This window comes from Oncorhynchus masou, chromosome 33 (assembly GCF_036934945.1).
Source record: "Oncorhynchus masou masou isolate Uvic2021 chromosome 33, UVic_Omas_1.1, whole genome shotgun sequence".
Lineage (NCBI taxonomy): Eukaryota > Metazoa > Chordata > Actinopteri > Salmoniformes > Salmonidae > Oncorhynchus > Oncorhynchus masou.
Window position 1 is genome coordinate 25,651,819 of NC_088244.1, and position 119,191 is coordinate 25,771,009.

The 119,191-nt window shown below is 41.9% G+C and overlaps 8 protein-coding genes, 1 non-coding gene and 1 pseudogene across 16 annotated transcripts; 6 read left to right on the forward strand and 4 right to left on the reverse strand.

Annotated features, from left to right (window-relative positions):
• The first annotated feature begins 444 nt into the window (after positions 1 to 444).
• LOC135528120 (5'-nucleotidase domain-containing protein 2-like) lies at positions 445 to 30,400 on the forward strand. 3 transcript variants are annotated; one of them, XR_010453507.1, is made up of 15 exons: positions 445 to 984; positions 6,940 to 7,124; positions 7,240 to 7,314; positions 7,410 to 7,465; positions 8,484 to 8,577; positions 13,235 to 13,363; positions 21,720 to 21,780; positions 22,497 to 22,599; positions 22,740 to 22,841; positions 22,976 to 23,057; positions 25,372 to 25,458; positions 27,147 to 27,287; positions 28,142 to 28,262; positions 28,642 to 28,706; positions 29,518 to 29,536. XR_010453507.1 is itself a non-coding variant. In XM_064956955.1 (14 exons), exons 1-14 carry the CDS (start codon positions 618 to 620, stop codon positions 29,777 to 29,779), a joined length of 1,809 nt encoding a protein of 602 aa, XP_064813027.1. In that variant the 5' UTR covers positions 446 to 617; the 3' UTR covers positions 29,780 to 30,400. The 3 variants fall into 3 exon arrangements, 1 of the variants encoding a protein (XP_064813027.1); XR_010453506.1 differs by having other exon boundaries at positions 28,142 to 28,706; positions 29,518 to 29,552; XM_064956955.1 differs by lacking the exon at positions 28,142 to 28,262 and having other exon boundaries at positions 446 to 984; positions 29,518 to 30,400.
• A 4,511-nt stretch (positions 30,401 to 34,911) lies between these two features.
• LOC135528121 (TBC1 domain family member 25-like) lies at positions 34,912 to 43,250 on the forward strand. 2 transcript variants are annotated; one of them, XM_064956956.1, is made up of 7 exons: positions 34,912 to 35,063; positions 36,032 to 36,141; positions 36,641 to 36,795; positions 37,025 to 37,224; positions 37,322 to 37,513; positions 38,784 to 39,059; positions 40,439 to 43,250. In XM_064956956.1, exons 1-7 carry the CDS (start codon positions 35,019 to 35,021, stop codon positions 42,194 to 42,196), a joined length of 2,736 nt encoding a protein of 911 aa, XP_064813028.1. In that variant the 5' UTR covers positions 34,912 to 35,018; the 3' UTR covers positions 42,197 to 43,250. The 2 variants fall into 2 exon arrangements, with proteins under 2 accessions (XP_064813028.1, XP_064813029.1); XM_064956957.1 differs by having other exon boundaries at positions 37,025 to 37,149.
• A 9,011-nt stretch (positions 43,251 to 52,261) lies between these two features.
• On the reverse strand, positions 52,262 to 52,334 carry trnaf-gaa (transfer RNA phenylalanine (anticodon GAA)). The gene has a single exon. It is a non-coding gene; the product is annotated as a tRNA-Phe (tRNA).
• Positions 52,335 to 56,792: 4,458 nt separating this feature from the next.
• LOC135528122 (properdin-like) lies at positions 56,793 to 60,473 on the reverse strand. The gene is made up of 10 exons (XM_064956958.1): positions 60,202 to 60,473; positions 59,859 to 59,997; positions 59,597 to 59,778; positions 59,331 to 59,501; positions 59,022 to 59,216; positions 58,703 to 58,876; positions 57,769 to 57,957; positions 57,481 to 57,592; positions 57,117 to 57,243; positions 56,793 to 57,016 (listed from the first exon to the last, which is right to left on the reverse strand). Exons 1-9 carry the CDS (start codon positions 60,254 to 60,256, stop codon positions 57,117 to 57,119), a joined length of 1,344 nt encoding a protein of 447 aa, XP_064813030.1. The 5' UTR covers positions 60,257 to 60,473; the 3' UTR covers positions 56,793 to 57,016.
• Positions 60,474 to 61,881: 1,408 nt separating this feature from the next.
• On the forward strand, positions 61,882 to 66,910 carry LOC135528123 (NADH dehydrogenase [ubiquinone] 1 beta subcomplex subunit 11, mitochondrial-like). Its single transcript, XM_064956959.1, has 3 exons — positions 61,882 to 62,145; positions 62,376 to 62,506; positions 66,697 to 66,910. The coding sequence occupies exons 1-3, from the start codon at positions 61,960 to 61,962 to the stop codon at positions 66,824 to 66,826; spliced, it is 447 nt and encodes a 148-aa protein (XP_064813031.1). The 5' UTR covers positions 61,882 to 61,959; the 3' UTR covers positions 66,827 to 66,910.
• A 1,479-nt stretch (positions 66,911 to 68,389) lies between these two features.
• LOC135528124 (rho-related GTP-binding protein RhoA-C) lies at positions 68,390 to 76,492 on the forward strand. 5 transcript variants are annotated; one of them, XM_064956961.1, is made up of 5 exons: positions 68,390 to 68,510; positions 74,120 to 74,289; positions 74,466 to 74,586; positions 74,694 to 74,824; positions 75,153 to 76,492. In XM_064956961.1, the coding sequence occupies exons 1-5, from the start codon at positions 68,405 to 68,407 to the stop codon at positions 75,324 to 75,326; spliced, it is 702 nt and encodes a 233-aa protein (XP_064813033.1). In that variant the 5' UTR covers positions 68,390 to 68,404; the 3' UTR covers positions 75,327 to 76,492. The 5 variants fall into 5 exon arrangements, with proteins under 5 accessions (XP_064813033.1, XP_064813034.1, XP_064813035.1 ...); XM_064956962.1 differs by having other exon boundaries at positions 68,390 to 68,492; XM_064956963.1 differs by having other exon boundaries at positions 68,402 to 68,492; positions 74,134 to 74,289.
• A 2,801-nt stretch (positions 76,493 to 79,293) lies between these two features.
• LOC135527446 (uncharacterized) lies at positions 79,294 to 82,486 on the reverse strand (annotated as a pseudogene).
• An 895-nt stretch (positions 82,487 to 83,381) lies between these two features.
• Positions 83,382 to 86,852, reverse strand: LOC135527551 (troponin C, slow skeletal and cardiac muscles-like). The gene is made up of 6 exons (XM_064956047.1): positions 86,698 to 86,852; positions 84,945 to 84,975; positions 84,693 to 84,839; positions 84,295 to 84,409; positions 84,015 to 84,151; positions 83,382 to 83,808 (listed from the first exon to the last, which is right to left on the reverse strand). The coding sequence occupies exons 1-6, from the start codon at positions 86,719 to 86,721 to the stop codon at positions 83,777 to 83,779; spliced, it is 486 nt and encodes a 161-aa protein (XP_064812119.1). The 5' UTR covers positions 86,722 to 86,852; the 3' UTR covers positions 83,382 to 83,776.
• Positions 86,853 to 91,338: 4,486 nt separating this feature from the next.
• Positions 91,339 to 109,545, forward strand: LOC135527447 (extracellular matrix protein 2-like). Its single transcript, XM_064955972.1, has 13 exons — positions 91,339 to 91,347; positions 92,528 to 92,621; positions 96,825 to 97,019; positions 98,716 to 98,829; positions 99,086 to 99,211; positions 100,977 to 101,143; positions 101,358 to 101,901; positions 102,199 to 102,314; positions 103,800 to 103,935; positions 104,196 to 104,353; positions 106,186 to 106,325; positions 108,033 to 108,359; positions 108,826 to 109,545. Exons 1-13 carry the CDS (start codon positions 91,339 to 91,341, stop codon positions 109,016 to 109,018), a joined length of 2,319 nt encoding a protein of 772 aa, XP_064812044.1. The 3' UTR covers positions 109,019 to 109,545.
• A 275-nt stretch (positions 109,546 to 109,820) lies between these two features.
• LOC135528126 (biglycan-like) lies at positions 109,821 to 116,632 on the forward strand. Its single transcript, XM_064956965.1, has 8 exons — positions 109,821 to 110,111; positions 111,788 to 112,045; positions 112,532 to 112,644; positions 113,804 to 114,017; positions 114,205 to 114,315; positions 114,462 to 114,555; positions 115,205 to 115,343; positions 115,460 to 116,632. The coding sequence occupies exons 2-8, from the start codon at positions 111,796 to 111,798 to the stop codon at positions 115,655 to 115,657; spliced, it is 1,119 nt and encodes a 372-aa protein (XP_064813037.1). The 5' UTR covers positions 109,821 to 110,111; positions 111,788 to 111,795; the 3' UTR covers positions 115,658 to 116,632.
• Positions 116,633 to 119,191: the final 2,559 nt, after the last annotated feature.

Here is a 119,191-nt window from a genome sequence, read left to right on the forward strand (position 1 = left end):
ACTTCTCAAATCCCTGCCTGGTCTGCTTGGTCTGTTTCGCAAGTGATTATTGATGTCTCACAATGCTGTGCCTCTGGGTTTAGAAACTCTGTGGCAACACTCTATCTTAACTCCTCCTTCACATTTACTGGATTGGTTGACCAGTGCAGAAGAGAACATCCCCCTACCAGAATGTGGGGAATCTAGTTTCAGGGTTTATTTCATGCCTGGGGCATGGTTCAGCAACTTTTTGGAAAGTTCAGATAGGCATGTTTGTTCAATATAGAATATTTCTACCTGACATACGGAATAACGTAGGCTATCTTGATATAATTTCTTTCTGAAAAATCAAGAACGTTTTTCAAATGAATGTGTTCCTGGCTACGTTGGTGAACTTGTTTACATGCGAATCTGCCCTCTCATTGGCTAGAATATTCCCGCCTGTTCCCGCCTCCTTTGCGGATATTTGTTCTCTTTGTTAGAAGGTTGAGACCCGTCTCAGTATATAGATAGCCTCTGTTGATGATATACTGTCTTCCTTGTGCATCTGACTCAGTTGCTACTGTATCAACTGTAGCCTACATTTAGGTTTGAATTAGATAACGTTCTGGAGATACTCTGATAAATGCCAGTTAGTAATGTCATGCCAAAAAATAAGAAAGTTTAGCCATGCGTTATTGCAGAAAGGTAAGGCAGCTTCGCTTTGCAGGGTTTTAAAAACATCTGTTGCGTCTTATGGTAACGTGGCATCTGGAGGTCCGACCAACCAAATAGGAAAATGCTGCGAAAATGGTCAAAGTTGTGGATCAAATTCGGGTATCCAGGCTACAGGGTCCACAGCCATCCCAACTTCTCCATCACCCGCAAATCACAGACAAGTCGCAGGCAAGAAATTTAAGGAGGCGTCGCCGACGTTTTCTGGAAGGGCATTCACTACAGCACCCAAGATTGACTCCAAGGTGTACCTTTGGTCAAGGTATAATGAGATGAAACGACTTGTGCACGGTAAGATGTTTTTATGTAATGTTAAAGCTTGCCTAATATATCGAATATTAGCCAGCAGATCTGACCTGCTTGCTTACAGCTGCACTAGGGTTAGACAGCATTACTGTTAATAGCCTATTAAAACACCACTGAGCTAGTGTAAGATAAGGCTCAGAAAATGAGCTTCATTCCAGAGATAAGAAATGTGTTATACTCCGAATTGTCCCGTTATCCCATTATCCCAACTGTTACACTTCGAAGATTGAACAACTTCTGTTTTGTCCTGAAACCTGTCCTTTTTGTCATAATGCTTGGTTGCAGAAGGCACAGCAGCCATTTTGAAATGGCAGTGTTAGCCCGAACAGCCTGTCAGGGTTGCCAAGTATAGCAAAATGTGTAGCCCAATGACCACTCAAAACCCAACCACAAGGCTTGAAAACTAGCCCAAATGTTTTTTTACTGCAGCAAGAGGGGAGTTGCCATATTTAGCCAATAAACACTTTCTCCATAACGTTATTGAGCGAATTGAGAAGGGATCTCGACGTAACTTCTAAAGACCATAAGAAGCTAAATTAGGGTTTTCCATCAAAATAATTAATATTGGGAGCTAACGTGACTAATAAAATAATTTAAATATATTGCAAGGGAAGAGAGAATTCACCATTTTTAAACTTAAAAGACGAATGTTAAGCTATTTTCTGGCCGTTGTGCCGTTATTATGTGCCAGATGTTAAGACTACAAACCGTTATAAATGGCCTATTTGGGAGATTGACTTGTCTTTTCAATAGGCATAGACTAGGCCTACTGACTAAAACCTGGATTTACGATTGTAATTCAACTTTGCCATGGTTTGGTTAGCTAGATGCAGGTAGCCTATAGCGCCTGATAGGCCTACTTCTAATTTCAAATAGCCTACACAGTAGCCAAGATATAAGATTCATTATTTAACAGCTTGCTTAGTTCAAATTGACAGACTAATTTATTCAACATGAATAGCGAGGAGATTTAGTAGTAAGAAGTGTTTCCATTGCCAAATAGCCTGCTGGAATAGGCTACTGAAGATGGGTTCGTAATTTTAATCACTTAATAAAATATTCATAAAATGGATATTATAACTGATCTGACTGGCTGTTACCTTCTTTCTAATGCATTCTAAAAACAGCTGAACGGCAATTGCGATACAACTATGACCATGATCACAATCGATAACTTCCAATTTCATTAACTAATTTGCCCATTAACAATTGCATAATACCGCAAGGCTACAACAGCAATGAACTGGCAATTTATTAAATGCAAATTATTATAGGCAATTTATTAAATGCGTTTGCCAACTCCAGGTAGGCAACACAAGTGGCACAAATTGATTTGCAATGGCTCCAGTGATATCGTAATTTCAGTATATTTATTTTATAAAATGGTAGACTACAGTAGCCTACATAGGCATAGCAATTAATAGCCAACGGATGCAAATGTATCATTATCCACATTTAATGTCAGTTTTGTTGTGGACTTTTCCCCATAACAGAAGCATAACTGCAATTTCAAATTTCCTCTCGCGCAGCGCTCGAAACCCCAAAACTGAGCATGCATGAAACCCCTTGCTTAATAATATGGTTTTCCATGAGCAAAGTCAACATTAGAATGCAGTTTAAACCACCTCCAAGCAAATTTATCTAATGCGCTCTAGAGCGTCTACAGGCATTTCCTGTGTTTTGTCACTGTTATTTATTGATGCGCAATCAGCTATAGCGTGTTAATGTTTTATGGAAAAAGGGTTGGAAATAGCTGTCTCTGTAATGACAATCTAAATAGCCTACCTACAACTGGTAAAAGGTTTTCAGGATGTGCGCATGTGCTCTTCTATCTCCTCTCACTCACTTGACTCAGCTGCCTGCTGCAGCGCTCAGTCTCAATACATACACACCGCTCAGGCCCTCTCCTCTCTCTCACTCTCTCACTGCCTCACTGCCAGATAGTCTTCAGCAGCAGGACACAGTGAAATATATATTTTTTTAAATTGCCATGCAATTTAGAAGTAGCCCAAAACCTGTGGCCAATACATTTTCACCCGCGACATCGTTTTGTTAAGTAGCCCAATTTATCAGGAAAACTGCAGACATGGCAACCCTGGCTCTTGTTGTTCAACGAGATGTGCCATTCCATAATGGTTGCTGTTGCTACTGTTAGTTAGCACGAGGACAAAAACAGTAGTTTACTTAAAGAGCAGTTGTTCATTCTTTTTGGTCTAACAGTTGGTATAATGGGACAATTCGGAGCACAACACATTTCTCGTCCCCGGATTGAGGTACATTTTCAGAGTCATACCTCGTGCCGGCTTTGTGGTGTCTTAATATACACAGGAATGCTGTCTGACCCTATTGCAGCTGTAAGCAAGAGGGTCGGATCTGGTGGCTAATAAATACGTAAAATCAGGGTTGATTGGAACATCATTTGTTCAAAAGACATCACTGTATCTTTGTACTTCCTGAAGAAGGCCATGCTGCCAAACGTGTCATTAAAAAAAATTGCTCCATTGAAAATGTCATACAAATATGAATTGTCTTGATCCTTCTTGCTTTTTAAAATCCAATTATCCCCTTTTACCAAACATCACCTTCTATTTACAAAGACCTATTGTGCAACCTAGCAGCACTTTCCTTCCCTTTTCTGGGCTACTTGCCTAAAACATGTATGTTTTTTTGCCAACTGAATGTGTATTGGTGGGTGGGTTGTTTAGCAACAAAACTGATGCGTGTGCAACCTTAGAGCAGAACAGGCGGGGTTTGTGTAGAGTCAAAGGATTGTTGCCAACATGTACACTACACTGAACAAAAATATAAACACAACATGTAAAGTGTTGGTCCCATGTTTCATGAGCTAAAATAAAATATCGCATAATTCTTCCATATGCACAAAAACCTTATTTTTCAAACTTTGTGCACAAATTAGTTTACATCCCTGTTAGTGAGCATTTTTCCTTTGCCAAGATAATTAATCTGCTTGACAGATGTGGCATATCAAGAAGCTGATTAAACAGCATGATCATTACACAGGTGCACCTTGTGCTGGGGACAATAAACAACCACTCTGAACTGCAAAGTTTTGTCACAACACAATGCCACAGATGTCTCAAGTTTTGAGGGAGTGTGAAATTGGCATGCTGGCTGCAGGAATGTCCACGAGCGGTTGCCAGAGAATTGAATGCTAATTTCTCTACCATAACCACCTCCAATCATTTTAAATAATTTGGCATTACTCATTTGTCATTTTGACTAGAAATTGGGGCTGCGCGATAAACATAATGCATAGCCTAGGCTATATATTTCTTTGACGGACCAGTTAAATTTTTTACTTTACCTTCTATAACATTATTTTAATTTTTGATTTGTTACATTAAAGCTGAAATATGTAACTTTTTGGGCAACCCGACCAAATATACATAGAAATTTGAGTTATAGATCTGTCATCCTCACATAACCTTTTTCGGCAAGACAGATCTTCCAAAGTTGGTGGAGTGGCAATCTTTACCAAGGAACACCTTCAGTACTCGGTTGTCTCCACCAAGTCTGTCCCCAAACAATTTGATTTGCTGGTTTTACGCATTAAACTTTCAAATAACTCTTTGTTGACTGTTGCTGGGTGTTATCGGCCACCATCAGCACCGGCCTGTACCTGGCCCCTTACACTAAGTCTGAAAGGAGGCCTTTTGCCTTCTGGTAGGCCGTCATTGTAAATAATAATTTGTTCTTAACTGATTTGCCTAGTTAAATAAAGTTAAATTAAAAGAAACAATTTGAAAGTAAGTCTAAAAAGCTGTAGATCTGTTGTTTGCTGTTTCTATGCTTCCCATTATTAAGTTTTGTTTTTGCATCTTTTACTTTTGGTTTTAAACACCACCTTCAAACAGCTGAAAATACAATATTTTTGGTTGTTGCAAATATATTTTACAGCGGTTTACATGCAACAATGATTTTCTACACTCTTAAGTGCTCGTTTTCACAAACTGAAATTAGGCTATTAGAATTTCAGCAACCAAGAAATGCCGGCGCAATTTTTCCATATTGCACCTCTTAAATGATTCCTAATTCAGGAATGACCAAATCTAGATTTAACCTAACATGCCTTCCACAACACTTGCGTCGCGTGCTTTGCAAAATAATTGTAAACAAGAAGCCACTGCGCCAAAACTGCCATAAAAAAAGCCGTCTGGCTTTTTAGTTCATAGTTTTTGGAGAAATGTCCTCTGGTCTGATGAAACAAAAATAGAACTGTTTGGCCATAATGACCATCGTTGTGTTTGTAGGAAAAAGGGGGAGGCTTGCAAGCCGAAGTACACCATCCCAACCTTGAAGTACAGGGGTGGCAGCATCATGTTGTGGGTGTGCTTTTCTGCAGGAGGGACTGGTGCACTTCACAAAATAGATGGCAGCATGAGGGTTGAAAATATGTGGATATATTGAGGCAAACATCTCAAGACATCAGTCAGGAAGTTAAAGCTCGGTCACAAATGGGTCTTCCAAATGGACAATGACCCCAAGCATACTTCCAAAGTTGTGGGAAAATGGCTTAAGGACAACAAAGTCAAGGTATTGGAGTGGCCATCATAAAGCCCTAACCTCAATCCTATATAAAATTTGTGGGCATTATCTGAAAAAATGTGTGTGAGCAAGGAGGCCTACAAACCTGACTCATTTACACCAGCTCTGTGCTCTGTCAGGAGGAATGGGCCAAAAGTTACCCAACTTATTGTTGGAAGCTTGTGGAAGGCTAACTAAAATGTTTGACCCAAATTAAACCATTTAAAGGCAATGCTACCAAATACTAATTGAGTGTATGTACACTTCTGACCCACTGGGAATGTGATGAAAGAAATAAAAGCTGAAATAAGTCATTCTCTCTACTATTATTCTGTGTCATCCGTTATGTCACTAAAGCACCTTATACCACCCACCACTGTGACTTGTATGCTCTAGTCGGCTGGCCCTCGCTACATATTCGTCGCCAGACCCACTGGCTCCAGGTCATCTGCAAGTCCATGCTAGGTAAAGCTCCGCCTTATCTCAGTTCACTGGTCACGATGGCAACACCCATCCGTAGCACGCGCTCCAGCAGGTGTATCTCACTGATCATCCCTAAAGCCAACACCTCATTTGGCCGCCTTTCGTTCCAGTACTCTGCTGCCTGTGTGACTGGAACGAATTGCAAAAATCCCTGAAGTTGGAGACTTTTATCTCCCTCACCAACTTCAAACATGTGCTATCTGAGCAGCTAACTGATCGCTGCAGCTGTACATAGTCTATTGGTAAATAGCCCACCCATTTTCACCTACCTCATCCCCACACTGTTTTTATTTATTTACTTTTCTGCTCTTTTGCACACCAGTATCTCTACCTGTACATGACCATCTGATCATTTATCACTCCAGTGCTAATCTGCAAAATTGTAATTATTCGCCTACCTCCTCATGCCTTTTGCACACAATGTATATAGACTCGCCTTTTTTTGTACTGTGTTATTGACTTGTTAATTGTTTACTCCATGTATAACTCTGTGTTGTCTGTTCACACTGCTAAGCTTTATCTTGGCCAGGTTGCAGTTGCAAATGAGAACTTGTTCTCAACTAGCCTACCTGGTTAAATAAAGGTGAAATAAATAAAAAAATAATAAAAAAATTCTGACATTTAACATTCTTAAAATAAAGTGGTGATCGTAACTGACCTAAGACAGGGAGTCTTTACTAAGATTAAATGTCAGGAATTGTGAAAACTGAGTTTAAATGTATTTGGCTAAGGCTTCTGTAAACTTCCGACTTCAACTGTATATCTTTGGCCATTTTGAACAATCGACCACTTACTGCCCAAAATTGTAAGCACAGGCTCTTTAGATTATCCACACAATGCATTTAAGACATCATGAAGCTGGATCATGTTAGATTTTTTTTGTGTGTAATGTCTCCCCCTCCTTTTCTGCAGATTTGATTCCTCCAGGTGTATGTAACTTACTGAACCCCTCCACCATCTATGCCAACAATGAGGTTGACTTGGACGAAGTGGAAATCTATGGCTTTGACTATGACTACACGCTCGCTTTGTACTCCAACACTCTTGATACAATGATCTACAACACAGCTCGAGACTTCCTTGTCAAACACTACAAGGTTAGTTTGACGGAAATGTGATGCTGTTTGCCTCATATCCTCATACAAATGGTCATTGTGCACGTTGTTTATTGTTTGTTTGAATTTAAATTGTTACTTTTAATTCCCCTAACAGTATCCAGAGGGCATTAGCAAGTATGACTATATTCCCAACTTCGCTGCTCGTGGTCTCCACTATGATATTCAGAAGGTAAGTGTTTTTATGGGTGTATAAAAGCTTTTAAACATTCAAAGTTTGAGAGTGAAATGGTAGTTCAGTCAATAAAATTATATTTTTTCATGCAGGGACTGTTGATGAAAATTGATGCCTTCCATTACATTCAGCTGGGGACTGTATACAGGTGAGACACTTGCTGGGGGAATATAATGACAACTAAAGGCCTAAACTCACCAAATCAAATTTTATTAGTCACATGTGCCAACTATAACGGGTGTAGTGGACCTTATGTGAAATGCTTACGTATGACCCCTTTAAACAACAATACTTACTTTTTTAAAACTCTGCAAGAAAACATTTCTGAATAAACTTAATGGAAAATAGTAACACAATGAAATAAGAATAACTTTAGGCGTGCGTGCAATTTATTTTAGAATGCTTTGTTTTGAATGATAATGACCCAACTGATGCCGGGTGGGCAGTGAACGTACTGTTCTCTTTGACACTCCGCTCAATTACAACGTGTATATTTTTGCTTTTTATGGCTGGCGCTGTAGTGACACAAAACAATTTGTCCTTATTAAAACATTTTTGAGCTCATTTGAATATGAAGAGTTAGCTAAGGGTTGAGGCTTTACCATACATGCTAAATTAGACCAATTTATCCACTTCTGGAAACATCGCTATCAGCAAAGATGATTAGAGGTATAGACTATCCTGATAGCATACAGTCAATGCAAAAGCCAGAACTGTCATAGGAGGTGTATTTGCCGACTTTGAAAGAGAGGATGATGAGAATTTACATTTTATTTCAAGGTAAGCTGTTGAAAAGTATAACTTTTTGGAGGGTGCTCAAGTGTATATTTATTATTCTCGAAGTTGCTCGCAACAGTAGCTTGCTACTGATGGTATTAACTATGCAGATACTAAACATAACTGACAGAGACTCATTCATTTGAAGTGCCAGAGACCTATCAAATCTGGCTAGCTACCGAGTGCACCACCAGCCTAACTAGAACCAGGACGATGTCCTCACTGTCTATTGATTTTACCGCTCGGCTCGTCCTGTCCTCTGCGCCCTCCCGCTTCTGTTGAGTTTTGTGCACAATGTTTTTTCTAATAACAATACTCTTTGCTATTGGTATGTCATGGATTCAATTCTGTAATAGAGAGACCATAATGAGAGATGTTGATTCCCACAGGGGTCTGAATCCTGTCCCAGATGAGGAGGTTTTGGAGCTCTACGGTGGAACTAACCATGTCCCTCTTGAGGAAGTCAGTGGCTTCTATGGAAAGGTCATTACTTACATTCTTCTACCGTAACCTTTTCACACTTACCAACAAACGAGTGTGATCATTCTACAGCGGTCCCTGAATGCTTATTTTTAACGTCCAGTTTCGAATGAATCAGCATTTGAGCTGGCCACATTGTGCAAAATGTTTCTGTGAAAAAAAACACAGTCCTTACAAATTTACATCCAGAATGTGACCAGTTTATTTTTGGATGCAATGTTCAGACATTCACAGAAGTAGCTACAGCATAACACAAACATCCAAACTGGAAAATGTAGGCTGCATTTTTCTAGCGCTAAGTGAGGAAAGATTGACGTAACAGGTCATATTTTTATAACTCTCGGCTGACAGAAACTACATTATAAATGATCTAATAGCAATTATTATTTAACCAAAGATAATACAAGGAGACAATATGAGTTTGGTCTGTTTATAGTATGCATGTTGAAGGGGGTGTGTTGTCTACGTTCATTCACTTCCCTTCATTCACTTCCGGAAGTTTACCTGAAAGATGAGTGAACCATTCCTTCACCTCATTATAACGTCTTTGGTCTGACAGACGTTTAGGTGACACCCAGAATGCATTGTATAATGTCAACAAACATGGCGCCATACATAGCTGGCAAATAGCTTAGCATTAGCTCATTATAAACAGTTCAACCTTCAAAAAAGTATTTTACACACATCATAGGTGTCCATTACAATCAATGCAATAATCGGAATGCATTATTTGTCACCGGTACTGTGAATAAAACTGTAAGTACATTATGCCCCATACATAGATACATACATACAATATGTATGTGCCTACAGTAGAAACGACAACATGATATACAGAAAATAAGGAACTTTGATAGAAACCCATCTCCAAAGTTATTAAGTGTAAGGAAAACCAACATGTTCCAATTTGTGCAAGACTGCGCAAATGTCTGCATACTTGATCTGCGCAAACATTGGTGAAGTGCGTGGGCTCTCGAAGAGAGAAGTTTGTCCGGCTCAGTAAAGCCTCATACATAAATTGACTGCAACGCTGAAATGAGCTACTTCTATGTGAATTAATGAGGAGGCGGAACACAGCTCAATTCAAACTGTTGTTAGGAAATAAAACTTGCTAGAAAATAATTTGAAATTGACAAGTTGAAACAGACAATTAGCAGGAAGCACGTGTGAACTGTCCTGTTGCGTAATAATCATATTTTGGAACTGTGAGTGAATTCTGACATCACGTGCATAAAACAACTCACACTGGGGTGACCGTTAGAGATATTTGGAACTCGTATGAAAAGGTTAACTGAAAAATAAGGACCGGAGACTCTAAAATAGAATATACAGTGTATTCAGAAAGTATTCAGATCCCTTCACATTTTCTACATTTTGTTACATTACAGCCTTATTATAAAATGGATTAAATAGTTTTTTCCCCCTCATCAATTTAACCACAATATCACATAATGACAAAGAATGTTTGCAAATTTATTAAAAATAAAAAATGGAAATATCAAATGTACATAAGTATTCAGACCATTTACTCAGTACTTTGTTTAAGCACCCTTGGCAGCGATTACAGCCTTGAGTCTTCTTGGGTTTGACGCTACAAGCTTGGCACACCTGTATTTGGGGAGTTTCTCCCATTCTTCTTTGCAGATCCTCTCAAGCTCTCAGGTTGGATGGGGAGCGGCGCTGCACAGCTATTTTCAGGTCTCCCCAGAGATGTTTAATTGGGTTCAAGTCTGGGCTCTGGCTGAGCCACTCAAGGACATTCAGAGACTTGTCCCGTAGCCACTCCTGCGTTGTCTTGGCTGTGTGCTTAGGGTCGGTGTCCTGTTGGAAGCTGAATCTTTGCCTTTGCCCCAGTCTGAGGTCTTGAGCACTTTGGAGTAGGTTTTCATCAAGGATCTCTCTGTACTTTGCTCCGTTCATCTTTCCCTCGATCCTGACTAGTCTCCCAGTCCCTGCCGCTGAAAAACATCCCCACAGCATGATGCAGCCACCATCATGCTTCACCGTAGGGATGGTGCCAGGTTTTCTCCAGACGTGAGGCTGGGCATTCAGGCCAAAGAGTTCAATCTTGGTTTCATCAGACCAGAGAATCTTGTTTCTCATGGTCTGAGAGTCTTACGGTGGTAAACTTTTGGTAAACTAGAAGCGGGCTGTCATGTGCCTTTTACTGAGGAGTAGCTTCCGTCTTGCCACTCTACCATAAAGGCCTGATTGTTGGAGTGCTGCAGAGATGATTGTCCTTCTGGAAGGTTCTCCCATCTCCACAGAGGAACTCTTGAGCTCTGTCAGAGTGACCATCTGATTCTTGGTCACCTTCCTGACCAAGGCCCTTCTCCCCTGATTGCTCATTTTGGCAGACCTTGTTCTTGGGGACCTTCAATGCTGCAGAAATGTTTTGGTACCCTTCCCCGGATCTGTGCGTCAACACAATCCTGTCTCGGAGCTCTACGGACCTCATGGCTTGGTTTTTGCACTGACATGCACTGTCATATGCACTGTCATCTGTGGGACTTAATATAGACAGATGTTTGCCTTTCCAAATCATGTCCAATCAATTGAATTTACCACAGGTGGACTCCAATCAAGTTGAAGAAATGGAAACAGGATGCACCTGAGCTCAATTTCAAGTCTCATTGCAAATGGTCTAAATACTTATGTAAATAAGGTATTTTTGTTGTTCATTTTGCAAACATTTATACACTGCTCAAAAAAATAAAGGGAACACTTAAACAACACAATGTAACTCCAAGTCAATCACACTTCTGTGAAATCAAACTATCCACTTAGGAAGCAACACTGATTGACAATACATTTCACATGCTGTTGTGCAAATGGTATAGACAACAGGTGAAAATTATAGGCAATTAGCAAGACACCCCCAATAAAGGAGTGGTTCTGAAGGTGGTGACTCCAGACCACTTCTCAATTCCTATGCTTCCCGGCTGATGTTTTGGTCACTTTTGAATGCTGGCGGTGCTTTCACTCTAGTGGTAGCATGAGACGGAGTCTACAACCCACACAAGTGGCTCAGGTAGTGCAGCTCATCCAGGATGGAACATCAATGCGAGCTGTGGCAAGAAGGTTTGCTGTGTCTGTCAGTGTAGTGTCCAGAGCATGGAGACGCTACCAGGAGACAGGCCAGTACATCAGGAGATGTGGAGGAGGCCGTAGGAGGGCAACAACCCAGCAGCAGGACCGCTACCTCCGCCTTTGTGCAAGGAGGAGCAGGAGGAGCACTGCCAGAGCCCTGCAAAATGACCTCCAGCAGGCCACAAATGTGCATGTGTCTGCTCAAACGGTCAGAAACTCCATGAGGATGGTATGAGGGCCCGACGTCCACAGGTGGGGGTTGTGCTTACAGCCAAACACTGTGCATGATGTTTGGCATTTGCCAGAGAACACCAAGATTGGCAAATTCGCCACTGGCGCCCTGTGCTCTTCACAGATGAAAGCAGGTTCACACTGAGCACATGTGACAGACGTGACAGTCTGGAGACGCTGTGGAGAACGTTCTGCTGCCTGCAACATCCTCTAGCATGACCGGTTTGGCGGTGGGTCAGTCATGGTGTGGGGTGGCATTTCTTTGGTGGGCCGCACAGCCCTCAATGTGCTCGCCAGAGGTAGCCTGACTGCCATTAGGTACCGAGATTAGATCCTCAGACCCCTTGTGAGACCATATGCTGTTGTGGTTGGCCCTGGGTTCCTCCTAATGCAAGACAATGCTAGACCTCATGTTGCTGGAGTGTGTCAGCAGTTCCTGCAAGCGGAAGGCATTGATGCTATGGACTGGCCCGCCCGTTCCCCAGACCTGAATCCAATTGAGCACATCTGGGACATCATGTCTCGCACCGTCCACCAATGCCACGTTGCACCACAGACTGTCCAGGACTTGGCGGATGCTTTAGTCCAGGTCTGGGAGGAGATCCCTCAGGAGACCATCCGCCACCTCATCAGGAGCATGCCCAGGCGTTGTAGGGAGGTCATACAGGCACGTGAAGGCCACACACACTACTGAGCCTCATTTTGACTTGTTTTTAGGACATTACATCAACGTTGGATCAGCCTGTAGTGTGGTTTTCCACTTTAATTTTGAGTGTGACTCCAAATCCAGACCTCCATGGGTTGATACATTTGATTTCCATTGATCATTTTTGTGTGATTTTGTTGTCAGCACATTCAACTATGTAAAGAAAAAAGTATTTAATAAAAATATTTTATTAGTTCAGATCTAGGATGTGTTATTTTAGTGTTCCCTTTATTTTTTTGAGCAGTGTATAAAGCAGTTTTGCTTTGTCATTATGGGGTATTGTGTGTAGATTGAAGAGAGAAAACGTCAATTTAATAAATTTTAGAATACGGTTGTGATGTAACTAAATGTGAAAAAGCCACTGGGTCTGAATACTTTCTGAATGCACGGTATGTTTGAAAATCTGTGGAATTTGCTGCAATTGTTGCCACATTTCCATTCTTTAAAGATAAAATAATGGTTAAAAGCCCGCGTAAAAGACTTGCATTAATGATCTCTTCCCGATGGAAATTGCTCTCTAAAATGTATGTCCAATATCTGCAAAAAATTCATTAAAAGAAATGTTGGATTTTTTTATTTTTTTTGGGGGCTCTGCTTTGTCTTCTATCCCGTTGAGCTAACATTATCTTACAGGGTCCTGTGATGAAGCAGTTCATGGATGTTTTCTCCATCCCAGAGATGACTCTCCTGGCTGCTGCCAATGACTACTTCAACTCCAATGACATTGAATATGACCCTGGTCATCTCTACAAAGACGTTTCAGTGAGTGCATTCAGCAACAAAACGCACCCACATTCTGACAAACTTGAATCCACAGATAATACTGTATTTTAATTGAGACAGTCAAACTGAAACCATCTTTGAAAATATGGGCAAATAACTGGTTCTGGAAATAGAGGCTTTTAACAAAAAATGCTTTTTGACTTAAATAATATAACTAACTTAGTTGATTGCTGCATCCTAGCTCATAAGTAGTTGCACCAAAGTCAATATCTGTGAATGGTCCTTTTGTCTACCAGTGTGCAAGGCAGTTGGGAATGTGATTTTAACGTTGTTTGTTATGCTGTGCCGGTCGGTCAGTGAGCCAAAAGCTCTTTCATTCCCCCTTAATGAAAAAGATGCATACTATTTGATCTTCTCATTCTGTTTACCGGGCAGCTGAACTCAAAAACAAACTTATCTGGTTGAAAACGGCCAATATTGCATCAATATTAGTCTAGTGTATATAGCACAATTTTGGTCATTAAGTCACTATCTTCTAAAACGTACATTTGCGAAATTTAGGGAAGCTGTTATGGCACCGAAGCACTTTGCCACTCGCCAGTGACTTGATAAGATGATTTGGGCCGGACGGTAGCCTACTGGTTAAGGGTGTTGGGCCAGTAACCAAAATGTCGCTGGGTCAAATCCCAGAGCCAATTAGGTAAATCTGTCTGTGCCCTTGAGCAAGGGCCCCACAAGGCTGTGTGCTCAGCCCCCTCCTATACACCCTGTTCAGCCATAACTGCGTGACCATGCATGCCTCCAACTCAATCATCAAGTTTGCAGACAACACAACAGTAGTGGGCTTGATTACCAACAACGACGAGACAGCCTACAGGGAGGAGTAGAGGGCACTCTGGAGTGTGGTGTCAGGAAACAACCTCTCACGCAACGTCAACAAAACAAGGGAGATGATCATGGACTTCAGGAAACAGTAGAGGGAGCATCCCCCCTATCCACATTGACAGAACAGCAGTGGAGAAGGTGGAAAGTTTTAAGTTACTCATTGTACAAATAATGAACAAAATGAAATGGTCCACCCACACAGACAGTGTGGTGAAGAAGGGGCAACAGCGTCTCAGGAGGCTGAAGAAATGTGGCTTGACACCTAAAACCCACACAAACTTTTACAGATGCACAATTGAGAGCATCCTGTCGGCATCACCGAGGGCAAACTACCTGCCCTCCAGGACACCTACAGAACCCAATGCCACAGGAAGGCAAAAAATATCATCAAGGACAACAACCAACCGAGCCATTGCTTGTTCACCCCGCTACCATCCAGAAGGTGAGATCAGTACAGGTGCATCAAAGCAAGGACCGAGAGATTGAAAAACAGCTTCTATTTCAAGGCCAACAGCAATCACTAACTCAGAGGCTGCTGCCTACATTGAGACTCAATCACTGGCCACTTTAATAAATGGATCACTACTCACTTTAAACAATGCCACCTTAATAATGTTTACATACCTTACATTACTCATATCACATGTATATCCTGTATTTTATACCATCTCTTGTATCTTGACCTATGCTGCTCGGTCATTGCTAATCCATATATTTCTATGTATATATTCTTATTGAATCTCTATACTTAGATTTGTGTGTGTTAGGTAGTTGTTGTGGAATTATTAGATTACTTGTTAGATATTACTGCACTGTCGGAGCTAGAAGCACAAGCATTTCGCTATACTCGCAATAACATCTGCTGACCATGTGTATGTGACCAATATAATTTGATTTGAGGCACTTAACTCTATTTGCTCCTGTAAGTTGCTCTGGATAAGAGCGTCTGCTAAATGACAAAACTGTACATTTACATTTGGCACCATAGCACTCACTTCTGTCATCATGAAGAGCTTTGAGAGGCAAGTAAAGGATCATATCACCTCCACTTTACCTGACACCCTAGACCCACTTCAATTTGCATACCGCCCCAATAGATCCACAGACGATGCAATCGCCATCACACTGCACACTGCCCTATCCCATCTGGACAAGTGGAATACCTATGTAAGAATGATGTTCATTGAGTACAGCTCAGCCTTCAACACCATATTACCTCCAAGCTCAGTATTAAGCTCAGAGCCCTGGGTCTGAACATTGCCCTGTACAACTGGGTCCTGGCCTTCCTGACGGGCCGCCCCCAGTTGGTGAAGGTAGGAAACAAAATCAAATCAAATTTTATTTGTCACATACACATGGTTAGCAGATGTTAATGCGAGTGTAGCGAAATGCTTGTGCTTCTAGTTCCGACAATGCAGTAATAACCAACAAGTAATCTAACTAACAATTCCTAAACTACTGTCTTATACACAGTGTAAGGGGATAAAGAATATGTACATAAGGATATATGAATGAGTGATGGTACAGAGCAGCATAGGCAAGATACAGTAGATGGTATCGAGTACAGTATATACATATGAGATGAGTATGTAAACAAAGTGGCATAGTTAAAGTGGCTAGTGATACATGTATTACATAAGGATGCAGTCGATGATATAGAGTACAGTATATACGTATGCATATGAGATGAATAATGTAGGGTAAGTAACATTATATAAGGTAGCATTGTTTAAAGTGGCTAGTGATATATTTACATAATTTCCCATCAATTCCGATTATTAAAGTGGCTGGAGTTGAGTCAGTGTCAGTGTGTTGGCAGCAGCCACTCAATGTTAGTGGTGGCTGTTTAACAGTCTGATGGCCTTGAGATAGAAGCTGTTTTTCAGTCTCTCGGTCCCAGTTTTGATGCACCTGTACTGACCTCGCCTTCTGGATGATAGCGGGGTGAACAGGCAGTGGCTCGGGTGGTGGTTGTTCTTGATGATCTTTATGGCCTTCCTGTAACATCGGGTGGTGTAGGTGTCCTGGAGGGCAGGTAGTTTGCCCCCGGTGATGCATTGTGCAGACCTCACTACCCTCTGGAGAGCCTTACGGTTGAGGGCGGAGCAGTTGCCGTACCAGGCGGTGATACAGCCCACCAGGATGCTCTCGATTGTGCATCTGTAGAAGTTTGTGTGCTTTTGGTGACAAGCCGAATTTCTTCAGCCTCCTGAGGTTGAAGAGGCGCTGCTGCGCCTTCTTCACGATGCTGTCTGTGTGGGTGGACCAATTCAGTTTGTCTGTGATGTGTATACCGAGGAACTTAAAACTTACTACCCTCGTCACTACTGTTCCATCGATGTGGATAGGGGGGTGTTCCCTCTGCTGTTTCCTGAAGTCCACAATCATCTCCTTAGTTTTGTTGACGTTGAGTGTGAGGTTATTTTCCTGACACCACACTCCGAGGGCCCTCACCTCCTCCCTGTAGGCCGTCTCGTCGTTGTTGGTAATCAAGCCTACCACTGTTGTGTCGTCCGCAAACTTGATGATGGAGTTGGAGGCGTGCGTGGCCACGCAGTCGTGGGTGAACAGGGAGTACAGGAGAGGGCTCAGAACGCACCCTTGTGGGGCCCCAGTGTTGAGGATCAGCGGGGAGGAGATGTTGTTACCTACCCTCACCACCTGGGGGCGGCCCGTCAGGAAGTCCAGTACCCAGTTGCACAGGGTGAGGTCGAGACCCAGGGTCTCGAGCTTGATGACGAGCTTGGAGGGTACTATGGTGTTGAATGCCGAGCTGTAGTCGATGAACAGCATTCTCACATAGGTATTCCTCTTGTCCAGGTGGGTTAGGGCAGTGTGCAGTGTGGTTGAGATTGCGTCGTCTGTGGACCTATTTGGGCGGTAAGCAAATTGGAGTGGGTCTAGGGTGTCAGGTAGGGTGGAGGTGATATGGTCCTTGACTAGTCTCTCAAAGCACTTCATGATGACGGAAGTGAGTGCTACGGGGCGGTAGTCGTTTAGCTCAGTTACCTTAGCTTTCTTGGGAACAGGAACAATGGTGGCCCTCTTGAAGCATGTGGGAACAGCAGACTGGTATAGGGATTGATTGAATATGTCCGTAAACACACCAGCCAGCTGGTCTGCGCATGCTCTGAGGGCGCGGCTGGGGATGGCGTCTGGGCCTGCAGCCTTGAGAAGGTTAACACGTTTAAATGTTTTACTCACCTCGGCTGCAGTGAAGGAGAGACCGCATGTTTCCGTTGCAGGCCGTGTCAGTGGCACTGTATTGTCCTCAAAGCGGGCAAAAAAGTTATTTAGTCTGCCTGGGAGCAAGACATCCTGGTCCGTGACTGGGCTGGATTTCTTCCTGTAGTCCGTGATTGACTGTAGACCCTGCCACATGCCTCTTGTGTCTGAGCCGTTGAATTGAGATTCTACTTTGTCTCTGTACTGACGCTTAGCTTGTTTGATAGCCTTACGGAGGGAATAGCTGCACTGTTTGTATTCATTCATGTTACCAGACACCTTGCCCTGATTGAAAGCAGTGGCTCACGCTTTCAGTTTCACGTGAATGCTGCCATCAATCCACGGTTTCTGGTTAGGGAATGTTTTAATCGTTGCTATGGGAACGACATCTTCAACGCACGCTCTAATGAACTCGCACACCGAATCAGCGTATTTGTCAATGTTGTTATCTGACGCAATACGAAACATGTCCCAGTCCACGTGATGGAAGCAGTCTTGGAGTGTGGAGTCAGCTTGGTCGGACCAGCGTTGGACAGACCTCAGCGTGGGAGCTTCTTTTTTTAGTTTTTGTCTGTAGGCAGGTATCAGCAAAATGGAGTCGTGGTCAGCTTTTCCGAAAGGGGGGCGGGGCAGGGCCTTATATGCGTCGCGGAAGTTAGAGTAACAGTGATCCAAGGTTTTTCCGCCCCTGGTTGCGCAATTGATATGCTGATAAAATTTAGGGAGTCTTGTTTTCAGATTAGCCTTGTTAAAATCCCCAGCAACAATGAATGCAGCCTCCGGATAAATGGTTTCCAGTTTGCAAAGAGTTAAATAAAGTTAGTTCAGAGCCATCGATGTGTCTGCTTGGGGGGGATATATACGGCTGTGATTTATAATCAAAGAGAATTCTCTTGGTAGATAATGCGGTCTACATTTGATTGTGAGGAATTCTAAATCGGGTGAACAGAAGGATTTGAGTTCCTGTATGTTTCTTTCATCGCACCATGCCTCGTTAGCCATAAGGCATACACCCCCACCCCTCTTCTTACCAGAAAGGTGTTTGTTTCTGTCGGCGCGATGCATGGAGAAACCCGTTGGCTGCACCGCTTCGGATAGCGTCTCTCCAGTGAGCCATGTTTCCGTGAAGCACAGAACGTTAGTCTCTGATGTCCCTCTGGAATGCTACCCTTGCTCGGATTTCATCAACCTTGTTGTCAAGAGACTGGACATTGGCAAGAATGCTAGGAAGTGGGGCACGATGTGCCCGTCTCCGTAGTCTGACCAGAAGACCGCCTCGTTTCCCTCTTTTTCTGAGTCGTTTTTTTGAGTCGCTGCATGCGATCCATTCCGTTGTCCTGTTTTTAAGGCAGAACACAGGATCCGCGTCGCGAAAAACATATTCTTGGTCGTACTGATGGTGAGTTGACGCTGATCTTATATACAGTAGTTCTTCTCGACTGTATGTAATGAAACCTAAGATGACCTGGGGTACTAATGTAAGAAATAACACGTAAAAAAACAAAAAACTGCATAGTTTCCTAGGAACGCGAAACGAGGCGGCCATCTCTGTCGGCGCCGGAAGTACACCTCCACTCCGCTGATCCTCAACACAGGCCCCACGTGGGTGTGTGCTCAGCCCCTTCCTGTACTCCCTGTTCACCCATGACTGCGTGGCCATGCACGCCTTCAATTCATTCATCAAGTTTGCAGATGACAGGCCTGATTACCAGCAATGATGAGACAGCCTACAGAGAGAAGGTGAGGGCCCTGGCGGAGGTGTGACAGGAAAAGAACCTCTCCCTAAATGTCAACAAAACGAAGGAGCTGATCGTGGACTTCAGTAAACAGCAGAGAGAGCACACCCCTATTCACATCGACAGGACCACTTTGGAGAAGGTGAAAAGCTTCAAGTTCCTTGGCCTCCACATCACTGACAAACTGAAATGGTCCACCCTCAGAGACAGTGGCTCAAGAAAATCAGCTTGGCCCCTCACAAACTTTTACAGATGCACTATTGAGAGCACCCTGTCAGGCTGTATCACCGCCTGGTACGGCAACTGCATTGCACGCAACAGCAGGGCTCTCCAGAGAGTGGTGCGGTCTGCCCAACGCATCACCGGGGGCACAGAACCTGCTCTCTAGGGCACCGACAGCACCCAATGTCACAGGAAGGTCAAAACGATCATCAAGGACAACAATCATCCGAGCTATAGGCTGTTCACCCCACTGAAGGTGAGGTCAGTACAGTTGCATCAAAGATGAGACCAATAATCTGTTTTTCAGTCTCTCTCTCACAGCCATCAGACTATTAAATAGCCACGCTTCTGCCCTATGTACATAGACATGGGATTACTGGTCACTTTAATAATGGAACACTGGACACTTGAATAATGTTTACATACTGTATTTTACTGTATTCTAGTCAATGCAACTCTGACATTGCTCGTCCTAATATTTAGATATTTCTTAATTCCATTCCTTTCATTTGAGATTTGAATGTATTGTTAGATAATACTGCACTGTTGGAGCTAGGAACACATCTATTTCGTTACACCAGCAATAACATCTGCTAAATATATGTATGTGACCAATAAAATGTGATTTGATTTGATTTAGCTAATGTAGCATGCCTGCTAGCTACTAGCTAGCTTTATTGACAAACACAGAGATTACATTTTGCTAGCTACTGAGTTTTGGCACAGATAAACAGAATGAAGCTTGTGCTTTATTTACAGTAGTTTGGCAGCTTGCTAATAAATAAGTTGTAGACAAGTTCTCAAATCAGTCCAGAGGGCAATGCCAGGGGCAAATTATTTTACTTAAAATACTGCACTAAACATCATAGCTAGATGTAAAATTGTGCGATTAAGACCACACAAAAGACGTACAAATTAATGACTGTCACGTGTGCTCCCTCTCCGGCCTCTAGGTCACCAGGCTACTCATTATGGCGCACACCTTTCACCATCGTTACGCGCTTTATGACACTCACCTGGACTCCATCACCTCTTTGATTACCTGCCCTATAAATGTCACTCCCTTTGGTTCCTTCCCCAGGGGTCACTGTTTCTGTCATGCCTGCGTTGTTCTTATTTTGTATTATGGTTGGTTTATTTATTAAAACACTCACTCCCTGAACTTGCTTCCCGACTCTCAGCGCACATCGTTACAGAATAACATCTCACCTACGGGAAGCATCAGGGAGTGTTTTTCTTTTTTGTGTCAGGTGGAATGACGTTGGATCCGGGAGCCGCTACAGGCCTTCATACCTCAGCCAGATCGCCAGGCTTCCTTGACTCCGCCGGCTCGCCAGGCTCTCACGCCTCAGCCGGATCGCCAGGCTCTCACGCCTCAGCCGGATCGCCAGGCTCTCACGCCTCAGCCGGCTCGCCAGGCTCTCACGCCTCAGCCGGATCGCCAGGCTCTCACGCCTCAGCCGGATCGCCAGGCTCTCACGCCTCAGCCGGATCGCCAGGCTCTCACGCCTCAGCCGGATCGCCAGGCTCTCACGCCTCAGCCGGATCGCCAGGCTCTCACGCCTCAGCCGGATCGCCAGGCTCTCACGCCTCAGCCGGATCGCCAGGCTCTCACGCCTCAGCCGGATCGCCAGGCTCTCACGCCTCAGCCGGATCGCCAGGCTCTCACGCCTCAGCCGGTTTGTCAGGTTTCTGCGCCTTGGCGGAGGCGACCAGTCCGCTCCTGTTCCCCGGGATCGTCCCTGTGGTTGGCGTCCTGCGGCTGGAGCCGAACGCAACAGGAAGGGGGTACTGTCAAGTATGCTCGCTCTCCGGCGTCTAGGTCACCAGGCTGCTCGTTATGGCGCACACCTGTCACCATCATTACGCGCATTATGGCATTCACCTGGATTCCATCACCTCCTTGATTACCTGCCCTATATGTATATGTCACCCCCTTTGTTTCCTTTTTTTGTGGTTTGGTTGAGAAGGCTAATGCAAGCCTTGTTATGTAAAATTGCTGATTCAGAATGTCTGATTGGTTCTGAACAAACTGTACTTCCCAGTTACAGAAGTACAGTAAGTGAGTGGCAAGATTCCAGGGATGCTAGCTGTTTATAGCAAACTATGCAACATTCAATGAATGTTCTCTCCCAAGAGAGAGAACCATGTTGAAAAAACGTGTCTGGTTAAATTTCCTTTTAGATAGGCGTAGAAAGCCATCAAAAGTGTAAATACAGAAGTCAAGTCAAGAATGTATTTAAACCTTGAGCAAGACGACTGTATATAAGCATACTCCGGGAAAACAGTCAGCTCAACTGCTTATCCACTGTTTTTATTTTCCTAAGGATGCCATTGGAATGGTGCATATCAAAGGCTACATGTACAAGTGGATAATGCAAGACTTGGGTGAGATATACTATTATGTTAAAAAAATATTTGCTTCTAGATATAAATCTCAAATGTTTCTATCGGATGCTTCCGATGTCACCCACACCCAGTTTGCAGGTTCTCTCAAACTGAATAGTGCGAACATCCCCTATATAAAAAGCATTGTGGTCTTGCTTCACTCTTCATTCTCTGTATTTGAAAACCTAAACAGTGTAGCAATTTAACACCCCTGCAGATAATATTTTTCGGGTTATGATTAGGTAAAAAGCATATTTTTCTAGCCAGAAAACCATGGCCAAGTGGAAGTCAAGATAATTGATAAAACGTTACTAACATACTTTAAAGTGCAAAAATATTACCATACTTTTAAGTGAATATAAAAATGATAGTACACTTAACAATTTATAACCTTAAACCGTAGTTTTTGTTTAAATATGTGTTTACGGAGTTCAGGTTTGGCAGGAATTGAGAGAACATTTTAGGACATCTATCTCTTTATACTCTGCTCTCTCACAGTTTCAAGAAGAGTACTTTAAATGCCTTCATATTTTGCTTAAATGCTACAGGACTGTTTCCAAATGGGAAAATCTGTCAGTTTCTTCCAAGGAACAATACATTCTGATGGAAGTGGAATATTTACATACTTTCGAAATGCTTCAGGGAAGCTCAGTCTGCTTGAAGTCAGGATATTCCAGTTGGAATTGACCCCCCCCCCTTTCATCTCCCTCCCACAGAGAAATATATCCTCAGAGGTGATGAGACATATGCAGTTCTACACCGCCTGGCAAGCCATGGCAAGAAGCTCTTCCTTATAACCAACAGCCCATTTAGCTTTGTGTGAGTGCCACCATCAACCAAACTGAGTTAATCAGAGATATACATGCAGGTTGTTGATTTGTTCTCTGGGCACGTTCAGCTCTGCACATTATCTGTACCTTTCGTGGTTGTTGACTAACCAGCTTTTTTTCTTCATTTAGAGACAAAGGGATGAAATACATGGTAGGAAAGGACTGGAGGGACTTATTTGACATTGTCATTGTTCAAGCTGACAAACCACACTTCTTCAACAGCTGTGGCAAGTAAGTCTGGTACACTGCAAACCTTTATATTCCCAATCAAGAAGTGTCCAAATTCCGAAACTTTGGTCTTCACATAAATTCACAGAACATGCATACTGTTAAGGTCATTCTGTGACCATATTTGCCACTTGCAGACCTTTCAGACGTTTGGATAGCAACGGGGACCTTCAGTGGGACAAGATCAAGAGCTTGGATAAGGGCCAGGTCTACAAACAGGTAGGAGTGTAGACATTACCCAGCAGTATTACTGTATACAGTATATGGAACTAAAGTGGCACGTTGGCTGGTACTGTCTTTTCCAACTTGGAAAATATATGGCCAACTCAAAGTGACTAACTCAGTTGCAGGATTTACCAGCATTGACTACTTGCGTAACAGATTGTGAATCTCACAAATTACCACAATGTCAAAACTGTGTTTGTTCCTTTTATTGTGGGAAGTGAATGACGCATGATTGGACTGGCATGTTAACTCTTTAATGAACCTGAATGAAATGTCCAAAGTCTGAGTTAGGCTGGTGTTACAAAGTTGGCCTTTGAAGCCTGTGCAATGATGTTAGTCTTGTCCTTGAATTTAGGTCAGAATAGAATAGACTAAACTTTATTGTCCATCCAGGATGGACATCACCTTCCATTTAAAGGATCACATACATTCTCACATCATACACACTTAAACCAGTCAGTCGATCATACTAAAAACATAGGCCATACGTTCACTCACAACTGACCGCTGTCCCAACTGCACTGGATAGATAAGTACATATACGGATCAAATTTGCGTTGCATTTAGTAGTCCAACAGCACAGTGAATTAATGTTTGAACAGGTTCTTCTTGGCCATGGGCATTCTGAAGTGCCGGACAGAGAGAAGCCTCTCAAACTGAGGGTGGGAGGGGTCACCAATGACAGCCAGTGCCTTCTTTATGGTTGACTTGTGGAACAGAATGCTCAAATGTGCCTGTGGTCAACCAATTTACTTTGCTGGCTGTGTTTACTATTCTGGTCAGTTTGCTTTTGCTCCTCACGCTCAGATTACCATACCAGACTGTCATATTGAACGTGTGGATGCTCTCCACCAAGCTGCTGTACACCCTCTCCAGAGCATCTTGACTGACTCCAAACGCCTTCAAATTCCTGATTAAAAACAGGCGATGGCTTGCTTTAAAACAAATAGTCTGCATTCTCTGTAAAACTCCGTTTGTTATCAATTTGTGTCCCTAGATGTTTGAAACACTCAACCACATCCACTGGTTGGTCATTCAGAAAGAGGTTGGGACATTGGCAAGTTGTTGCCATTGATGAACAGCTCATTTGTCTTTTCCACCTTGATGTGGAGGGTACTTGACCAGCATCATTCTTGAAGGTTTTTGATCTGTTTAAAATAGTTGTACCCATCTGACGTAGCATCTTTAAAAAAGAGTCCTACTAGAGCCATGTCATCCACATACTTGAAAAGAGTCCTACTAGAGCCATGTCATCCACATACTTGAAAAGTCTCACATTGTTTCGTTGGATCTTCATTTCATTAGTGTCGGTAGAGAACAACAACAGTGAAAGGACACACCCCCGGGGTGCCCCTGTGTTCAGGGTCAGTTCATCAGAGAGGGCCCCATTCATGAGGACCATCTGTGGGCGGTCAGTTTAAGTCCTTGATCCAACCTGCCAGGCCGCCGTTGACATTCAGGTCCAGTAGTCGTTTCAGCAGTATGTGCATTTGCATTGTATTGAAAGCTGAACTAAAATCAATAAATAACGTGTGCATATGATTTATCATGTTGAAGGTGACTGACTAGCCACCATGTTCACCAAGGTCAGGATAACATCCTCAGTCCCCCTCTGACTAATAGGCAAACTGTATCAGGTCCAGATGATCTGCTATGGACAGGGTAAGGTGCTTACTAACAACCCTTTCCATGCATTGGGCCAGAAGGGGTGTGAGAGCCATAGGCGAAAGTCATTTGTAATTTGGCCTCTGACTTCTTAGGCACCGGTACAATGGTCGACACCTTCCAGGAGTTTTGCACAGTACAGGTGCTCAGAAGGAGTTGAAACAGTTGTGTGAAGACTCCCTTGAGCTGGTCGATGCAGACCTTCAGTACTTTGCCCCGTAGTCCATCTGGGCCCGGTGCTTTCTGTGGCTTAATATGTGACAAGCATGAGGCCACCTCGTTCTCTGTTATCTGGACAGGATTTGGGGACAATCGATCAGGCTTGGTGATAAATGGATACTACTTTGATTAAATTACATGTATTGTTGCCTCACAGTTGGACATGTTAACCATGCAGTACTTTTCCTCTAAGAACCCTGCCGACATCATTGCCAGACTGAACCTCAAGGCCAATAATTGTCTATTGCTAAAGCCTCAGCAGAATTTGATGGAAGAGCACATCCATGACCACATAATTACTGTCATGTTATAGTTTTGCCAATCCATGTTTGTCATATTTCCTCCTCTGTTAACTTCAACCATTGCCTGATTTAACTTAATAATAATTCCTTGTGACATTCATTACACTGTCTCCTTGTTGTAGGGCAACCTGTTTGACTTTCTCAGGCTCACAGGATGGAGAGGATCCAAAGTGCTGTACTTTGGAGATCATCTGTACAGTGACTTGGCAGTGAGTCATACTATATTTACAGTACCAGTCACAAGTTTGGACACATCTACTCATTTCAGGGTTTTTCTTTATTTTTGCTTTTTTCTACATTGTAGAATAATATTGAAGATATCAAAACTATGAAATAACACATATAGAATCATGTATTAACCACAAAGTGTTAAACAAATTAAAATATGTTAATATATTAATAATAATTAGCCACCCTTTGTCTTGATGACAGCTTTGCAAACTCTTGGCATTCTCTCAACCAGCTTCATGAGGTAGTCAGTCACCTGGTGTGCCTTGTTAAAAGTTAGTTTGTGGAATTTATTTCCTTAATGCCTTTGAGCCAATCAGTTGTGTTTTTACAAGGTAGGGGTGGTATACAGAAGATGGCCCTATTTGGTAAAAGACCAAGCCCATATTATGGGAAGGACAGCTCAAATAAGCAAAGAGCAATGACAATCCATCATTACTTTGACTGACCTTCATGTCTTAATCTGGAACATTTAGAGAACTTGTAAGGTTTCTTCAAGTGCAGTTGCAAAAATCATCAAGCGCCATGATGAAACTGGCTCTCATGAGGGCCGTCACAGGAAAGGAAGACCCAGAGTTACCTCTGCTGCAGAGGATAAGTTCATTAGAGTTACCAGCCTCAGAAATTGCAACCCAAATAAATGCTTCAGAGTTCAAGTAACAGACACATCTCAACATCAACTGTTCAGAGGAGACTACGTGAATCAGGCCTTCATGGTCGAATTGCTGCAAAGAAACAGCTACTAAAGGACACCAATAATAAGAAGAGACTTGCTTGGGCCAAGAAACATGAGCAATTGCCATTAGACCGGTGGAAATCTGTCCTTTGACAGAAATGTGAGATTTTTGGTTCTAACCTCCCTGTCTTTGTGAGATACAGAGTTCCCACCGTCAAGCATGGAGGTGTGGTGCTATGCTGGTGACACTGTCTGTGATTTATTTAGATTTCAAGGCACACAACTAGCATGGCTACCACAGTATTCTGCAGCGATACTTCATCTGGTTTGGGCCTATCATTTGTTTTTTCAACAGGACAATGACCCAACACACCTCCAGGCTGTGTAAGGGCTATTTGACCAAGAAGGAGCGTGATGGAGTGCTGCATCAGATGACCTGGCCTCCACAATCCTCTGACCTCAACCCAATTGAGATGGTTTGGGATGAGTTGGACTGCAGAGTGGAAAACCAGCCAACACGTGCTCAGCATATGTGGGATCTCCTTCAAGACTGTTGGAAAAGCATTCCAGGTGATTGAAAGAATGCCAAGAGATTTCAAAGCTGTCATCAAGGCAAAGGGTGGCTGCTTTGAAGAATCTGAAATAGCAAAATGTAACACTTTTGGTTACTACATGATTCCATATGTGTTATTTCATAGTTTTGATGTCTTCACTATTCTACAATTTAGAAAATTATAAAAAAAATTAAGAAAAAGCCCTTGAATGAGTAGGTGTGTCCAAACTTTTGACTGGTACTGTGGTGGTACTGGTACGATGTCTGAATATTTTGGTGACTGATGCAGGCAGTGTGGATGTGATTTCTCCACACAGGAAATTGCAAACAGAAATTGACTTTGTTTTAAGGTCTGTGTCCCACATTGTGCTTACTGTAATAACCTGTGTCATGTTGTGGCTAGTCATTGTACTGGGCTGACTACTCATGCTCTTCTGCAGGACCTGATGCTGCGTCACGGCTGGCGGACAGGAGCCATAGTACCGGAGCTGGAGGTGGAGACCAGGGTTGTGAACACGGAGCAGTATGCCCAGGGCCTCACCTGGCTGCAGGCACTCACTGGTCTGCTGGAGCGCATGCAGGTACACTTATAGAGCTATAGGGTGTTCTACAACATATAAATCGTCAAACTGTGAGGTCAAAGCAATGTTGCGTTTACCGGTTGGAAATCCCACTTATTGCTCATGGAGCAGCACCGCTCCACACTCAGTGTGGGAAAAAATGCTGCTCAAAATTCGCTCCATTCATTAAAATCACAATTTAGCCAAAACCAATCTATTTTTGTGACTGCCTTGACCTACCATATGGTTTTGAAGTATTAAAACCAAACCATATGATTTGAAAAATTATTTTAATAAACATGAAAAGGGGAATGTAAGGAGCGCTCATTTCAAATAGGCTACATGAAATATTATACAACATATAAACTCTAAATAGGTCAGGAGCCAGACAGGGAGCCTAAGAAGGAACTAAAATGACTTATTTAGGCTGTATTATTTTAAGGCTATAGCCTACAAAGGAATACAATGTGAAGCATTTGCGAGTGTGACAGAATAGGCTGATAGGGACATAAAGCTCTCAGCATTTAAACATTTCGTTGTATCATTATAGTCTATAAATTGAGTATATAGGCTGTGACTTAGAATTAAATGTAAAATGCCTTTATTAGGCTTAGTCTACTGTGCCTGTTGAATTCATTTTTAGAAACACGAGTTTGGCCAGAGTCTGTGGTTTCAGACTCATGCGACGATGCCTGGAGAGCAGGCCAGCAGTGGAGAATATCCTCTCTGAGCTTGCAGAGCCTCTGGGGATGCTAAACACCCTTTTGGCCACTCTGGTCAGGCTGGGCAGAGATGCAGAGGTGTTTTAGTTTTCTATAGGTAGGATAGGTAGGCCTAAAGGTTTTTTTTCTGCCCACCTTGTTCCTTTCTTTTAGCATGTACACGAAGTACACCATCGTGCTTTCTGGATACGCGTCTTTTCAGATTCCATAATGATTCTTTAGTTGTGGACACTACATCACCGCACTCCCCCTCTGGTTCTTGGTCCTCATCCTTGTAAGTCATTTTGATTTTGCAACTGTTTTTATCAGTTTCTTTATTAAAATATTTTGAACTCCATGACAGTAGCTAAAGCAAGGGGCTATAGTAGCACACAAGTAGACTACAAATGCATGCTGGGCCAGGCATGCCCTGAGCTTGTGAAGGGAGCGCTACTGGAGCAGGCTCCAGCCTTTGGTAATCTCGCTCAGCGCTCCAGTCAAATTGGTCATGCTCCGCTGCACATACTCTGGTCCCAATCAATTGTACCCCCACAATAATCACTACTACTACAAGATAATATTATGATTTTTTTTTTACCCATCAGCCATGCCATGTTTTTTTATGTTAAGATGAAAGTGTTCAAGTAAAAACATTTTTATTGGACTTGTTGCAGATGCATCGTGATCCAGAGTCAAAGAAAGTTTTGCAGGATTGGTTGAAGGAGAGAGAAGAGCTTCGGTGAGTCTAGTGTTCGTAGATATTATACACTAAATATACAAAAGTATGTGGACACCCCTTGAAATTAGTGCTTTCGGGCTATTTCAGTCACACCTGTTGCTGACCGGTGTTAAACTCGAGCACACAGCCATGCAAACTCCATAGAACAGTGACAGTAGAATGGCCTTACTGAAGATCTCAGTAACTTTCAATGTGGCACCATTACAGAATGCCACCTTTCAACAAGTCACTTCATCAAATTTCTTCCCTGCTAGAGGTGCCCTGGTCAACTGTAAGTGCTGTTTTTGTGAAGTGGAAATTATCTAGGAGCAACAATGGCTCAGCTGTGAAGTGGTAGGCCACACAAGCTCACAGAACGGGAACGCCGAGTGCTGTAGCGCGCAAGAAAATTCTGTCCTCGGTTGCAACACTCAATACCGAGTTCCAAACTGCCTCTGGGAGCAACATCAGCACAAGAACTGTTCATCAGGAGCTTCATGAATTGGGCTCCATGGCCAAGCAGCCGCACACACGCTTAAGATCACCATGCGCAATGCCAAGCATCAGCTGGAGTGGTGTAAAACTCGCCACCATTGTTATAGCAACAAAGCGGGGACCAACTCCATATTAATGCCCATGATTTTGGAATGAGATATTTGACGAGCAGGTGTCCACATATTTTTGGTCATGTAGTGTATGTCATAATATTCAAAATTTAATTTATCAAGACCATCGGACAGCAAGTCAGACCTAAAAGATTCAGTGTAATTTTGACTTAACAAGCTTCGTACTGACCTATGAACTTCCTTTCTTTCATTTTCCCCCCTCACAGAGCTGTGACCAAGAACCTGTTCAACCCTCACTTTGGTAGCATTTTCCGCACCTGCCACAATCCCACCTACTTCTCCCGTCGCCTGTGCCGCTTCTCTGATGTCTACATGGCATCCATCAGCTGTCTGCTGAACTACGACCTCTCCTACACCTTCTACCCTCGTCGCACCCCCCTGCAGCACGAGGCTCCCCTGTGGATGGACCAGCTTTGCACTGGCTGCATGAAGACTCCCTTTCTGGAGGAGATGGCTCACATCCGCTGAGAGGGACAATCCAAGATCTCACAAACCGCAAACTGAATATGAGAAGATGCAGGAACTGAGGCTAAGCTGAGAGTAAGGAGGCATGGTGGACAACCCAGAACAGGTTAAAGGTCTGCACGGATCATGAGTGCCACCTGCTGGGTTATTATATGCCAGTAGGCCTACAGTAGTAGCATATCATAATATCTGCCTATTCAAGTCACCCAATACCACTTGGTTGGCCAGGACATTTGATGGGTTTAGCTATTAGTTTTATTTTTAGGTTAGTTAAGGTTGTAACTTGTTATCCACACCATGTACAAATGTATGTTTTTGATATCTGTCACATGACTTTTTAAATCTCATTTTAACCATGTAGCCTGTAACGGACTGATGTCATATAATGACATACAGTATCTTATGACCGCATCAGTTTGAGTTTTGAGTAATGGATCTTGATTATTAGAATTTTTACAAGTATATTTTAAGTCATTGGTGTTACCGCCTTGAAATTCACTCATTACAAAGGACCTTGAGCATAGGGGCCTATATTAAAGGAAAGGATTAGTTAATCAACCCCTTTTTGTGTGTCGTAAATGTGAGGTTTGAGAATTGTGTTTAAATAAAGTGTCATTTGTGTTGCATTGTGAGAAATTATTAATCATATCACTTTTTTAAAAGAATTTACAAGGGTTATTGACCATAGATTTGCATTTCTGTGGCCTCCATTTTATGAAAATCCTCAATTACCTAAATGTTGGCATTGGTGTTGCTGCTCCTATTGGTGGCGCAATGTTATCATAATGGTCCAAATGTATTAAGCTGCCATATTAGTTTGTTTATAATGGGAAAATGTATCAAAATACATGTAAATTAAATAGAAATTTACAAAAAAATAAGAATTTGTTACAAAATGCAATACTTAAATGCCAACCCAAATCACTGAATGACCTTTTTAACTAAATGTGTTGTTTTTGTAGCAGTTTCATGTCAGTTTCTGAACAGTACACTCCACCAAGGGAGGGAAGTATGGTAAGATGGTGAATTCAAGAATTGGTAAATCCTCTTGAAAAAGAAATGTCACTTTATAATTCTTGAATGAGATTTCTATTTTGCTTACTAAATGATTATTTGAGGATTCCAGCTATATATCATATACGTTGTACACTGAACAAAAATATAAACGCAAGGAGTTGGGCCCATGTTTCATGAGCTGAAATAAAAGATACCAGAAATATTCTATACTCACAAAAAGCGTATTTCTCAATGTTGTGCACACATTTGTTTATATCACTGTTAGTGAGCATTTCCAGGATAATCCATCCACATGACAGGGTTGGCATATCAAGAAGCTGATTAAACAGCATGATCATTACACAGGAGCGCCTTGTGCTGGGGACAATAAAGGCCACTCTAAAATGTGCAGTTTAATTACACAACAATGCCACAGACGTCTCACGTTTCGAGGGAGCATGTAGTTGGCATGCTGACTGCAGGAATTTGCACCAGAGCTGTTACCAGAGAATTGAATGTTAATTTCTCATTTTAGAGAATTTGGCAGTATGTTCAACCGGCCACATGTAACCACGCCAGCCCAGGACCTCCACATCGTGCTTCTTCACCTGCGAGATCATCCGAGACGAGCCACCCGGACAGGCGACGAAGCTGGGTTTGCACAGCCGAAGAAATTCTGCCCAAACTGTCAGAAACTGTCTCAGGGAAGCTCATCTGCGTGCTCGTCATCCTCACCAGAGTCTTGAGCTGACGACAAGTTTGGCATCGTAACCGACTTCTGTGGGTAAATGCTCACCTTCGATGGCCACTGGCATGCTGGAGAAGTGTGCTTTTCACAGATTAATCCCAGTTTCATCTGTACTGGGCAAATGGCAGACAGTGTGTATGGCGCGGTGTGGGCGAGTGGTTTGCTGAACAGAGTGCCCCATGGTGGCGGTGGGGTTATGGTACGGGCAGGTATAAACTACGAACATTTTGCAATTTGAATGCACAGCGCTACTATGACGAGATTCTGAATCCCATTGTCGTGCCATTCGTCTGCCACCATCACCTCATGTTTCAGCATGATAATTTCTGGAAGATGAAAATTTCCCAGTTATCCATTGCCTGCATACTCACCAGACATGTCACAAATTGAGTATGTTTGGGATGCTCTGGATCTACATGTAGGACAGCGTGTTCCAGTTCCAGCCAATATCTTGCAACTTCTCACAGCCATTGAAGAGGAGAGGGACAACATTCCACAGGCAAAAATCAACAGCCTGATCAACTCTATGCTAATGAGAACCTCCAAGTCAAAATTAACATAAAGATTGTAAACTGAAAAGATAGTGGAGTGACTGCTGTAAAAATGGGAATGAATGTCTGCAAAGGCAGACAGGAAGGGGCGGGATCAGGTGAGAACATTCCAGCCAATAAGAGGGCAGATACACATGTAAACAAAAACAACAGGCACAACTCCAATACAAAATTGGTTTTCTCAAAGTTGCCGGAATGCCACGCCATTTATTTGTATTTATTTTATTTCACCTTTATTTAACCAGGTAGGCCAGTTAAGAACAAGTTCTCATTTACAACTGCGACCTGGCCAAGATAAAGCAAGCAGTGCGACAAAAACAACAACACAGAGTTACACATTGGATAAACAAACATACAGTCAAAAACAATACAAAAATCTATGTACAATGTGTGCAAACGTAGTAAGCTTAGGGAGGTAAGGCAATAAATAGGCCATAGAGGTGACATAATTACAATTTAGTATTAACTGGAGTGATAGATGTGCAGATGATGATGTGTAAGTAGAGATACTGGGGTGCAAAAGAGCAAGAAGATAAATAACAATATGGGGATGAAGTAGATATTTGGTTGGACGGGCTATTTACAGATGGGCTGTGTACAGCTGCAGCGATTGGTAAGCTGCTCTGACAGCTGACGTTTAAAGCTAGTGAGGGAGATATAAGTCTCCAACTTCAGTGATTTTTGCAATTTGTTCCAGTCATTGGCCGCAGAGAACTGGAAGGAAAGGCAGCCAAAGCGGGTGTTGGCTTTGGGGATGACCAGTGAAATATACCTGCTGGAGTGCGTGCTACGGGTGGTTGTTGCTATGTTGACCAGTGAGCTGAGATAAGGCGGAGCTTTACCTAACAAAGACTTATAGATGACCTGGAGCCAGTGGGTTTGGCGACAAATATGTAGCGAATACCAGCCAACGAGAGCATACAGGTCGCAGTGATAGGTTGTATATGGGGCTTTGGTGACAAACGGATGGCACTGTGATAGACTGCATCCAATTAGCTGAGTAGAGTGTTGGAGGCAATTTTGTAAATGACATCACCGAAGTCAAGGATCGGTAGGATAGTCAGTTTTACGAGGGTAAGTTTGGCAGCATGAGTGAAGGAGGCTTTGTTGCGAAATAGGAAGACAATTCTAGATTTAACTTTGGATTGGAGATGCTTAATGTGAGTCTGGTAGGAGAGTTTACAGTCTAGCCAGACACCTAGGTATTTATCGTTGTCCACATATTCTATGTCAGAACCGTCCAGAGTAATGATGCTAGTCGGGCAGGTGCGGGCAGCGATCGGTTGAAGAGCATGCATTTCGTTTTGCTAGCATTTAAGAACAGTTGGAGGCCACGGAAGGAGTGTTTTATGGCTTTGAAGCTTGTTTGGAGGTTTGTTAACACCGTGTCCAAAGAAGGGCCAGATGTATACAGAATGGTATTGTCTGTGTAGAGGTGGATCAAAGAATCACCCGCAGCAAGAGCTACATCATTGATATATACAGAGAAAAGAGTCGCCCTGAGAATTGAACCCTGTGGCACCCCCATATAGATTGCCAGAGGTCCTGACAACAGGCCCTCTGATTTGACACACTGTACTCTATCAGATAAGTAGTTAGTGAACCAGGCGAGGCAGTCATTAGAGAAACAAAGTCTATTGAGTCTGCCGCTAAGAATACGGTGATTGACAGAGTCGAAAGCCTTGGCCAGGTTGATGAAGACATCTGCACAGTACTGTCTTTTATCGATAGTTGTTATGATATAGTTTAGGACCTTGAGCGTGGCTGAGGTGCACCCGTGACCAGCTCGGAAACCAGATTGCATAGCGGAGAAGGTACGGTGGGATTTGAAATGGTCGGTGATCTGTTGGTTCACTTGGCTTTCGAAGACTTTAGAAAGGCAAGGCAGGATGGATATAGGTCTGTAAAAGTTTGGGTTGAGTGTGTCTCCTGCTTTGAAGAGGGGTATGACCGCTGGCAGCTTTCCAATCTTTTGGAATTTTAGACGATATGAATGAGAGGTTGAACAGATTAGTACTAGGGGTTGCAACAATGGCGGCAGATAATTTTAGGAAGAGAGGGTCCAGATTGTCTAGCCCAGCTGATTTGTAGGGATCCAGATTTTGCAGCTCTTTCAGAACATCAGCTGTCTGGATTTCGGCGAAGGAGAAGCCCTTGAGCCAGTTGCTGTGACAGGGTGCAGAGCTGTTGGCCGGGATTGGGGTAGCCAGGTGGAAAGCATGGCCAGCCGTTGAAAATGCTAGCTTTTGCTTTCCCACTTGACTGTGTGTATTGGTTCCTTATATCAGTACATTCATAACAAGCTAAACATTACCAAACTTCTATTTCGATCAAATAAGCCTCAAGTAGCACATTTTGCAATTCAATTTGTTGACCAAATTCAACATTCTCACATTGACCTCCATACAAAAAGATCTACACTTTCCAGGTGGGAAACTAGGGCATCATCTTTCTACGAAGAGTTTCCATGTTGGATATTACCGTGTTCCGAGTTTCCTTCAACGCAGCACTAAATGATGTAATGTATACGTGCGTCATATCCCGAGTTCCAGTCGTGAAAGCTGAAACGTCAATATTTTTTGGAGATATTAAAAGTCCTCATTTGTTAGCAAGAAAGGCATTTGGGGCATTTTTCCAATTTTGAGCTAAACTGTTAACATCGGATTATTCTCAAATCCTGTAGTAAATTATATTTTCTGTTTCTTGTTACTCAGAACATAATCACGGAAATATTTGACAAATTAGCTTCAGTGAAGTACTGCAAATGTGTGAATGAGCTTTTATTTTTAAACAAATTCCCTTCAAACAGGAAACAGATTTCTCTTAATGTCGTAGATGTACAGGTCTGGACAAAGCCGCAACCGTTCTCTTCCAATTTGACAAATGCCTATGTAAGAAAAATCGAATTGAATACAACAATCGCGGGTCCAGTGGACTCCTCATCAACATGGCAACTGATGAGGAGAGGGGCGTAGTGCGTGTCAAAGTCAAGGTGAGGAATATGTGAACGATGGAATAGCTGCAGCTAGCTTGGGGTACCCTTTGACATGTATCACATTTCCAGGTAGCTAGCTTTATTGTTATCACTGTGGCTGACGTATTTTGGCCATTTCTCGTTACATTTTGGTGACTTTTGCGTTAGCTTGTCGCAGTTTGAACTGCTATCATTTTCTTCTACCCAGAACGGTGCTTTGTTTTTTTTTTAGCATTGATCCTGCTAACATCTAATGAGGATGGACCGTTATTCTGAACGTAACTCTCTTGGATCTTCTGACTACAAAAAGTAAACAATGTATCTATGAAAAATAACGGATTAGAACGATTCGATTATTGACAATAGGTCTAACTAGCTACCTGCTGCTGGTGTTGATATGTGATCGTGCACCGGGGAAACAATTTTAAAGCAATATTGAGAGTCAACTAAACCAGCGAATCTTGACAGCTAGTTAGAATGGTTTATTGTGTTATACCAAATAATGAACTGTTATTCACAGGCAGAACCCCACAGTGACGTGGCTGGTTATTATACCGTTGTCGTGATGCTTTAGTAATAGTAGTGAGTCATTTAGTTAACATCGCCGTCATCACCAGATCAGCTCTGAGCTCTTGACTGAGAACTGGTGACACGTCATTTAGTGATATAAAAGGAAGCATTTCTGCTCTCTTGTGACAAATATAGCCTACACCATTTTTTGATCTACGACCCAATCGTTACAAAAAAAGGTTAGTCTGCCATTGTAGAAGGTCAGCCTGCTATTTATGACATTCACCTTTGTTGTTGGCTTTTGGTAGCCTGGGTTAACTGAATTTCAAAACTTCATTCTGGAACCCAGGCTAGCCTTTTTATTGGAACTGAAGAATGACATTGATTCAGTCACACATGGTTTACAGTGATGATATGAAATAGGCCTACAATGTACCTCAATGAATGTTTACATGATTGTTTCTCGCCTTCTTCAGAAGTGTGAGGGGATGCTGCCAGTGGAGTTTCGCTCATTTGCTGTGGATCCTCAGATAACATCACTTGAGGTGCTACAGCACATCCTCATCCGAGCCTTTGAGTTAAATGGGTGAGGAGGAGCATCAACATAATAATGTCTACAGTGCTGTTGATTGACATGGCAAGCAGAATTGTGGAGGTGCATAAAAATGGCAGCCTCCATGCACTTTATTAAGTTTGCCCTTTTGTACATTGCTCTTCGTTTCTCTTTTTTTGTATTGGCATTAGCACAGTTTACATGATCCCAATTTTAGCTCCAAGATGGCTGCAGTTTGAAAAAGTAGATTGTGCTGATTTGTTGGCGCATTGAACCATGTCGTGCGCCATAGTTTAAAAACTCCATGGGATAGTGCTAAACATTGACAGAATATCTGAATTCCACCATTATTTTGCACTTTCACCATTCTGAAGACAATATTAGAAAGTATTGTTTCGTGAGAACCTTTTCAAACTTTACTGTAGGCAAAGCTATGGAGATGGATATGGAATGACTTGGATTGCCATGTTTTCTAGAATTGATATTAGCCTTTTAAATATTGCTATCAGCTATTTTCTTGTTTCCTAATTAGAAAACGCAACTTTGGAATAAGTTACCTATCCCGGGACCGTGGAGATTTGGAAGTGTATCTTTCGCTCCTGTCTGACTGGGATTTAGATGCTGCATTTGTCAGTGCAGCTAAACCTTATCTACAACTCAAGATGGACATTAAGCCTGCCGAAGACAGTAAGCAGACCTGGCAAACGTTCTGTTGATGTGTTCCTTTGGGTCACCACCTGAAGAACTTGTGTGTGTGCACGCTTTCATTCAGTATAAGTTTTTGGGAAATGGGGTAAATTAGCTTGTGTTAAGTAGCTCCTATTGAAGCTTTTTTTTGTTGCAATGTATTTGTTGGCCTCTCCTTCATACAGTCCCATTTTACGACCATCTCGTTTACCCTCCTTCTTCCTTTTAGGTCCCGTTATGGAAGACTGGGACATAATAAGCCCCAAAGAAGTGATTTGTTCTGACCAGCTTCCCGGGGATAGGAGGTCCTTGGCGGCTGCTGCCCTCCCCTTCACCCAGTCCCTACTGTCCCAGGTTACTGACAACGCTCTCGCTCTTCACCCTGTCAGCCATCTTTTTTACCAGCCAGTCACTGCTGCCTTGAGTCAGGTCCTTCTGCTAATGCTAAATAACTCCAGTTCATAGGTTAGTGTTGCTCCCAAAGACCCACCTGCGGTTTAATCTCTTGCTGTCTGTCTCTGTTCAGATGATGGGTCGAACACTGTCCAGAGTACAACAGGCCTTGAGCTGGTCTTATGGGGAGGAGGTGAAGCCTTTCAAGCCCCCATTGAGCGATGCAGAGTTCCACAGTTACCTCAACGGCCAGGGCCAGCTTTCCCGACCAGAGGAACTGAGGCTACGCATCTATCATGGTGGGGTAGAGCCTTCACTACGCAAGGTAACAGTGCATTCACTGAGAGATTCCAACAACTAACAGACAGCTATTTTAACCCTCGATACCAAAGCATTTCACAAATATAATTGAAAGTACTAGAAAATCAAATAAAATCCCATCGTGCCGAATCTTAACTTGAGTGTGTTTAACTTACACTTTCTTGTAACCATGCATTGGTGTCAATGGGAGATTTACGCAGACATTTGAGTTTGAGAAGGGCCCATGGTCTCCACAACATTGACGGGAATTGTGTACTTATGGTCTTTGGTTATTAATCATTTCCCGAAGTGTGAATTAGATGTGGGACTAAAGCATGTTTCACTTCAGAGTGTAAACAGAGTATCTATGTAGGTCATTCAATGTGGAACATGAATGTATGAGAAAATGAGCACAACGAAATGCCATTTGAATGTAGAAGAGCGATATTGTTAAATTACTATACACTTACTATATTGTATGAACATAGATATTTTAGATAGTGAAGCTAAAACATTTAATTTGACTCTGAGGTGGCAGTACAGAATGTGCCACCTCAGAGTCAAATTAAATGTTTTAGCTTCACTATCTAAAATATCTATGTTCATACAATATAGTGAGTGTATAGGGGGTATTTTCATACATATCTGTTTTACCAAATGAAAGCACTTTATGCATCTTGTCCCCCCATTTTGAAGGTATCATAAGTATTTGGACAAATTCACTTACGTGTATTAAAGTTGTCAAGTTTAGTATTTGGTCCCATATTTCTAGCATGCCAAGACTACAACAACCTTGCAACATTTGTTTTGGTTGTTTTTCAGATGATGTTGTGCCCAATAGAAGGGAATGGTAAATCATGTATTGTCATTTTGGAGTCATTGTAAATAAGAATAGAATATGTTTTTGAACACTTTACATTAATGTGGATTCTACCATGGTTACGGATAATCATGAAAGAATTGTGGATAATGATGAAAAAAATTGCTAACCTCCCCTATTATTGGCAATGTTGATAGGTTAGCATCTCTTGGGGGTATGATCTTTGTGCCTTTTAACTTTCTCACTCATTATTCACAATTCATTCATGATTATCTATAATCATGGTATAGCATCCACATTAATGTAGAAGTGTTCTTTACTGTCGCCTCATATGAAACATTTGATCTAAAAATCCAAAATACTGGAGTATAGAGCCTACAAATTGCTGGTGTATATCCTACATGTCAAACCCCTTCTCTAATGGACAGTTTGTGGTAAAAAATAATTTCAGATCTGTCATTTCCTCTGTGTCCAGGTTGTGTGGCGTTACCTCCTGAACGTGTACCCCGATGGGCTGACCGGTCAGGAGAGGATGGACTACATGAAGAGAAAGACTAGGGAGTACGACCAGCTGAAGGGGGAGTGGTCAGCTAGGGTCAGTCCAGAGGACCTGGAGTTCATCAGGGGCAACGTACTGAAGGATGTCCTGAGAACCGACCGGGCCCATCCCTATTACGCCGGCTCCGAGGACAGCCCCCACCTCACCGCTCTCACCGACCTGCTTACCACCTTTGCCATTACACATCCACAGGTGTTGGGATCTATTTTTTTCCCGTCCTCTTTGGTAGCCTGATGGTGACGTTATACGGACATGTTTGCATTCCTTTTACATTCCTTGACATGCAGACATGCTAAGGGGTGTGGTGTTATTAGCTCAGTGAGAACAAATATATGCTCAACGCTGGTGTTTGGCGTTTTCAATTCTGTCTATTTACATTTGAGTTATGATTAGTAAACTCTGTCTGCTTGCAGTGATACAGCATATAGACAAATGTATGTGGACACCCCTTCAAATGAGTGGATTTGTCTATTTCAGCCACACCCATTGCTGACAGGTGTGTAAAATGGATCTCACAGCCATGTCATCTCCATAGACAAACATTGGCAGAAGAATGGCCTTATTCAAGAACTCAGGGACTTTCAATGTGGCACCGTCATAGGATGCCACCTTTCCAACAAGTCCGTTTCTCAAATTTCTGCCCTGCTAGAGCTGCCCCGGTCAACTAAGTGCTGTTATTGTGAAGTGGAAACATCTAGGAGCAACAATGGCTCAGCCACAAAATGGTAGGTCACTCGGATAGCCGAGTGCTGAAGAACGCAGCTCATGAAATAATTGTCCGTCTTCGGTTGTAACACTCACTACCGAGTTCTAAACTGCCTGGAAGCAACATCAGCACAATAACAGTTTGTCGTGAGCTTTATGAAATTGGTTTCCATGGCCGAGCAGCCGCACACAAGCCTAAGATTGCAATGCCAAGCGTTGGCTGGAGTGGTGTAAAGCTCGCGGCCATTGGACTCTGGAGTAGTGGAAAAACGTTCTCTGGAGGGATGAATCACGCTTTACCATCTGGCTGTCCGACGGACGATTTTGGGTTTGGCAGATGCCAGGAGAACGCTACCTTCCCGAATGCATAGTGCCAGCTGTAAAGTTTGGTTGGTGAGGAATAATGGTCTGGGGCTGTTTTTCATGTTTCGGGCTAGGGAAATCTTAACGTTACAGTTAACAATGACATTCCAGACGATTAAGTGCTTCCAACTTTGTGGCAACAGTTTGAGGAAAGACCCTTTCCTGTTTCAGTATGACAATGCCCCTGTGCATACAGCGGGTTCCATACAGAAATGGTTTGTCGAGATCAGTGTGGAAGAACATCACTGGCCTGCACAGAGACCTAAACCCCATCGAACAACTTTGAGATTAATTGAACACCGACTGCGAGCCAGGCCTAAACGCCCAACATCAGTGCCCGACCTCACTAATGCTCTTGTGGCTGAATGGAACCAATTCCATATTAATGGCCAAGATTTTGGAATTAAATGTTTGACAAGCAGGTGTCCACATACTTTTGGTAATGTAGTGTATGTAATCCTAGTTTTTGCTGTGTTTTAATTCATTTCAACTCTGTTTCGTAGGTGTCGTACTGCCAAGGCATGAGTGACATCGCTTCTCCGATACTTGCCGTTATGGACAATGAGGCACATGCATTCATCTGTTTCTGTGGCATCATGAAACGCCTAGAGGGCAATTTCCGCCCGGATGGCCAACTCATGTCCGTCAAGTTCCAGCATCTGAAGCTGCTACTGCAGTACTCAGACCCCGAGTTCTACTGTTACTTGGTGTCCCGCGGAGCTGATGATCTGTTCTTCTGTTACCGCTGGCTGCTCTTGGAACTCAAACGGGAGTTTGCCTTCGACGATGCCCTGAGGATGCTGGAGGTCACCTGGAGCTCCCTGCCTCCTGATCCTCCTGAAACGGAAGTGGAGCTTTTTGGGCCTCCCCTAGAGACAGACCAGACCAGAATGACATCTGAGAGTGGTGTTGAAAAGAGGCCTGCTTTCACAGGTGAAGAAGAAGAAGGGGAGCAGAAAGAGAAGCAGCGGAGACGACACATGTTGAGGCCCTCAAGAGAGGAGGCAGACGGCGGGAGAAAGATCGACATGGAGGAAGGAGAGCGGGAGGACAGAGGAGCCAGAAGAGAGGGTGAGGGGAACTTTGACATGCCTTACGTAGGAAAGGAGAAGGCGCACAATAATGCGCCTGTTCCTCCCTTTGAGAAGCAGACCAGTTTTGGTGAGTTCAAATACTACAATGCACGGAACAAGGACAGCTTTGATTTCGTGGAGAGAGACCCACCAGAGGGTCCTGTTGAGATGGAAGCCTCCTTGCACCCTGTATCAAGTCCACTGGCCCGGCAGGTCACCGAGGACAGCGAGGAGGATCCAGGGGAGAGGGCACCTCTTATAACGGATGATGACAAGTCCTCCAGCCCAGAGACGGAGGAGAGGAGCTCCCCTAATGGACAAACAGCCTCTCCGGTCTCCCCATTTCCTCATGGTCTGCCAAGCTGGAAGAATGGTTCCTCTCCGTCTCCAGGCTCCACTCCCTCCCCCTCAAGTTGGAGAGGTGCCCTCCCAGACACTCCGTCACCAAAGTACACCTCCCCCATTTTACCCAACGGAAGGGTTGAGTCGCCAGAGAAAGCCACAAGAGGATTTGCTTCCTTTGCCTCGGTGCCGAATGGAACCGGAGCTAACTCTCCCGCTACCCCCACAGGGAGGTCATTGGTTTCCTCTCCCCTACTGACTAGATCATTGCTCTCCTCCCCTATTTTGTCCTTCGGGAGAGCTCTTCCTTCGCTGCCGGTCAGCACAGTGAACAAGTCCTTTCCCAGTAACCTCCCTTCTCCTTGCAGCAGAGCCTCCAGCACTGCACCCAACACTCCAAATTCAACCAAACCAGAGAATACCACCATCAAACCGTGTTCCCTGCCACCGCCTCAAGAGTTTGGTAAAGGGAATCCTTTCATGTTGTTCCTGTGCCTGTCGATCCTGCTGGAGCATCGAGACCACATTATAAAGAACAGCTTTGATTACAACGAGCTGGCTATGCACTTTGACCGCCTTGTTCGGCGACACAATCTGGGCAGGGTGCTGCAGCGCGCCAAAGCCTTGTTTGCGGACTATCTGCAGAGTGAGGTGTGGGATTCGGAGGAAGGGGATGAGGTCAGCTCGGACTCGCCCACCACAGTCACTGCTGCTTTCCACTCCCCACCCCCCTCTGCCACCAGGCCTCTTTTTACCCCTTTGTCATCCTCTCCAAACTCCACCTATAACCTGGCTGACACCATACCTTCCCCTTCTTCACCTGTCTCCCTCTCTCCCTCCTCTTGACTTCTGTCACTATATCCCCAACACATTTACAGTACAATGAGTAATGGTTGCCTAGTCCAGCTGTTTGTCCCTTTTTATTGTTGCTCATCTTATTTAGCTCTCCACCCATACCAGACTTGGCTAGGAGGTTACTACTGTTAGTTTTTCATGTCCATGCTGTCAGTATTGCTCTTCTCTCCATTTCCTCTAATCGACAAATTCTCATGCTTACTCTTGCCTTGCTATGCACTCATCCATTGAGTTTTTACTATTTCAAACTTTTAGTTACAGGGATAATAATGTTTCAAATACCTTTTACCTTTATATGAGGGCCCAGGGCTGGACACATTGTGTTGCCCACGGTTAACATGGATAAGAACCTCATTGGATAAGCCACAACTGTGTCTTCTTGACCAAAGAGCTCTAGTTGTGTGATCACACTGCTAAGAACCAAAACTGACACATTGCTAGTCTGGACTTTTTAGCATAACTGCAGTGTGTATGGTTACTGGTTCAAGCTCTACTCCCTCTGTTCCCTGACTTGGCTACAGTTGGAGTGGGCGCTGGCCATTGGAAGTATGGAGAAATATGAACAGTATGAATGAGTCATGCGACTCTCCTTAAAAATGCCCTGTTGAGAATATATCAAATATGCCTGTATTTGACTACACACATGCCAGCATAGTGATTACGAGGACACTAACAACAGCAACTGAGCTTTGTAAAGGTTATATTCATGAGTCAGTAATTGCATTGTGTATCATTACATTTTCTATCAAAATAATTTAAATACTGTATCATTTTGGTGTTGCAAGGTCACATTTTAAATGTCAAGGTGAGATGAAGTTATTTTCTTTAGAAATACTATGAAGCATGTTGTGCCCCATAGGAATCTGAATGGCAAAGAAAAGTTACAGTATATTGGGAGAGGCCTTATAAGAAATCAATGGGTTTCAGTACTGCAGTTTCATGGCCAGTTTCTGCATTTGCGCTCACAATTGACTGTTTGCTTTTGAGTCACACGCAACCACTATGATCTGAACTATATACTGTATTAAATGGGAATGTTTTGCTATTCAGGGGTTCAATGGATTATTTAATCGATAAAACAATGGATGCACAAATTATGCGTTTGCCCTAGATCATGTATGACTGGTACATTGCACAATGTGCACATAGCTACTATATGGTGCTAAAAGATTTCATAAGGTATAGGATTCATCATGGCTTTATGAGAATGGTTTTAAATGTGTAAATTAATGTTATACAGTGGGGCAAAAAAGTATTTAGTCAGCCACCAATTGTGCAAGTTCTCCCACTTAAGAAGACGAGGCCTGTTATTTTCATCATAGGTACACTTCAACTATGACAGACAAAATGAGAAAAAAAATCCAGAAAATCACATTGTAGGATTTTTTAATGAATTTATTTGCAAATTATGGTGGAAAATAAGTATTTGGTCAGTAGCAAAAGTTTATCTCAATACTTTGTTATATACCCTTTGTTGGCAATGACAGAGGTCAAATGTTTTCTGTAAGTCTTCACAAGGTTTTCACACACTGTTGCTGGTATTTTGGCCCATTCCTCCATGCAGATCTCCTCTAGAGCAGTGATGTTTTGGAGCTGTTGCTGGGCAACACAGACTTTCAACTCCCTCCAAAGATTTTCTATGGGGTTGAGATCTGGAGACTGGCTAGGCCACTCCAGGACCTTGAAATGCTTCTTACGAAGCCACTCCTTCGTTGCCCGGGCGGTGTGTTTGGGATCATTGTCATGCTGAAAGACCCAGCCACGTTTCATCTTCAATGCCCTTGCTGATGGTAGGCTTTGTTACTTTGGTCCCAGTTCTCTGCAGGTCATTCACTAGGTCCCCCCGTGTGGTTCTGGGATTTTTGCTCAGTGTTCTTGTGATCAGTTTGACCCCACGGGGTGAGATCTTGCGTGGAGCCCCAGATCGAGGGAGATTATCAGTGGTCTACAATTTTGGTCTACAATTTTGTTTCTGGTGTCCTTGCTCTTTGGTCTTGGCCATAGTGGAGTTTGGAGTGTGACTGTTTGAGGTTGTGGACAGGTGTCTTTTATACTGATAACAAGTTCAAACAGGTGCCATTATTATAGGTAACGTGTGGAGGACAGAGGAGCCTCTTAAAGAAGTTACAGGTCTGTGAGAGCCAGAAATCTTGCTTGTTGTAGGTGACCAAATACTTATTTTCCACCATAATTTGCAAATAAATTCATTAAAAATCCTACCATGTCTTTTTCTGGATTTTTTTTCTCATTTTGTCTCTCATAGTTGACGTGTACCTATGATGACAATTACAGGCCTCGTGTCTTTTTAAGTGGGAGAATTTGCACAATTGGTGGCTGACTAAATACTTTTATGCCCCACTGTATTGCACAGTTCTGGCCATATATGGTCACCCCTGAACTTTTCTTAAATAATTCCCTATTTATTCTTGAATAAGTTTAATAAAAAATTATTGGATTTTAAACCAAAGGACAAATTTAAGCATTCAAAGAAAATAACACCCTCTCCACAATAAAACATGGGGAGGTGTGCTACCCCTGGTACTGGACTTGAATGTGTTCAATACATAATGAACACAGCAGATTATCAAGGTGGTTTGGAGTGCAATGTTCAACCCAGGGTACAAAAACTGTCTATGTTAAATGTTGTGGATCTTCCAGCAGGTCAACAACCCAAACGAACACACATCAGAAGAACGCTGTAATGGTTCAAGAAGAAACTCTGGACTGGCCAGCAAAGAGTCCAGATATGCATTTGTTGGCAGTTACATTGCATTTTGAAAAATTTCAGACCCCTTCACTTTTTCCACATTTTATGTTATGTTACAGCCTTATTCTAAAACGGATTAATTTATTCTACACACAGCGAAAACTTTAAAATGTAAAACATAAATAACATAAATACCTTATTTACATAACTATTCAGACCCTTTGCTTTGAGATTGTCCTTGAGATGTTTCTAAAACTTGATTGGAGTCCACCCGTGGTAAATTCAATTGATTGGACATGATTTGGAAAGGCACACACCTGTCTACACAAGGTCCAAGGGTTGACGGTGCATGTCATAGCAAAACCAAGCCATATGAGGCCGAAGTAGTTGTCCGTAGAGCTCCAAGACAGGATTGTGTCGTCACAGATCTGGGGAAGGGTACCAAATTATTTCTGCTTTCATTGAAGGTCCCCAAAAACACAGTGGCCTCATCATTCTTAAAGGGAACAACTTTGGAACCACCAAGACTCTTCCTAGAGCTGTACACCAGGCCAAACTGAGCAATCGGGGAAGAAGGGCCTTGGTCAGAGAGGTGACCAAGAACCCGATGGTCACTGACAGAGCTCCAGTGTTCCTCTGTGGAGATGGTTGTCCTTCTGTAAGGTTCTCCCATCTCTGCAGCACTCCACCAATCAGGTGGAAGCCACTCCTCAGTAAAAGGCACATGACAGCCCGCTTGGAGTTTGCCAGAAGGAACCTAAAGGGCGCTCTGACCATGAGAAACAACATTCTCTGATCTGATGAAACCAAGATTGAACTCTTTGGCCTGAATGCCAAGCATCACGTCTGGAGGAAACCTGGCACCCTCCCTACGATGAAGCATGGTGGTGGCAGCATCATGCTGTGGGGATGTTTTTCAGCGGCAGGGACTGAGAGACTTGTCAGGATTGAGGGAAAGATGAACGGCGCAAACTACAGAGAGATCCTTGATGAAAACCTGCTCCAGAATGTTCAGGACCTCAGACTGGGGTGAAGGATCACCTTCCAACAGGACAATGACCCTAAGCACACAGCAAAAACAACGCAGGAGTGGCTTTGGGACAAGTCTGTGAATGTCCTTGAGTGGCCGAGCCAGAGCCCGGACTTGAACCCGATCGAATATCTCTGGAGAGAACTGAAAATAGCTGTGCAGCGACACTCCCCATCCAGAGGATCTACAGAGAGGAATGGGAGAAACTCCCCAAATACAGGTGTGCCAAGCTTATAGCGTCATACCCAAAAAGACTTGAGGCTGCAATCGCTGCCAAAGGTGCTTCAACAAAGTACTGTGTAAAGAGTCTGAAATCTTATGTAAATGTAATATATATATATATATATATATTTTTTATATATTTTTTTTTTCTATACATTTGTGAAAATGTCTGAACCTGGTTTTGTTTAGTCATTATGGGCTATTGTGTGTAGATTTTAGGGGGGGGGGGGGAACAATTTAAGCAATTTTAGAATAACAAAATGTGGAAATGTCAAGAGGTCTGAATACTTTCCAAAGGCATTGTGTCTTGCAAAAGTCTATAGTACTATAGCTCTGGGGTGTCAATAATGTTGTCCATGCCATTTGTCTTAAGTTTACAATTTTAGTTCAGAAAATAAAGTTTACAAAAATCGATTGGTTCTGCAATGTTGGCAATCCAATAACCAGGTGTGGAGACCTAAAGCATTTTTTCAATTTCAACTTATTTTAGAAGAAATAGGGAATTAAAGAAAAGTGCAAGAGTGCCAATATATTTGTCTGGAACTGTATGGCTGGAGAATTCTCTTTTCCTGTAAGATATTCGATTGATTGGTCAAGGTTTTCCTCTAAAGCGAAACATTCCATTGTGAATTTTATGGGCCACTTTCAACAGGACAGAACGTTGTGTAACATCCAGGTAGAAATATACTCAACAAAAATATTAACGCAACATGTAAAGTGTTGGTCACATGGTTCATGAGCTGAAATAAAAGATTCCAGAAATTGTATGTATGCACAAAAAGCTTATTTCTCTCAAATGTTGTGCACAAATTTGTTTACATTCCTGTTAATGAGCACTTCAACTTTGCAAAGATAATCCATCCACCTGACAGGTGTGGCATATCAAGAAGCTGATTAAACAGCATGATCATTACAAAGGTACACCTTGTGCTGGGGACAATAAAAGGCCACTCAAAAATGTGCACTTTTGTTACAACACAATGCCACAGATGTCTCAGGTTTTGAAGGGAGCCTTCAAGTGGCATGGTGACTGCAGGAATGTCCACCAGAGCTATTGCCAGATAATTTAATTTTAATTTCTCTACCATTAGCCGCCTCCAACATTGTTTTAGAGAATTTGGCTGTATGTCCAACTGGCCTAACAACCTCAGCCATATAGCGTTGTGTGGGTCATCGTTGTGAACAGAGTGCCCCATGGTGGTAGTAGGGTTATGGTATGGACAGGCATAAGCAATTTGAATGCACAGAGATACCGTGGTGAGATCTTGAGACCCATTGTCGTGTCATTAATCTGTTGCCATCCCCTCATGTTTCAGCATGATAATGCATGTCACAAGGATCTGTACACAATTCCTGGAAGCTGAAAATGTCCCAGTTCTTCTATGGCCTGCATACTCACCAGACATGTCACCCGTTGAGCACGTTTGGGATGCTCTGGATCAATGTGTATGACATCGTGTTCCAGGTCCTGCCACGTCGCACAGCCATTGAACAGGAGTGGGACAACATTCCACAGGCCACAATCAACAGCTTGATCAACTCTATGCAAAGAAGATATACTGCATGAGGAAAATAGTGGTCACACCAGATACTGACTGGTTTACTGATCCACGCCCCTACCTTTAAAAAAAAAAGGTATTTGTGACCAACAGATGCATATCTGTATTCCCAGTCATGTGAAATCCATATATTAGGGCCTAATGAATTCATTTCAAATGACTGATTTCCTTATATGAACTGTAACTCAGTAAAATCTTTGAAATTGTTGCATGTTGCATTTATATTTTTGTTCAGTGTATATTATGTAGAACAAACCTGCCTCTGACATGTAAAATAACATAGGCATCATGGAAAATCCTTGTCTCCAAAAAGTACACTTCAGGAATTTATTTTTATTTTTGGAGATCTCTTTCCAATTCTTGGGAGTCATGTCAACTCTTTTCATGACATTTCTATCTGCAATGTTCCGCAACGTTTGCCTACTGAATGTTGGTATCATGGTTTCATGTGCAGTAGCATTGGAAATGTGGTCCTGATACACCATGTAACAAGAAGAGGACATTACTTCATCTTGTTGTATAGAGTAAGCCTAAATGGAACCTCTTTGCAGTGAAGAGCCTTATCACCAGAAGTAATTGTGTACATGTAGCCTTGATTTATGTTAGTTTTTTTGTGAGCTTGAAACTCATCTTTATTTACTCCACCAACAAGGCTTAATTATCTTCATATTGAACAGCTTGTGTGTAACCATTAATGTTGATTGATTTCTTTGTGGGACCTACCAAAACCAGTCCTTGTGAAACATTTTTTAAGGGTACTGTAAGTGCTATGTATTGGACAATGAGAATGTGGGTTAAAATATTTTGAAATGCCAATACCCAGCACAAAATGTCTTCATCGAGTGAAGTAGTACATTTAGCTTTAAGTGTAGGGAAGACAGGCTAGAGAATGGGTTGAATTTGTGTATACAAGTATTGTCTATTAGTCATTTCAGTGAGTGTGAAATCCTGCAGGCATGCTGGACACATTTTGAAATAGAGCATAATCTCATAATATACTAGAAACATTTTCATAGATTCTAAGTAATCATGTTGACTGTATTTTCGATTTTAAATCTTATTAATTCCAAGTGTAGATGGTGTCATGGACAATGATAAATACTGCATATTTTAACGAACCAGACAACAAAATCACGATATAGTGCCTTCAGAAAGTATTCATACCCTTTGACTTATTCCAGATTTTGTTGTGTTACATCCTGAATTCAATTTTTTTTCTCACCTATCTTCTCACACTAGTATTGCACACAGTGAGTCCATGCTATTTATTATGTGATTTGTTAAGCACATTTTTACTCCTGAACTTATTTAGCCTTGCTATAACAAAGGGGTTGAATACTGATTGACTCAAGACATTTCAGCTTTTCATTTTTTATTAATTTGTAAACATTTCAAAAAAGATAATTCCACTTTGATATTATAGGGTATTGTGTGGGCCAGTGACAAAATAAAATCTACTTTTAGTTCATTTTAAATTCAAGCTGTAACAAAAAAAATGTGGAAGAAGTCAAGGGGTGTGAATACTTTCGAGGGCACTGTATCTATCTAGATTAGTCCCATGGAAGAAAGCATCTTATTTTATAATGAAAATGTACACTGAACAAAAATATAAACACAACGTAAAGTTTCATGAGCTGAAATAAAAGATCCCTGAAATGTTCCATATGCACAAAACCTTATTTCTCAACTTTTGTAAACTAATTTGTTTACATCCCTGTTAGTGAGCATTTCTCCTTTGCTAAGACAATCCATCCACCTGACAGGTGTGGCATATCAAAAAGCTGATTAAACAGCATGATAATTACACAGGTGCACCTTGTGCTGGGGATAATTAAAAGTCACTAAAATATGTCATTTTGTCACACAACACAATGCCACAGATGTCTCAAGTTTTGATGGAGCGTGCAATTGGCATGCTGACTTCAGGAATGTCCACCAGAGCGGTTGCGAGAGAGAGGTAATGTTTATTTCTCTATCATAAAACCTCTCCAAAGTAATTTTAGAGAATTTGTCAGTATGTCCAACCGTCCTCACAACCACAGACCACGTGTATGGCATTGTGTGGGTGAACGGTTTGATGTCAAATTTGTGAGTGCCCCATGGTTGCAGTGGGGTTATGGTATGGGCAGGCATAAGCTATGGACAATGAACCCAATTGCATTTTATCGATGGCAATTTGAATGCAAAAAGATACCGTGACGAGATCCTGAGGCCCATTGTCGTGCCATTCCTCCACCTCCATCACCTCATGTTTAAGCATGATAATCCACAGCCCCATGTCGCAAGGATCTGTACACAATTCCTTGAAGCTGATATTATCCCTACATACTCACCAGATATGTCACCCATAGAGCATGTTTGGGATGTTCTGGATTGATGTGAACGACAGTGTGTTCCAGTTCCAGCTAATATCCAGCAACTTCGCACAGCCATTGAAGAGGAGTGGGACAACATTCCACAGGCCACAATCAACAGCCTGATCAACTCTATGCGAAAAAGATGTGTCGCGCTGCATGAAGCAAATGGTGGTCACACTAGATACTGACTGGTTTTCTGATCCACGCCACTACCTTTTTTTAAGGTACAGTACAATGAGGGAAAAAAGTATTTGATCCCCTGCTGATTTTGTACGTTTGCCCACTGACAAAGAAATGATCCGTCTATATTTTTAATGGTAGGTTTATTTGAACAGTGAGAGACAGATTGACAACAAAAAAATCCAGAAAAACGCATGTCAAAAATGTTATAAATTGATTTGCATTTTAATGAGGGAAATAAGTATTTGATCCCCTCTCAATCAGAAAGATTTCTGGCCCCCAGGTGTCTTTTATACTTTGTTACCTGTATAAAAGACACCTGTCCACAGAAGTAAGCAATCACTCAATCAGATTCCTCACTCTCCACCATGGCCAAGATCATTAAGCTCTCCAAGGATGTCAGGGACAAGATTGTAGACCTACACAAGGCTGGAATGGGCTCAAGACCATCTCCAAGCAGCTTGGTGAGAAGGTGACAACAGTTGGTGCGCAGTGGTCCAGCTATCCTTGTCTCATCGCGCACCACTCCTGTGGCGAGTCGGGCGCAGTGCGCGCTAACCAAGGTTGCACGGTGTTTCCTCCGACACATTGGTGCGGCTGGCTTCCGGGTTGGATGCGCGAAGCCGTGCAGCTTGGTTGGGTTGTGTATCGGAGGACGCATGACTTTCAACCTTCGTCTCTCCCGAGCCCGTACGGGAGTTGTAGCGACGAGACAAGATAGTAGGTATTAAACAATTGGATACCGTGAAATTCAAAAAAAAAATACTTATTTGTTTTTAAAATATTGGTTCTGAAATAATATCCTAGTGAGCCAACTTGCAAATGCAGAGTTTTTTTAAATGTATTTATAAGGAATTGTTATACAAAGATGCCATTCCCTCAGGTATTGCTTTATTATTCAGGAACGTGTCAATACCTGACCCTCAGAGCCTACCTTCCATTAACCCTGTTGACTCATCAGTAGGAAATATTTGTTTATCTTTTGGTCCATTCAACAACAGAGCAATACGAACCTTGTTTCAGCAGGATTTTGTATCTATACCTTATGTCATGCCTTATTAGAATGGTTTGATTGATGATACCTGTTGGAAAAAAGTTTGGATGTTGCTTATTTATTAACAAATATTAAGGAAGTTTCCTTTAAAATTGTTCATAAATATTATCCTGCCAACCACTAAATGAAGATGTTTAAACTCAAATTGTACCTTTTGTAATGAAAACCCAGAAACAGTGTTGCATATTTTTTGGCATTGTGTTCATGTAAGGAAACTGTGGCAAGACATCAGTAGATTTATAATTGAACACATTTATGAAATTTTTACACTATTGTGGAGAGATGTACCATTTGGATTCTTTACCTACAATAGAAAAAGCTGAAACAATTCATGTAATTAATTTCATTATACTTTTGGCCAAATCTCACATTTACAAATTTAAATTTACAAACGAAACACCACATTTTATTACCTTACAAAAATAAGACAATTAAATACTCTAATAATAAAAAAGCTGTCAGAATTATAAGTGTATGTATGTCCCTTAAGGTCCTTGTGTAATGTGATATTGTACCCCCAAGCCCAATTGTCCTTTGTATACTATTTATATATACTTGTGTTCCAACATGTACTTCCTGTATAGATTTGCTGTTGATAAAAAAAAAAAAAAATATAATAAAAAATAATAAAAATACAACAAATTTAAATAAATAAATATCCCCGGATTGGTCTATTTAGTTTGCTTCCAAGCGTTCCCGTAAATCTCGCGATGTTGCGTCTCTGGGTTTAGAAACTCTTTGTTTATAACGTCATTGTTCCATCCATATACGGGCCGGGTGTTGTGAATATAAAGTGAGAACAGAACGAGAGAGGCAGCCTTTCTATGTAGCTGGCATCAACGCAGGTAGTGCAAAATAAAGTCAAAACACCCATCAGGTAACGTACCGGTGTTTTGCAAAGCATTAAAAGGACAGTTCCGCGAGACTGCTACATAGGAAAAACAAACTGCCGAAACCCGGGATCGAACCAGGGACCTTTAGATCTTCAGTCTAACGCTCTCCCAACTGAGCTATTTCGGCCACGATACGAAAACAGAAAACTGGCATCAGTAAATCGACTTTCTGGTATTATACATTACCGTTACATACCCACTGGTTCTGGAAGAGTATACGTTATAAGTGCCCCATGAGCTTAGTTCAACTGTCGTAAACCTTCAGAACCCAGAATATAAGCTTGTTTTACTTAATTGTTCGTATACAATGTCATTGTAAACAAGCAGTGTAAAGCCTCAAAACATGGTTTATGTTGATGTCATGGCTCTGGCTTTGAATTTTAGAGTGAATACATTTCTCCAGTCCCATGCATCAGCTTTTTACCAAAACAATTGAAGGGTTTTACCAAAATAGTCATCGCTCTGATATTTTTTGAATGGCAGAGTTTCCATTAAACATCGAAAATATGTTTGGTAATGTACCCAGGGGCACAACTTTGGTTTTAGAAGTGTGGGGTCATAATAAAATAATACAAAATAATAACATATTTTTTAGGGGGTAGATCAGCTTTAATATTGCAGATAGATTGAGTATACCACATCAGTCACCAGCTGCATCAATAAGTGCATTGATGATGTCTTCCCAAAAGTGACCATAAGTACATACCCCAACCAGAAGCCATGTATTACAGACAACATCTGCACCGGGCTATAGGGTAGACCAATTGAGACTCACCCACAAAACTTGCATTTCAGAATTTTTGGTGGCATTCCTAATCCAGGATTTAGACACGGCTAGGACATCAGGGTTGGCAGAGTGTGCTAAAGCAGTGAATAAAGCAAACTTAGGAAGAAGGCTTCTGAACCCAAAGCTTTTACGGTTGCAGAAGTCAACAAATGAGAGTGCCTGGGGACACACAGGGCCTAGGTTAACCTCTACATCACCAGAGGAACAGAGGAGGAGTAGAATGAGGGTACGGCTAAAGGCTATAAGAACTGATCGTCTTGTGCTTTGGGAGCAGAGAATAAAAGGAGCTAATTTCTGGGCGTGGTAGGGTATATTCAGGGCATTGTGTACAGACAAGGGTATGGTAGGGTGCGAGTACAGTGGGGGTAAACCTAGGCATTGAGTGACGATGAGAAAGCTTGCATCTCTGGAGGCGCCAGTTAAGCTAAATGCGGTCTCCACATGTGTGGGGGGTGGGACAAGGGGCCTATCTGAGGCATGTTGAGCAGGACTAGGGGTTCCACAGTCAAATAAAACAATGAGAGCTGCCCTAAACAGTATACAAGGCATATTGACATTAGAGAAAGGCATAAAGCAATCACAGGTGTTGATTGGAAGAGCTAAGACAACAACGGGTGAGACAACAACGGGTAAACAGCTAGGACAACAACGGGTAAAATGGCAATGAGCGGGAGACACGGCATTCAGGAAACTAGCAATCCGGGTCTAGCAGAAGGATCATCACCAACATCTGTGACGCAGAGGCCGGTTGAGAGCACATCGGCCGAATTACGCCCACAGACCAGTCTTGATGGATCGGCGAGGTTCCGTGTCAATAAAGGGTCCAGGCCAATTGGCAAGAGAGGTATTGTAGGTGGTGTACTTGGTTTGCTAGCCGGGAGATGGGCCTAGCTCGAGGCTAACTGGTGCATGATTCTGGACAAGGGCTTTAGCCACAATAGCCACTTGGCAGCAACTAGCTAGCTGCGAAGACCCGGTGTAATTAGTAATTAACTCCCCTCACGTGGGTGTCTAGGTTTTAATTGAAAAGCGTGGAATGAGTATGACATGCCTGCCTTAAAGGTTAACTCTCAACCCCTACTTCAGCCTTTGCCAAAACCCTTCAAATTTGCAAAAAATCCATTCTGGGCTGCGTTCAGTAAGCTTTCACGTTCTGGAATCCTCAATTGAACGGAAACGGTGCTGTACTGAATAACCAGTTGAAAAACGGCAAGGGGTTGGTTTGTGGATTGGGGAACGCTGTTAGCATGGCTATTGCCCTTTAAATACGTCACTCATTGCTTCAAGCCACACCTCGCCACCCCCAAACAGGAGCAAATGTACCTCAATGTCTTCAAACACATACAAGAACGATTTTGGGAAACGTGTCGTTCAGTACAAACCATTCCAAAACGTAGCAAACAGTCAAGCAAACTGAACACACCTTCAGGTGAGAAGTTGTGGGTAGGGGGAATTGCTCATAAATATTTATAAATTAACGTAGTTGTACATGATCCCAACATTTTATCATTATAGCATTTTTAACAGAAGTCCACTGGCACGCTCTGATAATAAAATTACTTTTATCTCACAGTGGTAAAGCTTAGAGTTCTATCTATTGCCACTTATGGTATATGTTTGAATCCCCCATGGGGCGCAAGAAAAAAGTGTGCTCACATTTAAGAGGAAAAGTGCAGTCATCACCATGAAAATTAAAATGAGTGGCTCAATTCAATCCACCACGCATTGCAGTATTTAAGAAGTAGCTCATTTTCCAATGGTCAAATTAACTCAGATTGGTTTTGGGTAGTGTATAAAAACCTCCAACTACTACCAGGGCGACCCCTCTCAAGGTATATACCTTCCCTTTTCAGAATTAGAAGTGTGTGGGCATGGGATGAATATTGTAAATAAAGTATTTGGAAAAAAATATATCTTCCCCATGTGGGATTAGTACTCGCAACTAAATATTTTTAGAACTACAGAGTGCAGAACTACAGTGCATTCGGAAAGTATTCAGACCCAGTGGCTTTTTCCACATTTTGTTACATTACAGCCTTATTCTAAAATGGATTTAATAACATGTTCTTCATCAATTTACACATGTCACGGAATCCCTCAGAACTTTCATTAATCACACCTGGCCCCTATTCCCAGTGATTAGTAATTGTATAAGTGTGTCTTTGGTTTACCATTGTCCTGTCGATTATTGTTACTATGTCTGTTGGTTCGTGTGAGTACCTGTGCTGTGTATTTTGGCTTTTGTACTATTGTGGATTTTGCAGATGATTACGCATCTCGTCTCGCACTTGTGTTAGTTATTCAAGGTACTCCTCGCTTTTGTTTGGGTTTCAACCCTGTGTTTTGTATAGTGTTTGTTTGGTCTTCGTCCAGGTGCCTTTACACGGCACACCGTAATTTGGGTGTAATAACAAACCCTATTACGCATTCCTGCGCCTGTCTCCCCACCCTCATACCAACGTGACAACACACAATATCACATCATGACAAAGCAAAATAAGGTTTTTAGAAATGTTTGAACTGTATTAAAAATAAAAAACAAAATACCTTATTTACATAAGTATTCAGAAGGCCAGCATCCCGGAGTCACTGTTGACGTTGAGACTGGTGTTTAGCGGGTACTATTTAATGAAGCTGCCAGTTGAGGACTTGTAAGGCATCTGTTTCTCAAACTAGACACTCTAATGTACTTGTCCTTTTGCTCAGTTGTGGTTAGGCCAGTTTGCGCTGTACTGTGAAGGGAGTAATACACAGCGTTGTACGAGATCTTCAGTTTCTTGGCAATTTCTCGCATGGAATAGCCTTCATTTCTCAGAACAAGAATTGACTGACGAGTTTCAGAAGAAAGTTATTTGTTTCTAGCCATTTTGAGGCTGCAATCGAAACCACAAATGCTGATGCTCCAGATACTCAACTAGTCTAAAGAAGACCAGTTTTATTGCTTCTTTAAATCAGGACAACAGTTTTCAGCTGTGCTAATATAATTGCAAAAGGGTTTTCTAATGATCAATTAGCCTTTTAAAATGATAAACTTGGATTAGCTAACACAACGTGCCATTGGAACACAGGAATGATGGTTGCTGATAATGGGCCTCTGTACGCTTATATAGATATTCCATTTTTTTTTTAAATCAACCGTTTCCAGCTACAGTAGTGATTTACAACATTAACAATGTCTACACTGTATTTCTGATCAATTTGATGTTATTTTAATGGACAAAAAAAATTGAGTTTCTTTCAAAACAAGGACAGTTCTAAGTGACCCCAAACTTTTGAACGGTGGTGTAGGTCCTGGATGGCAGGAAGCTTGGGCCCAATGATGTACTGGGCCGTACGCACTACCCTCTGTAGCGCCTAACGGTTAGATGCCTAGCAGTTGCCATACCAGGCGGTGATGCAACCGATCAGGATGCTCCCGATGGTGCAGCTGTAGAACTTTATGAGGATCTGGAGACCCATGCCAAATCTTTTCAGTCTCCTGAGGGGGAAAAGGTTTTCTCGTGACCTCTTCACGACTGTCTTGGTGTGTTTGGACCATGATAGTTTGTTGGTGATGTGGACACCAAGGAACTTGAAACTCTCAACCCGCTCCACGACAGCCCCATCAATGTTAATGGGGGCCTGTTCGGCACAACTTCTCCTGTGGTCCATGACCTGCTCCTTTGTCTTGCTCACATTGAGGGACATATTGTTGTCCTGGCACCACACAATTTGTTATGCATGAATGAAGTTTTCAATAATCACTACAGTTAATGCAATGCTGCATTTGAAATTAAAAGACTTCACAGACGAAAGCAGTTCCTTGAAAGGAAGTGAACAATGTCTTTTATTTCTTTAGGAAATGACATTATTATAAAAAATGTAGTCATAATAAACTACTTTGTGTTACTACTGGTTCATGAACGCTGCATAGACATATGTGACCAAAGGCAGTGAAATCACATGTCTAAACAATTCAATGTGTCATTTTCTAAGTTGACAATTCTTATCCCCCTCCAGGCTTGTGTTTTGATCAAAAGACTCTGAAAAAAGTCAGACGTTTAGAGATAGCATTAGAGCTGACCAAAGTCCATTTAAATGGATTTTGCAACTGTGAAATCAATGTTAATGATAAGGTATTACCTATGTGTCACATAGAGGAACCTTTATACAAGCCAGAGTCTCTTTTGTGTCCTTCAACAGTGTGCAGTTCACTTTTGGCTCCCCTTCAAAATATGCTTTAGTCTTAATAGGATACCCTATTGCCTCCCTGGCATGGAAACAAATAGCAAATAAAGAGTTAGATTCACCCAATTTACACCTGACACACCAAACAATAGCAGAGTGCACATATTTCACACCGCACCAGATAATATTGAATGTGCCACTGAGCCCATGCAATGCCTAAATCATGTTTAGCCTACTTATTGAGAGGCATAAGAGTAGATACACACAAATTACTTGGTTAATCAGTGTGTAATAACAGTATACTATACAGTCTCCTTACGGGTATTCTGAGAGATTAGGTATGCACTTGCGTTCTCTGGTCCTTTTGACTCCTTCTCCACATGGGGGCTCACAATGACTCCACTCACTCCATTCACTCCACTTACCATCAACTAAAACACAAGCAAAGCATTATGTGAGGAACATAACTTCTTAGCCTACTGGTCATGAAATCTGACTTGTATTCAACTATCACTGAAAAACAATGCAACACTTGGATTGAATTAAAGTTGAAAGAGGCATCAAAACAAACACAGCTCAATCAATGGAGAAAAAAAGAAGAACTCACAGTAGCAAGATTTAATGTCAAAGCAGGGCCTGTAGTCTGTGATCTTTCCTTCACACGTCAACCCACCAAAACCTGTGTGTTCACACCATCTTTGGCGTCTTTGCTGTCCACCAATTTTTCGACACTTAATGTTTCCTCTATTAGATTTACATTCTTCCCATGTCCCCCACTGTGACCACTGACCATCCACTGTGGAACAAAGAAATAACTATTATCCCCATGGGAAGACTTTCAGTTCTTAGGAGGGCTTGAAGGATACAATGATTTCACTACTGAATACCATATACAGTGTTACGAAACCAACTAGCTAGCCTACAGATGTTGATACACTCGCTATGTCTAGGGGTCCTAAGATTAGCTAAATAGTCTGTAACCTGATGTAATCTGTGCATTTATGTGAAAAGTAAAAGTATGCGGACAGCATGTGCCCCCAGAGGACAGCAACCTTAACTCGGTCCAGGGCCAGCATCGTCTTGAACCCCAGCCAAGGGGATTATCATTTGTTCAGTTTATGGTGACGGAAATAATTATATACAAAAAGAAAAGAACAAAAAAACAAAACTAAAAAGGTAACACAAAACAAACACTGGCAGGCCGTACCTGTGTGCTTATCATGGCCTCGCACAATACTTGGACCCCATTACCGCTGCCACCTAGAGCTGTGGTGTGGAAGGGTGCTGTCTATCTTTTGTTAACACTAAACTACGCCCCATATCATAACAACAGTAATAGTATTACTGTTAAAGTATATAATGTTATAATTACAGTGACTAAAATAAACATCTGACCTCAGTTGTGTGAAAGCTATAATCCTCTCAAGAGAGGCTAAGTTTGATCAAATGACTCATTCACTAAAAACAACATTTGCTCAGAGGTTAATAACTGATGAAATGGGCAGAGGGAATGGGTTATTCTCTGGCTGTCAGTATTTTACCTGGGCAATGGTTTTTGGTATTGCAGATTTGTGTGTCTTTATTAGATCCAGAGCAGGGCAGACCTCCATGTTTAGTGGCTGGGTTGTCACACTGTCTGAGCATTTCATTAACCCCCACCCCACAGGTAACGGAGCAGGAGCTGGGGGGGCCCCACGGTCCCCAGTTACCATTCACTGTTGAGGATAAAGGGGGAGGTTTGTTTTACATACACTATGAGTATATGTTATTGCTACATTCTGTGTTTGAATACAAGCAATAGCTTTAGGATATCAGTCAGAACCTCAGAGGAAAATTTGATTGCTTTGCCATGTCATTTACCAGGACATGAAGGAAGCTCATCACAGGTCCTAGTTTCGCTCCCTAACCCAGGACATTCATCACCAGGGGGCACTGAGGATGGTGGTGGATTGGAGCATGATCTGCAGCGCCGCTGTGTAGGTCTGGGTAAATCCTCCCTTTCACAAGTGCCTGAGCATGGCTGCCAACTCTCCCAGTTTGACCAACCACCATGGGCTACAGTCGAAATAGGAGGTGAGTGGTGAAAACATGTCAAACTTCTATCATGTATGGAGATGGTTATGCATTACGTGAAGGACTAGAATGTGTCTAAATCATGATGGTCTTTACTTGGACAGACGCGATCAACCACGCAGTGTTCCTCCTCTTCACTTGGACCTTCGCAGCTGCTTCCACATCTAGGTGGTGGTTCGGTGCATGTCCTCATTCTCTTTCTCATGCCCTTCTCACAAGTTGCTGAACAGGGCTGCCACTCACCCCACTTGCTCCATTGTCCATGTTCTGAACAATTTTCAGCAAGATCATCAAAAGAGGCACAAAATACCTTGACTTCAGATATTATTGAATTTATGTTCCCTGTTAGAAAGGGTCTGTACCTGGACAACAGTCTGGCTCAATGCACACTTTGGTCTCTAACGTTAGTTTCTGAAGCTCTTCAAGGCTACTCTTCAGAGTACATTTTCCCCGTCCCTGGCATTCTCGCCGTCTCTGCGAAACTCCCTCCTTACATGGGACAGAGCAGTGGCCCCAAGTAGTCCATTCAGACCATGAAGCTGGGCTACAGGTGACATAAAACACACCATATCACATCCTGCACTGGGACATTGTCGTCCAAATCTGAAACCAATTGAGACTCACCCACAAAACTTGCATTTTCCATCTGCTCCAATGTAGCCATAGTGAGGGTTAAGACAACAGTCTTCAATTGTCACCTCTCCCAGGAGATCGCCACAATCCCCATTATCAAACCTGCTGTAACATTTCACCTCCTGTGATACTGGAAAAATATAGATTGAAGCGGTGACTAGAACAATCATTTTTTCTAGCATTTTACCATATTATTAAAAAGTAATGTGATGTGTCTAGCATAATAGTGAAGTGTTGTATTCACATATCAATATACTAAATATCACATTTAGTTTACTGATGTTATGAGGTTGAAAATAAATATTTATTTTTAAACAATAATAAAGTCACTGACCTGATTCCCTGAAGGTGATCAACAAAACCAATGAAGTCCACAACACCTGGACCATTTCTCTGTCAGTCTATGCCTAGTATTTCTTACTCTAGCTCTCTGTCCACTCTCACTAGCAGGCTTCTCCAGAGATACTGTATATAATGATGAGATGGAATTGTCTCTGCCCTAACAATGGGAGTCGTCCCAAAGGCGAGGAAGGCAGGTGATCTGCTCTGCATATCAGTCTCTCTATGATTGGTCTACTTATTGCTGTATTCTCACAGGAGTGGGCCCTCTCACTTCACCTCTTCCCTCTGGTTTATGTTTCACTTTATTGGAATTTGGAAACAAATAGGAAAGGCATGCATCCCATTCCCGTAAGGTTAATAAACTCATACCTCCCCCTGACCATCATGACCTTTTTGCAGCATTGTTACGCAATTGTTGCACAAAATGCCAGATGCACTAGCTAGCTATGTTTAAGGATCCACTCAAATCTAACTGCCTGTAGCTCAGGACATGCATATTCTTGATACTATTTGAAAGGAAACCCTTTGAAGTTTGTGGAAATGTGAAATGAATGTAGGAGAATATAAGACATTAGATCTGGTAAAAGATAATACAAAGAAAAGAAACATGCATTTTTTTTGTACAATCATCTTTGAAATGCAAGAGAAAGGCCATAATGTATTATTCCAGCCCAGGCACCATTTAACCACTAGATGACAGCAGTGCATGTGCAACGTTTTAGACTGATCCAATGAACCATTGCATTTCTGTTCAAAATGTATCAAGACTGCCCAAATGTGCCTAATTGGTTTATTAATAACTTTTCAAGTTTAAAACTGTGCACTCTCAAACAATAGCATGGTATTCTTTCACTTTCATAGCTACTGTAAATTGGACAGTGCAGTTAGATTAACAATAATTTAAGCGTTCTGCCAATATCAGATATGTCTATGTCCTGGGAAATTTTCTTATTACTTACAACCTCATGCTAATCGCATTAGCCTACGTTAGCTCAACCGTCCCACGGGGATCCACCGATCCTGTAGAGGTTTTAAACATAGAAGACTTACAGACTTTAGGCAATATAAAAGACGAAAGTGAAATAAAAATATGTAATCAAATAGTATAAAAGCGACAGGCAGTGTATTAAAGATACAGTTTAAGATCTTGGATGCCTGATTACCATACATTTTGAAGACATTCATTCTAATCACTGTATGAATGAAGCAATTTGGAAATACATGAAGCAATTTTGGCAATTTGCCCAATAATAGTGCATAACGTTTGCCTTTAAATTTTTTTTGGTAATTTAGTAGACGCTCTTATCCAGAGCGATTTACAGATCATCTAAAAGGTTGCTAGTCGAGAAAACCACAAATCATAGTCATATTAAGTTAAACTTCTCAAAGCCTCTATCAGCAAAGTCAGTGCTAGTAAGAAAAGAAAAGTGTGGGTGTTAGTGCTAGAAAGGCAAGGGTGCTCATTTTTTCCCGTATTTTTTGAATTCGTTGAAATCTTGAATTTGATTCAATATTTGCTCAACCAACATTGCACCTCATAAGAAATATATTTTCGCAACTACCTGCCTTATCTCATTATTTCCAGTAGGCTGTGCTCGTGGTAGGTAACATCCACTGACAGCAGACACATCCCACCCAGTAGGCGGCGATCAATAACCTCTTTTGATATGATCTGCTTCTGTTCCACAAACTGAAGAAAAGGGCAAAAAATTCCGGTACCGGGTCGACACGACAGTGTTGCCCTGTCAAAATGCTCGCCCGGTTGTCACGGTTTAGGCCTGCCTTGGCCCGTTTTCGCACAAATCCGGCGTTTTGGGCTCGGTTCGTATCGCAATCTCCACCCTCGGGTGCTGCTGGTTCGGCCACTGTATCGGATTTGCAGCCCTCACGTGCCACGGAAAGTCATGGACACGCAGAGGTCAGCGCGTTCGAGAAGGTGAGTTGGTTCTGAATCTAAACGGAAATACCCTACTCTTGCTAGCCAGCTCATATCTGGTATTATTGACAATATTACACATTCAATGTAGTTCAACTTAACGATACACATTCCTTCAGTCAAACATGGTGCCTAAATACTTTACTAACTGCACTCAGGTGTAGTAAATACTAGCTAGCAAACAATCCAGTGTAGCATGAAAGCATAATAACAATATCTCATCTCTACAGAATCGAGATTATCATGGGTTCTCTCAGGATCCTGTCGTTGACGAGTGGAACATGAGGATGGCCTTCTTCTTTGGCATCTCCATGGCTATTGTGGTTGGGGGTACCTTCATCCACTATTTACCAGACCATGGGTATGTTTAAGCACACTGCACATCCCTCTTTGTGGCTTGATCTTCATCACTTGCACAATGATGCAAGTAGGTGCACAATGAGTAAGTGACAACTGAAAAGCCGAGCTACAGTAAAAATATAACACTGCTAGGAGGACCCCACAAAAAACGAGCTAGATGAATGCAACCAAACTACACTGATGAATGTTTTAGAACAGATATTTTCAGTTAAAGGGACATTCCAAAATTGCTCTACTTCATATTCATCATCAAAACCACCACCACATAAACATGTGAATATTGCACGTTTCTATGTTTTGTAGTAAAAAAAAATAGGGGAAGATAAGTCTAGGGACTTTTAAGTGTCCGCTTCATATTCATCATCTCCAGTACAACCTCAACATATGTGAAAACTGCACATTTCTATGTTCTGTAGTAACATCATCAACCAATTAGTATGCAATGCACACTGATGTTACTACAAAACAGAAATTTGCAGTTTTCACATATAATTGAAGTCGGATGTTTACATACACTAATGTTAGTCATTAACTCGTTTTTTTCAACCACTCCACAAATGTCTTGTTAACAAACTATAGTTTTGGCAAGTCGGTTAGAACATCTACTTTGTGCATGACAAGTAATTTTTCCAACAATTGTTTACAGATTATTTCACTATCACAATTCCAGTGGGTCAGAAGTTTACATACACTATGTTGACTGTGCCTTTTAAACAGCTTGGAAAATTCTAGAAAGTGATGTCATGGCTTTAGAAGCTTCTGATAAGCTAATTGACATCATGAGTCAATTGGCAGTTTACCTGTGGATGTATTTCAAGGCCTACCTTCAAATTCAGTGCCTTTTTGCTTGACATCATGGGAAAATGAAAAGAAGTCAGCCAAGACCTCAGAAAAAATTGTAGACATCCACATGTCTGGTTCATCCTTGGGAGCAATTTCCAAATGCCTGAAGGTACCACGTTCATCTGTACAAACAATAGTACGCAAGTATAAACACCATGGGACCACGCAGCCGTCATACCACTAAGGTTATACGTTCTGTCTCCTCGAGATGAACGTACTTTGGTGCAAAAAGTGCAAATCAATCCCAGAACAACAGCAAAGGACCTTGTGATGAGGTTGGAGGGAACGGGTACAAAAGTATCTATATCCACAGTAAAATGAGTCTTATATCAACATAACCTGAAAGGCCGCTCAGCATGGAAGAAGCCACTGCTCCAAAACCGCCATTAAAAAAGCCAGATTACGGTTTTCAACTGCAGATGGGGACCAAGATCGTACTTTTTGGAGAAATGTCCTCTCGTATGATGAAACAAAAATAGAACTGTTTGGCCATAAAGACCATTGATATGTTTGGAGGAAAAAGGGGGAGGCTTGCAAGCCTAAGAACACCATCCCAACTGTGAAACACTGGGGTGGCAGCATCATGTTGAGGGGGAGCTTTGCTGCAGGAGGGACTGGTGCACTTCACAACATAGATGGCATCATGAGAAAATTATGTGGATATATTGAAGCAACATCTCAAGACATCAGTCAGGAAGTTAAAGCATGGTCGCAAATGGGTCTTCCAAATGGACAATGATCCCAAGCATACTTCCAAAGTTGTGGCAAAATGGCTTAAGGACAACAAAGTCAAGGTAATGGAGTGGCCTCAATCCTATATAAAATTTGTGGGCAGAACTGAAAAAGCATGTGCGAGCAAGGAGGCCTACAAACCTGACTCAGTTACACCAGCTCTGTCAGGAAGGATGGGCCAAAATTCACCCAACTTATTGTGGGAAGCTTGTGGAAGGCTACCTGAAACATTTGACCCAAGTTAAACAATTTAAAGGCAATGCTACCAAATACTAATTGAGTATGTATACTTCTGACCCACTGGGAATGTGATGAATGAAAAATGCTGAAATAAATCGCTCTACTATTATTCTGACATTTCACATTCTTAAAATAAAGTGGTGATCCTAACTGACATACAACAGGGAATGTTTTTAATTAGGATTAAATGTCAGGAATTGTGAAACTGGGATTAAATGTATTTGGCTAAGGTGTATGTAAACTTCTGACTTCAACTGTATGTTGGTGCTGGAGATGAATATGAAGCTGACACTTTAAAAAAAGGCCCTTTCCTGATGTTAGAAGACTTACCATACGACAGTTGGCGATGTGACCAGAGTGTACTGAGGCCCAGCTTTATGCAAATCATCAGATGTTCCTGGGGGGGGGGGAATTGGGCAAATTGTACAACAATTTCATAGGTTTTACTGAGTTACAGTTCATCTAAGGAAATCTGTTAATTGAAATGAATTAGGCCCTAATCTATGCTCTTCACATAACTGGGAATAAAGACATTCATTTGTTGGTCACAGATACGTAAATAAAACATTTTTAAAAAGGAACCAGTTGGAGAGAACCATGCAGCACGACATCTCCTTCGCATAGAGTTGATTGTGGCCTGTGGAATGTTGTCCCACTCCTCTTCAATGTCTGTGTGATGTTGCTAGATATTGGTGGGAACTGGAACACACTGTCGTACACCGATCCAGAGCTTCCCGAACATGCTCAATGGGTGACATGTCTGGTGAGTATGCAGGCCATGGAAGAACTGGAACATTTTGCACATCCAGGAATTGTGTGCAGATCTTAGACATGGGTCAGTGCATTATCATGCTGAAACATGAGGTGATTGTGGCGGATGAATAGCATGACAATGGACCAGGATCTCGTCACGGTATCTCTGTGAATTCAAATTGCCATCGATAAAATGCAATTGTGTTCGTTGTCTGTAGCTTATACCTAAACATACCATAACCCCACTGCCACCATGGGGCACTCTTTACAATGTTGATATCAGCAAACCACTCACCCACACAATGCCATATACGGTCAGCCATCTACCCGGTACAGTTGAAACTGGGATTCATCCATGAAGAGCACACTTCTTCACTGTGCCAGTGGCAATTGAAGGTGAGCATTTGCCCACTCTGTTACGACTCTGAACTGCCGTCAGGTCATGACCCTGGTGAGGACGACGAGCACACAGATGGGCTTCCCTGAGACGGTTTCTAACAGTTTGTGCAGAAATTTGGTTGTGCAAACAGATTCATCAGCAGTCCAGGTGGCTGGTCTCAGACAATCTCACAGCTGAAGTAGCCAAATGTGGAGGTCCTGGGCTCGCGTGGTTACGTGTTCTGCGTTTGTGAGGCCGGTTGGACATACTGCCAAATTCCTTAAATCAATGGAGATGGCTTATGGGGGAAAAAATGAATATATAATTATCTGGCAATAGATCTGGTGGACTTTCCTGCAGTCAGCATGCAAATTGCACGCTCCCTAAGAACTTGAGACATCTGTGGCATTGTATTGTGACCACTGCACATTTGTGTCCTTTTGTCCCCAGCACAAGGTGCACATGTGTAATGATCATGCTTTTTATTCAGCTTCTTGATACGCGAACCTGTCAGGTGGATGTATTATCTTGCCAAAGGAGAAATGCTCACTAAAAGGGAAGTAAACAAATGTGCACAATTTGATAGAAATATGCACAAAAAGCGTATGTACAACTTTTGGGTTCTTTTTATTTCAGTATCCAGTTGATGTGGGGGTAAAGGAGCATACTTATCATAGCACAAATTCACATTTTCTTTTGGATAATAGGGTTTCAAATGGACATTTTAGTCATTTAGCAGACGCTCTTACAGTAGTGACTGCATATCTTTTTCGTACTGCTCCCCCGTGGGAATCAAACGCAAAACTCTGGCGTCGCAAGCACCATGTGCTACCAATGGAGCTACATAGGACCATAAGCTGTATTACAATGGACTGATGGAACTTTGGATAGAGGACCAGTCAATTCCACAAGTCAAAGCTGCGTTCCTGGACTCTAAAAATGACACCGGTGCATATAGATGTCGGAATTCAGATAGGACATCTTCGTGCTAAAACAATCTAGTTTTTAAAACAATGGCTCGTGACAGGGTTAAATGCACTGAAATCAGCACCGTCTACTTTTTCCTTTTTTTCAAATTGATGGCATCTTGGAGCTAAAATGGTGATCATGTATACTGTGCTAATGGGATTCATTTTTTTTGTATAATGGAGAGCAATGTGCACTACGGCAAACAACTATGTGCTATATTGAATTGATCATCAAACACTATTTGATTAGTCTTTTTGACCTGTTTTTCTCACCAGTATGAGGCAGTGGGCCAGGAGGGAAGCAGAAAGGTTGATCACACAGAGGGAGGCTGCAGGTCTTCTTCTTATGGAGGAGAACTACTATGACCCAAGCAAGATTGTGCTACCAGGAGCCGGAGAGGAGTAGGATGTACTATAAGAAGCTGTTCACTGAATGTTTATTTCTAACTTTTTTCTTGTCAGTAAAATGTAATAAATGTCTTCCACACCATTGATCATTTTTTTGTAGTCAAACTGAATAGCCCTAGGTAGCAACTGACTATTGATGACAATGAAATAGTATGATAGTCAAACTACTGCAATAATTGCTCTGCGAGCCCCTTGTACCTGCCATGGGCTATATCTCCAATGGATGACACCACAGCAGTGAAAGTGTAACATCATCATGCACCACCTGCAAAGGAATATTACAGTAGGAGACACCATCTCCAGGAAGTCTGGAATACATTGACAACACAATGATGGCATGGGTGCACAGTAGTCATCAGCAATGTGCTGGTTATTGACAAACTTTAATTTGGTCTAATGACCATTTTGAAAGAAAAAGACATGGCTTTAAGTATCTACTGGTAACTAAGCAAGATAATGCACGTAACTGTGATGAATCAAAGCCTCACTGACAGCTGTTGTGCAGTATGTCCACGCTGAAGCATTCTGTATTAAACCTGATTGTCAGTCTTCAAGGATGCTCAAATTTGTCCACAGCACCTTATCACAATGCATTCAAGGATAGGCTTCAGTTAAGCTCTATTATGAAACTTCCTAAAACGTCAAAGTTCCACCCCTGATTCTCAAATAGTGGACAGGGACCAAATCTAGTCCACAACATATTTTCATGTTGCTGGTTTAACATTTAGTAGATTAAGAGATAATCTTTACAAATTGTAATGGCTGTTACAAAACTATTTAAATATGTGCAGCATGACTAAGTCGCTTTGGATAAAAGCGTCTCATAAAGACATGAAAGATGTTCGTCATATGACTCAGCGCAAGAGTTCTCTACCCCTGTTAGGGAGATGTTATGATGTTCAGGTGTTGCATTGTGTCAACCAATGTTTGTGTTACACGTCATCGACTGTGCAGTCGTGCGCATCAGATCGCTATGGTCATGTTCCCCTGTTCGAACAATGCGGATGCATGTCAGATCTTACAATGATGCCTGGTTCGGTGTTTAACTTTTCAACTAACCACATATGTTATAGCAATCTGGTGCACGACGGCACAGTCGATGACGTGACACGCAACCATTGGTTGATGCAAGCAACGTCTGAGCAGGGGAACACGACCATGATGTGGTTAGCTGATTTGTTCAATACCTATCCATGCGTTGTAAGATCTGGCATGCGTGTGCAATGTTGAAGGCTTTTCAATTAGCATGAGAAACATCTCTATCCCTATTTCAACCATAATATTGCCATTGACCTTCATGATGCTGTCTCTACAGAGCATAAGCAAGCAATAACCTTTATACTACAATCACTTAACGTCACAACGCCTATTATTGATTTACTGTCGTATACAATTTTGCTTTGACCCCAAAATATCCTTACTTATTGTTGAAACCATATGGTTGGGGGAAAAATATCCACTCTTCACTTCCGTTTTTTTCCATTCACCGGTATACGTTTATCGAGTTGTTGGCTTAAATACCTGTCACTCATTAATTTGAGGTTTCCTATTGGCTGGAGATCACAGGCTTAGGCGGATGTTATCGGCGTGGCACACTGTTGGGGCCGAATTGAAGGGTCGGAAAGGAAAAGAGAGGGAAGGCGAGGACATCTGTAACGAAAACGGTACTAAAACGAGGAAATGTAACCTATTTATAACTTTGTTTGCTCACCTTGAAAATATATAATTTATTTAGTAAATATTTGAATGAGGCTTTAAATGTGTTTTCTGTAGGCAAGATGACATGAGGCTATAATACGAGAGACCGCTTATTAGCTAACATTAGATAGCTACACTAGCTAGCATTAATGACGGAAACGAACGAACAATTGAAGTGAAAAGACTCATTGTTTCAGACACTATCAGCCAGAGCTGGTCAGGAAAAGCTATCAGGTCATCATAGGCAGGTATACAGTGCTATCATCACCGTTGTGAAGTTAGCAATCCACTGGTCTGGAAGCTAGCAACTCTTCGCACTTGCCAGTGCCTGGGCAAGATCTCTTGCTTTCCTGGGCAAGATCTCTAGCTTTCTAGCCAACTTGCTAGCCACCACTGATAAGTGACTTAATTTTCATAACCGTCGTCCACCGACCCAGCATATGTTACACTTGGGTGTTTTAAATGGGAAAATCGTTGTAACTAGCTATTTATTTGTCAAATTAGCTAGTTAGTAGTTTGGGTGCGGCGTTTTGTTGTTGAGGCCGTGCATCCAGGTGGTGGTAAGCAGTGTCTTCTGCAGGTAGACTTCTCTTGGCTAGTTGTGATAGTGTCACTAGGTATTATGGCTAATTTCATGTGAACATGGAACAAAAAAGTCCATACATGTATTTTACCGAAATCCAGTAGTTAGGCCTAGAAAGATGGCCAGTATTGGGGTTATCATCTGAATTTGAGTATTGGTTATTTGCGAAATAATTAACCAAGCATTGGTTATCATAAACGTTTGGGTTTACAGGCCTCCAACAGTAATTGACTGACAAGCACTGTGCAATGTTGCCTAACGAATCATACTGTGATACCCCTGGTTACACAGTCTGGGATTAATGCCATGCATTTGTTTGGAAAATGTCTACATGCCAGAATGTTGAATACAATTTAATTTGAATTTACTCTACCGGTTGTCTGTGCGGTTTGTCCTTTTGCGGATAGGAATTTGAGAAAAGTATCTACAGGGAGGTATAATTAAACCGACAACCATGTAAACACCTGCAAGACTTAGGGTAGTATGCATGCATTGCGGGCATGTCCTTCCGTCTTGTGCCCATGCTTCAGGTGAAGAGAAAACAATCCAGATCCACGTTTTGATGTCGGTTTAATAATACTTTCCTGTGAATAGTTTGTCAATTTTAAAGGTAGAAGGACAAAATCAGCGCACAAAGGGTAGAGTAAGTTCAAATGAAGATTATTCAACATTCTGACTTGTAAAGGGACTGTTTGGTATTGAGTGGAAGCTTCTACACTCTGATTCGTAGAGGCAATGTAGCCTCTTCGCTCCAGGAGACTTGTACACATTGGGATCCCGTCGCTGAAGGCTACATCCCTTATCCCTGAAAACATATTCATCAGCCCTTTACCTATTTCCAAGAAATTTCCCGTCACCGAAGGCAAATCTATAGCCTAATTCTGAATGCCTTACAATGGTTATACAACGTTTTCCAGAGCTTACCAAATTCATTCCATATTTCCCTAAAGGTGCAATGGGATCACGCTGGGGTCTTGCATAGCAACTATTACGGACTGAAGGGACTAGGGAGTGAGCTTCGGGAAATGTGGTTTTAAACTTTTTTTACCGAAGTAGTAAACACATTGTATAACCCATACCGACTGGTAAGGTATTCTGGTTTATAGATCTTACTTCAGTGACATTTTTGTTTTTAGGAAATGGGTCAACCCAGAGGACTGGTAAATATGTTTTGGGGATATGGGATGTAGCCTTCAGTGACGGTAGCCCACTGTGTACAGGTCTCCTGGGGCAAAGGGGCTACAGTGGGGCAAAAAAGTATTTAGTCAGCCACCAATTGTGCAAGTTCTCCCACTTAAAAAGATGAGAGGTCTGTAATTTTCATCATAGGTACACTTCAACTATAACAGACAAATTTTGAAAAACAATCCTTGAAAATCACATTGTAGGATTTTTAATGACTTTATTTGCGAATTATGGTGGAAATAGCATTTGGTCACCTACAAACCAGCAAGATTTCTGGCTCTCACAGACCTGTAACTTCTTCTTTAAGAGGCTCCTCTGTCCTCCACTCGTTACCTGTATTAATGGCACCTGTTTGAACTTGTTATCAGTATAAAAGACACCTGTCCACAACCTCAAACAGTCACACTCCAAACTCCACTATGGCCAAGACTAAAGAGCTGTCAAAGGACACCAGAAACAAAATTGTAGACCTGCACCAGGCTGGGAAGACTGAATCTGCAATAGGTAAGCAGCTTGGTTTGAAGAAATCAACTGTGGGAGCAATTATTAGGAAATGGAAGACATACAAGACCACTGATAATCTCCCTCGATCTGGGGCTCCACGCAAGATCTCACCCCGTGGGGTCAAAATGATCACAAGAACGGTGAGCAAAAATCCCAGAACCACACGGTCAAAGGTTAATGAAATACAAATGGTATAGAGAGAAATAGTCCTATAATAACTACAACCTAAAACGTCTTACCTGGGAATATTGAAGAGTCATGAATCACCAGCTTTCATATGTTCTCATGTTCTGAGCAAGGAACTTAAACGTAGCTTTCTTACATGGCACATATTGCACTTTTACTTTCTTTTCCAAAACTTTGTTTTTGCATAATTTAAACCAAGTTGAACATGTTTCATTATTTATTTGAGGCTAAATTGATTTTATTGATGTATTATTAAGTTAAAATAAATGTTCATTCAGTATTGTAATTGTCATTATTACAAATACATTTTTTTTTAAATTGTCCGATTAATCGGTATCGTCTTTTTTTGGTCCTCCCAATTATCGGTATCGGCGTTGAAAAATCATAATCGGTCGACCTCTAGACTAAACTGCATGGAGTTACCCTGGATTGTAAACGGTCATGGTTAAAACATATTGATACAACAGTAGCTGATGGGGAGAAGTATGTCCATGATAAGGTGCTGCTCTACCTTCTTGACAGCACTGTCAACAAGGCAGGTCCTACAAGGCCCTAGTTTTGTCTACTGTTCAGTCGTGTGGTCAGGTGCCACAAAACATAATTGCAATTGGTTCAGAACAGGGCAGCACAGCTGGCCCTTGGATGTACACAGAGAGCTATGATTAATAATATGCATGCCAATCTCTCCTGGCTCAAAGTGGAGGAGACTTGACTTCATCACTGCTTGTATTTATGAGAGGTATTGACATGTTGAATGCACCAAGCTGTCTATCTAAACTACTGGCACACAGCTCGGACACCCATGCATACCCCACAAGACATGCCACGAGGCCTCTTCACAGTCCCCAAGTCTAGAACAGACTAGGGAAGGCGCACAGTACTAAATAGAGCCGTGACTACAAGGAACTCTATTCCACGTCAAGTAGCTCGTGCAAGCTGTAATATTAGATTTTAAAAAACACCTTATGGAACAGTGGGGACCTTGAACACAAACATATACACACACGATAGCATACGCACTATACATACACGTACATATGGATTCTGTACTGTATATATGTGGTGAAGTAGGGGCCTGAGGGCACATGGTCTGTGAATGTATTATAACGTTTTTAAAATGATATAAACTGCCTTAATTTTGCCGGATCCCAGGAAGAGCTAATGGGGATCCATAATAAATACAACATTTTTACCATAAAGGCCTGATTCACGCATTCTCCTCTGAACAGTTAATGTTGATGTCTGCTACTTGAACTCTGAAGCATTTATTTTGGTTGCAATCTGAGGCTGGTAACTCTAATGAATTTATCCTCTGCAGCAGAGGTAACTCTGGGGCTTCCTTTCCTGTGACGGTCCTCATGAGAGTCAGTTTCATCATAGCACTTGATCGTTTTTGCGAGTGCACTTGAAGAAATTTTCAAAGTTCTTAATGTTCCATATTGATTGACCTTCATGTCTTAAAGTAATGATGGACTGTCTTTTCTCTTTGTTTATTTTAGCTGTTCTTGCTATAATATGGACATTGGCTCAAATGCATTAAGGAAAGAAATTCCACAAATTAACTAAGGCACACCTGTTAATTGAAATGCATTCCAGGTGACTATCTCACGAAGCTGGTTGAGAGAATGCCAAGAGTGTGCAAAGCTGTCATCAACGCAAAGGGTGGCTACTTTGAAGAATCTCAAAAATATTATGATTTGCATAACTTTTTTGGTTACATGATTCCATATGTGTTATTTTATAGTTTTGATGTCTTCACTATTGTTCTACAATTTAGAAAATAGTACAAAAAAAAACCTGGATTGAGTAAGTGTGTCCAAATTTCAAATCAAATTGTATTGGTCACATACACATGTTGAGCAGATGTTATTGCGACTGTAGCGAAATGCTTGCGCTTCTATTTCCGACAGTGCAGCAATATCTAACAAGTAATATGTAACAATTCCACAACAAATACCTAATACACACATCTAAGTAAAGGAATGGAATAAGAGTATATAAATGTATGGATGAGCAATGTCAGAGCGGCATAGGCTAAGATGCAATAGATATAGAATACAGTATATACATATACTAATGTAATGTAAGATATGTAAACATTATTAAATTGACTAGCGTTCCATTTATTAAAGTGGCCAATGATTTTAAGTCTATGTAGGCAGCAGCCTCTGCTAGTGATGGCTGTTTAACAGTCTGATGGCCTTGAAGCTGTTTTTCAGTCTCTCAGTCCCAGCTTTGATGCACCTGTACTGACCTTGCCTTCTGGACGGTAGCGGGGTGAACAGGCAGTGGCTCGGGTGGTTGTTGTACTTGATTATCTTTTTTTGCCCCCGGTGATGCTTTGTGCAGACCGCTGCATGGTTACACGTAGTCTGCGGTTGTGAGGCCGGTTGGACGTACTGACAAATTCTTTGAAATGACGTTGGAGGTGGCTTATGGTAGAGAAATTAGCATAAAATTCTCTTGCAACAGCTCTGTCCTTCAGTCAGCATGCCAATTGCACGCTTCATCAAAATGTGGGGCATCTGTGGCGTTGTGTGACAAAACTGCACATTTTAGTGGCCTTTTATTGTTCCCAACACAAGGTGCACATGTGTAATGATCATGCTGTTTGATCAGCTTCTTGATATGCTACACCTGTCAGGTGGATAAATGCTAACTAACAGGAGTGGCAGGTAGCCTAATGATTAGAGCGTTGGGCCAGTAACCGAAAGGTTGCTGGATTGAATCCCCGAGCTGGCAAGGTAAAAATCTGTCGTTCTGCCCCTAAACAAGGCAGTTAACCCACTGTTCCCCGGTAGGCCATCATTGTAAATAAGAATTTCTTAACTGACTAAACTGTTTTTATTTATTTATGTAACCTTTATTTAAACTAGGCATGAAAACCAATTTGTGCACTGCATTTGAGAGAAATAAGCTTGTTGTGCTTCTGGAAAATGTCTGGGATATTGTATTACTTTGTATTTTTGTTCAATAATATATTACTATATTAATGTCATTTTTATAAAAAAAATTATACAAATTGTGATTTGCTTGGTTGTGTTGCTATATTATCACTGTGAAATACAATAGTATTTTTATATATAATATAATAACATTTTTGCCACTTTTTTTGCTGGATTTTTACTTTAACAGACATTGTCTTGCAGATGGCTGCGATCCGTAAGAAGCTGGTGATCGTGGGAGATGGTGCTTGTGGGAAGACCTGTCTGTTGATAGTCTTCAGTAAAGACCAGTTCCCTGAGGTCTACGTACCTACAGTGTTTGAGAACTATGTGGCAGATATTGAGGTGGACAGTAAGCAGGTGAGATTGTGTAACTAAACGTACAATTTGCCACCAAGACACACGTTGAAGCACCCTTTTTATGTGGATGTCCTGTGGTTTACACATTTTGATAGGTAATAATTTATTCAGAGACAATTGCAGTTTGGCCAAACAGCAATGTGACTGTGAATATCTGCTCTCCCTGTGAGTTCTAGGTTGAACTGGCCCTCTGGGACACAGCCGGACAGGAGGACTACGACAGACTAAGGCCTCTCTCCTACCCTGACACTGACGTCATCCTCATGTGCTTTTCCATAGATAGTCCTGACAGCTTGGGTAAGACCTTGGTGACTGTAATATTCATATTTGTCATACATGGTAAATGCAACAAATTATCGTATCACTTGCAGCAGTTTCCTAAAATGATCCTGTGTCTGAAACAGAGAATATCCCAGAGAAGTGGACCCCTGAAGTAAAGCACTTCTGTCCAAATGTGCCCATCATTCTTGTGGGTAATAAGAAGGACTTGCGGAATGATGAGCACACACGTCGGGAGTTAGCAAAAATGAAGCAGGTACAGGATGCATTATGAATTCTTATTATGGAATTTCATCATGTAGACTCATTGCCTTAATCCATTGAGGATATTGTTTTATTTAACATTGAAATTGAACAAACCATGTGCATTTGTTTTAAAGTGGTTGTGCTGCCTTATAAGCTACCTTCACTTAGTGTACTGTTGTCTAATTATACACCGGTTGAGGTTTTTGTTTTGTTCAGTCGGTTTATCCAACATGCTTGTTACGATTTTGTTTGGCTTGTTGTAATGATTGGTGGTTTGGTATGTCACAAAGGATGCCAACCATAGAATGCCTCTGAACACGTTTCCAACTCTGACACAGGAACCAGTGAAGCCAGAGGAGGGCCGGGACATGGCTAACCGCATCAACGCGTTTGGCTACTTGGAGTGCTCAGCCAAGACGAAAGACGGTGTGAGGGAGGTGTTTGAGATGGCCACCAGGGCGGCGCTGCAGGCCAAGAAACGTGGCAAGAAGAATGCCTGTCTCCTGCTATAGAGAGCTGGGGAAAGACGGGAGGGGTAAATAAATCAGGCCAAGGAAAATGCTGCACCCCTCTGTCTCCATCTGTGGAAGGTTCAAGGTGTGCAAGGGAGAAAAAGATCATTAACAAGGCCTAAGGAAATGGAGAAGGTCAAATGTAATGAAAAGGGGAGTTTACATTTTTAAGGCCACGGTGGCCGTCAACGGCTTTCAGTATAAGATTATCATATGGTTAAGATTTTTTATTGGGTCTTGGATGACTAGAAGGGTAAAGCAAAAAACACTATCTCTGGTAAACTTATGTCTGAGCGTGGTAGTGATCTCTGAGGGACAGGATAAGATTGGTGTTCTTGATCGGGTCAGAAACCCCAGCGCTATTGGCCTGGTTCATAGAGCGGAGCATCATCAGAGAAAAGGGGGGATTCATTACATCAGAATGAATGTATGTTCTGACTCTCAGTGACCTCCTTGGCTTGCAGTGTGTCATTGCTTGTCTTTCATTTTTGTCCAGCCATACCGTAGGTGTTTATTTTCTTTGTTCTCCCTATGGACAGACTAACCCTATCCTTGTGTGGACCAGCACCTCCTATCATATTATTGGTCCTATCACATTGTTCTCTTGATACAAGCAATTTTGATTTATTTAAATAGCTAAATGTTTTTATTTGCCTTTGACTATAGAATTCATATTAAAATGCATACAATAATGATACCAATTGATTTGTTAGTTTTATAAGCCTGTTCATAAATTGTAATGAAAAATTATTTTAGAATTTGGTTTTGTCACAAGTTAGGCTCAAGTCAGATAAAGATGTACATTTGATGTGGACTGTCAGACACGGGTTTGAAAGGGGAGTATGACTTTTGTATTAAGTGATACTAAGTTAAGCAAATTTGGGGTTTTGCAAATTTTGTATTTTCTGCTTGCAGATTGTTTTTGCCTGCATGCCAGGCTGTTATTGGGAGTGAGTTTTAAGTGTTGACCTATCTCACTCCCTCCAGTCCACCCCAGACTCCATGTCTTTCTAACAACTGTTGATGATGGCTTATGGCTTATCCTATATCAGTTATGCATATTTAGCAAATCTAGTAACTTTAGAATGAAAGTTTAAAAATAAAATGCAAAATGCTTTAATTCATGATTAAGATGTCAAACTATTAAATACAAGTAACTTTAAAAAGATCTCGGTCATTTGTGAGGGGGGGGGGGTGTTGTATACAAATGCATCCTCATATTTCCTCAGTCCTTTTAAATGTACTCTAAGAAAATACAACCAATCATTCCCTATAACAATGTATCGTTCTTTCATGTTTCATGCCTCGACACAATCACAAAATTTAAGACTTACAAAACATTTCACAGAATAGATCAAGGCATCTAGGAAAAGAGTGAGTTTCCTGACCATGTCACCATTGCATAGTTTTCACTTCAGTATTTACAAAGTGTGGTGTAGTCCGGTAACAAACTCCTTAATAGGGTTCTGGAAAAAAATGACATTTGTCTTGAATCCTCTGCTGTTCTTGTTGGTGTTTAATCTTTAGAACTATACTGAACAAAAATATATATGCAACATGCAACAACTTAAGATTTTACTGAGTAACAGTTGATATAAGGCAATCAGTCAATTTAAATAAATTCATTAGGCCCTAATCTATGGATTTCAAATGACTGGGAACACAGATATGCATCTGCTGGTCACAGATACCTTAAAGTAGGGCCGTGGTTCAGAAAACCAGTCAGTATCTGGTGTGACCATTTGCCTCAAGCAGCGTGACACATCTTCGCATAGAGTTGATCAGGCTTTTGTTTGTGGTGTCATGAAGTTGGCCTGTGGGTAAGGTTTATGACCCCCCCCCCATAAATACCTTTCTCCTGTCTCTTGACTCTCCTGAAGAACTCTTGAATAGCCTTTGAACAGAGAGTTTGGGAACATCAAACGATGAGGGGAAAGGAACCATTTTTCGGTAATAGAACCAGTTGAAAATATGCGTTGGTACTCAATGAATAGGATGTCAGTTCGGTTGTCATCGAAGACATGACTGATGACAGGACAACATAAGCTATATCTGGGAAAGTCTACACATTCTAGTTATCAGATTCACATGGAATTGTGCAATTTAAATGTTTGAATATGAAACTATTTGTGAAAAGATTAAATGTAATTTTAGCTTCCAAATGAGAATTGGGTTTTCATAAGGTTAGAGCTCTGCTCAATCAGTGGCCCGCCCCTGTGAAGAGACATGGGTTATAAAGTATGAAACACACCCTTCTCTCCCTCCACTATATAAGCCCTTGACGAAAATGTAACCTTCTGTTCCGAGGACAATAGGACGACGGTCCATACGTTAAAAAGGACTAACATGTCAACTACAGAACGTAGCCAACCTCAGCGTGAGCTTTGGTTGTGAATGGTATGAACTTTGAACTCTTATTCACTAAAGAAGTGAGACATCCTAGCCGTTGAGTTAGCAACAGCAGCTGTAAACGTGGGCTAGGAAAGGGCGGACAACGTATCCAGTCTAACACACAACGAAGATACTACAACGTATCCAATTTACCACCAGAGACATTCTTCCGAGGATAGGAAGATCTCTGTTGGCCAGCATCTACGACCAACCTCCCGATGCGCAGCTCAGAGTAAATATTTATTGCATTTTCCTTTTCCAAATAGGTGGTAATTTAGAATGCATAAGATACTGTATTTACGAAAGCATGGCTTCTCCCTTTGTTCCTCAGTCTTCCCACTCTTTCACTCAAACCCAACCCCCTTTCCTTTGTGTAACCAGCTGTCATGTCGGCTCCATCCACCAGGGACGTTTTCTGTATGACATAATTTGCATTCTGTGTATATTTAATTCTGTGTGATTAGTTAGGTGTTTAGAAAATAGATGATTAAACCCAATTTTGTATTGCTGAGTCAACTTGTTAGCCAGGGTTCGTGAAGATAACCAAGAATTTACAACTTTCAGATGAGACTGAAATAAGGTGCCGATTAATATTGACTGCTATTGATGTAAAATATTACTAGGTCTTTCAGAGTTTATTCGGAAGATAACAGCTCTATAAACACTCTTTCGTGGTGCCCCGACTTTCTAGTTAATTACATTTACATGATTAGCTCAATCAGGTCATATTAATTACAGAGAAAGGATTTTATAGAATAGCATGTCATATCACTTAATCCGGCATAGCCAAAGACACGACAGTGTCCTGTGGAATGTTGTCACACTCATCTTTAATGGCTGTGCGAAGTTGCTGGATATTGGTGAAACTGACACACGCTGTCATACACTTATATCCAGATCATCCCAAACATGCTCAATGGGTGACATTGTCTGGTGAGTATGCAGGCCATGGAAAAACTGGAACATTTTCACCTTCCACGAATTGTGTACAGATCCATGTGACATGGGGCTGTCCATTATCATGCTGAAACATGAGGTGATGGCTGCGGATGAATGGATCTCAGGATCTCGTCATGGTATCGCTGCACATCCAAATTGCCATTGATTGTGTTTGTTTGTAGCTTATGCCTGCCTGCCCAACCCATAACCCCACTGCCACCATGGGGCAGTCTGTTCACAATGACATCAGCAAACCACTCGCCCACACGACGCCATACACGTGGCCTGCGTTTGTGAGGCCGGTTGGATATACTGCCAAATTCTCTATAACAACTTTGAAGGCGTCTTATGGTAGAGAAATGAACATGAAACCGCTCTGGTGGACATTCCTGCAGTCAGCATGCCAACTGCACACTCCCTAAACACTTAAGACATCTGTGGCATTGTGTTGTGTGGCCTTTTATTCTCCCCAACAAAGGAGAAACCCTTATTAACAGGGATGTAAACAAATTTGTGCACAGAATGAGAAAGAAATCAGCTCTGAGCATATGGAACGTTTCTGGGATCTTTTATTTCAGCTCATGAAACATGGGACCAACACTTTACATGTTGTCTTTATATTTTTGTTCAGTGTATGTTATCCTGTGTCATTTATATACTGCTTCAAACCTGTGTCCGGTTGTATGAAGGAGTGTCCGATGAAGTCTAGGACCACCATGGCACAGTTGGGCTTGAAGTCATCACTGACCAGCACTTCTTTCACCTGAAAACAACACATTGTAGGCCTACTTGAATTCCTTCTTTATGGGCCAGACATAAGAACCATCATGCAGGACTTGAGGTGCTCAAAAGTAGTGGTTGACCTTGTCCATGGAGTAGAGGTAGAACTCTTGTACCTCCCCTATCCTAAGCTTGAACTCAGGAGGTAGTGGCCTAGTCAAACACAAAAGGGCTTTCTGGAAACACCCCCCCATCCTCATAAGTATAGCTATGAGAGAAGACACAGGGGATATTGAAATACTACGGATTAGAATGTAGGCCTATGTAAAAGCATGCAAAGATACGCATTCTCAATGAGACACTGCAGAGTGCTTGCCACTCCTGTTGAGGCATCAATCACCTCACTGCTCACATGGCACGCAGTTTCTGGTATGTCTGCTGGGATGCAGGCCTCCTGCTCACACTCCTTGATAAGGGTGTTTTCAAACTGATACCTGCTACTAGACCCCCAGCTGCATGACAATATGGTGGACGAGCATTATAAGCCACAGTTTGCCATTCACTGAAAATATGTAAAATATCAAATCAACAAGTGTTGACCAGGATGTCCAGTTTTACAGGGTAGGTATGCTTGGTCATGGATCATCATCCCACCCACCTCCTGAGTTCCCCATTTTCATCCTGACAGTACCCATTAATATGGACTCCATACCGTTTCACTCCAAAAAGGCATACAAAGACAATGTTAATGGGGCATGAAATGGCAGGGAAGGCACTAGGATTGTTTTCTATTATTGTCTAGGCAAGGCCTTACTTGTGGCCGATATCTACATACACATTAATGAAGTGTCGCAGTGACTGTCCCCACAGTAACTGTACGTACAGCCAAACACATTTAAACTCAGTCTTTCACAATTCCTGACATTTAATCCTAGTAATAATTCCCTGTCTTAGGTCAGTTAGGATCACCACATGTGAAATGAAGGAATAATAGTAGAGAGACTGATTTATTTCAGCTTTTATTTCTTTCATCACGTTCCTAGTGGGTCAGAAGTTTACATACACTCAATTAGTATTTGGTAGCATTGCCTTTCAATTGTTTAACTTGGGTCAAACGTTTCAGGCAGCCTTCCACAAGCTTCCCACAATAAGTTGGGTGAATTCTGGCCCATTCCTCCTGACAGAACTGGTGTAACTGAGTCAGGTTTGTAGGCCTACTTGCTCGCACACGCTTTTTCAGTTCTGCCCACAGATTTTCTTTTGGATTGAGGTCAGGGCTTTGTGATGGCCACTCTAATACCTTAACTTTGTTGTCCTTAAGCCATTTTGCCACAACTTTGGAAGTACGCTTGTGGTCATTGTCCATTTGGTAGACCCATTTGCGACCAAGCTCTAACTTTTTGACTGATGTCTTGAGATGTTGCTTCAATATGTCCACATCATTTTCCTGCCTCATGATGCTATCTATTTGTGAAATGCACCAGTCCCTCCTGCAGCAAAGCACCCCCACAACATGATGCTACCACCCCCGTGCTTCACGGTTGGGATGATGTTCTTCGGCTTGCAAGCCTACCAATTTTTCCTCCTAACATAACAACGGTCAATATGGCCAAACAGTTCTATTTCATCAGACCAGAGGACATTTCTCCAAAAAGTACGATCTTTGTCCCCATGTGCAGTTGCAAACCGTAGTCTGGCTTTTTTATGGAGCAGTGGCTTCTTCCATGCTCAGCAGCCATTCAGGTTGTGTCGATATAGGGCTCATTTTACTGTGGATATAGATACTTTTGTACCTGTTTCCTCCAGCATCTTCACAAGATCCTTTGCTGATTGATTTGCACTTTTCGAACCAAAGTACGTTTATCTCCAGGAGACCAAACGTGTCTCCTTCCTGAGTTGTATGTGCCAAGTCTAGGACCAAAACGCTCCTCAACAGCTTCTACCCCAAGCCATTAGACTGCTGAACAATTCATAAAAATCGTCACCGGACAATTTACATTGACCCCCCCCCCCCACACTTGTACACTACTGCTACTCGCTGTTTGTTGGTTACCCTATGCACAGTCACTTCGCCCCCACCTACATGTACAGATTACCTCGACTAGCCTGTACCCCTGCACACTGACTCGGTACCGGTGCCCCCTGTAAACAGCCTCGTTATTGTTATTCTTATTGTGTTACTTTTTATTATTACTTTTTATCTTAGCCTATTTGGTAAATATTTTCTTCTTCTTGAACTGCACTGTTGGTTAAGGACTTGTAATTAAGCATTTTACGGTAACGTCTACACTTGCTGTATTCGGCGCATGTGGCAAATAAAGTTTGATTTGAGATCTCTCCATACACATTAGTGGAGTGTCGCAGACTCTGGGCATTACTTCATAATTCTATAGAAGAGGCACAAATATATAATTTTAAGTGTATAAATGTCAGATTTCTGAGTTTGGTTTAATTCTCAGAGTATATTATAGTACACATTCCCTCTCATCTCATCACTCCATCCTATCACATTTCTGAGTTTGGTTTAATTCTCAGAGTATATTATAGTACACTTTCACTCTCATCTCTCCATCCTTTCAAGACGGTCAGTGAGCCTTCCCTCCGAAGTGACAGAATCTACAGTCTCTGACCTCCTAAAGGAGTCAAAATTTTGGCACAGACTAATAGCGCCGCCGTGTGGTGGATTGAAGAGGTTGGACATGTACTCAAAATGGACGCCACTTTTGCAAGGCACCCGACCAACTTGCTCTCCTCCCACCCCAAACCGAAGGAAAGTGGTGCGACTGGAGCCTGGGTAACACAATCAAATGTTGCCTTCTAGAGAGATGCGTTGTAGGATAGGCTAGAATGATAACTAGTAGTAAATTCGCTATTAAACACACATAGCTAGCCATAGCTTGTCATTCCCTCCCAAACACCACAATAGTTTCACTCCAAACTGGCGAATAAAAGTTATTCATTCCGCGAAGCACCTGGAGCATTTGATCATTCCAGGTAGTCATGATTTCTTTTTACCTTGGTTGCTTCCACGAGTCCAAGGCTATTACGAATGGTACAATTTAGACAACAATATGTTATGATTTCATTAGCTAGTAATATTTTCAGTGTGGTGAATCTGATGTTGCCTACGTCATATATTATCTCATCAGCGCATTGATTTGGCACAAAACCTGTGACGAATATAAACGTTGTGCAAAAGACGCGCGTGATTCGATACATCTCCATTGGTTGAAACCAGCTTCTGTAGCAGATGCGTTCTCGGATGCCCTCTGTTATTTTGACTTTTTCACATGGGCTCTGTCCTGTAAACCCACCCAAGAAATGAAGATACTTAAAAATTTCCATAACATATTTAAGCACTAAGGCACGAGGGGTGTGGTATAGGGCCAATATAGCATGGCTAAGGGCTGTTCTTATGCATGAAGCATCGCGGAGTGTATATTGGCCATATACCAGAAACACCCGAGGTGCCTTATTGCTATTATAAACTGGTTACCAACATAATTAGAACAGTAAAAATAAATGTTTTCTCATACCAGTGGTATAAGGTCTGATATACCACCGCTGTCAACCAATCAGCATTCAGGGCTCGTACTAATGTGAGATATTTAATCTGTGTGTGTTTCACACAATGATAAAGTGATACCTGGTGTTAACCCCTGCAAATCTTGGAATTTGTCACTTATCTCAAGAGGCTTACCAGGCCTATATTGTGCCCTTTATATAGCAATTGCCCATTGTGCTATGGGATCTTGGTGGTAGTAGCAAATATTCAAATGATAACTTTGAAGACCGAAGTGGAGAAGGGTTCCATGTGAACAGCAGTTGAACATGGGTCAGTCGGTCCTAAGAGATGGGCGAACGCCGTTCGGAAGGGATGGGCGATGGCCTCCGTCGCTATTCCTTTGTTCTACAATACAATGCAATTCAATACAATAACATACAATACAATGTTGATAAGCAATCCTGTTGATATCAATTTGTTTGAATTGAAGACTCATCTGGATTACTGAAAATCTTTCTTTATTGAAAATATACAGTATTGTGGAGAAGAGTGTTTCCTCCCCTAGGTTAAAATTTCAAATAAAATATTATAGGATTATTGGGGGTTAAATCAATTTGTAGTTCAGAAATTCACTTCAAGGACATAACAAGACCTATTATCTTTAAGGTCCCTTAATTAATAAGGCTATGGATAAAATCTAGACCACATACAAGATGTCAACCAAGGCCGATACACATTGAGGATATAACACATGTTTAGTGGTAGTTGGAGCCAAGCAGAAAGAGGTTTTTATTTCAATGTTGTCCAACGTATTCAGGCAATAATGTGATGGTCAGAGCTAAGAGGAGGTATGGGTATTTTCCCGGGCTGAGAGTCCATGAATCTTTGGAGTCCTTTACTCAACCCCCTTCATGAATTCCAGGAACTCTGTGGAAGAGAATGACACCCACAGCTCATGATGGATAATTTCTTATTGACTGCCTGGATTTGAACTGTGAAATGTTTTGAATGGATTACCTAGACGAGTGTCATTGGTACATGTAGCTGACAAAAACAAACTAACAATTACACATTCTGGAAGTCCCAGCCTGATCTTTTGTCTAAAATTATTACTGTTGGACCTCTTGTCTTACCATCATAATCAATCTTTCCGTCATTATTTTTGTCTCCATCCTTCATGAGCTCTTCGATGTCATCCTCAGTGATGGCCTCTCCAGTTGACTCCAGCATGGTTTTCAGCTCCTCTAAATCAATGTAGCCATCTCCGTTTCTGTAAGCAGCATCAATGAGTACACATATCCCTGACAACATTGACATTACTTCTTTAGTTTTCTATATTTTTGTCTTTATAGGTTCTTGGCAGAGTAAGCACAAATGTTTTTTGGCAGCCACTTTGCTTGATATTAGCCTTACTTGTCGAACATGCGGAAAAGTTCAGCCAACTCTTCCTCTGATTTTCCTTTGCTCTCCTCCTTCATGCAGCGCACCATCATCACCAGGAACTCATCAAAGTCTACTGTTCCGCTGCCTGTAACCCCCCCAATGCACACACACACACACACACACACACACACACACACACACACACACACACACACACACACACACACACACACACACACACACACACACACACACACACACACACACACACACACACACACACACACACACACACACACACACACACACACTATGTATGAACCACTCCTCAGGCTACCTGACCTAATGACTTTGCCTAAGGTTAATTCATATTGAAGTGAGGGGATGTAGTATTGTGTGTTGATATGTTTGTATCCATGGTGACGCACCATCCTCATCCACTTCATCTATCATCTCCTGCAGCTCCTCTGGGGTGGGGTTCTGCCCCAGCATTCTCATCACTTTCCCCAACTCCTTGGTGCTGATGCAGCCGTCCTCTGCACCCTGACATGCAATGTCAAAGGCTGCCTTAAACTCTGTGGGGACATAGTGGTGAGAAGCAGATTAAATGGATCTTATGGGTATTACTAGTGCTTCTCCACAGACATGAATGATGCAAAATTACAAAAACCAAGACTCACCATTTTTCTGCTCTTCTGTTAAGTTCTCAACCTGAAGGGAACAGCAGGGAAAGTTACATCTTGTAAGCAATTTACTCACGTTGATAGACATGGTATAGTACTTTTGAACTCATCTTAGTCTACTTTATGTGCCTAAATTATGCAGATTGGTTTGCCTCTTTGACATTTATGTTTGACAAATTGACGACTCATAGTTGGACCACACTGGAGGCCATTGGTGGCCATTTCCTCATTGTCTTGTCTCTCTTCATCTTGGTATGCAGTCAGCCCTGAGCCCTCACAGTGTGTAATATATTCCATCAGTACCCCAGCCCCTTCTCCCTCTTGTTGAACTCAGCCCAAAACCTGTGGAGCACAGCCCCCTACCCATGGTGCAGTCTGACTGAAATGTCACGCTGCTTTCTTCACCTCCTATTCTTGTATTGTGGCGAGGGGGGCTCTGGCACAGATTCTGCTGACAGACATTTGTTTGAGCCGACAGCTGTCTACTCTCTTCCTCTTCCTAACTGTCCTTTGTTCTATGTTGTCAGGCAGAGAAATGCCAGAAATCCCATCTAACCTCACATTATGTCATCTGGGTACTCAGAAAAGATAATGCTGAGCTCAAATGTTCATAATGTCATGGCAATAAGCTTTTTGTTGTGCAGTTCACATTTAATCGACCTTTTCAGAATAGCTGTCCTCATAGAACATGGCCAACTTTGTGTTTAACCTTGATGAATCTTGGCACTTGTTAGTTGTTAATTCAAAAGATACAATGTTGAATTTCCATTGACTTTACAACTCTCTTGGTGAGATCATTTATTCATACACTGTGAACTCTAATTTTAGAAGGACAATGACCTTTTCTCAGAGGGACAATAATGGTCAACACATTCAGAAAAGTTCTGCTGGCCCTTCTTGATTACTCTCCTCTATAAAAAGATGGTGTTGAATGACACTTTCACATGAGTTGCTTTCCCATCATATGACCATGTTTAGTTGGGTCTTGACACTCAATATTACTGCACTTACTTTGACCAATCAACGTCAAGGTGGGAACATGTCTATGTGAATACCAATCCCTTTCCTTTGACGAGTACTTGGTTTGTCAAAGGTACCTTGGGAATACTGAAATCATAATTAACAACTCGGTAGCTCTCGTGAAATATATCTTGAATTGAGGTTGACTGGTAAAACCATTTCTCGCTTCTCACAGCTCTTGAATGCGGATTAGGGCTTTTTGACATCATCAACGTCTAATTCAGTTGAACAACTAGAGATGACTTTCCTCAGGGCCCATTAACCTCTATTCACCTCTGGCTTGGGTCCAGAGAGTGTGTACTGTAAATATAATGTGAGCTGGAGCATATAGCCATTGTGTGAAATGTGTTAAACATAACACCACAGTCATGACGGGCTGTTATTTTCACATATTCATGTTGACCTTGTGCCTCAACAGATATACCCCCGTCCGCAACCTGAGCCATCAAACCGGCAAGAAAAGGCATGTGATTTCATAACAGTGCCTTGATTTTTACTCAGCCGCAGTACACCCAGGTACGCCAATGAATGAAGATTGAGATCATTAGTCCCTCCTTCCTCCCTAGTATATCAGATGAAGACTCCTAGCTGACCTCAGCCAATCGATTCTAACTGTAATGTGAATGTGCGGTGATAAAGACTGTCTATTATCCCAGACTAAAACCATCTGGCATCCTCCTGTGTCAACTGACCCCCAACCTGCAGGTTTTGTCCCTGTGTCTGTACTCACCGCTGCCTTGTATACATCATCCATGGCTGCTGGCCTGCCTTTGTCTCTGTCTCAGTCACTGGAACACACTGATGCTCCCACAAACGCCTCAGACACAGGACAAAGGATAGAAGCAACACCTGCCCCAGCCTTTATTGTTAGGGGCGTGTGGTGTTTAAAAAAACTTCTGACCCTCTCTCTGCGTCATCCCACTGTTCTCATCAGAAGAGAGAGAGAGTGAGAACTATAAATAGAGGACGAACCGAGATGGTCCAACAATAGGAGAGCCTAGGCCACAGCACCTAAATTGGTGATATTTATTGTCTCCAAGCTAGATTTGGAGCAAACGGAGCAAAAGTTTTTTTAAGGATATCAAATCAATACACTTCTTTGTATTTCCCCCTGCGGTTGTTCTGGACATAAAAGTTTTTTTGGGTGAAAAAGAAGGATATTTCACAGACAAGATTTTGTGTTTGTTGGGGATTTGGTGGCTTTTCTACACTGTGGTCTGTGGGGAAAGAATCAGTGTCTTCCAGCAGGGATCCTGTACTTCTTATGTGTTGTACCTGCACCTTTATCTCTCATTCGGTTATGGAGATAATAGTGTATGAAGTTTTGTGCCAACAAAAAAGGGGTTAAATATGTGTCATAAAAATATACAGTTGAAGTCGAAAGTTTACATACACTTAGGTTGGAGTCATTAAAAATCAACCACACTTAAGGGCGCTGTACTGCAGCGCAAGCTGTGCCACCAGAGACTCTGGGTTCGCGCCCAGGCTCTGTCATAACCGGCCGCGACCGGGAGGTCCGTGGGGCGATTGGCCTAGCGTCGTCCGGGTTAGGGAGGGGTTGGCCGGTAGGGATATCCTTGTCTCATCGCGCACCAGCGACCCCTGTGGCGGGCCGGGCGCAGTGCGCGCAAACCAAGGTTGCCAGGTGCACAGTGTTTCCTCCGACACATTGGTGCGGCTGGCTTCCGGGTTGGATGCGCACTGTGTTAAGAAGCAGTGCGGCTTGGTTGGGTTTTGTATCGGAGGACACATGACTTTCAACCTTCGTCTCTCCCGAGCCCGTACGGGAGTTGTAGCGATGAGACAAGATAGTAGCTACTAAACAATTGGATACCACGAAATTGGGGAGAAACATTCAAATGAAAAAAAAAATAACAATCAACCACTCAACAAATGTCTTGTTAACAAACTATAGTTTTGGCAAGTCTGTTAGGACATCTACTTTGTGCATTATAATTCACCGTATCACAATTCCAGTGGGTTAGAAGATTACATACACTAAGTTGACTGTGCCTTTAAACAGCTTGGAAAATTCTTTAGAAGCTTCTCATAGGCTGATTGACATCATTTGAGTCAATTGGAGGTGTAGCTGTGGCTGTATTTCAATGCCTACCTTCAAACTCAGTGCCTCATTGCTTGACATCATGGGAAAATCAAAAGAAATCAGCCAAGACCTCAGGATAAAAATTGTAGACCTCCACAAGTCTGGTTCATCCTTGGGAGCAATTTCCAGATGCCTGAAGGTACCACGGTCATCTGTACAAATAAGATAACGCAAGTATAAACACCATGGGACCACACAGCCGTCATACCACTCAGGAAGGAAACACGTTCTGTCTCCTGGAGATGAACATACTTTGGTGCGAAAAGTGCAAATCAATCCCAGAACAACAGATAAGGATCTTGTGAAGATGCTGGAGGAAACAGGTACAAAAGTATCTATATACACAGTAAAATGAGTCCTATATCGACATAACCTGAAAGGCTGCTCAGCATGGAAGAAGCCACTGCTCCAAAACCGCCATAAAAAAAGATAGTCTACGGTTTGCAACTGCACATGGGGACAAAGATCGTACTTTTTGGAGAAATGTCCTCTGGTCTGATGAAATAGAACTGTTTGGCAATAATGACCATTGTTATGTTTGGAGGAAAAAGGGGGAGGCTTGCAAGCCGAAGAACACCATCCCAACCGTGAAGCACGGGGGTGGCAGCATCATGTTGTGGGGGTGCTTTGCTGCAGGAGGGAGGGACTGGTGCACTTCACAAAATAGATGGAATCATGAGGCAGGAAAAGTATGTGGATATATTGAAGCAACATCTCAAGACATCAGTCAGGAAGTTAAAGCTTGGTCGCAAATGGGTCGTCCAAATGGACAATGACCCCAAGCATACTTCCAAAGTTGTGGCAAAATGGCTTAAGGACAACAAAGTCAAAGTATTGGAGTGGCCATCACAAAGCCCTGACCTCAATCCTATAGAACATTTGTGGGCAGAACTGAAAACGCATGTGAGAGCAAGGTGGCCTACAAACCTGACTCAGTTACACCAGCTCTGTCAGGAGGAATGGGGCAAAATTCACCCAAGTTATTGTGGGAAGGTTGTGGAAGGCTACCCGAAATGTTTGACCCAAGTTAAACAATTTAAAGGCAATGCTACCAAATACTACTTGAGTGTATGTCCACTTCTGACCCACTGGGAATGTGATGAAAGAAATTAAAGCTGAAATAAAAGCTGAAATAAATAAATCATTATTCTGACATTTCACATTTCTAAAATAAAGTGGTGATCCGAACTGACCTAAGACAGGGAATTTTTACTCAGATTAAATGTCAGGAATTGTGAAAAAAAAACTGAATTTAAATGTATTTGGCTAAGGTGTATGTAAACTTCCGACTTCAACTGTATATACAGTGCCTTGCGAAAGTATTCGGCCCCCTTGAACTTTGCGACCTTTTGCCACATTTCAGGCTTCAAACATAAAGATATAAAACTGTATTTTTTTGTGAAGAATCAACAACAAGTGGGACACAATCATGAAGTGGAACGACATTTATTGGATATTTCAAACTTTTTTAACAAATCAAAAACTGAAAAATTGGGCGTGCAAAATTATTCAGCCCCCTTAAGTTAATACTTTGTAGCGCCACCTTTTGCTGCGATTACAGCTGTAAGTCGCTTGGGGTATGTCTCTATCAGTTTTGCACATCGAGAGACTGAAATTGTTTCCCATTCCTCCTTGCAAAACAGCTCAAGCTCATTGAGGTTGGATGGAGAGCATTTGTGAACAGCAGTTTTCAGTTCTTTCCACAGATTCTCGATTGGATTCAGATCTGGACTTTGACTTGGCCATTCTAACACCTGGATATGTTTATTTTTGAACCATTCCATTGTAGATTTTGCTTTATGTTTTGGATCATTGTCTTGTTGGAAGACAAATCTCCATCCCAGTCTCAGGTCTTTTGCAAACTCCATCAGGTTTTCTTCCAGAATGGTCCTGTATTTGGCTCCATCCCTCTTCCCATCAATTTTAACCATCTTCCCTGTCCCTGCTGAAGAAAAGCAGGCCCAAACCATGATGCTGCCACCACCATGTTTGACAGTGGGTATGTTGTGTTCAGGGTGATGAGCTGTGTTGCTTTTACGCCAAACATAACTTTTTTGCATTGTTGCCAAAAAGTTCAATTTTGGTTTCATCTGACCAGAGCACCTTCTTCCACATGTTTGGTGTGTCTCCCAGGTGGCTTGTGGCAAACTTTAAATGACACTTTTTATGGATATCTTTAAGAAATGCTTTCTTCTTGCCAGTCTTCCATAAAGGCCAGATTTGTGCAATATACGACTGATTGTTGTCCTATGGACAGAGTCTCCCACCTCAGCTTTAGATATCTGCAGTTCATCCAGAGTGATCATGGGCCTCTTGGCTGCATCTCTGATCAGTCTTCTCCTTGTATGAGCTGAAAGTTTAGAGGGACGGCCAGGTCTTGGTAGATTTGCAGTGGTCTGATACTCCTTCCATTTCAATATTATCGCTTGCACAGTGCTCCTTGGGATGTTTAAAGCTTGGGAAATCTTTTTGTATCCAAATCCGGCTTTAAACTTCTTCACAACAGTATCTCGCATTCTTCATGATGCTCTCTGCCCTTTTAACGGACCACTGAGACTATCACAGTGCAGGTGCATTTATACGGGGACTTGATTACACACAGGTGGATTGTATTTATCATCATTAGTCATTTAGGTCAACATTGGATCATTCAGAGATCCTCACTGAACTTCTGGAGAGAGTTTGCTGCACTGAAAGTAAAGGGGCTGAATAATTTTGCACGCCCAATTTTTCAGTTTTTGATTTGTTAAAAAAGATTGAAATATCCAATAAATGTCGTTCCACTTCATGATTGTGTTCCACTTGTTGTTGATTCTTCACAAAAAAATACAGTTTTATATCTTTATGTTTGAAGCCTGAAATGTGGCAAAAGGTCGCAAAGTTCAAGGGGGCCGAATACTTTCGCAAGGCACTGTATTTCCTGAGCTTTGTTATACTTTCTTCAAAACCTTATTCGTAATGATTTCTTTTTTTATGTTTGTTTAGCCATATATGAATGTGTTATTCAATGGATTCCCATGGTGCCTTTACAAAGAATTCATACCCCTTGACTTATTCCACATTTTGTTTTGTTATAGCCTGAATTAAAAATGGAATAAATTATATATATTTTTCTCAGCCATCTACACACAATACTCCATAAGAGCAAAGTAAAACATGTTTTTTGGAAATGTAGCACATTTTTAGAAAATGAAATACAAGAATATCTCATTTAGATAAGTATTCACACCCCTAAGTCAAAACTTTGTAGAAGCACCTTTGGCAGCAATGACATCTGTGAGTCTTTCTGGGCAAGTCTCTAAGAGCTGTCCATACCTGGATTGTTCAACATTTGCCCATTTTTTTATTTTATTTCTTAAAGCTCTGTCAAAATTGTTGTTTATCATTGCTAGACAACCATATTTAGGTCTTGCCAGATTTAAGTCAAAACTGTAACTTGGCCACTCAGGAACATTCACTGTCTTCTGGTGAGAAGATTTGGCCTTGTGTTTTAGGTATTAGGTTATTATCCTTATTTCATCTCCCAGTGTCTGTTGGAAAGGAGACTGAACCAGGTTTTCCTCTAGGATTTTGCCTGTGCTTAGCTCCATTCCATTTGTTTTTTATCCTGAAAAACTCCCCAGTACTTAACGATTACCAGCATACTCATAACATGATGCAGCCACCACTATGCTTGAAAATATGGAGAGTGGTACTCAATAATGTATTGTATTGGATTGGCCAATTTTTTTTGCAGTGTTACTTTAGGTCCTTGTTGCAAAGAGGAGGCATGTTTTGGACTATTTTTATTCTGTACAGGCTTTCTTCTTTTCACTCTGTCAATTAGGTTAGTATTGTGGAGTAACTACAATGTTGTCGTCTTCAGTTTTCTCCTGTTACAGTCATTTCCCTCTAAAACTGTTTTAAAGTCACTATTGGCCTGATGGGGAAATCAATGAGCGGTGTCCTTCCTCTCCAGCAACTGAGTTAAGAAGGATGCCTGTCTCTTTGTCGTGACTGGATTAATTACACCATCTATCTTGTAATTAATAACTTCATCATGCTCAAAGGGATATTTAATGTCTGCTTTTGTTATTTTTACCCATCAACCAATAGTTGTCCTTCTTTGCGAGGCATTGGAAAACCTCCCTGGTCTTTGTGGTTGAATCTGTGTTTGAAATTCACTGCTCGACTGAGGGACTGTCACACCTGCTCCCGCTCTCACTCCCAAGCGCTCAAAGGTGCCTTGCTGCCCTGCACTACGCACTCCTGCCACCATCATTATGCACACCTGTTTCCCTCGTCACACGAATTAGCGATTTATTTGACTCAGCTGGACTCAATCACCTGCTTTCATTACCTCCCCTTTATCTGTCTGTTCCCGAGGTTGTTCACAGCTTCGGCATTATTGTCTCTTCGTTTCCCCTGTTCTGACGCTGTTCCTGTTCTGTCACTTGTCCGTTCTGTCACACCTCAGCCAGTTCCCACGCCTCTGCCGGTTCTTCTGGCTTCTACGCCCCAGCCGGCTTGTCCAGCGCCCGTGCCTCGGCAGGCCCGTCAGGCTCGCTCAGGTGGGACGCCGGGTGGCGCCCCTAGAGGGGGGGTACTGGCATTTCTATTCCCGCTCTACCGCCCTTGCTCTCGAGGGCGCCAGGCTGCCATGCACTACCCACTCCTTCCACCATCATTACGCACACCTGTTTCCCTCTTTACGTGCATCAGCGATTCATTGGACTCAACTGGAATCAATCACCTGCTTTCATTACCTCCCCTATATCTGTTTCTTCCCGAGGTTGTTCCCTGCTTCAGTATTATTGTCGCTTGGTTCCCCCTGTTCTGACGCTGTTCCTGTTCTGTCACTTGTTCGTTCATTAAATGTTCAACTCCCTGTAACTGCTTCTCATCTCCAGCGTCGGTTCTTACAGGGACCTTACAGATAATTGTATATGTGGGGTACAGAAATGAGGTAGTCATTCAAAAATCATGGTAAACATTATTATTGCACACAGAGTGAGTCCATGCAACTTATTATGTGACTTGTTAAGCAAATGTTTACTCCTGAACTTATGTGGACTTGCCAAAACAAAGGGGTTGAATACTTGTTGACTCAAAACATTTCAAAATAAATCCACTTTGACATTATGGGGTATTGTGTGTAGGCCAGTGACAAAAAAAATGAAATTGAATCAATTTTAAATTCCGGCTGTAGCACAACAAAATGTGGAAAAAGTCAAGGGCTGTGAATACTTTCTGAAGGCCAGTTTCGATCTATGAAATTATGTTATTTGGTACGAAAGGACCGGAAAGAAAGACAAGCAGGGTTTTAACCCACAATTGTGCCTTGACAAGGCAGTGTAGTAGACTAGTTTTACTAGTGTCTTATGGTTTTACTAGAGTCTTATGGTAGACCATTCCATTCTTGTGGGCCAGCTAAGGCGTATTGGTGTCTCTTAGGGGTCTTTGGTCTTGTTGGCTAACTACCTCTCTCAAAGTGTGCAGTGTGTAAAGTCAGAAAACCTGCTGTCTCAGCCACTGCCTGTCAAGTGGCAGAGTGGTTGTGCGGTTGACTTGTTCTGTTTGATTCCCTCATTGGGTAATAATGATTAACTATAAGTTGAGTGCTGCAACAGTGAAGCCCTGCCTATCGTAACCTGTATTAATGTCCTCAAAATACACCATGTCAACACAGAGGCATCAAATATACATTTCATTTTAATTGTTTAAACTCTTCATATTCTGTAATCGTCAAAGATTGTTTTTAAAGCAATCATATTAACATTGGAGTGTATTGGTCTGTACATTCCCTAGATTCTTGATAATCCTATATAGATGTATAATATGTTTATGACATATATACAGCGAACTGGTAAAATCAGCAAAGAAAGAGGCAGGTGGAGTCATTATGACAACAGATACTGTACATAGATAAATCTATTTTGGATGCTTTGTGTCCTTGACTGGAAATAGTGCGCCTGCACCAACATTTCAGCTGTCAGAGAGAGAGAGAGAGAGAGAGAGAGAGAGAGAGAGAGAGCATATGGTATGGTGATAAATCTGCTATTGTCTGCCAGCTGGATTACAGGTCAAAGGTCAAATTTCTTATTCTGACCTAAAATATATAGACTGTAAATTATGGTTATATTTCCGGAGATAAGTGACCACAAACTGCACTGAGGCAAACTGGTTATGTCAGTTTCTTCACATAACATGTGTGTGAATATGTTTGATGTGATCATAATTTCTTTGTATGTAGTGAGGTTTCAGGTTTCTGTGTGTCTTGAGCCAAGATAAGCTTCATATGGATGTATTTATTGTAACTCTGTCATAAATGGTAAAACATTTCTGAAAGTGCTATGCCAGGCCTTGAGTAAAAATACTATTTTGAAAGGTGTGTGGAAAATGTGACTAATTATAATGAGGATGGATGGATTCAGTTACAAGCCTATCTCTGACCTTTTTATCCTGTCTCTCCTTTATGGGGAGGTTCCCATTGCTTGGAAGGCAGCCACTGTTTGTCCTTTATTTAAAGGGGGAGATCCAGCTGATCCTAACTGTTATAGGAATATTTATATTTTGCCCTGTTTATTAAAAGTGTTGGAAAAACTTGTCAATAATCAACTGACTGGCTTTCTTGATGTCTATGTATTCTCTCTCGTATCCAATCTGGTTTCCGCTCAGGTTACGGATGTGTCACTACAACTTTAAATGTCCTCAATGATGTCACCATTGCCCTTGATTCTATGCAATGTTGTGCTGCTATTTTTATTGACTTGATACGGTAGACCATTCCATTCTTGTGGGCCAGCTAAGGCGTATTGGTGTCTCTTAGTGATCTTTGGTCTGGTTGGCTAACTACCTCAAAGTGTGCAGTGTGTAAAGTCAGAAAATCTGCTGTCTCAGCCACTGCCTGTCACCAAGGGAGTACCCCAAGGCTCAATCCTAGGCCCCACGCTCTTCTCAATTTACATCAACAACATAGCTCAGGCAGTAAGAAGCTCTCTCATCCATTTATATGCAGATGATACAGTCTTATACTCAGCTGGCCCCTCGCCGGATTTTGTGTTAAATGCTCTACAACAAAGCTTTCTTAGTTTCCAACAAGCTTTCTCTACCCATCACCTTGTTCTGAACACCTCCAAAACAAAGGTCATGTGGTTTGGTAAGAAGAATTCCCCTCTCCCTACGGGTGTGATTACTACATCTGAGGGTTTAGAGCTTGAGGTAGTCACCTCATACAAGTATTTGGGAGTATGGCTAGATGGTACACTGCCCTTCTCTCAGCACATATCAAAGCTGCAGACTAAAGTTAAATTTAGACTTGGTTTCCTCTATCGTAAACGCTCCTCTTTCACCCCAGCTGCAAAACTAACCCTGATTCAGATTACCATCCTACGCATGCTAGACATAATTCATAGATCGGCAAGTAAGGATGCTCTCGAGTGGCTAGATGTTCTTCACCATTCGGCCATTAGATTTGCCACCAATGCTCCTTATAGGACACATCACTGCACTCTATACTCCTCCGTAAATTGGTCATCTCTGTATACCCGTCGAAAGACCCACTGGTTGATGCTTATTTCTAAAGCACTCTTAGGCCTCACTCCTCCCTATCTGAGATATCTACTGCAGCCCTCATCCTCCACATGCAACACCCATTCTGCAAGTCACATTCTGTTAAAGGTCCCCAAAGCACACACATTCCTGGGTCGCTTGTCTTTTCAGTTCGCTGCAGCTAGCGACTGGAATGAGCTGCAACAAACACTCAAACTGGATAGTTTTATCTCAATCTCTTAATTCAAAGACTCAATCATGGACACTCTTACTGACAGTTGTGGCTGCTTTGTGTGATGTATTGTTGTCTCTACTTTCTTGCCCTTTGTGCTGTTGTCTGTGCCCAATAATGTTTGTACCATGTTTTGTACTGCTACCATGTTGTTGTCATGTTGTGTTGCTGCCATGCTGTGTTGTCATGTGTTGCTACCATGCTGTGTTGTCATGTGTTGCTGCCTTGCTATGTTGTTGTCTTAGGTCTCTTTTTATGTAGTGTTGTCTCTCTTATCGTGATGTGTGTTTTGTCCTATATTTATATTTATTTTTTATTTTTAATCCCAGCCCCTGTCCGCGCAGGAGGCCTTTTGCCTTTTGGTAGGCCGTCATTGTAATTAAGAATTTGTTCTTAACTGACTTGCCTAGTTAAATAAAGGTTCAATTTAAAAAACAACCACATGTTATTTTGTGTCTGGAATTATTTCCTTATTGTGGCAACAGATACTACACATAGGTTTGGGTACTTAAAACATATATATTGAGACAAACGTTCTATAACAGTGAGAGATGGTAAAAGTAAAACAAAAAATATTAAGTTAATTGTGTTGCAAACCAGACTTGATTCTCACATGGACTCAAATAATCTTTCTGTGTTTCGCTGTCAAGGTTAAATTGAGGTCATCCTCTTAGCCAATTACCTGCTTAGTAAAAAGGCACTGTGAAAATATTAAATATTTCAGAATTCTCAGACCATGTAGTACATTTGAAGGTGTAAGGACAGATGTATTAATGGTTTGCACCTATTTTTACAATAAAGCTAACCCATGTTTTCTATGCTAGCTGTCAGGCTTTTCCTTCTCATAATCTTTCATTGACCTTTACCAGTAAATATCTGGGCCCATATTTAATAATCGTCCCAAAGTAATAGCACTGATCAGTTTAGCCTTTTAGACAGGGGGGATACTACGAGTATCTGGTCATGCCATTTTGCCTTACCAACTCCCCAGTTGTGTTCCAGGCTCTGGGGTATCAGCCCCCGCTCTTCCCCGAGCAGGAGGAGGTCGGCATACCTTCTGGCCAGATGTTTGTCCGTCGCTGTCGTCGTACCTGGAGGAGAGCCCGGTCGGCCCTCCTCAAGACCACCTCCAGGTATCGACGACAAGCGGATCGCCATCAGACCCCGGTATCGTCTTGGGCAGAAGGTATGGTATGGCCCCTCTGCTGTACATCTTCTGTTGCCCCGTACCCTTCATATACATCCCACCTTTCATGTGTCCAGAGTCAAACCCTATGTCTCACAGCCCTTTGTCTCCTGTTTCCTGTTTGTCCGTTGTCAGTTTGTCAAGTCAACCAGCGTTTTGTGTCTCAGCTCCTGCTTTTTCTAGTCTCTCTTTTTCTCGCCCTCCTGGTTTTGACCCTTGCCTATCCTGATTCCAAGCCCGCCTGCCTGACCCTGAGCCTACCTGCTGACCTGTACCTTTGCCCCCTCTGGATTATTGACCTCTGCATACCCTGAGCCTGCCTGCCATCAGGTACCGTTGCCCCACCTCTGGTTACTGACCCCTGCATGCCTTGACCTGTCTATTGCCTGCCCCCGTTGGATTATTAAACTATTGTTTATTCGACGTGGTCTGCATCTGGGTCTTACCTTCATCCTTGATAATGAATACGGGTCCAGGTGCAAACGTTGAACTAGTGCAATCATTGAGTAAATCTGATCCTATAAGTGTCTAGGGCGTATGCTGAGATGACAGTCTGTTTTGCTCTTGGTTGGCCATGCAGCAGGTCTGCAGGTGTCTGTTTCTATAAGCAGGATGATGTAGGAATGTTTGGTATTTACTCACTTTTTAAATGTCACAAACGGGATTTGGACATCACAATGAAGTAGGAGTAGGATAATTTTATGTGGTTTTGAGAAATTAGACATGAAATGCAACCAGGGGTCATACTGGGAGAAATAGTACAGACGGACAGTGACAGAGGTGGTCCAGAATGCAGTAAGTGTTGCTGCAATCATATCACACTCCACTCAAAGATAAGGTTACGTTTTTATGTATACTAAACATACTATATCAGGATACATGAATCGACAGTGTCGAAATATATTGTGGTTGTCTTAGTTAGTATAGTGTGTGTAAAGAGAGATGCAAGGCCCTGGTGACACTACAGGGGGAAAACCATGCGGTCAAGCAGGGTCGAAAAGCAGAGGGAGAAAAGTCCAAGAATTTCTCAGGAGTGTGGTCTCTGTGTCTCGCTGTCCTGCTGGCTGGTAGTGGTTGGTGGTGGGGTGGGCTAGGGAGGTGTTGGACACAAAGCAACCTTTCATTCCAGCTGGACTCTGATTGGAGAGCTTGGAGAGTTTTTTTTCTTTCTTTCTGGCCACACAGCACAGTGGGAATATGGGAATACCTCTTCTGGCCCGTAGCCAATGGGAATGGGCCTTAGATAAACTGTCTGTTTGGGCTGTCAGAAAGCACCCCGCTGGTTGACATCACAGTAATTATTTGACACCTCCAATATGCAGTCTCTGACTGGACCTCCTCTATTGGTTTGTTAGGTATACCATGGGCTGTGGGTGGAGAGGAGTGGTAGGTGGTTTCTTAAAGATGAATGAAAGGGGGTCTTTGTCCTGAATTTTTTTAACTTTTATTTTTCTTACCCACTCCCCAGCTTCCTCTCACCACTCCTCTATCCTCTCACCTTTTGGGTTTTTTTCTGGGGTGTGTGGCCAAAAATCATGTCCTGGGGGCGAGAGTCTATAAAAGCCATTCAGGAGTTGAGATTCCTCACACTCACTTTGAAAAGGTTTCTGTCCAAAAGGAAACTGACCAGGAGAGTCCATGGCAGAGCTGACCATGAACGGATTAGCGCTCCTATTTTTCTGCTTATATGCAACAGCCTCACTAATTGATGGGAAGCCCAGCCATAGAACAGAGAAGCCCAGGAGCTCCAAACCCGTGGTAGGAGCTGACTTACCTGATCCGGATAACACTGATGACATTCTCCTCCCTGGTAAGTTTTCTTGGAAAAGAATGGTGGGGGCAACATGCATGCATACTTCACAGTGCTTCTAGTTTTTGTGATTACAGTGTGTTCTCCCAAGTCAAGGGTGGTCCACCATCCTTCAGAAAGAACTGCACTGAGTTTTCAAAGACAGAGTGTGGTGCATATGGCTTGATTTAGCATCAGTTTCATGTAGACTTTATCTGTGTAGTTTGGGTGAGTAATGGTGTGTTTGTGTGTGTCTGTTGTTCTGTCTGCCTTGCAGGTGGCAGTGGGCAGTGCTCGGTGAATGGGATGTTCCTGTTTGACAGGGCCATGTGGTCGCCTCAGCCCTGCTCTGTGTGCCAGTGTCAGAGGGGAACTGTCAGCTGTCACCCTGTCCCTTGCGGCGGTAGGCATTCAAGTTGTAGATTGTTATGGAAGGATTGTAATCTTATTTGTGGTTATTATATTTAATGGCAGCTTTTTTGTTGAAATGTCCATGCTGACTAAGTGTACAGACTGATCAGGGCATGGAATTGTGTACATACAGAACCAGTCAAAAGTTTGGACACTCCTGCTCATTCAACGGTTTCTTTATTTTGACTATTTTCTACATTGTAGAATAAATAGTGAAGACATCAAAACTATGAAATAACACATATGGAATCATGTAGTAACCAAAACAAGTGTTAAACAAATCAAAACATATTTGAGATTCTTCAAAGTAGCCAGCCTTTGCCTTGATGACAGCTTTGCATACTCTTGGCATTCTCTCAACCAGCTTCACCTGGAATGCTTTTCGAACAGTTTTGAAGGAGTTCCCACATATACTGAGCACTTGTTGGCTGCTTTTCCTTCACATCCCAAATCATCTCAATTTGGTTGAGGTCAGGTGATTCTGGAGGCCAGGTCATCTGATGCAGCACCCATCACTCTCCTTCTTGGTCAAATAGCCCGTACACAGCCTGGAGGTGTGTTGGGTCATTGTCCTGTTGAAAAACAAATGATAGTCCCACTAAGCGTAAACCAGATGTGATGAAGTATCGCTGCAGAATGCTGTGACAGCCATGCTGGTTAAGTGTGCCTTGAATTCTAAATCAATCACAGCCAGTGTCACCAGCAAAGCATCCCCACACCATCACATCTCCATGCTTCACGGTGGGAACTGCCCATGTGGAGATCATCCGTTCACCTACTCTGCATCTCACAAAGACACAGCGGTTGGAATCAAAAATCTCAAATTTGGACACATCAGACCAAAGGACAGATTTCCACCAGTCCAATGTCCATTGCCTGTGTTTCTTGGCCCAAGCAAGTCTCTTCTTGTTATTGGTGTCCTTTAGTAGTGGTTTCTTTGCAGCAATTTGACCATGAAGGCCTAATTAATGCAGTCTCCTCTGAACAGTTGAGAAACTTGTAAAGTTCTTGAAATGTTCCGGATTGACTGACCTTCATGTCTTAAAGTAATGATGACTATCATTTCTCTTTGCTTATTTGAGTTGTTCTTGCCATAATATAGACTTGGTCTGATGCTAGTACGAACTCAAACCCAGGCGCAGAGAAACACAGCAAGCATAGGTAAGGGTAAATCCAGAACATTTGCTTAGAGTCTTAACAGAAACAAGGCAGCTGTACAAGTGCATACAAATTCAACATTAAACCTAAGCAAAGATACAGACCACCTGAGGAACCTAAATAACAAGGCAACCAAGTGAACAGAGAAGGTAATTAAACACAGGTGAATCCAATAAGTAACAATCAGGGTAACCTGGAAACTAGAAAACAGGGTAAGGGTGCCCTCCAGCGGTAACCTAAGGAAACAACAATCAAATAACACAGAAACTGTGACAAAATTAACTTTTAACAAGGCACACCTGTTAATTGAAATGCATTCCAGTTGACTATCTCATGAAGCTGGTTGAGAGAATGCCAAGAGTGTGCAAAGCTGTCATCAAGGCAAATATAAAATATATTTTGATTCGTTTAACATTTTTTTGGTCTCTACATGATTTCATGTGTTATTTCATCGTTTTGGTGTCTTTACTATTCTACAATGTAGAAAATAGTAAAGAATAAAGAGAAACCCTGTGATGAGTAGGTATGTCCAAACTTTTGACTGTTACTGTTAAATACTGTATAAATATGAATGTAACATATATTGCCCTCTTTCTCAGGTTCAAATAACCAGCAGACAGTGGCTCCCAAAGCCAAGAGACCCTCCCCTAATGCAGAGAAGAAAGAGGGGATTCCAAAGCAGAAGAAGAGTCTCCAAAGGACATCAGAAGAAGGAGGAGCAGGACGTCAGAAGAAGGAGGAGCGGCATGTTAGTCCAGTGAAAGTGGTGGGTGCCAATGGGAAATGGTGCCCATGGGAAATGGTGCCCATGGGAAAATGAAGAGGGCAATTCTATAGGAACTGCACAGCAGATGAACTAACAATGCTTTGACTATTGTATTAATGTTTTGCCAATGACTGAGTATTGACTGACAGGGATTTTTGGAGGAATTTAATATATATCATTAATATATTTTGTGTGTGATGTCTATGTTGTATAGGTTGCTGTTGTGAAATCCGTGGCCACCCAGAACAAAAAACAAGAAGTAGCAGTGAAGAAACAGGAAGTGGCTGTGAAGAAACAAAAAGTGTCTGTGAAGAAACAGGAAATGGTTGTGAAAACAAAAGTAAGGAAGACCGAGGTCCCTGTGGCCAAGAGGCGTGACCCGAAGATAAGCAAAGACAGCCTTCCATACCTTCCCTACGATGATGACGATCACGATGACCATGACCACAGCGAGCATGACGACAATGACGACGATGATGATTATATCATCAGGGCCACCGGAAAACCCACCATGAGGTTGGCACCAATGGGGAGACCAGTCACCATGGCGACTGGCCGACTGGCTACTACCACCACTAGGAGACCCATAGTGAGGGGGCCGGGACGTGCTGTGGTCACATTCCCCAGGAGACACAGCATCATGGAGTCTCTCCCTGCTGGCTGCCTGCTCTCGGAGTCTCTGATCGCCTGTGGCAGTACTGGCATGGTCCACATCCCCATCCTCTCAGACCAGGGGGTCAAGACCCTCTATCTGGCAGGTGAGGATATACAGGGACAATTAGCAGAGTCAAGAGGGGGGACAAGAATCTGAGTTCAGGCTTACTAAAATAGTTAACTATGTTTAATAAGTTGGAATTTTGGGAAGGCAAAGGTTTTACCGTTGTGTGCGTTAATGCAATCAAATGTCCTTTGCGGTGTTTACACAGTTGCATATATAAACATATTTTGTACACAAAGATACTGCATAAACATTAAGGCAGGTGCAATGGCATGTGGACCCAGGCCTTTCTCTGTTTGAGGAGACTGGGTCAGCTTGTGTCCTATTCTTTTATCAGACAATAAGATCAATAAGATCCCTCCCCGGGCGCTGGCTGGGCTGCCCAACCTGGAGTGGCTGGACCTGAGCAAGAACAAGCTGGACGACTCCTCCATCAGCCCTGACCTGTTCCAGGTGAGTCTGAGAGCATCATTCATGTCAACACATTTGGCTTTAGTTCCAGTTGGACCTCTACTGCGCTCCCAGACCCACTATTGACCATTATCATGCTGCATTACCTGGATTCTTCTCAGCCTGTTATGATAGAATTTAAACATGTACAGTGGGGCAAAAAAGTATTTTGTCAGCCACCAATTGTGCAAGTTCTACCACTTAAAAAGATGAGAGGCCTGTAATTTTCATCATAGGTACACTTCAACTATGACAGACAAAATGAGAAAAATAAATCCAGAAAATCACATTGTAGGAATTTTTAGGAATTTATTTGCAAATTATGGTGGAAAATAAGTGATTTTCTGGATTTTTTCTTCTCATTTTGTCTGTCATAGTTGAAGTGTACCTATGATGAAAATTACAGGCCTCTCTCATCTTTTTAAGTGGGAGAACTTTCACAATTGGTGACTGACTAAATACTTTTTTGCCCCACTGTAATATTATGTCACAGTGTGGTGTTTCAGAATAGTACAGGTATGTGCATGTCACAGTCATTTAAGTTATAGGTGGTGCCTAATGTTTAAACAAAATGATCCATCTTGTAGTTGGACTGCTAGAACTTTTGCTGTCTCCCAGGTAGCGCATAAGAACAGAAGTTTATACTGGCCCCATCGAGGCGAATGTCAATTAGTTGTTGCAATGACCCTGGGAATATTGTCGGTCAACAGACAAGCCACAACTAAAAACAGATCAGTCATTTTTGGCAAGGCATCCTAAGTGGCGCAGCGGTCTATCGAGTGGCGGAGCGGTCTAAGGCACTGCATCTTAGTGCTAGAGGCATTACTACAGACGCTGGTTCAATTCCAGGCTGTATCACAACCAGCCGTGATTGGAAGTACCATAGGATGGCGCACAATTGGCCCAGCGTCGTTAGGGTTTGGTCGGGGTAGACCATCATTGTAAATAAGAATTTGTAATTAACTTACTTTCCTAGGTAAATAAAGGTTAAATTAAATAAAATATATATTTTAAATGTACTTGTTCCCACCCACTAAGGTGTCAGAGTCCCTGATGCCAGGAGCTCACCGTACTAAAAATTCCCTTGAGAGAGCATTAGTGTTTATTAACTACTTCGCTTGTAGTACATCTCAGAGTTGGACAGATTTGATAACAAAACACATCACGAAAAGCACTTCATGAATAAGACAAAGAGTGGAATTCAATCAAATCACCACTGGGAGAACTGCCATTGCTGGGAAAAATCATATTATTGCACCATTGAAAAATACTATTGTGTACTAAGCCTACTGGCCTGTTACAGGGTATAATACTTGCGTTGATTATTCAACTGGTAGTTACGCAGGTTATACTGGTATAAGGCCCATGTCATAGGCGTAAGGTAACATTACAGTTCTTGAGCATGGACGTGAGAGAGAGAGGGACACTGGTTAAATCACGCTTAGCACTCTAATGTTCTAATGTGTGGAGATTCTTGGCTTGTTTCAGAACCTGACCCAGCTGAGGAGGTTGAATTTAGATGGCAACAATCTGACCAAAGTCCCCTTGATTCTCCCGCCGTCCCTGGTGGAGCTTAAGATCAATGACAACAAGATCCTGGGCCTCACACCTAACAGCTTTAAAGGTATAGGAAGGTGGAGTTTACAGAGAGAGAGAGTATATGTACAAAGCTTTGTTTGTTCATGCTTAGCTTGCATCTGAGCACCTACAGTACTATTTCAAGTGACCTCAGATAGGATGTTCAGATTAGCACATTAGCATTGTTGGCGTAGCTCATTTAGCAATGAAAATCAGCAAAACAAGTCAAATTACATTGGATTATTGTATGTTGATATTATATGTTGATATTGTCATGTTGGGATTTGAAAATGTGTGTCTCCTCAGGTTTGTCCAAATTGCTGACACTTGAGCTTGAGGACAACCACTTCCACGATGGGAATGTGTCACCTTTGACCTTCCGGCCCCTCAAGAAACTCATCTATCTGCGACTGGAGGACAATAAGTTCCGGGCCATCCCCTCTGGGCTTCCTGTGACCCTGCAGGTCAGTGATTGGACGAGGTGCCTGTGATGTCACTGTAGTGAGCATGCAGGAGCCACTGAAATGCAGTAGCCTCAGTCATACAAAGGAGCAGAGATACAGAGAAACATCACTTTATTTGAAATACGTTTTGGAATAGTCCTCAGACTATGAGAGGTTTCAAATGTTTGACTAAACATATTATTTTTGGTAATTGCGAGCTAGGTGCACATACAGTGCATTTGGACTACTTCACATTTTGTTATGTTACAGCCTTACTCTAAAAATGATTAAATTAATTTTCCCTCATCAATCTACACACAATACCCCATAATGACAAAGTGAAAACAGGTTTTTAGATTTTTTTTGCATATTTATACACATTTAAAGAACTGAAATACCTTATTTACATAAGTATTCAGACCCTTTTCTATGAGACTCGAAATTGAGCTTAGGTGCATCTTGTTTCCATTCATCATCCTTTAGATGTTTCTACAACTTGATTGGAGTCCACCTGTGGTAAATTCAATTGATTAGACATGATTTGGAAAAGCACATACCTGTCTATATAAGGTCCCACAGTTGACAATACATGTCAGAGAAAAAACTAAGCAAAAACTAAACCTAAAAACTAAAACTAAGGTCGAAGGAATTGTCCGTAGAGCTCCGAGAAAGGATTGCGTCGAGGCACAGATCTGGGAAAAGGTACCAAAAAATGTCTGCAGCATTGATAGTCCCCAAGAACACAGTGGACGCCAACATTCTTAAATGGAATAAGTTTGGAACCACCAAGACTCTTCCTAGAGCTGGCCGCCGTTCAAACTGAACAATCGGGAGAGAAGGGCCTTGATCAGCGAAGTGACCGATGGTCACTCTGACAGAGCTCCAGAGTTCCTCGGTGGAGATGGGAGAACCTTCCAGAAGGACAACTATCTCTGCAGCACTCCACCAACCAGGCCTTTATGGTAGAGTGGCCAGGCGGAAGCCATTCCTCAGTAAAAGGCACGACAGCCCTCTTGGAGTTTACCAAAAGGCACCTAAAGGACTCTCAGACCATGAGATACAAGATTCTCTGGTCTGATGAAACCAAGACGGAACTCTTTGTCCTGAATGCCAAGCATCACGTCTGGTGGAAACCTTACACCATCCCTATGGTGAAGCATGGTGTTGGCAGCATCATGCTGTGGGGATGTTTTTCAGCAGGAGGGACTGGAAGATTAGTCAGGATCAAGTGAAAGATGAACGGAGCAAAGTACAGAGATCCTTGATGAAAACCTGCTCCAGAGTGCTCAGGACCTCAGACTGGAGCGAAGGTTCACCTTCCAACAGGACAACAAACCTAAGCACACAGCCAAGACAATGCAGGAGTGGCTTTGGGACAAGTCTCTGAATGTCCTTGAGTGGCCCAGCCAGAGCCCGGACTTATACCCGATTGAACATCTCTGGAGAGACCTGAAAATAGCTGTGCAGCAACCCTCCCCATCGAACCTGACAGAGCTTGAGAGGATCTGCAGAGAAACTCCTCAAATACAGGTGTGCCAAACTTGTAGCATCATACCCAAGATGTCGTTGTTTTTTTATTTTTTTAAATAAATATTCAATAATTTCTAAAAAAAACAGGTTTCGCTTTGTCACTATGGGGTATTGTGTGTCGATTGATGTGGGGGAAAAACAATTTAATCCATTTTAGAATAAGTCTATAACGTAACAAAATGTGGAAAAAGTGAAGGGGTCTGACTACTTTCTGAATGTACTTTATATTATTAACTCCCAATCTGTAGTGTGTAGACTAGGTAGGTCCCCCTCACCCCCCTAACAACACGAATACTCAAAGGGTTTGCGGTTTGTATTCTCAGGCACTTCACCTGTCTGATAACAGAATAGAAGAGGTGCATGAGGGGATCCTCAACAAGACCGTCAACCTCAGGTTTCTGGATCTCAGTCATAATAGGATCCGGGAGGACCGCATAGCCCCAAGGGCCTGGATACACCTGTTGTAAGTCCCAACAACCTTTCTCCATTCTTGCTTTTGCAGCATTTAGGAGGTTATTGTCCAGTGTAAAGATTACTGTTACTGTCATGCCCTGGTCTTAGTATTTTGTGTTTTCTTTATTATTTTGGTCAGGCCAGGGTGTGACATGGGTTTATTGTGGTGTGTTTTGTCTTGGGGTTTTGTTAGGTATTGGGTTTGTGGCTTAGTGGGGGTATCTAGCATAGTCTATGGCTGTCTGGAGTGGTTCTCAATCAGAGGCAGGTGTTTATCTGATGCATCTGGTCCCCAGTGCGTCTCCTTGGGCCGGCTTACATGGCATCAGCCTTGCGCACGGTGACCCCGGTTCGCCTGCATAGCCCAGTGCGGGCTATTCCACCTTGCAGCACTGGCAGAGCGACCGGGAGTATTCAACCAGGTAAGGTTGGGCAGGCTTGGTGCTCAAGAGCTCCAGTGTGCCTGCAGTGCGCTCCAGTAAGTAAGACTTTGATAGAATGGAGTCTACGTCCCGCGCCGGAGCCGCCACCATGGACAGACGTCCACCCGGACCCTCCCCTATGGTTTTTGGTGTGTGTCCGGGAGTCCGCACCTTGGGGGGGTGGTTCTGTCACGCCCTGGTCTTAGTATTTTGTGTTTTCTTTATTATTTTGGTCAGGCCAGGGTGTGACATGGGTTTATTGTGGTGTGTTTTGTCTTGTGGTTTTGTTAGGTATTGGGTTTGGTGGTTCTCAATCAGAGGCAGGTGTTTATAGTTGTCTCTGATTGGGAACCATATTTAGGCAGCCATATTCTTTGAGTGATCGTGGGTGATTGTTCCTGTCTCTGTCTCTACACCAGATAGGACTGTTTAGGTTTTCATGTTACGTTTGTTGTTTTGTATTGTTCGTGTTTATTCGTTAAACATGTATGAAAATTACCACGCCGCATTTTGGTCCGATCCTTGCTACACCTCTTCGTCAGAGGAGGAGTTAGAAGAAAACAGTAACAGTTACTCTGGTTTTGAGCTCCACCTTGAAGGGAATGTTGGAACACGTTTTATTCCTATTTCTGATATTGCAGAAAAGTGACCTCAGTATTTATTTTTTGAACGCATTGAATATAATTTTTGTTAAACAAAAGTTTTTGTAAAATGCATGAACATCAACATTATTGCATACAGGATTCTTAAGCAAAAGTTTAAATGGTGTAATTCATCTGACACTCTGTACATGTGTTAGTCTCCCAGTTTCCTGGCAATAACGAGAGGAAAATATAATTTTAATTGCATCTTAGAAGAAAAAGGAGAAAAGGAAAAACAAGAGAATAGAGGGCAAAGCCACGGAGGACATTGTTTTGGGGCATGCTGATGTGGCTGGCTAGACAGCGGCGCAGCAGACACAGTCCAGCTTTATGATAGGTTGTAGAGAGTCAAGCCCAAAGGGAGGGACTGCTGGCCAACTGCCTTTGTGTTAAAGCTCTTAGTGGTTTGAAACTCCTACAATGTTGTGAGACAAATGTGATGGATATGATGGAAACCTCTGGTCAAAGATGGAGAAAAGGGAAACATTGAACTAGCCTTCTAAAGAAAAGGTGGACTCAAAATATAGTCCTAAGATTGAAAGTCCCCTTTTAACTGGAGACATAATACAGTACATTACCTACTATCTCTTCATGTCTTTGAAACTTTTCACATATTGAGCAAAAGATCTCTCTGTATTTTCCCCACCATTTCAGAAAGTTGGAGTCGTTGGACCTGTCGCACAATAAGCTGGTGCATGTTCCCTCCTTCCTCCCTGTGGGTCTACAGCAGCTCCACCTGCACCACAACCAGATTGAGCGGATCCCTGGCTACGTGTTTGGCCACATTAAACCGGGACTGGACCTCCTTCACCTGTCCCACAACAGGCTGGCCAACGACGGCATTGATGATGTGTCCTTCCTAGGCCTGTACAACTCCCTGACTGAACTCCTGCTGGACCACAACCAGCTTCGCTCCATCCCCAGGGGGCTACTGAAGCTCAAGAGCCTGCAGCTCCTCCGCCTCAACCACAACGTTATCAGGTAACTCAACCAAAACGTTATCAGGTAACTCAACCAAAACGTTATCAGGTAGGTCAACCGCAATGCTATCAGGTAGGTCAACCGCAATATTGTCAGGTAGATCAACTGCAATGTTATCAGGTAACTCAGCCGCAACGTTGTCAGGTAACTTGGGGGCAACATTATCTAACGTAACTAACTTCACTCTATAAAGCAGTTCTAGGTTTTACTTGTGACTTTAATCTTGCTTGATACAGTCCTCTTCCTCCCATTTGGAGATGAAACAACTTTGAGAAGAGCACAGTTGCCACTAACCATAATGGCACATTCAGATCTGAAATTGCTATTGTGAATCTCAACGTGTAATTTATGTTTCTCTCTCAGTCATTATTTCCTTTAGCCGGATCAAAGGTTGTTCTGTCTTGTCTGAGTATCTGTCTTTCTGTTGGTGGTAACTGAATGTCTGTCTTTTCTTTCCTCCCTGCAGATACGTTCCTCTGAACTCTCTGTGTGACATGCGCCAGAGTGACGACTCGCCCCTAGTCTCCGTTCACCTGGAGTACAACCTGATTGACAGGCGTCTCATCCCGCCCACCGCCCTATCCTGCATCAAGACCTACCACAGCATCATACTACGGCCCCAGAGTAACGAGGAAGATTACCACCATGAAGATTACTAGTACCCCCCCTTCCTCACTTCCCTCCTTCCTTTTCACCCCCCCCCCCCGTCAGTTTGTCATGGGTTACACCTTGTCTGCGTTTCTCATTACATAATTTCCTTTGAGTCCGTCTCTTATTGTATTTAGCTTAGTCAGACTTATGACACCCAAGCGTTATGCAACAGATGAAATTAGATTTCTATCCTAAGTCTGACCATAATTCTAGGGCAATGTTTATGCAACCAGCCCTTTGTCAGTGGGCTTCATTATCACAATGAATGAGAACGATTGTGTGTTTTTTTTCCTGTTTTAAAGCCTCACGCGTTTCTGGGTTTTACTTGTGACTTTGACCTTGCTTGATACAGTAGCATGTATTGAAATAAAAAATAATGTGTGGTTACCAAGGGAAACCCAGGTAGCTACTTGACAGTAGTGAGAGCCAAAGATGTCCAGGTGCCCTCTATACTAAACTCACTTTTTTTTTGTACAACTGTTTCAACTTTGTGACAAACTTGTGTAATGAAAAATTGTGAAAATAAAAACATCTTAGATAATTGCTGGTCATTGTCTATGGTAACTGTAAATAGTCTTAGTACCTCAAATAATCTGCCTATGTAGCACTGGGTAGAGTGTTGCGGGGGTATTTTATTCTTAGTGGATTCTGTATTTGCCCTATTAGTGCTGTGATAGTACTTTTTATTTTATTTTGGCCTTATACAGTAGCTTAAATAAAAATGTATGTAAATAGATCTCAAACGTTGAATCAAAATAAGTTTAAAATAACTAAAATCTCTTTCTCTGTCTCTCTCTCTCTCTTTCTGTCAGACACACGCATAAACACACAATGAAGCAGCAATGAAAAGGGGACTGGACCAATTTTGGGTTATGGCTTAAAATACTTGTTTTTTTCCTTTTGGTAACTACTTCTGTGGTTTTTAACAGGTACTGTGCAGAGCTCTGACTCTGCTGGCAGACGGACTCACAGATAAAGGATCATCACATGGAATAAACACGTATCCTGTATATCACTGAGGTTGAATTCATCCTTATTTCATTTATTTGTATCTTTCATTTATTTTGTAAATAATTTCTAGTTTTTCCAAGAACTGAAACGGTAAGTGTCTTAGTAAATATATTTGAGCTTCTATTTGAGTTTCTTGACCTACAGATAATAGTATCTTCAGTATGGTTTACAATAAGAGGACTATAATCTACAGCTTTATTATACAGTTCCACAGTTGGTTTAACATTCTGCATTTGAAAAAAAGATTGATTGTTAAAGTAATATTTGACATTTGAAATGGACTATTTAGCTTTGAATGATTTGTTTAAGCCTTCTGGGGGCTACACAACCCTACCTTGTCTACACATTCTATATTCCTTTTATTGGCCATATTTAATAAATGGATCTTGTGACAGAACAAAGATGAGGATAATATCACAAACATTAAAAACTCATAGCCACCCCATACTGTAGTTAAAGGCCTCGCTGCAGGGAAACAAGTCTATTACAAAATTATTGACTAAGCAAATAAGTAATTAGTGTGTACATCATACATCTCATTCAATGTATTTAGAGATTCTCATGTATATGTATTTAGAGATTTGACACTGCTGATATAGATAATGTGTGGGGGAAAGAGTGCTATGACAGAGTGGGTCTATAAAAAACCTTGCCTGAGACCAGCCAGTTATGTGGCTTCTGGGGCCTTACTGTGGTAAAGGATGTGGGAGTGCTAAGGGAGGGAGTAGGCCTTTCACAACACGTGGCAAAGGCAAGGAAATGCCAGTTCCACAGCAAAGGCTCTTTGCTCACATGGAAAACCCTCTTTGAAGAAAAAAAACATTTCAATGTTCTTATTTTCATCAAGAATCCTCTAGCTAAAGGTTTATCTGAGATTATCCCAAATTACCTTAGGGCATCTATTTATAGTTTGCATTACAATCCTGCTAAGAAATATTGACAGATCACACACACTGTACTATATTGTACTATATTGTACTATATTACACAGACTTATATTGTAATGCCGGAATTGTCTTTTGCTATATGTCACTGGATCTGAGATTTTACCATTTTAATGCATAAATCAAAGAAGCCACAGCCTCAGCTAAAAGCAAATAATTAATGAGAGCAGATGTCATAGTTACAGACTCAAAGACCACATAGTATCCATGGTCCATGATTTTACTGCCTCTTATACCAACCACAAAATTGATGGGAAGAATAAGATCGGCTTTTAAGAGAGAACGCCTATGACAGATATGAAACATCACATCTTGAGATTGAAGCCTAACAAATAGATGTATGAAACCCAGAGTGTATTTCATGCTTTGTCACTGGCTACAATTGCTTTTGGACTGGCTTTTGCTTTGGAGTGGCAATGTTGACAATGAGATTACTCTGTCCTGGAGAGTGAACTGTAACACAATGCTAGTTATACTGCCCTACAAAGGCAAAACACAGTAACTACGAATTTGGTCAAAAGTATTTGATCTGTTGTAATGGCCAGGTATATTATCTGAATAATGTTGCATTTAGTTTCCTGACACAAGAACAAGCCAGTTGATCAGAATATATCATGGAGTATCAGAAACATTGAAGTTACGTAGTTACTGTGTTTTGCATTTGTAGGGCAGCATAGCGTTGTGTGTGGGCAACTCTCCAATTGTAGGCTACAGGAATTATAGCTAGATAGTTGCTGAATTCGTAACTGTGGCATTTAATTAACTGCTGCTCATTTCTGTGTGCTTTTTTGTCTTCCCCTTGTAATTTCTCTTCAACTAAAGGCCGAGCCATGCTTCCCTTCTCTGTTGTCCTTCTCCTGCTGTGTGCCACCCCTCTTCCCACCGCCTCTGTGGCCCTGCCCTTTGAGCAGAAGGGCTTATTGGACTTTGGGAAGAGCATCGATGTAGAGGGGCTGATGATGATGATGATGAACGATGAAGAGGAAGGCTCAGCGGTTGAGGAATACTATAAACCAGAACAGCCTACGTGCCCATTCGGCTGTCAGTGTAACCAGAATGTTGTGCAGTGCTCTGACTTGGGTGGGTGAAGAGATACAATGTCACAATATTATAATATATCATATTGTCTCCAAATTATTCTTTACACTGAACATACAATTGTTAATGTGTAGCCAGCAGTCGCACATCTGCAGGTTGCTTTTTAGTGCTACGTGGAGTCATGGCCATCTGGTTTCTTCTTAATTATATGGTGACAGCTGAGCTCACACATAAACAACAATATACTGTATGGGTACAAACCACAGCCCAGAGCATTACTCAGCATTGACCAAATTACAGCATGACGATAAATTCCAACTTGTGGATTTATCCTCATATAACCTTAAGAGTGAGAACACACTGTGTGTGTCTGATATTGTCATGATTCATAGATTTTTATAAAAATGTAAAGAAGCAATAACACAATATATTATATTGCAACTGATTTCTTATCATTGTGAACTGACAAAATGTGGTAAAGTGTATAAAATAAAGCAGGTAAGTTAATCTCGTAGTTTCTATCCGCAGGTTTACACTATGTACCATATGACATCCCCCCGGAGACCAGGCTCCTGGACCTTCAAAGCAACCAGATCACTGAAATAAGAGAGGGTGACTTCAAGGGACTCAGTAACCTCTATGTGAGCATCAACAGTCAAAACACAAATGGTGGAAGAGAGTTCTGGCATTTCAATAGAAGGAAACGTCGCTTATCTGTTCTTGCTTTCTTCATCGTATCCTAACTAAAAAAGAGGCATACTTTTAATGACATGTCTTCAAATTATACATTGTATAATATATGGGTTGTTCTTGAATTGCGGTGGCATTTGCGTCCCTTGCATTTGCAACCATGAAAAGCACTTTCAAATGACAAAGAGTTACACATCATACATGTTTTTGTTTATATTGAACTAATATATTTATATTAAACATAATCCAAGTCCTTTATACTGCAAAACCTTATGTTCATGCATTGTTTAAATTACTTAGGGTAAGCAAATGGGTTTGTCCCAGTAGTGATGTGCAGAGTTGTGGTGACATGCTTTGGGAATTTAGAGATATCCATCTGTTATTTTGAAAAATAGAAAGTGAACAAAATGATTTAATTCTATTGAATAGATCAATGCAAACAAAGAAGGCTATTCAAATACTTTTTTACTAGTATAATGTCTCTCCCTCAGTTGTATGTCATTGGTGTTACCGCCTTGAAAATCACTCATGACAAAGATTTACAAGGACCTTTAGCATTCCCTCCAGTGGCAAACTGCTATCGGGGAAGGGGTACATATATTAAAGAAAATTATTAGCTAATCACACCCTTTCACTATGTCACAAATTTAAGGATTCCATTGATAATTTGGGGGGTCTAAATCAAAAGTGTCACTGGTGTTACTCGATTTAAATGAAGGGAAATAACACTGTGAGCAAAATGATTAATCATATCATTTTAGTAAATTGTTTTTTAAAGGGTTAATGACCTTACATTTGAGGATCTGTGGACTCCATTTAAGAAAATCCTCAATAAACAAAAATGTCTCATTGGTGTTCGCATCATTGGTGTTACTACTCCTATTGGTGGCACAATGGTATCCTAATGGTAAAACATATTTAAAGTAATTAAGCTGCCATATTAGCTGATTTAGAATGGAAAGATGTACACAAATACGTTTAAATAAAAAGTTGATCTTTTCCAAAATTCCATGCCTAAATGCCACCGCAATTCAAGAATTAACTGTAGGTAACACATTTATTTTGGATAGGGGTGGCTGGTCTCCTCATGACCTATGCCTCCTTTCTCAGGCTTTGGTGTTGGTGAATAACAAGATCTCCAGGGTGCACCCTCGGGCCTTCATGCCCCTCAAAAGGATGCACAAGCTCTACTTCTCCCACAACCAGCTGACGGCCGTGCCCAAGAACCTGCCCTCTTCCCTGGTGGAGCTGCGCATCCACGACAACCATATCAAGAGGGTGGCATCTGGAGCTTTCTCTGGCCTGGGCAGCATGAACTGCATTGGTGAGATGGCAAGCTATAATTATAAAAGACCTTATGCCAGATTTACTATGTGTTAGCACCAGATTTATTCTGTTTGGAAACACCATAACACATCTAACATCTTAATGTCTTTGAAGTGTAAATCTAGCCACTTGAGTACTGGAGCAGGTTGTGGCATTGACTTAAAACACATATTTTTCTTCCTAAGAGATGGGGAGGAATCCTATTCAGAACAGTGGTTTTGAACCCGGAGCCTTTGATGGACTTAAACTTACCTTCCTTCGCATTTCTGAGGCAAAACTCACAGGCATCCCTAAAGGTAAAAAACATGACAACCTTTATAATCATTTTCTTTGGAGTGTTCTGCGAAGCTGCAGGGCAATATTTGTTTCATTGCTACTTGCCACATATTTCCACTGAAAGTCCTTTGAATCAAGCGGTCACCTGTTTTCCCTCTCCATCTAGATCTCCCTGAGGGTCTACATGAGTTGCATTTGGATCACAATCAAATTCAAGCCATTGAACTAGAAGACCTAAGACAATATGAGAGTTTGCACAGGTACGTAGCTTTACAAGAGGGTGTTCAATGTCTGAGAGTTTCTAAAACGTATTCAATTATGAATTTATGAATGCTGTAGATGAATGCTGTAGATATTCACTACTTATCTTCAAATGTAAAAAAAAAAAAAATATGTAGAAAATAAACAGTGGCCTACCAGGTGGCGCAGATGTCTAAGGCACTGAATTGCAGTGCTAGAGGCGTCACTACAGACCTGGGTTCGATCCCAGGCTTATCACTACAGGCCATGATTTGGGAGTCCCATAGGGTGGCGCACAATTGGTGTCATTTGGGCTAGGGGACGGTTTGGCCGGGGGGCTTTTCTTGGCTCGTCGCGGGTGTTGAGAAGCGCAGTTTGGCGGGTCATGTTTCAGAGGACGCATGACTCGACCTTTGTCTCCCGAACCAGTTGGGGTGTTGCAGCGATAAGACAAGATTGAAATTGGGGAGAAAAAGAGAATGAAATACAAAAAATAAATAAAAAGCATTTAAGTAACAACAGCATAAAGGAAGTCATTGTCCGAGTTGCACAAAATAAATAATGTCTGGTATCATTGTGACAGTAGCACCCTCTAGTGGGTTTACCCTTCATTGTCTCATCAATCACTCGATTTCGATGTGTGTGTGTGTGTGTGTGTGTGTGTGTTAGGTTGGGTCTAGGCTACAATCACATTCGTCACATTGAGCATGGCAGCCTGTACTACCTGCAAAACCTGAGAGAGCTGCATCTAGATAATAACCGGATCCCCATTGTCCCTGGAGGCCTTGCTGGAATGAAGTACCTACAGGTAAAGTGTGGAGGGGGTTTGTGAAGCAGCATCAATCACATCGACATTGGTGATTTCACTTGTTATCTTATGTTTTTATGATGATAACAGTTGATATATGTAATGTTTTTAAATAGGTGGTCTACCTTCACTCCAACAACATCAGCCAGGTTGACGTGAATGATTTCTGCCCTAACGGCTTTGGTGTCAAGAAGACTTACTACAACGGGATCAGTCTCTTTGATAACCCAATCAACTACTGGGAGGTGGTGCCGGCCACCTTCCGCTGTGTCAGCAACAGGATGGCTGTACAGTTTGGCAACCACAAAAAGTAGTACATGAGAGGCACCAGCTGTAGGGTAATACATGCAACTCAGATACAAAATAAATAACTTTGTTACACAGTTAAAAAACAATTTATTGATAGAAAGAGCCTGATGTATGGTAAAAGATAAATAACTAAAACATAACTGAAGGTTGTTTTGCATGCATGGAGTGGGTGATATTGTATATTGGAAAGAAATTCGTCATCCACATAATTTCAATCAACCAATCAAATGTATTTTAATACAATTTTTTTTAAAATATTTGTTACTTTCAATTTAGCTGGATCATAGCAATTTGGGATTCTCTGTGATTTTGTTTTTTTGTTTGTGTTTTATCTCAAATTACCTCTGACCTGACAACTGATCTCAAATATTTGATATAGAAGAACAATACAAACTGACAGTTGAAAGCACCTTCAGAAGAATCTGTATTATAAATGTTGTTGAAAAAATGTTGTTGTCATGATGTGTTTGCAGAATATTGAAGATTATTTAGAATATATTTTGCATACCCTTTATTGAAATTGAACAAAATGAATGTCATGTCGTGGAGATTCTACACAGGGACACTCAAAGTCAATCTTAAATTAATCCTTGTTTTATTAACAGCATGCTGGAGAGGTCACAGTCAAACTTAGATGCATAAAATATCGGCCTGAAGTGAGCTCCGCTGGGGCAGTCCCATTAGATCACTTATATACTTACAGACAAGTTATATTTGCATGATTTAGCTTATTCATCATTCATAATTAATTCATAATTAATGTTTGGTTCATTCATGTGACCGACCAATACCTCACGAGGCTTCTTCTCTCCAAGCTGAGACCTTGAAACTGAGATATCCCTTTCTCAAAACAAGGTTCTGGCCGTACTGCCAAATTGCAGATACTGATAATGAGGATTTGTTCAATCAGTCACATGCATGAACACAGAAATTGGTTATTAGAAAAGCACAACCAATAAAAAGTTCCATCACAGTCATAAGAGGGGTCTTATTTCTCACTCTCCCTGTTTCATTAGGCCTACATTATGATCAGAGCTGCAGACAATGATCAGCTAGGCTAGGGAGACATCAGATTTTCAACATTTTGATGGCATATTTACAATTATATAAAATATATGCAACACATTTTTCACACAACCAATAAACAAAGCATACCGACTTTGGGCGCTTCAATATCATGGTTTGCGTTTTCAACACCACAATAAATAGGCTATGTAAATCTCGACTAATGGAAAATACATCCCTCCCTACCTTGTATGCCTACCCAGTATCGAAGGCTTGGCCTGACAATCTCCGAATGTCATTCAACTTTTTGGTGTTTTGTAATAGATGCCTCTTTCCATTCATCAAATGGCCGCTGCAGTTTGGATTGATTGATTTTATGTGTCAGTTTAAAAACATTCATATATCCACATGGTACAAAGATTTTGAAAAGTGACAGGGATGGCACAAAAACAATCGGGGACTATTGTGGTCCTTATTTTTTACATAAATACAATTACATACTGTAAATACAGACAAAAAAAGGTTATATTGTTCACACATTAGCCAGCTTTTGACATTCTTTTAAAAAGTGGTTATGGTTGGTATGGGTTTGAGATGCTGTGGTTAGATTGTTCCACTCAACAGCGCCGGTATATTAAAATGTGCTATTACCAGATAAAACAGTGAATATTAGAGTCTCAGGTATTATGCTGGTGGACATCTCTAACAAATGAAAAAGACACTGAACAAAAATGTAAACGCAACATGTAAAGTATTGGTCCCATGTTTCATGAGCTGAAATAAAAGATCCCAGAAGTGTTGCATATGCACAAAACCTTATTTCTCTCAAATTATGTGAACAAATTTGTTTACATCCCTGTTAGTGAGCATTTCTCCTTTGCCAAGATAATCCATGCAACTGACAGGTGTGACATATCAAGAATCTGATTAAACAGCATGACCATTACACAGGTGCACTAAAATGCACAATTTTGTCACACAAGATAATACCACGGATGTCTCAAGTATTGATGGTGCATACAATTGAAATGCTGACTGCAGCAATGTCCACCAGAGCTATTGCCAGATAATTTAATGTTAATCTCTCTACCATAAGCCTCCAACATCATTTAAAAGAATTTAGCAGTACATCCAACTGACCTTACAACCGCAGACCACATGTATGGAGTCATGTGGGCGAGTGGTTTGCTGATGTCAACGTTGGGAACAGAATGCCCCATGGTGGCGGTGGGGTTATGGTATGGGCATGCATAAGCTAAGGACAATGAACAAAATTGCATTTTATCGAGGGCAATTTGAATGCACAGAAATGCACAGAGATACCGTGACGAGATCCTGAGGCCCATTGTCGTACCATTCATCCGCCACCATCACCTCATGTTTCAGAATGATAATGCACAGCCCCATAATGCACACAATTCCTGGAAGCTGAAAATGTCCTAGTTCTTCCATGGCCTGCATTCTCGCCAGACATGTCATCCATTTTTCAAATTTTATTTCACCATTATTTAACCAGGTAGGCCAGTTGAGAACAAATTCTCATTTACAACTACGACCTGGCCAAGATAAAGCAGAGCAGTGCAACACAAACAACAACACAGAGTTACACATGGGATAAACAAACGTACAGTCAAAAACACAATAGAAAAATCTATGTACAGTGTGTGCAAATGTAGTAAGGTTAGGGAGGTAAGGCAATAAATAGGCCATAGTGACGAAATAATTACCATTTAGCATTAACACTGGAGTGATGATGATGATATGCAAGCAGAGAAACTGGGGTGAAAAAGAGCAACAACAAAAAATAACAATATGGGGATGAGGTAGTTGGGTGTGCTATTTACAGATGGGCTGTGTACAGGTACAGTGATTGGTAAGCTGCTCTGCCAGATGATGCTTAAAGTTAATGAGGGAGATATAAGTCTACATCTTCAGTGATTTTTGCAATTCCTTCCAGTCATTGGCAGCAGAGAACTGGAAGGCGGCCAAAGTAGGTGTTTGCTTTGGGGATGACCAGTGAAATATACTTGCTGGAGCGCGTGGGTGTAGCTATGGAGACCAGTGAGCAGAGATAATGTGTGGCTTTACCTAGCAAAGACTTATAGATGACCTGGAGCCAGTGGGTTAGGCAACGAATATGTAGCGAGAGCCAGCCAACGAGAGCATACAGGTTGCAGTGGTGGGCAGTGTATGGGGCTTTGGTGACAAAACAGATGGAACTGTGATAGACTACATCCAATTTGCTGAGTAGAGTGTTGGGGACTATTTGCGAAGTCACGGATCGGTAGGATAGTCAGTTTTACAAGGGTAAATTTAGCAGCATGAGTGAAGGAGGCTTTCTTGTGAAATAGGAAGCCGATTATAGATTTAATTTTGGATTGGAGATGCTTAATGTGAGTCTGGAAGGAGAGTTTACAGTCTAACCAGACACCCAGGTATTTGTCGTTGTCCACATATTCTAAGTCAGAACCGTCCAGAGTAGGGATGCTAGGCGGGCAGGTGCAGGCAGCAACCAATTGAAGACCATGCATTTA

Excerpts from the sequence above, each read along its gene's own strand:
- LOC135528120 (XM_064956955.1), top strand. The coding sequence starts at position 618 with ATGTCATGCCAAAAAATAAGAAAGTTTAGCCATGCGTTATTGCAGAAA. Across the intron at positions 7,125-7,239 it reads TCCTTGTCAAACACTACAAG|TATCCAGAGGGCATTAGCAA; the intron begins GTTAGTTTGACG and ends TTCCCCTAACAG. Across the intron at positions 25,459-27,146 it reads ATCTGTACAGTGACTTGGCA|GACCTGATGCTGCGTCACGG; the intron begins GTGAGTCATACT and ends GCTCTTCTGCAG.
- LOC135528121 (XM_064956956.1), top strand. The coding sequence starts at position 35,019 with ATGGCAACTGATGAGGAGAGGGGCGTAGTGCGTGTCAAAGTCAAG. Across the intron at positions 35,064-36,031 it reads TAGTGCGTGTCAAAGTCAAG|AAGTGTGAGGGGATGCTGCC; the intron begins GTGAGGAATATG and ends CGCCTTCTTCAG. Across the intron at positions 37,514-38,783 it reads TAGAGCCTTCACTACGCAAG|GTTGTGTGGCGTTACCTCCT; the intron begins GTAACAGTGCAT and ends CTCTGTGTCCAG.
- LOC135528122 (XM_064956958.1), bottom strand. The coding sequence starts at position 60,256 with ATGGTCCAGGTGTTGTGGACTTCATTGGTTTTGTTGATCACCTTCAGG. Across the intron at positions 59,217-59,330 it reads GGTTGATCGCGTCTGTCCAA|CCCATGGTGGTTGGTCAAAC; the intron begins GTAAAGACCATC and ends TTTCGACTGTAG. Across the intron at positions 57,958-58,702 it reads TACCAAAAACCATTGCCCAG|TGGATGGTCAGTGGTCACAG; the intron begins GTAAAATACTGA and ends TTTGTTCCACAG.
- LOC135528123 (XM_064956959.1), top strand. The coding sequence starts at position 61,960 with ATGCTCGCCCGGTTGTCACGGTTTAGGCCTGCCTTGGCCCGTTTTCGC. Across the intron at positions 62,146-62,375 it reads AGGTCAGCGCGTTCGAGAAG|AATCGAGATTATCATGGGTT; the intron begins GTGAGTTGGTTC and ends TCATCTCTACAG. Across the intron at positions 62,507-66,696 it reads CACTATTTACCAGACCATGG|TATGAGGCAGTGGGCCAGGA; the intron begins GTATGTTTAAGC and ends TTTTCTCACCAG.
- LOC135528124 (XM_064956960.1), top strand. The coding sequence starts at position 70,714 with ATGGCCAAGACTAAAGAGCTGTCAAAGGACACCAGAAACAAAATTGTA. Across the intron at positions 74,587-74,693 it reads AGATAGTCCTGACAGCTTGG|AGAATATCCCAGAGAAGTGG; the intron begins GTAAGACCTTGG and ends TGTCTGAAACAG. Across the intron at positions 74,825-75,152 it reads AGTTAGCAAAAATGAAGCAG|GAACCAGTGAAGCCAGAGGA; the intron begins GTACAGGATGCA and ends ACTCTGACACAG.
- LOC135527551 (XM_064956047.1), bottom strand. The coding sequence starts at position 86,721 with ATGGATGATGTATACAAGGCAGCG. Across the intron at positions 84,840-84,944 it reads AACAGAAGAGCAGAAAAATG|AGTTTAAGGCAGCCTTTGAC; the intron begins GTGAGTCTTGGT and ends ATGTCCCCACAG. Across the intron at positions 83,809-84,014 it reads CGGAAAGATTGATTATGATG|AGTTCCTGGAATTCATGAAG; the intron begins GTAAGACAAGAG and ends TCTCTTCCACAG.
- LOC135527447 (XM_064955972.1), top strand. Across the intron at positions 97,020-98,715 it reads GGTATCGTCTTGGGCAGAAG|CCTCACTAATTGATGGGAAG; the intron begins GTATGGTATGGC and ends TATATGCAACAG. Across the intron at positions 101,902-102,198 it reads CAAGACCCTCTATCTGGCAG|ACAATAAGATCAATAAGATC; the intron begins GTGAGGATATAC and ends TTCTTTTATCAG.
- LOC135528126 (XM_064956965.1), top strand. The coding sequence starts at position 111,796 with ATGCTTCCCTTCTCTGTTGTCCTTCTCCTGCTGTGTGCCACCCCTCTT. Across the intron at positions 112,645-113,803 it reads AGGGACTCAGTAACCTCTAT|GCTTTGGTGTTGGTGAATAA; the intron begins GTGAGCATCAAC and ends CTCCTTTCTCAG. Across the intron at positions 115,344-115,459 it reads CTGGAATGAAGTACCTACAG|GTGGTCTACCTTCACTCCAA; the intron begins GTAAAGTGTGGA and ends GTTTTTAAATAG.